This window comes from Ochotona princeps, chromosome 5, assembly GCF_030435755.1.
Source record: "Ochotona princeps isolate mOchPri1 chromosome 5, mOchPri1.hap1, whole genome shotgun sequence".
Lineage (NCBI taxonomy): Eukaryota > Metazoa > Chordata > Mammalia > Lagomorpha > Ochotonidae > Ochotona > Ochotona princeps.
The window spans coordinates 76,113,204-76,223,477 of NC_080836.1; the positions used below are offsets into that span (position 1 = coordinate 76,113,204).

At 40.5% G+C, this 110,274-nt stretch overlaps 2 protein-coding genes and 1 long non-coding RNA gene across 6 annotated transcripts; 1 reads left to right on the forward strand and 2 right to left on the reverse strand.

Moving 5' to 3' along the window:
• Positions 1 to 15,489: 15,489 nt before the first annotated feature.
• HYCC2 (hyccin PI4KA lipid kinase complex subunit 2) lies at positions 15,490 to 57,167 on the reverse strand. Of its 3 annotated transcripts, XM_058664810.1 has the most exons (12): positions 57,086 to 57,122; positions 55,680 to 55,781; positions 54,928 to 54,983; positions 47,449 to 47,628; positions 35,369 to 35,449; positions 34,050 to 34,165; positions 30,610 to 30,705; positions 27,591 to 27,707; positions 26,412 to 26,499; positions 22,940 to 23,099; positions 22,035 to 22,202; positions 15,490 to 17,913 (listed from the first exon to the last, which is right to left on the reverse strand). In XM_058664810.1, exons 4-12 carry the CDS (start codon positions 47,533 to 47,535, stop codon positions 17,315 to 17,317), a joined length of 1,512 nt encoding a protein of 503 aa, XP_058520793.1. In that variant the 5' UTR covers positions 47,536 to 47,628; positions 54,928 to 54,983; positions 55,680 to 55,781; positions 57,086 to 57,122; the 3' UTR covers positions 15,490 to 17,314. The 3 variants fall into 3 exon arrangements, with proteins under 3 accessions (XP_058520793.1, XP_036349001.2, XP_004576995.2); XM_036493108.2 differs by lacking the exon at positions 54,928 to 54,983 and having other exon boundaries at positions 57,086 to 57,162; XM_004576938.2 differs by lacking the exons at positions 22,035 to 22,202; positions 54,928 to 54,983 and having other exon boundaries at positions 57,086 to 57,167.
• A 3,845-nt stretch (positions 57,168 to 61,012) lies between these two features.
• LOC131480393 (uncharacterized) lies at positions 61,013 to 76,469 on the reverse strand. Its single transcript, XR_009245488.1, has 3 exons — positions 76,157 to 76,469; positions 67,354 to 67,426; positions 61,013 to 61,129 (listed from the first exon to the last, which is right to left on the reverse strand). It is a non-coding gene; the product is annotated as an uncharacterized LOC131480393 (long non-coding RNA).
• Positions 76,470 to 78,287: 1,818 nt separating this feature from the next.
• On the forward strand, positions 78,288 to 104,400 carry NDUFB3 (NADH:ubiquinone oxidoreductase subunit B3). Of its 2 annotated transcripts, none has more exons than XM_058664819.1 (3): positions 78,288 to 78,369; positions 86,479 to 86,632; positions 89,472 to 89,757. In XM_058664819.1, exons 2-3 carry the CDS (start codon positions 86,481 to 86,483, stop codon positions 89,626 to 89,628), a joined length of 309 nt encoding a protein of 102 aa, XP_058520802.1. In that variant the 5' UTR covers positions 78,288 to 78,369; positions 86,479 to 86,480; the 3' UTR covers positions 89,629 to 89,757. The 2 variants fall into 2 exon arrangements, with proteins under 2 accessions (XP_058520802.1, XP_058520803.1); XM_058664820.1 differs by lacking the exon at positions 78,288 to 78,369 and adding an exon at positions 104,092 to 104,400 and having other exon boundaries at positions 89,472 to 89,630.
• Positions 104,401 to 110,274: the final 5,874 nt, after the last annotated feature.

A 110,274-nucleotide genomic window follows, 5' to 3' on the forward strand; every position in this document is an offset into this window, starting at 1 on the left:
GACTCCCATAACTCTTATATTTGGCCTCTTAATAGTGTCTTTCAACTCTTGAATACTTTTTTAGGCCTGATCCAGCTCTGCTTCCAGCTTTTTTGTTTGCTTCCCCCCTGATGACAGGAAGTATCTTCCAATTTTGAGATTCTTTCTTCTGCTTGCTTCATTCTATTTTGGAGACTCTCCACTGTACTTTTAATTTGCTCTACTGTGTTCTTAATTTCTGATATAGCAGCCTTGATTTGCTTCCTTAAATTCTTTGAACTCTTGAATGAGCTTCTCATTGTTGATCAGAATCTTTAAAATGAGTCTTATGGATTCTGTGTGCCCCATTTTCTCCATGTCTTCCTCAGTTAACTCTGAGGTTGGCATAGGGTTTTGCTCCTTTGCAGGGGAGTCTTCAGTAATATTCATGTGCTTTTGTCTCTTCTTTTGCTCTTGGTCATTGCACTTCTGGTTAGCAGAGTCTTCTCCTTGGGGCAGGTTTCTAAGTTGTGTCACCCACAGGGCTACAATGCGATTTTACTTATTGTGGTTGGTACACAACTTTTTCCTTGCAGCCACTTGTGCCACAACCTCCAGCAAGTTCCAGGACTGGATTCTTATATCAGATTTCCACCATGGTCTCCGTAGCCCCAGTTCTTGGCTCACCACTCTCCACCTCCTGTGATACCGTGCTGAGGCTGCACTGTTGTCTCTGCAACCTTTCTCCCACTTTTGGTTGGAGCAGGTCCCAGGATTAGAGAGACACCAGGTGTCCTATATAATTAGGTTGTTGGTGGTGCTGATTTTGTCAGAACCTGTTGGACATTAGGTCTGGGTGCCACATGAACCTGTTTTGACCCGTAGGCTGCCACAGTCGGTATTATTTTCCTGCGGGACCCGTGCAGTCACGGACCTCAACAAGTTCTCGCGAGATCAGCACATGCGCAGTTCACTGTTGTCCCTGCAGTCCCAAAGCTATTGCCACAGTTCCCAAAATGGCGCATGATATACAACCACTACAGTTCTTGATCTGCTGGCCGTCAGATCTGAGGGCTATCCAGACCTGCCCTGGGTGGAACCAGTAGAATGCCACGTCATTGCAGTTCACTGAGAAATGAGCTCACTCCCAGCTCAGTGCATGCTCTGTCCCTTCCCTTGCCCTTTCCTCCTTACGCAAAATGGCGCCCAATTCAGCTCTAAGGGGCTGACTGGGTTGTGAAATCCACTCTGTTCTCGCACTGCCCATCTGAGATCTTCTGCTCTGTCTCTGCTCCTGGTCAAATCAAACGGACCAGCAGAACGGACAGTTCTTTGTCTGGGTTCACCACCCGAGCTCCCAGTGAAAGTCCCTTCCCACCTGGTTGCTGGTGGAATTCTGGATGCTGGTGGAGTTCAGATCGCCGTGCTGGAGTATCAGTCTCTGCAACACCACACCGTTGTGTCTGCTGCTTTCCTGTGTCAGTCAGTCTCCAGGTACCCCTTTGCTGTTGTTCTGTCCTTTCCTATTTCCTGAAATATGTCCTCTCTGCTTCATCCTGATTAAATGTTTTTCCGTCCGCATAAACGTGTCCTTACCCTATTCCGCCATCTTGATTCTCTCCGAGGGGAACATTTTTCTCTGCCCCAACAGTGAGTATTCCACAGGGAAGATGATAACAAGGAAAAAGGGGAACACATGCAAGCCTGGTGGTTAGTAGCCAGGAGTCACAATTTCTTGGAAGCAAGACAGGAATGTGTGGCACAGTGGCTTCCCAGATCCTCTGCTGCCACATGGTTTCCGGTAAAGCTAATGTGCACCCTGGAAGGCAGTAGTAATGTCTGTACCAGCCAACGATGTTGAGAGCACTGAGGGGGTTGCTGCTTCTTGGTTTCGGACTGTCCAGGCCTGACTTTTACAGTAACCCAAGGACTGGATGATTGATGTCTCTCTGCCTTTTGACTTAAAACACAAACACACACACACACACACACACACACACACACACACAGAGAGATTTTTTTCACCTGAAAGATCCAAATCAGGTGGATAAAAGGCTAAAAGGATTTGCTGTTAGGAAGGACTGGTTCACCCAGGCAGTCATCCTATTTGCTTTGAAAGAGTCTGGAAACAGGAGAGTGTTAAGGAAGAGATAAAATCACACCACTCGAAAGTGTGGGCTTTTCTTTACTTGGGCTGAGGAGTAAGTATGGTGCTACATTTTTTACCTCACTTTTCTATCTGTAGGGTCTGGCTTTGAAAGTCTAGCATAGTGATTAAGCTCCTGTTTGGAATGTCTGCATCCCATATCAAAGTGACTGAGTTTGAGCCTCAACTCTCCTCGGTTCCTGCTTCCTGCTGATGTATGACCTTAAAGTAGGTAATAGCTCAAATACTTAATTGCCTGCCACCCATGCTGGAGACCAAAGATGGTGTTACTGGCTCCCATTTTTTTGTTTTGTTTTTGACCCAACTCTGGCTGATATGGAAGTTTGAGGAGCCCATCAGTGAATTAAAGATTTCTGTTTCTCTTGCTGCCTTTCAATTTTTTTTAAAGATTTATTTATTTTATTACAAAGTCAGATATACAGAGAGGAGGAGAGACAGAGGAAGATCTTCCGTCCGATGATTCACTCCCCAAGTGAGCCACAACGGGCCAATGTGCGCCGATCCAATGCCGGGAACCTGGAACCTCTTCCGGGTCTCCCACGCGGGTACAGGGTCCCATTGCATTGGGCCATCCTCGACTGCTTTCCCAGGCCACAAGCAGGGAGCTGGATGGGAAGTGGAGCTGCCGGGATTAGAACCGGCGCCCATATGGGATCCCGGGGCGTTGAAGGCGAGGACTTTAGCCGCTAGGCCACGCTGCCGGGCCCCTGCTGCCTTTCAATTAAACTATTTTAAATCTTTAAAAATTTAGATCTAATACAATTTGATTAATCATGAATTGAATATTGTCTTGAAATGCTAAAGTCTAAGAATAATCTTTTAAAGCATATAATCACAAAAGAATGGGAAAGCAGATGAAATGAATGAAAAGTCTGGAAAGTATGTGATTAGGCAAAGGAGATCAGACTGAAATCCAGGCCTGCAGAGGGGAAAACCAATGAAACAACTATTCCCATTGCAGAAATCCAGGTGGTCTCAGAAATCTGCTAAGTGCAGCATAGGTTTGACAACAATTAATTCCTAGATTTCCTTCCCTACTTAGTGGAGGACCAGGAGTTGAACTTGGTGAACTGCAAAGGAAGGTATCTAGACTATCACCAAGCATAGCTAAGAGTAGGAAAATGAAATCATACTGAGATTGAGAAAAAAATAGGTAGGATTCAGCAACTAGTCAAAAACATCCCTTAGATATTAAATTTACAGATTTCCTCTCTAGGCAATCATATCAGAAAAGCCAGTTAAGAGGACACAACTGAAAAAGCTAGTTTTTGTTTTAAGATCTATTTACTTGAGCCCAGAGCAATGGCTCAGTGGCTAAATCCTCATCTTGCAAGTGCCAAGATCCCATATGGATGCCTGTTTGTGTCCCAACTGCTCTGCTTCCCTGCTTATGACCTGGGAAAGCAGTAGAGGATAGCCCAAAGACTTGGGACCCTGCACCTGCGTGAGAGACTCGGAGGAAGCTGCTGGCTCCTGGCTTTGGATCAGCTCTGGCTGATGCAGCCATTTGGGGAGTGAACTAGCAAATGAAAGATCTTTCTATCTCCCTCTCTCTGTAAATATGCCTTTCCAATAAAAATAATAAAAAGATTATTTATTGTGCAGAGTTACAGAGAAAAGAAACAGATCTTTCATTTACTGGCTCATTCCCCAAAGAGCTGCAACATCCAGGGCTGTACCACAATGCAGCCCTAAAAAAGCCTGTTTCCCAGTTTACCTTCATTAACACTTGCTGGGAAGTTCTGCCACTGTTAGCTGAGCTTCCAATCAAATTTAGCCATCACTAAAGTTTCCAATAAAATCTCAGGAGACAGCAAGTGACAATCATTCAAGTAGTTGGGTCCATTACACCTGTGTTGGAGATTTGGCTTTGTTCCTGGCTGCCAGCTTTCATCAGGTCCAATTGACTATTGGGTATTTGGAAAGTGAACCTGTGGTTGGGAGCTTCCACTTTGTCTCTCTGAGTCTCAAATAAAAAACATACAAAGGCAAAACAAAACAAACGAAGATAAAACAAGATCAGGAGAAACAAGCCTATAAGGGAAATTTAAAACTTCATGAAAAATGGAGTTAAAATTAAGTTTATTGTGGAACAAAAAAACTTGTAATTCATGCATATAAGGAATCTTTCAAAGGGTTCATGGAGAATGCATATCATGAAAAAAAGAACAACACGTGAAAATATTTTACACCAAAGTTAAATCTTTTAAAAGATTTATTTATTAATTTGAAAGAGAAAAAGAGAGAGACAAAGGTCTTCCATCCACTGGTTCACTTCCTAAATGGCTAAATGGCCAAAAGTGGGCCAGTCCAAAACCAGGTACTAGAAGTTTCTTCTGGGTCTTCCTCATAGGTGCAAGGGCCCAAGCGCTTAGGCCATCCTCTGCTGCTTTCCCAGGCCACTGGTAGGGAGCTGGATAGGAATCCAAGCAACTGGGATTGGAATCAGCACCCATTTGGGATGTTGTCACAGCAAGTAGAGGTGTAACATGTCACACCAGCCCCAAGGTTTAGCTAATGTGCTGCCCATTCAGCTTTCTTTTAATGTACCCAGAAAGACAGGAAGATAGCCCAAGTATGCAGGCTTTAACAACCATGTGGAAGACCAGGATAGAGTTCCTGACTTCTTGGCCTGGTGTAGTGCTGGCTGTTACGGCCATGTGAGCAGTGAATAGCAGACAGATCCCTTTTCCTCTCTCTCTATTACTCTGCCTTTCCAAATAGACAAATATTAAAGGAATATAGAGACCTGAAAGTTTTAGGAGGCCTAAAATTAAGGCCACAAAAGTTGTATTGACACCTACAATATTCACAATAGCTATGGATAAGAGAATCAAGGCAGACTGGAGAACTAAAATGGAAGTCTGTAAGTGAGGCACAATTATGTGATAAGTTAATACTTGCATTGCACTTACTGTTTTATAGATTTCTCAAAAAAAAAGTTAAGTCAATGGTTCTGGACATGGAGAAAAAAATATAGTTACACCAAAGATTATCATCTTCAATCCTGATTGTACATGAGAAATTTTAAAACTGATGCCAGAACTACTTACTATTCTCTAAGTATGGCCTGGTCATCAGAATTCCTTAAAAAGAAAAAGTTACTTGAAAGGCAGAGGTTGAAAGACAGAAAGAAATCTTCCAGTTGCTGGTGCACTCCCCAAATGGCCACAACAGGCAGGACTGAGCCAGGCTGAAGCCAGAAGCTTCTTCATGTCCTGCATGTGGCTGCAGGAGTCCAAGCACCTGGACCATCTTCCACAGCATTCCCAGGCCATTAGCAGATAGATCAGTCTGAAGTGGAGCAGCCTGTAGGGAATGCTGTCATAACCTGCTACTCTACAACAGTGGCCCCAGAATTATTTTTAAAAAGATCCAAGTTGAATTTAATGTGCAGTGAGGCCTTAAAGCTAATGAATTATGGAGAATGAAAGATTTTGTCAGGTACAAAATACCTACATACTATACATTAAATACACTTGATAGGAACTTATCAGTTCAGACTATCAGTGGCAGTGGCTCAACAATTTCTACTCAAATTTTCCTAAATTGCCAATGTGGTATCAGTTGTGCACAATAAATTAAATGCAATTACTTTTGAGTATCTAGGAATGAAAGAATATGGTAGTCAGAAGCTAGTTTATCCCCAGGATTTTCTCTTACCAGGGATGGTAAAGCAGTGAGTTTGTTGTAAAACACATATGGTATGACTTCATCAAATTAGTAGCAATTTAGAATAAGCCTAAATATGTGCATAGCAATTAAAATAATAGGTAACTAGCTTTAGGAAATAATTAATACTCTTTGGTATACATAGACATTATTTATAACACAGTACTTTTATAGACTTCACATTTTTTAAAAAGATTTATTTTTATTACAAAGTCAGATATACAGAGAGGAGGAGAGACAGAGAGGAAGATCTTCCCTCCGATGATTCACTCCCCAAGTGAATCACCAGCAATGGCTGGTGCTATGCTGATCTGAAGCCAGGAACCAGGAACCTCTTCCAGGTTTCCCACGCGGGTGCAGTGTCCCAAATCCTTGGGTCGTCCTCAACTGCTTTCCCAGGCCACAAGCAGGGAGCTGGATGGGAAGTGGAGCTGCCGGGATTAGAACCAGCGCCCATATGGGATCCTGGCATGTTCAAGGCGAGGACTTTAGCTGCTAGGCCACGCTGCCGGGCCCAGACTTCACATTTTTAATTTATTTTAGATATTTACATAGTTGATCAGGTGGGAAGGATCCAGGGTCAGGGAACAGTAGGTGTGATCATCATTTCTGAATTTTCCATTTCTTCTTCCTGATTCAGTGGGGAAGGGGGAGATAAGGAGAGAAGCCATACCCAGCCTCCCACCTGCCCCAGTATCCAGGCATAGGGAACGGCCATGCAATAGCAACCCAGGGTTCCAATGTGGTGCACTCCCCAAGGGTTCTGCCCAGGTGGTTTCAATAGTTCTGAAATGCTGTTGATTTCACTGATCCATGGATTTCCACGAGGAAACTCTTCCAGTGCCCATTGACTGACACAGTTGACCTTAGAGTCTCCATTTGTCCAGATATCTGCTATCATTGTTGGGTTGAGATAGTTGTCCTATTTGTTCTGCCCTCCTTCCTCTGCTATGGTACCAGATGTCCTCTGCAGGCCCCAATGGGCTGCCATATCCTCCATGTGCATCAGGGCCAGGTGCCTACTACTATTTCTTTTCCATTGAGGAGGATCAGTTCTCATAGGTGGATCCAAGGACCCAGATCAGTCAACCTGGGCTCTGCTAGACCCCCACCCCTGGGGCTCATGGACCTGGCACCCACAGGCAGGCCCAAGGACCTGGGCCCCACTGCACACCTCAACCCTGGGCTTCACAAACTCAACACCCCCACACAGGCAGGTCCAAGAACCCGGGCTGGGTGATCCAGGCTCCACCAGACCTGCAATCACAGGGTTCATGGACCCGGTACCCACTGTCCCAGACTGGTACAGCTCGCCTCACTTTAGCATCCATCAGCAAGTGCTGCAGCCTGCCCCCAGTTCCAGTTTCTATGGTATTCAACCTAGCCCAGCCCTGCCAGACCCCATTCGCAACCCCAGTGTGAACTGGCTGGTGTTACAACCCCATCTTGGGCCCTACTGCACCCCATCCTGTTTCTCAGATCTGCCAGTGAATGTTATAAACTGGACTAGCCTGGCCTGCCCCAAGACCTGACCCACATGTATGCCAGCAGGTACTGTAGCCTGGCCTGGTTTGTTCTTGCCTTGGTTCTGCACTTACCTGCAGGGACTGAGTCCTGGCAAAGGAATTCCTCAAGCTCCTCTACCAGGTCACACTCCCTGTGGCAGATCTTGCACACAGCCTGGGTCATTAGCCCAGGCTGACTTTGTCTACCTCTTGTTCTGGCAAGAACAGTGTCTATTCAACTGGCCCACACCAAATCCGGTTCTTACTGTTGGGTGTTACAGCTTAGCCACACCTGGTCCACACCCAGACACAGATCTCTTGTAATTCAGTGGGAACAGAGACCTAGCCCAGCATGTTCAGCACCCATCCGGGCTCTCACAAGTACTAGTGGGTGCTGGCGTCTAGCCCAGTCTGGTACCCCCCCAGACCCAGTCCACATCCATTCTAAGGGAGGCTGCAGCCATGTCCAGCTCATCCTAGTGCCCCCATTCCGGTGCTCATGCTCACCAGTGGGATCCCCAACCCTGCTGGGGTGTCCCTTTTGCTCCCCAACAAGGCCTGCTCCCAGCCACAGGTCTTGCATGCGCTAACAGAGATTGCTGTTCCACATGGGTGAGCCCATATAACCTCTGCCCACCCCCCAGATTCTGCCCCCAGACCTAAATCACACACATGCTGGTTAGTGTAATGGCCTAGCCTCACATTACCTGTTCTCTATTCCAACTCTCACTGGTGGGTTCCGTGATCTAGCCCTCGGAAGTCATTCCTCACCTGGACATGAACCCTTGAGTCCTCCTTCACCTCCATCTGTGCCATCCTCAGAACCCTGCAAACCCACACCTCAAGTCCCCAGAGGAGCCAACCTGGGTTCTGCTGGCTGCTGCCTATGGTGAATGGGGCAAAAATCCTAGGTCTCCCCAGCCTAGAGTGGCACAGGTCTGTTGGCCAGAGCCATGTGGCAGACAGAGTCAAGTTTATAGGATTCTTAAGATTCTGTTTTATTTTACTTTGAGGAAACAGGGAAGCCTATGTTTGGGGAATTCCCTATTGAATAGGAGAGAATAAACTATTTTAAGTTTTTGTAGTTAGATTACACAGTGATTCAGTGTGCACTGGTTAGCATGACCTGGCCATAAAAATATCTTTTCATTCCTAATGTGTGTTAAATGCTGTTCCCTAAAATAAACTGACAGAAGAGAGGTGTCAGGTGGGTTTTAGAAGAACCCACTCCCATTCCTTTCTGCTATGACATCTTGAACAAGATAGGGAGGATGGCTCAGGTCCTTGGGATCCTGCAGCCATGTGGGAGACACAGAAGAAGCTCCTGGCCCCTGGCTTCGTATCAACTGAAATCTGTTACAGCCATAGAAAGAGTGAATCAAGGAATGGAAGATCTTTCTCTCCTTAAAAAAAGTAGTTTACATATAAAATTGTGTCCCTATAATTAACTTACAGAAATGTATGGCATGCTGTTTATGAATTTCTTTTTAAATTTTTATTAGGCAGATTTACAGAGAGAAGAGATACAGAAAGATCTTCCCATCAGTTGGTTCACTCCCCAAAAGGTCGCAATGACCGAAGCTAAACGGATCTGATGGCAGGAGCTTTTTCCAGGTCTCCCAGACATGTGCAGGATCCCAGGGATTTAGCCCATTCTCTACTGCTTTCCCAGTCCACAAGCAGGGAGCTAGATGGGAAGTGGAGTAGCTGGGATACAAACCAGTGTCCATATGAGATCCCAGCGAATGCTAGGCAAGGATTTAGTCATTAGGTTATTGTGCCGGGCTGTGTATATGAATTTCATTCCTGCCTTCATGTTCTTTCTTTCTTTGTGGCAGAATATGTAATTTGAGACATTGCCTTAATTTAGTGAGAGGATAGAAACTAAAGGTACATCAATAAAATGTCACGCGTTGGGCCTGGCGCAATAGCCTAGCAGATAAAGTCCTTGCCTTGAACATGCCAGGATCCCATATAGGCGCTGGTTCTAATCCTGGCAGCTCCACTTCCCATCCAGCTCCCTGCTGTGGCCTGGGAAAGCAGTTGAGGACGGCCCAAATCCTTGGAACCCTGCACCTGTGTGGGAGACCTGTAGGAAGTTCCTGGCTCCTGGCTTCGGATCAGCACAGCTCCAGGCGTTCTGGTCACTTGGGGAGTGAACAATTGGACGGAAGATCTTCCTCTGTCTCTCCTCCTCTCTGTATATCTGACTTTGTAATAAAAATAAATAATACATCTTTTTTTTTATAATGTCATGCTTTGGAAAATATATAGTGAAAAAGACCATTTTAAGATGTAAAATTTTAGTAAGATAAACTTCAGTGGCCACAGTGGTGGCCTAGCCAACTGAGCCTCTGCTTGTAGAGCCAACATCCCATATGGATGGTGGTTCAAGTACTGGCTATTCTACTTCTGATCCAACTTCGTGCTAATGGCTTGGGAAAATAGCAGAGGATGGCCCAAGGCTTTGGGCTCCTGCCTTGAGATCAACCTAGTTTTGGCCGAAGTGGCCATCTGGGGAATGAATCAGCAGATGGAAGATCTCTTTGTCCCACAGTGTGCTGAGCATAGATAGCTTGCCTGACCCCAACAGCACCCACGTGATCTGGGGAACTAGTAAGGATTTTGGCATCTCTGGCTTCCACTTTGGCGCTCTGTACACCCACAGCAAGGACGTGGCCTCTGCTGTGTGCTCCTTTGGCTACCTCCACAGTACCTCTGGCACCGTCCAGTACAAACTATAACCGCCTGCTCCAAGACAAAGAATGGATCAACACAGTGTACCTGCCGACTAACCACTCACGGCTCAGGAAGGCCCACAGTTATGTCACTGATCAGCTGAAGCTATTAAGAATCAAGCTATTGGGAACGGAGGAAGTTCCCTTCCTCTCTGTAATTTTGACTTTTTAGTAAAAGAAATATATCTTAACAACAAAACAAAAACCAACTCCAGGCAATACTGTTAAAAGCTGTATTTTTATACTGTACAAAAAATTTACAGTTTTAATGTAACTAGATACATCTAAGGAATATTACACATCTCTCAAGAAACACAATATATAACATCTTAGATATGCTTCTGCATTGCAGACTGATACTGAATTTTATACATCTTTATTTACAATAACTTAAAATATTTTTTCATCTCTGGCAGATATTTACAAGGCCAACAGTAACTACATTTCACATTTCAACAATCAACAGCATTAATCAGTTTAGTAAGACAAGATAATGGCTTACATGCACCAATAAATATGGTCTTAAATGTGTGGATGTTTTTACCGTTTAGCTCTGAAAAAATAAAGGCTTTCACCAGTCCTAGCTTGAAAGGACATCACTCAGTACATATAACTTCTAAATGCCTGTCCATTTACATTTTTACCAGCACCACTCTGAATACTTGAGAACCAAGCTAAAGTTTATACTGGTATACACAGAGCCTACCTATACATTCCATGTCCTTTTATGGATCAAACATACAAAAGTGGGATGACAGCTGTTTATCTGTCTACAGTGACATACATAAAACCAAAATGGTAGAAATCCTTCAGAAATTAGAGCTCCAGAGAGCCAAATGTAACAAAAATAGTAGGAACATAATCATTATCTCATAAAAAAAACATTTTATTTAACCAGTTAAATCAAATGCAATGCCAGCATAATTTTTAGAGTAAGAATCAGAACAGCTGATGTAGAAGTATGTTAGGAATTAATTACAAATATTTTAGGATACCATCTGGACTATGGGGCATACTTCAGTTTAGACAAGAAGAACAACAGCAGCAAAAACAACTAAACTATGATCAGCGAGTGTTAGAAAGCTAAGTTTCTCTTTCCAAGATAGCACAATACAATCTTTTTTAACAGTCACCTGATATTTAAATTAATACACAGAACCTGTTTGGAACATTAATTAATATACAATTGTATTTCATTTCCCACTCCCACCAAATCATTATTTAATAGTTTAAATAAATCTATTAATCTTTAACTTCTATACATTTTTTAAAAATGAGTTTTTAGCTTTTCTTATCTATGTCATGTTTTTCTGAAAAAAAGTACTCAGAATAGCCATGTACATAAATTATGTAAACAAATCATACCAGTTTAACTAATATTAAACTTAGAGATAATTGCCATTGCCCTTGTAATAGATGCATTTCTATAACTTTCCACTTGATTTTAAAAATTTACAATATCACATCTTAGCAAATTTCCCCTATTCAATACTGATGAGTACTAAGAGTATTAAGATGCCTTAATTTAAGGAGACATGGAAATGTGCTATAAGGAATAATTAGACTTCACATTTAACTGGTAGTTTTGCTGAAAGTATAAATATTGACATTTTACTGACAGAAAGCCTCAAATGGGATTTTGCAGCTTTTGTATACTGGTTTTTGAGATCAAATAAACCTTTTTAATATTTATTTTCTCCAAGCTAGACAGCAATTCGTTGTGTTAAAGGAGCTTCAATCCATTAGGAACTTTAAAAGATTATATTTGGTTAATAACATTTTCCTTGGTCAACTGTGTATGCAATTATGACATGAAGAATTTTGTGATATGATTAAAATTGAAAGTACAAATTAATTATCAATTATGTTGTTGGGGATGGATTGTCCAGTTGAATCTTTCTCTTTGAAAATAAAATTTCCTTATTAGGTCTAATACCAAACACACATTCTTTAAAAGGACTTATACCTTAAGCTATACTTAATTCTATAGTTTGGTAAAAATCTATATTAAACTTAATAGTAGACAAATGAATATGTCTTAATCTGTAAACATTATTAACACATTTTCTCAAAACTGAGAAAACACTGAACCTAGATTTCTGTACTATGCTGCCAGTTTTTTCACATCATTCTCTGCTTTCTGATAACTTCTACCCTAAATTGTTTGCTGTTGTGTGTTTTCTCATGGGACTGATAATACTAATAGATAAATTAAAAAAAATACTGAAGAGATTGAAGTTACCAAAAGTTTGTGATTGTGTGGTCAAGTTTGGAAAGAATGTGCCTACATGGGCAGAGAAGTTGAGAGGTGACAATGTTCTATGTGTAGCATTTCCTATGTATTGTCTCAGTGCCAATATAATACACCCACTGGGCACAAACAATGCAGAAAACATTAAAATTTATGTCTCCCAGTATCGGGAAAGACTACCTTGACATGAATAATTGTACCAGTCTATTGACTCATCTTGATTTTATTAGCACTATTAGCAATTTTACATTGCATACCATCTGATAATCTGGCAGATATTTTAATTCCTAAGAGTTTAAGCTATCAATTTATAACTGGTTTTCAAACAACTTGTTTCTAAAAACCATTTTTTAAAAATTAAAGTGTTACAAATAGGTGTCTCAACCCAACATAGTGTTGAAACAAGGAAAATTCATCATTCACCTTGAAAGCTAAAAAACTGTGTAGACTGTGTAACATATAGGCATAGTATAGAAAAGTTGCCCTAAATTCTTAGATTTTCTGATCACAGGCATGATTTATGAAAGCTTTTTTAAACTAAAAAACAATGGAACTAAAGGCTGATTTTTAAAATTTTTAAATGAAAATTCAACATCACAAATGGAGAGATCCTCCTTGCCAGTGTTTATATGATGTACTACCCATAAAGACATACTATTTTTTATTTACAAATGGACATGCAGGGAATTAAATGAGATGACTGTCAACAATTAAATTACTCAAAAACAGACTCATACAAACCTCACAAAGTGAGGCAGGAAAAAAGCCTCACTTCATTAAAATATGCACAGAAGTAGTTGCAAACAAAACATTACAAAAGATGTTATTCTCAACATTCCAGTGTCTAATAAATAATAATTAATTTAAAGCTACTAAATGGAATTTGAGAATACAGGTTGGAAATATTAAGTTTATATAGCTGAGATTATCAAATTTAAGACATTTTATATGGTATATACACTTTAAATGACAACATGGTCATTGATCCATTATGGAACCAAAAGTTTCACACTTAAGCCTTATTTAATCACATACCGAAATATTGCTTCTATCTGTTCTTAGCATAAGGTTCAATCTGTTTTACATTAAAAATGAATGAAAACTAATTTATTTAATCTTTACTCTGCAGTACTCCACTGTGCAATACAATTAACTTGCCAGGTTGGTGACTAAAAGCTGGCTGATTCAAATTATTTGGAAGTAGCTAGGAACACTGATCCAAGCCTTTTTATTGGATTTATTTTACATTTAAATAAATTCCCACAAATAAAATAAACTGCAAAATGGCAGCATACAATTGTTATATGGCAGAAAACAGGCATAAATTAATTAACAATGTTATATATTCATCCTTACATCTGTTTAGATACCTACATTTCCAACACTTTTTCCTCTTTACTTAACACTCTACATTTTTTCTAGATTTAGTGTTTTGTAATGTGCTATATTCACCAACTACTAGACCAGAAAAATTGAGAGAGTGTTACATACTACATGTATCATAGTATGTACAAAAGAGAAGCAGTGAGGTCTTCATAACATTTGAGAGGGGAGAATGAGGTTTGATTCTGGCTCTGCTTCTTAATCATGAAACCTTAATCCATCACAATCTCTTTGAGCATGTTGCCTGAGAGTGAACAGTTGTTTAAATGTGTCTGGTGGTGATGGATGGTGGTTGGTGGAGAAGCGTCTAGCACAGAAATTCTGATTCTATAGTAAACAGGTATGGAAAAGTGAACTGGGAAGGTAAGAATGATGGTAGGGATCAGGACTTAAAATGGTAGTCATCACCTCCAGCTTTTTCAAATAGTTTCATATTTTAAAAACCTCCAGTTTAACTTGTTATTTTACATTTTGTTTTCTGGTAATATTATGAATTTTAATTAATGTCATAGAAGAAAACTGCAAGACCTTCATGTATTTCCTTGTATCTATTAATCTATCCTAGCATAGGAGACATCAGTCAAATTATGTTTTTATAGAAAACAAGTATTTTCTCCTTACAGGTCTTTTCCATAGCTGGGTGTATTTTTTAAAATGCAAGTTAGGAAGTTGTCAGAGGACTAAAGAATGAATATCTAGTACATAATAGCAGCTGTGTATCTGAAATAAAGCCAAATTATTTAAATTTAAATTAAATGTCAGAGAGTAATACAAATATATTCCAAAGGAACTTAGAAAATTTGACTGATAGCTTATTAAGCTCAATTCCACCTTAACAATATCTCACACATGAAATCTGTTTTAAGACACTGAACAAAAAGTTTAAATGAGATGCTTCCTCATTAGGTTCAACTAAAAGAATTTGAAGCGAAAGTAGCATGATCATGAAATATTAATGGGTATAATATATTGCATACGCACATTACACATATAAATAAATTCAATCTTACAAGATGAAAATTTTCAGTAACCAACTTTTCAGGTACTAACAGCATTTCCAACCAGAGGGAAATTTTATATTTAGTATAATTCATACTCTAAAGCTGGTACATTATTGGTTATTTCTTTTGTGCTCCAATTAAAATCAAGCTAACTTATGCCAATCATGTATAATTTGCTGAATTTTAAACCTCTTAACCTCTTACACAAAGTAGGTATTTTATAGAGTGACTTAAGCTCCAGCCATAGCCAGGCTGACACAGTGTCAGGGGTAAAGTCACTGCCTGTGAGGCCTGGCATCTCGTATGGGTGCTGGTTCAAGTCCTGGCTGCTGCACTTCCAATCCAACTCCCTGATAATGCGCTGGGAAAACAGCGGAGAATGGCGCCAAGGGCTTGGACTTCCACATTCATGTGGGAGACCCATAGGAAGCTGCTTTGGCTTCAGTCCGGTCCAGCCCTGGCCTTTGTGGCCATTTTGGGGAGTGAAATAGTGGATGGAAGATGTCTCTGTCTCTCCCTCTCAAATTCTCTGTCATTTGAATAAATAAGTTTAAAAATGAAATCTTATTCCCTGGTACAGTACTGCTTTACTATATACCTGAAACTTCTTTTCTACACCTGGTATGTTACAAATTTTCAGATCTCCTTTAATTTTGGCTATCTTCTAATTTTTATCTGCTATCCCTTAAATTAAGGGATATATAAAATACATCTTTGTGAGATATACACACACACACCAATAAATTTGTCTATTCACCAATTTTTAGTTTTACCTTGGACTTTGGCAATGTTGTCCATACTAGTTCTAGTTACACACTGTCAAATTCAAACACCTTGTTGTTCTTATAAAGACACTAACAGAAAGTCACTCATTTAAAAAAAATTGCTCTTAACAATAAAGGGTGAGACGTCACTAAAAAAAAAAAGCCACTTTAAAAAAGTCATTTTCCTGGATAATTTATTTATCAAAAGATACTACAGTTTTAACTGGTAGAGGTAAAATTTTAAAGGTTGTTAATTAGGAGAATACTTGCTTTCTATAAACTTTATATTTTTCGTTCACAATAGTGAAATAAAAACACCTAAATATAAAGAGCATTAATAGCTCTAATGTATTTCATGGAAGGATAACTTATAGCAGTTTAAGTCACAATACTGATTTTCAAAAACACAACATATTCCCTTCTTTTTCAAATCTTAGAGCCTGAGACTCAGAAGAGTTTATAATAAAATGCATACAACCAAATACAAACTTTTTTTTGTTACCAATAATGTATTTTTGCAGCCTCTTAGCAGTTACCAAATGCTACTTACATACATTCAACATCTAGCTTACTGGCATGATTTCAAAGTTTTATAAAAATGAGAAACTTTGCAGATATATGATCAGAAGATTCACAAATTGCGTTACATTAAACACAAAGGCAGTGTGGTCCTTGCAGGAGAAATCAATCAGTACCCCCTGGTAAAAATGTTCTATAAAAATGTGTCACATTGAAGCATCAGTGTTTTCAGCCAATTATCTGTCCCTGATGTATTTCCTTGGAGTATATGATCTCTTAGGACTTTAGGTTTCTTAATCAAAATATCTGACTGAATTTTAAGTACATCTAGGAAGCAGCTGAAAGGGTTTCTCCAACTGTCTGAGATCACAGAAAGTGGACTGAGAAATCCCTCCCTTTACCTGAAGATGTACTGCTCTACTTCAGTCATCAGCTCACAAAGACAAAGAAAAAACCCAGTCAAAACTTCCCCTCACACACAAGCTAAACAAAAACCACCCCTCCCCCCACAAAACCCCAGCACCAAGTGTCAATCATTCCTGGAAAACTGAACATGCTCCTTGGATTCTCTGATTTGCTAACTGTTCAAACTTTAAGGACAGAAATGTCCTGTGTCCTTGTGGGGAAGAGGGAAGACATCTTAAAATGACTACAGAGCCATTGAGAAAGTGCATTATCAATTACACAACCAACTTATAGCATCTCCCTCCAAAGGAAGTGGGTACAATTTGATTTACATGCCTCAGTAAATGAACATTTATATCTTCGGGATAAGGGAGATGGTGGGGTGGCCAACCTCATTTTAATTAAAAGTGCAGTAGTCTACCATCTTTCCCCATGCTTCTCAAGAAAATGATTGCACAGACTCAGAAAAGTCCAAAGTCATAGCAGAATCTCTGAGGCACTCCTGGTTACGAGAGAAAAAAATATGATCCAGTAATCTTCATAGTTCTATAGATTACGAGAGCAAACCCGTTTTGTTTTTAAACAAAAGTCAAAGAATCATTTCATAGGGATCATATACACCATTTCCTCTAACATATTCGCAGTCTCACAGTGTTGAAATGGGACCGATCAGCCTACGATGGATTGCACATCACCCAAGGAAAAAGGAAGGCATGGAAAAGGCAAAGATTTTACACTGTTTCACAACCACATTTACAAGGAATAGAAGATATGGGACAAGGGGAAAGAAAACCTTATTGCTGTTTCCATACGAAATACAGTATATGAAGATACCTAGACCAAATCTGATTGTGATGACTCAATATTTTCACAAAGGGGATGCAGTCTCTTCTTGAACAATGAAATGTTCACTTTAAAAGATAAGCAGAAAGAGGAGAGAGGCTTTCAAAACTACACCTGGGATATTAGCTGCATATTGAAACTTGGGGATCGAGATTGCTTGCTTAATGGGGCTCCTGGGCTAAGGAGCTCCTTGCTTTCACCAGCCTGACCCAACCGGTCTTCCTGTAGACTGATAGTTGAATATCGATTAGTATTGTTGGCTGCTAAATTAGTAACTGCCTCAGTGCCAACCCCAATGCTGGTACCTGCTTGACCGCCATTTACATAGTCGAATGATTTACTTGAGGAAGCACTGGCTGTCCGGATTAGACTTAAACTATTGGTTTTTGGCACCACCTGGCCAGCAGGAAGACTCAGGTGTTTTTTCATCGGTGTCAACTCTATTGAATCTACACTAAGATCAGCTGGTTGCTGTACATACTGCTTGCGAACTACTGCATCTCGAGGGCTCTCACTGGACTTGGTGGTGGAGGCTGTTTCTTTGTCCTTGGTGGAACGCCCCGCTGCTACTTTCCTCAGGCTTCCCCTCTGAGACGAGGAGGATGGTTTGGTTCCAATTGGTTGGCTGCTGAGGGAAGCCCCTGATGAAAAACCTTCATCTGCATCATTCATGTTTACGGGTTCGTCTCCATTTATACCCTCAGCACCTAAAATAGAAATCAGACCAACTCAGCAATAGCTACATTAAAACAAAAAACAAACAAAAACCGAACAGCTGCGACTATCAACACTGATCTTTTTTCTTGGGTAATGTTTGCTACATATTGGCAATGGCCCTATTATCAACTCTTCCCCTAAACAGTTATGGAGAATAAATTTAAATCTACACTGAATTCTCATATTGCTACACATTCTTGTAATTTAATTAATCCAGCTTTTATAAAACTACTATAAAGTATATTGATGTTATTTAGGCACATAAAACTAGGCAAAGTTTTCATAAATCTTTGTGATATACTGTCATCATCTGAAGTAACCTTATCTACCTACTCAAACAAAGCTTTTTCCTCATATTTTCTTGAACCCACCAGAAGGCAGACTGCAATAGAGATCCTCTATCAATTTTAGTTCCCAGCTTTATGCAAAAATTCACTTATGCCAGTAGGCCAAACTGTTTTTAAATACAATAAAAATATATTCACAATTGCTACCTGCTTGTACACAGTTCTAAAGCCTTGAAGACAGAACTAGTAAATCTTTAAATGCAAAACTAAAAACTACATTGCTTTCAGTAATTTCATAGTTATATCTTATCTTATGAACCTATCCATTCACTGGTTTGTATATATTCTTGATAATTAATATGAAGAAAATATTATCAAGCAGGAAAGGTAGCAAGCTAGCAGGAATATTTAACAATTTGTATTTTCTATATTGCATACTTCTATATTGTTCTGGAGTCTGCACATTGACATATTTATCATAATTATAAACTACTAGAATGTCCCATCACATTTCATGCAGAAACTGCATTTAATAAGAGTCCTCATCTTGGCTTTTGTGTGAAGAAGAGAAATATATATTAGTATATTGAGCTGTGTTTTCCAGAAACCCAATGATCTTAAAGTATGTGAAATATTATCTTAGAAATAATATATTAAGGGAAATACCAGAACCTATAGAACTGTACTATAAAATAATAAATTTAATAAGAAAGTAATATATTTTCTTCTTTCAAAACTGTCTTGTTATATCATTACATATTTCCCCCAAACTGTAAGAAAGTTTAATCTGAATCTATAAAACAGATATCAACATTATAGTTAGGGTGAATTGTTAGGAAAAAATTAAGTATTACATAAGCAAAAGGTAATATTAAATGTTTAAACACAATCATTAACAGTACTTTCAAAAATAAAAATATATTCTTAGCTACATTTATAGAAGAATGAAACAGGCTATCCTTAAAGCAAAAGGCACCTTATTATATCCAGCAGTTTAATAATTTTTAACTGTCATGCAAAGGCAATGAAAATGCATTTACTAAGAATAGTAGTAGCTAACACCACTTCTCTCAACATCCTCAAAATAACTATATCATTTACCTCAACATAAAAATTTTATGTTCATGTTATTTTAGTAATTTACTTAGAATTACTATAAAGAACTCCAAAATGTCCAGGAAAAGATAGTTACTGGTTGAGGGTTAGAATTAGTAATATAAAACTGGGAGGGAACAGAAATACATCATTAGGTATATGTGTTTAATTAGGAAAGGACACTGAGAGACGTAGTGCTGGCTTTTGAGTCTGGCTACATGCAGATCTGATGCCAAAGCAGCATGGCTTTGAAAGATGGTAACAACATAAAAGGAGTCATGCAGGACAATCCACTGACATCTATTTTCTAAGCAATGCTGTTTCAATGTAATGGAAACTGAATTTACTTTAATCATAGGTTTTAGCCTCAGTTCACTAATAATTTTAACCCTGCCTTTAAAGCTCACAAATAGACTGCCTGATAATCAGAAGAAGGTGATAGTCTAATATTCCCCCTTGAATTTCAACATATAATAAACAAAAGTTTTTCAAATGGCTTATAAAATTTCATTTTTCTGTTTAAATAGCAGAATGAAAGAAAGAGATCTCCCACCCACTAATTCACTCTTCAAATGCACTCAGCACCAGTGCAGCAGCTAGGAACTCAGTCTGGGTCTCCCATGTGGATGACAGGAACTCAACTGATTGATTCACCACTGCTGCCTGCCCGATGCACAGAAGCAGAAGCCGAAGTCCACAGTGTAACCAGCATTGGAACGCAGGCACTCCAAATGTGGATGCAAGCATTTTAACCAATATGCCAAACACTTTCCCCAAACACAATTTTAGTTGTAAGACTGTTTTAAACCATAATACACAAAAACAGGTTGTCTTAAGGCAAACACATTTCTCAAAATTTTAAAGCAACCTTTACATTTTCTCCTTAGTTGATAGTGCCAATCATGATACAAAGACGAAATATCTAAAAATATATATTTTAAAGAATTTTTCTATTCATGACTTCTGTTGCTTATCAATTTAGTTTCTACTAATACTGGTTTTAAAACTACAATTAACCTTAATTAAAAGAGAAAATAATTTTTACAAATGCAATTATGATAAGAAACTTATTTCCTTTTCCTTGTGGCCATACATCCACCCCCTCCCTGAAACTAACTCTTTGCCAGTGATAAGAGATATTAAAATAGGGTATTTTAATCACTAATGTTAAATATTTAACAGAATGTAATAAGATATTAATAAGGATATTATTCTGGTTCCTTTGTCAAAGGGGAGACCTTTGATGAATTGGAAGAAAGCCTTTAAACCTAATCCCATACTTTTAATAGAAAGCTGTTCAGTGCGGATAAATCCACATTCTAAAAGTAGTAGATGCATATTAAGTAGTTCACTTAATTTGCAAGCATGGTGAGAAACAAGCTATTGATCAATTTAACGCAAGTCTTTGATTTCTAGAACTATTCCCCTTTTTAAATTTTTATGCATTTTATACAAAATAAAAACTGATTCCTAGGAATAACATAAAGAGATACAGGAAAAGCAAAAAGGGGAGGTTGCACTTTACATAGACATTTAAACAAAGATTTCTTAAAGAGTACAGCTTCTCTAAGTCCCTACATCATGCACATGCAACACTGTTAAACGAAGTAAGGTCCACTTGGGCAAATCAGCAAGGGAACAGAGGGTAGATTTACAGTCTTACTGAGCATGCTGAGATTCCTAATGCACCGAAGAGCAGGAGGCTTCCCGAAGGTGGAAGCTGACTGCTTTAGTTGGTTTGGTCTTTTGAAATATGTAACCTCTTTTAAAACCACATGGTTTATTTAATAAGTTAGTGTAAAGGTTTCACAGTACCAATATATAAAATAATGAAAAAACTATTTGGTTGTAGCCCTTCTTTCACAAAGTCAATTCCTATGGCATTTCATGTAAAGCAGCAAGTATTTATCTAGCAACAAAGTTTGGTTTTACAGATAGTGGTAGTGATGGTAGGTGTGTAAAAAAAATTCTCATTTGAGGTACCTACATTATAGAAATAAGGATCTATTATATTATCTGGCTTCTAAATTTTACATTTAATTCCCAGCTAGGAGCTTTATAATATAACCATTATTTAAAATTAACTATAAACTAGTGTGCACCAGAATAGCACATAGAAAAGAGCTCAGCAGTTCAGTGGTTAGAAAAAGAAAAGTTAATCTTTACATTATAAAGTCTACCAATACCAGTGTACTCTGTCAAAGAGATTAGAAATTCTTGTTAATTTTAACACCCTAGTATTACAGAAAAATCATCCTTTCAGTTTCTCAGAGATTATATGCTACTGTTGTAAAACTCTTTTTACAGATTTTTTTAAGAAATAAATTATTATGTAAATAAAATCATGCATGCTGACTACTAGGCTCATGTCCACTGGGTGCATTGTTAGTTTCCTTAGACTAAACATGCTCAGTAATGAAAAAATTCAAAGCATTTGCAGGTTTTTTGGAGACGGCCTCCCACCCCACCTTGTTAGTAGCCATGCCAAGCTGTTTCTGATTACATAGGGATGCAAACTCCAGGCCAGCACAAATGGTAACTAAAGACTGTACCCGACCTGGTGCTAGGCACATGGGGAGGGGGTGGGGTGCTTTGCAAGGAAGAGCTAATACACCCTGAGGCAGTGGAAACACACACTAGAATGGAAAGATGTTCTGCTTGGGGTTAGAGAGCCAGGATCCTTCTCCAGCAACTGCCTCACTGACTCTATCTCCTGATCTCTGTCCTACCCTCTGTTGTGGCTGCTGCTGAGTTGGGCTCCGGCGAGCCAGGCTCAGAGGTCCTGCGCACCAGCACCTCCCCCTCTTGCACACGTTTGATCCCTAGGTCAGTGGAGCCGTGTTGGATCGGGGAGCCAGGAATACTCGAGTCAGCCTCGTTTGAGAAGTCAAAGCCATCTGGGATTCAACATATAAAATTTTAGTGCTTTTGTGCTGTTCTATTCTTTTTTGAGCATTTTGACCCAGGCAGATAAGAGAATGTATATATGGACATGATATAAACACAAACACTATTTGTATAGTTACATGTGTGTGCACAGTATGCATGCACACACATTAGACGGTAAATGAACAATGTGAGGTTCGCAAATGAATACAACAGAAAGATAGGAATCATTAAAATGGCAATTAATATCTCTTTAGGCTAGACAGCTTAACTATTCAAGTACCATGTCTATGAAACACTGCTGGATTCAGCACTTACATAAAGGAACAGCAAAGATGAAAACCCAAAACTATGACCCAACTGTTTCACACATAACTCTCATCATACTGTTTGGCCAGTTACACTGTTTTCTCCCACAATGCTTCAAACATGCACTTTCCCTCCCCCCAATATGGTTTAACAGACCTAAAACAACTTCTTTCCAATTATCATTAGTTCAGACAAAAAGACAAAATTCAACCTGATCTTATTTTCTGCTTTAACATTTTAGGGCAATCTAAATAACATTTTTCTATCTGATGGATACATAGAGTGAAATAACTTCAGCATTTAGTATTTCTGGCACTATTTAAAAAATTAAAATTTTTGCTTTAATCATACACAGTACCCTGATACCCTGTATTAAAACAGTCTGTCCAAACAGTGCTAAGTGTACTTGTATCCATGAGTAAGACAATTTTGTACTTACCTTCTCTCCTCCATCTATGACGGCGTATTGAAGCTGTTGTAATTGCAGTCCGAGAAATCCTCGGCACTGTTGGAGTGACTTCTACTTTAAGTACTTTCTGGCCTTCTTGTGAGGAGTCAGGAGCATCAAATGGTAATGAGTTTTTCATGGCATTGGCAACCTGAAATTCATGCACATTTACAGACAATATAATCTTTGTTTATTCTATATGTTATGTATCCATAATTTTTGAAAATGTATGTAAAATCTATTCTATTAAAAGCATAAACGTACTAGAAATACTTGTCTTTCTTATTCTGAATTCTAAAAGTTTTTAAAAGCATCCTTTCTAAATGAGAAATTATTGGTATAAATATGTGAGTCATCTACTCCACTACTTCCTTAAAGTAGTTGACTTTAAAAGAGAAAGTTTTCTTTCTTTCTTTTTTTGCTTTTTAATGTTTATTAATCTTTATCATTTGAAAAGCAGATTTTCAGAAAGGAGACAGGAAGAGACCCTATATCTGCTGGTTCACTCCCCAATCGTTACAACAGCCAGAGCTGAACCAATCCAAAGACAGGCACCAGGAACCAGAAACCTCCTCCTGGTCACAAACAAAGCTGCAGGGGCCAAAGGACCTGGGCCATCCTCTGCTGTTTTCCCAACACTACAAGCAGGGAGTTGGATGGGAAGTGCAGCAGTCAGGACTGGAACTGGTACTCTTATGGATGTTATGTTATATTCTTCACACCTGCAGGTGGAGAATCAGCCTGTCGAGTGATGGCACCAACTCAAAAAAAAAAAAAAAAGAGGTTTTCAAAGAAAAAACTCTTCATTTGAACTCAATAAAAAAAAACAATTTTGCATAAAAGACTCACTGGATTCTTCAGAAATTGCCATTAATAAAAGATTATTGCAAGACCAGAGATTATAAACCTCAATCTATATTGCCTGGAAAATGCTACTTCTACTTAAGGCATAGCATTGTTATAGTTGGGTCCAGCATGGTAGCCTAGTGTCTATAGAGTTCTAGACTTGAATGCACCAGGATCCCATATGGGCACAGGTTTGTATACTGGCTGCTCCACTTTCCCATCCAGCTCCCTGCTTGTGGCCTAGGAAAGCAGTCGAGGATGATGCAAAACCTGGGGATGCTGCACTTGTGTGGGAGACCCAGAAGAAGCTCCTGGCTCCTGGCTTCAGATCAGCTCAGCTCCAACTGTTGTGGCTATTTCGAGAGTAAACCAGCAGATGGAAGATCTTTCTGTCTCTCCTTCTCTCTGTAAAAAAATCTGACTTTCCAATAAAAATAAATAAATCTTTAAAAAAATTGTTGCAGGAATAAAATAGATTTGAATAGTCTCAAAGATACAAGTTGTTTCTTTTTTTATTAATTACATAATTTTTAAATTTTGTTATCCTTGTAATCCTTAGGGGTAAAATTAGGAATGTTGATAAAAAAAAAAAAAACTGGGAATGCAAATAACAAAGAGTTACTGCAAATGCTGCTTCAAAGCATTTTTATTTAGTTTAAAGTATAAAATTAATAAGATAGCTTTAGGAAAATACTATTTACAAAAATACTATGGAAGGCACAGAGGAATGGCTCAATGTCTTAATCCTCCCTTGCAAACACCAGGATTCCAAATGGTGCCAGTTCATGTCCTAGCTGTCCAACTTCCCATCCAGCTCCCTGCTTGTGGTCTGAGAAAGCAGCTGAAGATAGTCCAAAGCCTTGGAACGCTGTAACCATGTGGGAGACCTGGAAGAAGCACCTGGCTCCTGACTTCAATCAGCTTAGCTCCAGCCTTTGTGGCCATTTGGGGAGTGAACCAGCAGATGGAAGATCTTTGTCTCTCCTTCTCTCTAAATCTTATCTGCCTTTTCAGTAAATAAATCTATGGATAAAAAATAGTATAGAAGTACTTGAATAGAGCAAAGTGTCTGGCCCATCAATCACTAAATGCTAGTCTCCCACATCAGGCAATATCAATGGTTCAGGCAAGAGAATTCCTGTCATCCAGATGGGAAACCTGGATTGAGTTCATAGCTAGTGGTTCAGCCTATCCCATTTCTGGAAACTGAGGGCATCTGGGTAGTGAAACAACAAATAGGAGCTATCACTATCTATCTGTTTCTAGTTCTTAAGTCAACAAAGAGTAAAATATCAGCATAAAAATACTATTAAAAATTTAAAAAAGGGGGGGACATATAAAAATCACAAATTGATCACCTAGACAACTATTAGCATTTTGAATTGTTTTGTCTACACTGCCTAGATTTAATTAGATGTGGGACTGTTGTTGCAAGCTAAGTATTTGTCTGACACTGACATCCAATATCAGTGCTGATTCCATTTCTAACTGCTCCACTTCTAATTCAGTTCCCTGCTAATATGCCTGGAAAAGCAGTGGATGACGGTCCAGGTGCTTGGGTGCTGCACCCATATGGGAAATAACTCTTGCCTCAGCCACTGCAGCCAACTGAGGAGTAAACCAGCAGACAAATGATTTTCTCTCTCTGTCTCTCTTCCTTCTTCTTAACTCTGCCTTTCAAATACATTTTTTTAAAATGTCCTTTACACAAACTGGCAAATACAGAATTTAGGCAGATGTATATAACTAAACTCACACAAACTGTTGTTAATCTTTGGCAGTTAAAATACTATTATTGTAGGGCCCAGTATGGTAGCCTATTGGCTGAAGTCCTCGCCTTGCATGTGCCCAGGATTCCATGTGGGTGCCAGTTAGTGTTTGCTGGTTCGTGTTCCGGCTGTTCCACTTCCCATCCAGCTCCCTTCTTGTGGACTGGGAAAGCAGTGTAGGAAAGCCCAAGGCCTTGGGACCTGAGCCCCTGTGGGACACCCTGAGTTGGTTCTTGGCTCATGCCTTCGGAATAGCTCAAGTCTGGCAGTTGCAGCCACTTAGGGAGAGAACCAGCGGATGGAAGATCTTTCTCTTTGTCTCTCCTTCTCTCTGTAGATCTGACTTTCCAACAAAAATAAAATAAATCTTAAAAAAAAGTTTGTGGGGAGTAAGAAATCTTTTTTTTATAAAGTATTAATTGGCTTTTTCCCCCATACCTGCTAAGATAATTTTTCTCCATTTGTACACAGCATGCTTTGATTTAAAAAAACAAAACAAAACAAAACATGGTTTAGATTTCAGATTGTTGGGATGGGCATTATACCTAGTTAAGAAGATGCTAGCTGGAAATACTCACATCACATATTTAATGCCCAGATCCAATACTTAGTTTGGAGGCTCCAGAATGCAGCTTCCTGCTGATGCAGGCCCTGGGAGGCGGTACTGAGAGCTAATGTCACGCATTGGGGGAGACTCAGATTGAGTTCCTCCCTCTAGTTTCAGACTGGCCTCGCCCCAGCTCTTGCATGCTTTTAGGGAAGCAGAACAACCAGCTGAAAGCTTTTTCTGTCTTCTTTGTCTCAAAAAAAAAAAAAAAAAAAAAAAAAAGGAGAATAGAGAAACTTACCAATAATGGCTGAGAAAAGAGTTCTAGCTGAGCTCTATATATGATGTCATCAAGAGCTTCCTGACCAAGGTCCCACTGTCCATTATACCTATAGAGAAGCATATTAACTATCTTGAGCAAATACCTCTAATCTCCTATTATTTAACTGTCCTATTGTTAATTAATTTCCCATTTTAAAATTGTTCAAAGTCCTATTATTTTTGGGCATGAGATCAGATTTTCATATCAACTTTTAATTATTCCATTTCCAATGTCTCACTTTAAGAACAAGATGAAGATTTCAAATAATATATTTTAAGTAATTTCAAAGATTTCTCTTCACATTAACTGGTCTTTAGCATGTGTCGATGTCCAGAGTGATACATTTGATGCACGCATGAAAATCTGGATTATGAACCTGTAGAGATATGCATGTGTGTAGTTTTTCACACAGAAAACTTGACAATTTCTAAGAAAACTGCAATTTTAATGACTAGTCATGTTAGAGTGTGGATAAAATGTTATTGTTGGGCAGAGTGAGATTCCTTTGTACTAAACAACTGCTACTTTGCTATTTCAGGAGGTGCCTGGACTTTGGGAGGATTCCGCTTTAGCGATAAATCTGTTCTTTGCTGCCTTGCAACTTTGTGAAGGAAAGGGCACAGTTCTTCTCCAGTCCCAAAAACAGGAGGAAGATAAGAGTGTGAGAATGGGATGAGCCATAAAGATAGTGGGTATGAGAACGGAACAGGCTCCCTGTGCGTGAAGGCCCTAAAATAATGAACATGTCTAAGGTTGTTTCTTTTGATGTATTTCCCAGCCCCAAAGGGCCTATGTAAGCTACTGTCTTGGGCTGTTCAGGGTCCGATCGCCCGGCTTGGCTGGCCTGCGTGCCCCAAGTGCGGTCTGACCCCAGCATGCTGGTGCAATAAACTCTGTTTGCTGTCTGCATTACCAGCGAGATTCTTTGTCATTCTCTGGGGGTTGACTAGCTCGCACCCTGACGTCCGGGGGCTTTGGCCCGGACTCTAACAGTCATATGTGGCTGTTTTGAAATTACTAAGCAGAAAGAGAAATGAGATCACTGACCCGTCATGCAGCTCAAGATTCACTGTTGTTTAATAAAGAAGACAGTGATTTTCCAATCATTACATATTACATAAATTACATAAAAATTTTATAGTCTATGAAGTTACTTACATGGCATAATAAATGCCCGTGAGAAGTTGCACCATAAACTCAGGATCCAATACTATTCGGCCACAGAGTTCTTTCCAATGTTTTTCATGTTGCCGTGGAAACCCACTCACACATACCCTAGGAAAATACACTAGTTAGCAAGTGTGATCTCCTGATGCCCTAAATCTTTTTTCTCTCGTAAATTTATTCAAATTGTCCATTTCTTAAATATTTACTGAGTGCCTGATACATATATACATTAGTCAGTGCTTAAAATATGAAAAGACAAATTAAAAATAAAACCTGTTTTCTAATAAAATATGTAGCCTAGTAGACCACATCAACTAAATAAACTTTAAAAACAGGTAAGCACCTTTCGATAATCATCCTTTTCCTTCACACACAAATGACTCATTCCAATTTGTATTAGGGGAGTCACAGAAATCTTAAACAGGCATTTCAAAATACTGTGAGACCATTTTAAATCAAAGCACCATAATCAACTCCCTATCCTCTATTTCACTAACAGATCTTTAAAAAATAATGAATGATTATCAAAGTTACTATATTAATTAATTCATTAGAACTGCAATGTTGAATTTAGAAGAAATTTTTTTTTAAAAATTCAATTTGTATATTTATTTATAGTAATGCAGTAAATTTAGATGGTGATGAAAAGACAAGTTGAAAATAGCATTTATTATGTTGGGGCTAGTGTGGTGGCTCAAACAGGCCAATCTTCCACTTGCCATATGGGCACTGGTTTGTTTCCAGGTGGCTCCACTTTTGATCCATCTCCCTGCTTGCAGCCTGTGAAGGCAGCAGAAGATGGCCCAAGTTCTTGTGACCCTGCTCCCATGTGGGAGACCAGGAAGAAGCTCCTGGCTCCTGACTTCTGGCTTCCCTTCCAGCTCCCTGCTTGTGGCCTGGGAAAGCAGTGGAGGACGGCCCAAAGCCTTGGGACCCTGCACCCATGCGGGAGACCCGGAAGAAGAACCTGGCTTCGGATCGGCTCAGTACTGGCCGTTGCAACCACATGGGGAGTGAATCAACAGATGGAAGAAGTTCCTCTCTGTTTCTCCTCCTCTCTGTATTTCTGACTTTCCAATAAAAATAAAAAAAATCTTTAAGAAAGTAAATTTAAAAAAATAGCACTGTTTTAGTGATAGCAATATGCGAGCAAAGTGGAATAGAACTTGCCTTTCAAGGAAAAAAGTAAAAATACAGGAAACCATTAAAGATCATGATCATTTATTCCTGAAATGGCCTATGACAGATATCAGATCACTGTGGCATTTATATTACATATATTTAAAATAGTGATCCAACAGCTATTTATTATGTCAATACATTTACATTCTGAAAATTATACCATTTACAATAATTTATGATAGGATGAAAAAATTTTAAGTTCAGGCCTGGCGCAGTAATGTACTGGCTGAAGTCCTAACTTTGCATGCGCCAGGATCTCATATGGGTGCTAGTTCCTGTCTCATATGGGTGCTTCATTTCCCATCCAGCTCCCTTCTTGTGGCCTGCGAAAGCAGTAGAGGATGCCCCAAAGCCTTTCGGGTTAGCTCAGCTCCGGCCATGGCAGCTAGCTGGGGAGTGAATCAGTGGATGGAAGATCTTCCTTTCTGTTTCTCGTTCTCCATACAAAATCTGACTTTCCAATACAAATAAATACATCCTTAAAAAAAATTTAAAGGGCAAAGTAAATTTTTTTCCAAAATTCGTTAGAGAATATGTGAGCAGAAATTTGAGACTTACTAATCTCTGCCATTAGTTTTTTTTTTTTTTTCTTAACAAATTCTGTTAAAGACCACAATAGTATTACCAATAAGAGAGCTGGCAGATTTCTTTCTATGAGCCAAAAAAACAGTCACTTACAAAGAAACGCATCTGGGCCCGGCACGATAGCGTAATGGTTAAGGTCCTCACCTTGCATGCGCCAGGATCCCATATGGGCGCCGGTTCTAATCCCGGCAGCTCCACTTCCCATCCAGCTCCCTGCTTGTGGCTTGGGAAAAGCAATGGAGGATGGCCTAAAGTCTTGGGACCCTGCACCCGCGTGGGAGACCCAGAAAGAAGTTCCAGGCTCCTGGCCTCGGATCGGCGCAGCACCAGCCATTGTGGCCACTTGGGGAGTGAATCATCGGAGGGAAGATCTTCCTCTCTGTCTCTCCTCCTCTCTGTACATCTGCCTTTCCAAAAAATACATAAAAAAAAATTTTCATAAAAAAAAATCAAAGAAACGTATCTGTAAAGAGTTGGTAGGTGCTCAGAGTGTACTGTTTTCAGAAACTGCTTCTGAGTTAGACAAGAACTTTGGAGGGCACTAATCATGGTATTATAAGCAAGAAAAAAATAGTAATAAATCAAATATACAAAATCAAAATTACAACTAATTCAGACTGGCCTCCTCCCAATTAGGAAAATTAATTCCTTAATAGAGGAAATTCTGTAATTCCATCCACTGTCTGCAAACCAATTTATACCTCTTAGATTCATTTTTATAGAGCAAATTTAAATTTCAGCCCACATCTGTTCAAGTCGCTAACAATTCTTATTTAATAAATATTTACTCTGTGAGACACATGGAGACACACCCATACAGACACACACACAACTGGAACACATGGCTAACTGCTGTTACTGCTGATCTTCTTCCACTCAAAGTTATTTATGAATTAATTAGAAGAAAAGGTTTACACCCCTTAACAACCTCTCCATATAAAAGACCATTTATTTAATGTACTGAAAGTAATTTATAAAAATTGGCATTCAGGAAATGACTAGGTATTATTACTAAACAACCCTAAAACTTAGATATCTTGGCTTAACTTCATGTTCAGTTAGAAACTAGTTTATGCCGAAGTCATAAGGAATGATAAGAATTCCAACTGGAAAGCAGCTCTATGAACCTTGTTTACTAATCCACCACTTGAAGTTAGAACAAAGCCTAGAACACAGACAATGTTCAAGACGTATTTGTCAAATAAATGAATGACTATGAAGGTTGCAGTAAGTATTCTCTCACCTGGAACCCATCTGACAAAGAGATTGGTAAGATGAGGCTGGCATATACACAATAGCAGAATTATAACACAACATGAGAAAACTCAGAACTTCAAACCTAGAAAAAGAAAACAATGGAAAAAGATTACACACAATTTCTACTAGAGACCATACTAAATGACATATTCACTAGTGATAATAATGCCTTAATGCTGATCTTGATTTCTCAGTTCTGCCTGTTAGCCATTTGGGGAGTTAACCAGCTCATGGAAGATTCTCTCTCTCTCTCCCTCTCGCATTCTCTCACTCTCTCATTCTCTCTCTTTCTTTCTGTAATTCTTTCAATTAAATAAGTAAGTCTTAGGAGCCACCATTATATCTTAACAGGTTAGCCATTGCCTGCGATGTCGACACCCCAAATGAGGCCAGGCTGATTCCCAGTGCCTCACTTCTGATCCAGTTCCTTGCTAATGCATTTGGGAAAGCAGCAGCAGATGGCCCAAGTCCTTGGGCCTATCACCCATATGAGAGACCTGGCAGAAGCGTTCACAGCTTTAGACTGGTCCAGTCTGGCCACTGTGGCCCTTTGTGGAGTGAACCAACAGATGGAAGATCTCTATTCTCTACCCCATTCTCTATGACTCTGTCTTTCAAACAAATATATCTTAAACTTAAAAATAAGCAAATAAATCCTAAAAGAAAACAAAATAGGAACCAGGCACTCCCATGTAGGATGTAGACATGCCAAAGAAAGCAGCATCTTAACCAGTGTACTAAAAACATCTGCACTTGCAGTTTTTCTTAATAACTTACACAGTTAATGCACATTTAATGGTGTAAAAAAGTGTCTATATTCTTGACATACTTGATTATAAAAAAAACTAAAATGGCAAGACATCTGCACGGTAAGTATCATTCTTCACACACACTAAGATGTCTTCAATTAAAAAGATGGGAAATACGTGTTGATAGAAGAAACTGTTTCTTTCAGATTGCTGGTGGAAATGCAAAATGGTGCGTGCACCCACCATGAAAAACAGTATCATGTTCCCTCAAAAAGTTAAATGTTGAATTATTGTATCAGCCAGCAATTCAATCCTAAAGAACTGAAAATATCTACTTATACACAAATTTGTAATTGAATGTTTATAGCAGCTACGACAGGGTGAATTTTTTTGCTTCTCCAATTCATATACTGAAACCTAATTCCCAATGTAGCAGGAGGAAGAGGTTAGTCCTTTGAAACTGAAACAGACCTGAAAACCTTGCTCATACTGTCTGCCATTTACAAGGCAGAGGCTACAAGCCCTTACCAGACACAAATATGTAAGTGCACTGATCTTGAACCTCACAGCCTACAGAAATGCAAGCAATATATTTCTGTTGTTTATAAACTGCCTTGTCTAAGGTATTTTTTTTTTTACCAGCCCAAATGGAGTAAGACAGTACAATTATTCCCAACAGCCAAATGGGGGCGCGGAAAAAAAGGTGGAAAAAACCCAAAGATTCATCAAATGATAAATGGAAAAACAAAATATGACACAGCAATACAATGGAATATTATTCGGTCATAAAGAGGAAGTACTTAAACACGTACCACACAAGTAACCTTGAAAACATACTAAGTGGAAGAAGACAAGGCTACATGTTAAGAATCAATTAATAAAGAATGTCTAGAAGAGACAAAACCAGGGATAAAAATAAGTGAATGGTTACCAGGGGTTGGAAGGGAAATGGGGTTACTGTAATGGCTTTGGGGAAAAAAAAATGTTACATTTTCAAATGGTGGTGGTGGTTGTGAACATACCAAAAATCACTTGATTGTACACTTTCAAGGAATAAATTTTAGGATATGTTTTACATCTTAATTAAAAACTTAAAACCAACAACTAACTGGAAATATATAACATGTAAAAAAGCTCTTACAAATCAGTAGGAAAAAATATATAGTTAAACAAGAAAAATGGACACAGAACATAAGTATGCAGTTCACAGATAAAGAAAAACAGTTGATTTGCACCTATTGCTATAGTGTGATATGATCTGGTTCCCAACCTCATGCAGATGTTTAAACTCCAAAGTCAGAAGATAATGGCACTGGGACAGGAAGTGTGCTAGTAAGTGAAGCTGCACCTGGAATGCTGGTATCCCATATCAGAGAACCAATTCAATCCCACCTTCTGTTTCTGATCCTGTTCCCTGCTAATGGGCCTGGGAAAGCAGTGCAAATGCCCAAGTGCTTGGGCCCCTACTGCCCACATGGGAGACCTAAATGGAGTTTGTGGCTACTGGTTGTGGGCCACACACACCCCACCCACCCACCCCTAGATTTAGCTAGACTTCAGCTAATTTCTATGACAGTTTCATACAAGTTTATCAGGAAGTAAGTCAAGGGGAGGGATGTACAATGGTAATACTGTGCTTATCATGTACCAAGCATAGATCCCCACCTATACAAGACTATTTCATCTTAGAAGTAAAAACCAGGGGATGTCTATCTAGTAAATATGACCTTGCCTAAAGGGAAGTCTGGTCTTTGTTTCCAGGAAGTAATTTATGTCTTATTGAATAGGAGTGTTTTGTTTAGGGTGGGGGTTGTTGTCACTAGAACTTAGCACGGGGCTGGCCACATGTGACATTTTTAGGTAGAGGTTGATCATACTAGAGAGAACTACATGTGATTTAAGGTGAATAATTTTATGACATACAAAGTCAATTCAGAGTATGAGATCAACCATGCTAGAATCATTTAATCAATCATGCCCACGTAATGAAGACACAATAAAAGCTCTGGAAACCAAGAAATAAGTGAGCTTTCCTACTTAACAATACCCTGTCATGTGCTATGACACCCTGATGTTTGCAAGGTAATGTGTGTTGACTCCATGGGAGAGGACAACAGAAGCTTTTGCATCTGGAACCCGTCCATACTTGATTCCATGCATCTTTCTGTTGGTGTCAGAAATGAGGGTGGTGTTCAGGATTGTGCCATCAAACTTCGCTGTTTGCTGCACTTCAGGTTATACTAACTTCTACCACAGACAAAGCAAGTTATAGACAGTATAAACACTACTGGAAGGGGAAAGTTTCCAAACTGCAGTACCAGAATATGAATCCTGCCTTAGCAGACATCCTACACAAACTTTGAGTTTTCCTGTCATTTTATACAAGATGAACATAACATAATACCAAGCACTACAGAGACAAGAAGTTCACTACAGGATGAGTATCTCTTAACCAAAATGTCTGGCATTGCAAATGTTTTAGATTTGAAATGTTTACAGATGCTGGGGGCATTTCAACTTTGGGGTCAGGGATGCTCAACCTTAGTAAATACATTTTGTTAGCATGATACATTTAAGTTTTTGACTATTCTGATACTAAACCTTAACTGAAGTAATAATTACAGTTAACAGTCAAACATAAATTAGAATTGTTACTGCTCACAGTTCTGACCATTACCTGTTTTGTGCAGTGAATGTTTCTCTCTGTGGATGAAGATCACTATAAACAACTCTGATGAGATCATGTTGACACAGTGCCCCTTCCGTCAAAGCCATGGATCCGATTGTTGAGGGCTACAAAGACACAGTACAGAATGAAACAGTGACTCTCAAAGGAAGTAAACAAATTCTGTGAAAATAAAAAGTAGTTTCAGATTATTTATCCTTCTCTTTCCAAATTTTTTTTTCCATTTCTCAATCATACAAACTCTACTTCTCCTTTTGGAAATTATATATAGGGAAAATTGAAAAGACAATGCTTTAGCTTTTCAAAAATTATGCAATGAATTTATATGTAAGAAAGAGAATAAGCTGTTGAAATGACTAAAAGTTAAATAGATATATTCCAATGGAAATAAGTATATGAAGGTTATAACCACTTGTATTGCTTGTAATATTCAGAGGAATTAGGAAAATTAATAACTGCTTAAAACAATAAGATAAACAAAGCACTACTGTGTGTTGACAGGCAAACAGAATATAATTTTTAAATGACTGGTAAAGTTTCTTTAAATGTTTTCCTCACAACTTCAGGCAGACATTTGACTCACATATTTTTAGTGTTTCTTTACTGGGTTTTACTTAAATAGAGTAGATACAGAGTTCAGCTTAATAAGAGTCATCTGCTCATACAATTACCGGTGTTCTCACTGTTAAATACATAAATATAAGCAACAAAGTACATTTTTAAACCGCCAGAATGCATCAATTAGACTCTTTCTAGCTGAAATATAGCAATCAGGGTGTTAACATTCTTCAACAGTATTTAATTTTCCTAAATAATTATAAAAACCAGTTTTTTAAGTAATTTCTAATTAACACGAAGACCTTTAAAAAGTAAGATATATACTGACAGAATAAAAAATTACAGGATAATTTTACAACAATTATTTCCGGCCCCCTCTGACACAGCTCAGTGTTACACATAACAAGTAAAAAACTACTTAATAAGAAATAAATCAGAGATAGGTGCAGTGGTGTAGTACGTCAATACTTCTTTGGCACCAGCATCCAAGGCTGGCTCATGGCCTTGGACCTCTATACTCAAGTGGGAGACCTAGAGGAAGCTCCTGGCTCCACGCCTCAGACCAGTCCAGCTGTTAATGGCTATTGGGGGCGTAAATCAGCAGAAGGATGACCTCACTGTAACACTTTAAAGTAAAATAAAACAAATCTTGCTTTTTTATTTTTAATCAGCCAAGATGTAATATTTAACATGGGAAAAAATTTATTTTTAATCTCTTTTAAAAACAATTTCACTTTTCTACTGTTACTTACTTCATGGTATATTGAAGGCTTGGATAAGGAAGGGATAGTGAAAGATAAAACTTTATTGTTTCCATCTTTATCGGCAATTTCCTAGAGTCACAAATAAAAACCACAAACAAAACAATCAAAGGTCTGTAAGAAATAATTTCCATCTAAATTTATAGACAATATCATAGTAATAAAGATTCTTTGAAATATTACATAAAAATACTGACTGTCCTGGATACCTTTTCCAATTTATTAATTTACACATTTTGGAAGCAGACTTACTACTTATACGCAGATATTGAGAATAATATTATATTAAATTAAATATAATGAAGATGTGAAAAAAGCACACAAATCAATTTTCATAAGGACAGAGAGTTGTAAGTTATTAGATCTTTCGGTAGAAACATATGAGCAAATCACTGACATTAAAATTAAAGTGTAAGGTCTGGCACAGTAGCCTATAGGCTGGGATCCTATATGGGCACTGGTTCGTGTTCCAGCTGCTTCAGCTCCCTTCCAGCTCCGAGCTTGTGACCTTGGAGGGGGAGTGGAGGATGACCCAAGGCCTTGCGACCCTGCACCCGTGTGGGAGACTTGGAGGAGGTTCCAGCCTCAAGACTTCACATCAGTTCATCTCCACCTGTTGCAGCCTCTTGGGGAGTGGGTCAGCGGACAGAAGATCTTTCTCTCTGTCTCTCCTCTCTGTGAATTTGACTTTTCAATTTAAAAAATTAAAAAATAAATAAATTCCAAGAAGTAAATAAATCTTAGAAAAAAACTAAAAGTGTACTGGGGCGAGCTAATGATGGCTACTGGTCAACCAACAAACCAAGACTTTCACGCCCAGTTGATCTTAGAAGCGACAGAATCTCCAACCCAAGCTACCAGAACCTGGGGGTATGTGTCCTGGCATAGGAACACACAATGCATGTCTTATGTTGACATTTCTGTAGGGAAGAGGATCATGCCCAGGTATACATGAATGATGAGCCCAGATATACAACTATGTGAACCAGTTGAGCACCCTGTATGCTGCTTCAAAGACCAAAAAAGCCAGCAATTTTTTAGAGTGACAATGATAATACGGGTGACAGTCATTGGTATAAGACTGAATTTCTATAACTTGTGAGATGGACCCTTTGGACCCTTTAAATGACACAGGGAGAGATTTTTTTTTAAAGATTAATTTTTATTGGAAAGTCAGATATACAGAGAGGAGGAAAGACAGAGGAAGATCTTCCATCCACTGGTTCACTCCCCAAGCGGCTGCAAAGGCCAGAGCTGAGCCGATCTGGAGCCAGGAGCCAGGAGCCAGGAGATTCTGCTGGGTCTCCCACACAGGCGCAGAGTCTCAAGGATTTGTACTGTCCTCAACTGCTTTTCCAGTCCACAAGCAGGGAGCTGGATGGGAAGTGGGGTCGCTGGGACACAAATTGGTGCCCATATGGGATCCTGGCACAGGCAAGGCGAGGACTTTAGCTACTAGGCTGCCGTGCTGGGCCCACAGGGAGAGATTTGTAAACAAGGAAATAAATGCAAGACCTATACTGCTAACCAGCAGGGAGCAGCCACAGAAAATGAGATGAATCTGTATCTTTCAATATCCCTTAAAGAATAAGGGTCAGAGACCTCTGAAAAGCGAGTAAGACAAGCGGGCAGCTAGCTTAGACTGAGCTGAAGCCACATCTTCATTGCCCTATGTAATGCCAACTCTATCCCTGAATATGTCTTGTATTAAAAAAAAAATAATAATAATTAAAAGTCTTGGGGCAGGGCCTGGCGTGATAGTGTAGTGGTTAAAGTTCTCGCCTTGCACGTGCTGGGATCCCATATGAGCACCGGTTCTAGTCCCGAAGGCCCGCTTCCCATCCAGCTCCCTGCTTGTGGCCTGGGAAAGCAATAGAGGACGGCCCAAACCCTTGGGACCCTGCACCCGCGTGGGAGACCCAGAAGAGCTCCTGGCTTCTGGGTTCAGATTGTCTCAGCTCCAGCCGTTGCACTCACTTGGGGAGTGAATCATCGGACAGAAGATCTTCCTCTCTGTCTCTCCTCCTCTCTATATATCTGTCTTTCCAATAAAAATAAATAAATCTTAAAAAAAAAAGTCTTGGGGCAGCCATTGTGGAACAGCATGTTAAGCCACTGACTGTGACACAGGCATCTCACATGGTAGCCAGACTGTTTCAGATGCTCCACTTTCAATCCAGACCATTGTTAATGTGCCTGAGAAAGCAGAAGATGGCCCAAACAACTGTGGCCCGGCCACCCACCTGGGAGACCCAGATGAGCTTCCCAGCTTCAGCCTGACCCAGTCCCAGCTCTTGCAACCATCTGGAGAATGAAACAGTAGATAGAAAATCTCTCCCTCTCTTCTCTGTAATTTTGCCTTCCGAATAAAGAAAATTCTTTTTTAAAATAAAGGTGTCGGGGGCCCGGCGGCATGGCCTAGCGGCTAAAGTCCTCACCTTGAAAGCCCCGGGATCTCATATGGGCGCCAGTTCTAATCCCGGCAGCTCCACTTCCCATCCAGCTCCCTGCTTGTGGCCTGGGAAAGCAGTCAAGGACATCCCAAAGCTTTGGGACCCTGCACCCGCGTGGGAGACCCGGAAGAGGTTCCTGTTTCCCTGCATCGGATTGGCGCGTACCGGCCCGTTGCGGCTCACTTGGGGAGTGAAACATCAGATGGAAGATCTTCCTCTCTGTCTCTCCTCCTCTCTGTATATCCGGCTTTCCAATAATAATAAAATCTTTAAAAAATAAATAAATAAATAAAGGTGTCGGGCCTGGCAGCATGGCCTAGTGGCTAAAGTCCTCGCCTTGAATGCCCCGGGATCCCATATGGGCGCTGGTTCTAATCCCGGCAGCTCCACTTCCCATCCAGCTCCCTCCTTGTGGCCTGGGAAGGCAGTCGAGGATGGCCCAATGCATTGGGACACTGCACCCGCGTGGGAGACCTGGAAGAGGTTCCAGGTTCCTGGCTTTGGATTAGCACACACTGGCTGTTGCAGCTCACTTGTGGAGTGAATCATGAGATGGAAGATCTTCCTCTCTGTCTCTCCTCCTTTCTGTATATCTGACTTTGCAATAAAAATAAATAAATCTTAAAATAAAATAAAATAAAATAATAAAATAAAAAGTAAAGTAAAATAAAGTAAAATAAAATAAAATAAAATAAAATAAAAAATAAAATGTGTCGGGCCAGTGGCGTGGCCTAGTGGCTAAAGTCTTCGCTTGTCCTCTACTTCCCATCCAGCTCCCTGCTTGTGGCTTGGGAAAAGCAGTCGAGGACGACCCAAAGCCTGGGACCCTGCGCCTGTGTGGGAGACCTAGAGGAGGTTCCTGGCTCCTGGCTCCTGGCTCCGGATCGGCACAGCACCGGCCGTTGTGCTCACTTGGGGAGTGAATCAACGGACGGTAGATATTTCTCTCTGTCTCTCCTCCTCTCTGTATATCTGAATTTGTAATAAAAATAAATATTTTTAAAAAATAAAATAAAGGTGTCAGTCAAGAGATTAATAGATATGGGGCTCCGGGGACTGCTCCCTTAGGGGTGAGTACACCAAAGGGGGAAGCCTCCGTGACTGGGTAGGTCCGGGGTCCATCCACCGCCCTCATTGGGTGGTGAATGAGACTGGGGAGGGGCGCGACCTTGGGCCTGGGGGTTTAAACTTACAGCAGCCTGCTGGCTGCTGGTGGGCCTCAGGACAGGGCGTCTCATGCCTGGATCCCAGATGACAGCCACCACGTACACATGGTGAGCTGTCCCCGGGCAGATTTGGTGCCAGGCTCCGCCTGCTGGCCACCTGGACAGGGAGCTCTGGGGTTTTGGTTCTTTGAATCGCTGCTTAGGTAGATCCAGGTTGAACCTACAGTGTTTCTGGGATGTGAGTCAATCCTTAGGATTCCCAATTGACAGTAACTCTTCCTTTGAAGAACTTGTAATCACTTAACAATGCTGAGCACCGAACACCAGTTCATGCAAAAGCTAAGGTTCGGGGCTTGTCCAGCAGGATATCCCATCACCTGACATGATGATGGATCAGCAGAGGGGTCACATTAGGCAGGGCCATGACATTAACTAGCACTCGAGAACCATATCCGGGGGTAAATTCTGTGGGGGATGTGTGGGCCACAACCTGTGGAAATTTTAGCCCCACTGGTTAGCTCAAGAGTTTGGGTGGTGATGGACTAAGCTAGGTGTGACCATTGAGCTTGCCATCAATCACAGGTAAAGGAACCCAAAACAGTCTGGACTGGTCAAGGTGCAGCACCCAAATGTGCATCCTGAATAGGGTGTGGAGTGGGCCGGGCTGCAACGTTCACCAGTTCATACACAGCCAAATGGAAGGCCAGACTGAGCTGGGCACTGGTAAAACCCATTGGCATGTATGAGAACTGGGTCTGCGAGTGGATCAAGCGAAGGAACTTGGGAAACGCCCCTGGCGAGTCGTAGCTCCCACTGGTGAACATATGGTCCAGACCTGGGGGTCGGACAAGCTGGGCAAAGTAGCTCCAACAGCTGGCCAATGTGTCAATTGGTAATGGAACGGGGTGTACCAGGCAGGACTGAGCAAACCTGGGCCCACAAGCAAAACTAGAAACCAGCATGGAGCAAAGGTCATGCTGAGCTAGACTCTTGCACCTACTGGTCTGCGTGAGCCAGGGACGCTAAGCCAGGGTGTCTAAGGCAGAGGCCGGGACAGGTGAGGGGCTGAATCAAGCTGAGTCAGAGCAACCACTGGCATGCATGTGATCTATGGCTGGGAACAAGCCCGGTTGGGGAGCTAAGGGGACACCTTAACTGGGTTGAGGTTCCCACCAAGGGGCACATGGGCTGGAATGGGGGCTGCGTTCTGATCAGGAAATGGTTGTAGTCTCCCTTGGCACAAGTGTGGACTGGATGCACCAGGCCGGGTCAGACTCCAACACCATCTGGTGTCCTGGAGGACCAGGGGAGATGTGGGACGGAGTAGGCTAGGTCTCAACCCCTACTGAGCCATACGTGAGCTGTATGTGGGTATGGACGAGCCATGGCTGGGCTGAAACATCCAACAGCAAGAGCAAGATTGGGTTGAAGGCCATTCAAGAAAAGCCACTGTTCCTGCTAGGATAGGAGGTGGACTGAGTAGGGCTGCGCAAAATCTGGCATTGGGAGGGGTTCTGATGGAGGAGCCTGGGCAACTCCTCTGGCAGGACACAGTCCCTGCAGGTTAGGGCAAGAGGCATGATAGGAAACAGCCCAGAATAGGCCATGGGAAGTTTCCCACTGGCAAACATTTGGCATGGGTCGGGGGCACACCAGGCTGAATCAGTTCACGTCATCCACTTCAAATCCGAGAATCAGAACAGAGTGTGGGTCGGGCCAGGTTCGGTTGTGACAAAAACCAGTGCACATTATGGAATGCCAGGGTGAGGTTGCCTGTACCGGATTTGACTGCAGCACCCAACCAGTACACGCGTGAGAACCAGGAAGGGAGGGGGCAGAGCCGGCAGGGAGAATAAGGGGGGGGGTCCCCATGCCAGACAGCTACTCCCACTGGAGAGCGTGGGCAGGAATGGGGGCAGACCAGACTAAGCAGGGCTACAACACCTGTGGGCCTCATGTGGACTAGATCAAGGAAAAGCCAGGCGGGGTTTATTGTTCCTACTGGTGCAAACAAAAATTAGAGTGGTTGAGGGTTGTTTTGGGCTTAGCCGCAGCAGCAGCTGACAGAAGCTGGTACTGAGGGCTAATTCTGTCAAGTCAAACCACAGAACCACCTGGAGAGTGCATAATACGGGAGTGAGAGCAACCTGGGAGGGAAATAATGGGCTCCTCCCTCTTGGGTTACCTCTCCCATGGGAGGGCATGAAAACTAGGACGTGGGCTGGGGTGGCTAGACAGAGAGGCACTCAACAACAGCCATTAGGGCTGGGTAGTTGAGCTGGTTAGATAGAACTAACGAGAGCCAAATGGGATGTGGGACAGACTGGACTAGTCTGCTATACATACTGGCAAACCAGGGTAGGGGGCGTGCCTGGTGGGGGTTATTGTGGGTCACTCTGACTAGGCTGCAGCTCCCACTGGTTTACGTGAAGGCTGAGTGTGGCTGGGCAGAAACAGGCTGGACTGCAACACCCATTGGTTCCAGTGGAAGTCAGGACTGAAAACAGAACGAACCCAGCAACTGCAACCACCAGCTGACCAGGGCGATGGACTGTGCCGGACCCTGTGCTTGCTAGAACACACAAGAATCTGGTCTGGGAATACCTCAAAGTCTCTTTGGGGATCTCCCCAATCGAAATGCTGGTCTCAGAACCCTAACCAAAAAAAGACAGAAGAAAGAACAACTCAATCAACCACCTCAGCTATATGTTGGCAGCGAAATACTGGGCAAATGGAGACTCTATGATGGACTATGTCAATCAGTAGATTCTTCAATGACCTCATCATGCTGGGAGCGGCGATATTGGCAGCGATTCATAACTGGTGAACTATTAAGACCACCTGAGCAAGTATCTCAGAGCAAGCCCCACATCCGGGACTTGGGGTGGGTGGGAAACTGGGTGGGGCTTCTCCCTCAATAGCCCCCTTTACCTCAGATACAAGAAGGAAACAATATGGAAATAATAGTCTTACCCCTTCCCTATAGCCCTTGAACCTTTTTCCCCCTAATTAACTATGTAAAGATTGTCAAAAATATAACAAAAAAAGAGATTAATAGTTCCTAAAACAAACTTCTTATATATCGAAGTGACATACAATTCATTTTCTTTTATGTATATATTGTGAAATGATTACCAAAATCAAATTAATTAACATATCCAATACCTCAGTTACTTTTTTGCATTATGGGGAATGCATTTAAGAATGATTTTTGAACAAAACAAACTCTTACAATCATCCAGCAACAAATTAATTAACTAGGTTACATACAAACATAGCTAATATTGTTCGAATGATTAAAAATAAGTTCATACAGGGGTTTGCTGGCATCCTGCATTTGAGTGCTGGTTTGAGTCCTGGCTACTCGGCTTCCAATTCATTTCCCTGCTAATACACCCGGAAAGCCAGCAGAATACAGCTAAAGTACTTAGGCTACTGTCGCTCAGGCTGGAGACCAAGATGGGGCTCCTGGCTGTTGTGGCCATGTGGGGAATTAAACATTGGGTGGCAGATCTTGCACATCTGCGTGTTCTCTTTCTCTCTTTGTGTTTCTCATGTTCTACATTTCAAATAAATAAATCTTCAAGAGAAAAAATTCAGGGACTAGCAGTGTGGCATAGCAAGTTAAATCAAAGCCTGCAATGCTGGCATCCCATACGGACACCAGTTCAAATCCCATATGTTCCACTTCCGATTTTTTCTCGGACAGTGTATCTGAAAAAGCAGCAGTTCAACTGCTTGGGGTTCTGGACCCATGTGGGAGACACCAAAGAAGCTCTTGCCACCTGGCTTTAGTCTGGCTCAGTCATTTGGAAATGAACAACCAGATGAAAGACCTCTCTCCTGTAACTCTGCCTCTCACATAAATAACTCATTCAAAAAAGTAAATTCAAATCTAGGTAAGTTTTATTGAGATACAATTCTTGTGAATTTCTAAAAGCAATTTCTCTCTTCACAAAAAGGCCAATGATATCCTTCTTTCTCCAGCTTATGACACTTCTAATCCTCAGGCTTTAAAATAAAGACAACTTCCTACAGATGACAGCAATCAGAGTGGTCGATGTTACAGTTGTTCACTTCCACTGTCTTACTTTTGACTGTTTCTTTTACAAAGCTTATTAATATACATTACTGGCTTAAAGTCTTATAGTAAAGACTGTTGACCCAGATAGCAACAGAAAACTAAAAGAAATAACAATAACCCACAACTATTATTCCAAAACACAAATCCCAGACAACTTCCCTATAGAACCCATTTCTAAGTTGATTATGTCATAGAAGAGTACCGATTACATAATAACCATATATTTGATTTTGGTAGGAAAATTGGTTTTAAAAGTCCCTATAAAGCTCACCTTTGGTAATCAGTCATACTAATGACTACCACATCTGGGCCATTATACTTCAGAGAAAGGCTATGTATGTTAAGATGAAAGGATCTAATTAAAGTTACGCAGAAAGACTATAATAATTATTCCCAATTTAAAATTAAGCCTATACTTTGTTTATTTTTATTTGTGGAGAAGGGCGTTGGAATGCCTCCAACAAGGTAAGCTTGGGGGCGACAGATGCAAGGCTGGGAACCTGCGGAGAAGGGGTTCCAGGAAGAGGAGGCAAAAGGCCCCTCATCCAGAGTACATGCTGCCCCCCAGTGTGTCCTTGGAAGTTTTTGAGCTCTCCTTGATACAAGGTGAACATCTGTGCTCTGTCTAGCCAGCTAACCAAGGACAGTTCAAGCAAAGCTAACAAAGTGCCTTGATCAAAACTCTGTTGAAATGGGGAGTAGATAAGCAGCACTGACTGTCATTGGTTAGCTGTCTAGACAGAGCACAGATGTGATCTAAGTCTGAGTTGTGTTTGAACTACTGTTTTGCTGAGTGTATAAAAAAAATATGAAATTCTGGAGTGCTCGCTTCGGCAGCACATATATTGAAAAATGGAACCCTGGAAATAAACTTTAATCAGTTGCCCAAGAGAGCACTGTCCCCCATTTCTTTTGGGTTGCTCTCCTCTCGAGGAATCTGCAAGGTAAACTTGCAGAAGGGTGTGATGAATTTTGTTGAAGGCAAAGAAGTGCTAGTGAATGAGAGAAAAAATAGAAATGAGTATATAGAAGATATCCAGAATAGTAAGGAAAACAGAACTGTATGTAGAAGAAATTCAGAATAGCGAGAAAAACAGAACCACAAAAAAAGAGAACATAGATATCCAGGAATTAAAAGAAATCAGAAAACTGAGGTTACCTATTTCTGACATGTAACTGGTCATGTTTTATAGTACACACTATTTTTAAGATATTGAAAGATAATTAAACTGTAGCACCATCAAGTACCACCAACAATTGTCAAATACTCCGCTTCACAACATCTTTTTTGCTTTATCTTGTCCCATCACTGAACTTTATTACACCTAACAAATGAAAACACTATATTAAACATAATCTAAAACATTAAATTATTATTAAATCAACATTTCCTATGTGTCTTGCTAAGCACTAAAGAAAACAATGATAAATATAACAAATATCCTGCTTTAAAAGAAAACGCAGTCATGAAAGTTAACAAAACAGTGAATTTAATTTTTATCAGTTTTTTATTAAAAGGAAACTTTTTAAAAAAAAATCATTTATTTTTATTTGAAAAGCAGAGTTATACAGAAAGAAGAAGAAACAGAGATCTTTCACCTGCCAGTTCACTCCCCAGGTGGCCCAACAGCTGGAGCTGGTGCAAATGAAGCCCAGAGCCAGGAGCTTCTTCTGGACACCCCACATGAGTATAGGGCTGCAAGAGCCCAAGAACCTGGGCAAGCCTCTGCTGCCTTATCAGGTCATTAACTGGGAACTAGACTGAAGTGCAGCTGCTTGAACTTGATCCAGTGCCCATATGGGATGCTGGAGCCATAGGTAGAAGCTTAGCCTTCAATGCCAAGGTGCCAGTCCCACAAAAGGAAGGTTTTAATTACAATAATAAAAATGATAAACATTTATGATTAAACTTGAGGCAATATGCTATATTATTTCTGTTTTACAGATGAGACAACTGAAGTAAAAATATTAAATTACTTGCCCAAATTTAGAACAGCCAGTGACAGGATATTGTTTTCAACTGAGTACAAGTAACTCTGAAACCCTGACTCCCTACTTCAAACTTTGAGTGACGGAAATGTTTTCTAATTTTTTTTTTTAAAATGATAACACTAACAGTAGTAAGCACTAGTACAGAGAATATTTATTACCATGAGACCCATTCTATTACCTCTCAACTATTAAAGTAAGCCACCTGTTCTGACACCAGCATCCTCTTTTTTAGAGTATCAGTTTGGATCTCAACTCCTCTGCTTCCAACTCAGCTTATATTAATGAACCTGGGAAGGCAACAGATGATGGCCCAAAGAACTCAGGTCCCTGGAACCCAGATGGAAAATGCGGAAAGAGTTCTAGCTTCTGGCTTTGATGGGGAGTGAGCCAAGGGATGGAAGCTATCTCTCCCTTCCCCACTTCTTTCCCCTTCAACCTCCCCACTCATGGGTCACTGTGCCTTTCAAACAAATACATCTTTAAAAACAAAAATCCTAAAAAAAAAAAATCCTAAAGTTTATTTTGTGGGGTATTTGTTGCCAAATGCGCAGAATATACAATTTCAAAGGTCAGGAATTTCAATACTAATGTGCTAAAGAGGTCTTCATGAGAAAGCAACAGAATAATTGAATGCACTTAGGAATTCTTTAGAAGAGTTTTATAACAATTTATTATCAAATCTATAATATATCAAATAACTGTTAGTAAATTTACAGATCGATAAATCAAATTTATATGATGAAACTACTGGTGTTGACAAGTTAAGCAACCCAGCTCCATATCCTAAAACTAAACAAAAGCAAACATTTTATGCTGGTAGATTCTCATTAGCAACTCCAAGACACACTCATAAAACTGATTCTTTATAGGTGAATATAGGTAACTGTCTGATGTTAGTAAGAGGAACATAAAATTTGAAATATGATGTTGTGTTACTTTGTTCTCTGCATCAGACTAGAAAAGGAGCTTCACTGCGTTTTTAGAGAAGTCTTACATAGGGGCTGGCACTGGAGCACAGCTGCTAAGGCTACTGCCTGTGACACTAGCATCCCACATGCGTGTCAGTTTGTGCCCTGGCTGCTCCTCGCTAATGGCCTGGTAAAAACAGCAGAAGATGGCCCAAGTGTTTGAGCCCCTAAAAGTTACATGGAGACTGGCTAAAGCTCCTGGCTCCTTGTTTTCGCTTGGCCCAGCCCTTGCTCTGGCAGCTGTCTGGGGAGTGAACCAGTAGTTGCAAGATTACTCTATTGATTTCTCTCTCTCTCTCCTTCCCTCTCCTTTCTCTGTAATTCTGGCTTTCAAATAATTCTGGCTTCAAACAAGTAAGTCTTTAAAAAAAAAAAAAAAAAAAAAAAGAAAAGTAAGTAAGTAAGTAAGTAAAGGCCTATACAGATGTTCCCAAACTCTCTCCCAATTTTTCTTCTTGCTTCTGATAGTCCTCACTAACCTTTCTTCCCTTTGTCACTTTGCGGAAATAATCAAGTCTCAGGCTTCTGATTTTATGTAGAGACTTAGCATCGTTCAGAAGTATTAGCAGTTTTCTTTTCACCCTCTAGTTTCCATTTTATTCTTACTCAGAATTTTAAAATCATATGCCATATCACTACACTGGATATTTTTCCTCTTAACAGATGTCCTTCCATTAGCAGACAGAAATTCCATGTCTATTTTGCCTACTCTTTTCAATAGTTTACATAACCGTCAGAACTTCACAAATGGTAATTAAAGTTATAACTGCCTATTACTGCTTTCTCAGTGACTACTAGGGAAATACTAAACTTCACTTCAAAGACTTTCTAAGACTGACAAGAAATCAACCTTTACATTTTGCATTTATATTTTATGCTTCAAACAGAATTATATTTTTTCTAATACATGACTTTTCCTGCCTCTTTTCTTATGCTCATTTGCTTATCTTCTGAAATCTCACCTCTTCTTACTCTAAGTCAAAACTATACCTCTGCATAAGGCTCAGCTTAGATAGCATTTCCTCAATAAAGCCTGCTGTAACTTCAGCCAGCAACTGAGTTTCTCTCTGAAATCCTCTTACCACAGGCATTTTACAATCCTAATTATCTATATTATATACACGCCTTCTAGATGAACAGAAGTGCTCTAAAAGCAAGTACCGTATCTGATTCCTGTATTCACATTGCCCAGTTCAATATCTTACAAGAATTTATTAATGTTGGTCAAATAAAATAGATACAAACTCGTGAAATATTAGTAATACAAAAAATTTTTAAAAACTACAATTGTACTGACATAATTAGTTTAAAAAATTACTTAATAAACATTTTTTCTCTGCACAGTTTTTATTTATAATTTCAGAGAACCTTAAAAACACAATTTTTCAAATCATCATTTTCAACTTACCAAATTGTAAATTCCTAAAAGAAGCGCTTCAATGCAACCATTACTCTGTCGGTCTCGGCTAACTGTAAGCCGTAAATAAACCCACATCAATTCTGGCAAAAACTGCAATGTGAATCTCTTAAGCCGAACTTCAGAGCTGCGGTACAGCTCAAACAGTTGGTGGCAGACAGGCTCCAGGAGCTAAAAGGAAAATAAAGTGCGTTAGTTACTTCTACTCTGCGGTTACAACAGTCTTTTTTTTTTTTTTTTTAAGTTATATACACCTGATGTCTCATAAATATTCTCAATACTTACTCTTTTATATTAAGTTAATTCAACCAAAAGCTTTAATATCAAAGGACAAAACTGGATCACATAATAAACTGACCAGTCCGCTGTTTTTTTTTTTTAAAGATTGATTCATTTCCATTGGAAATTCAGATATACAGAGAGGAAGATACTCCATCCACCGACCCACCCTCCACCCAACACCTGGAGCTGAGTCAATCCAAAACCAGGAGCCAGGAGCTTTTCCAGGTCTCCCACGTGGTTGCAGGAACCCAAGGCCCTGGGCCATCCTCGACTGCTTTCCCAGGCCACAAGCAGGGAGCTGGATGGGAACTGGAGCTGCTAGGATCAGAAACGGTGCCCACATGGGATCCTGGCACATGTAAAATGAGGACACCAGCCACCAGGCTACCATGCCGGGCCCCAATCCATTAACTTTAAGAAGTATCTTGTGTCACATAACTTATCTTTCTAAAGGTCATTCTAGTATATTTATCATATACTTAATCCTTTTCCTTTCTCAGCCAAGGTACTATATTTATATTTGGTGAATTTTCCTTTCTGTTCTTATCAACTCTCACTGTTAAAAATTTTCAACAGAATAAAATTAATTTCAAATAGTTTTTGTGGAAAGAAACTTTAAATGTCAAGTATGACAATAATTGTAACAGACTACATACCACTAAGTAGAACAAGGGATTTTGCTGTACATACTGAAGCATACAAAATTCTGGGTAATCTTTTAAATATATTTAAATACATCAAGCTAATTACCTTTTTTTTTTTTAGATTATTTTTATTGGAAAGGCAGATATACAGAGAGGAGGAAGGACAGAGAGGAAGATCTTCCGTCTAATGATTTACTCCCCAAGTGAGCTGCAATGGCTGGAACTGAGCCAATCCAAAGCCAGAAGCCAGGAACCTCTTCCAGGTCTCCTACGCAGGTGCAGGGTCCTAAAGCTTTGGGCTGTCCTCAACTGCTTTCCCAGGCCACAAGCAGGGAACTCAATGGGATTAGAACTGGCGCCCATATGGGATCCTAGTGTGTTCAAGGCGAGGACTTTAGCTGCTACAGTATCGCACCAGGACCTGCCTTTATGTTTTAAAATTGACTTACATTTCACTATTTATACTTATTTGAAAGATTCTGAAGGGAAGAGAAGTATACAGAAATAGCTTTTCCAATGTTTAACTGGCTAATATCTCACTTATCACATCACAGAATATCACCTATGAGGAACTTCATGATCTAGAAATCTGAAGAAAATGAGCAGTTAAATTTTTCCACTTTTGCCTACATATGTATTGGAAAATAACAAAGCTAGAACAACTGCAGTGTGCAAAAAATTGACTATGATTTTAAATTTCATATGAAATATAAGAAATTACATATCATTTTCACTTTAATATGTAAAACTAACTCTTTAAACATGAATAATGGTTCAATAATTTCACATGCTTACCTCTATTCTGAATGAGTAAAGTAACATATGCATTAGGAAATCTGAGTGAAGTCACACATGCCTTTAATACTCTAATACTTTAATATTTAGTCATATTTCCCCAAATACAAAATTAAAGCTCAACAAATGTATGCAAATTATAGAGTTCATAATATTTAGGTGGATTAAACTTAGTTGCAAAGAACAAATCTAAAGCTTCAAAAATTTATACTCAGGGATGTACATTTGGCTTAGTAGCTGGGATGTAAGCATCCCATATCAGAGTGCCCCTGGGTTCCAGCTCCTGGATCCAGCTTCCTGTTACTGTCAGTTCAGTCACTGTGTTCCTGCCATCCACGAGGGGCCTGGTTTGAGTTCCTAGTTCCCAAATTTGACCCACAGCTATTGCAGGTATCTGAATAGTGAACCAGTGGATGAGAGCTATCTCTCTGCCTTTCAAGATTAAAAAAAATTACATACATGTACACAAACTCCAGCAGATACTAAGCTATAATGTGAATGCTTCACATGATAACTATCAAATAATTTTTAAATATTTAAGGCAAAATTCTGGGACCAGTGCCATGGTACAGTACACTAAGCCTCCACCTACAGATTTAGCATCCAATATGGATACTGCTTTGCGTTCCAGCTGCTCCACTTATAATCCAACTCCCTGCTAATGTGCCTAGGAAAAGTAACAGAAGATGGTCCAAGAGCTAGAGTTCCTGTACCCACAGGGGCAAACCAGGAGGAAGCTCCTGGCTCCTGGCATCGGTCCAGCCCAGCTCTGGCCATTGAGGCCAGCTGGAAAGTGAATCAGCAGAAGGAAGAGTGAGCTATTTTTGTAACCATGTCAGCAAATAAAAATTGAAAAACAATTTTTAGAAGACAACATTCCTAATACATTTATTAATGTAGTGCCAATTATGAACAAGTAATAAACTTTCAAATACAGTAAAATTCTGGCATTTTTCTTAAATATTGACAGAAGCATTCAATTCTTTTGAGGAATTAAATATTGTTGGTCTTGAAATCTATTTATCAAAAATATATTTATGATTCAAATGGGCTTTTTTTTTTTTTAGATTTTCCTTATTTTTATTTGAAAGACAGAGTTACAGAGAGAAAGAGACAGAGAGACAAGAGATCTTCCATTGGATGGCTCATTCCACAAATGGCCACAATGGTTGGAACAGAGTTGAGCTGGTCCAAAGCTAGGAACAAGGAGCCAGGAGCTTCTTCCAAATCTCCCAAGTGGGTGTAGGGTTCCAAGGCTTTGGGCCATCCTCTACTGCTTTTCCAGGCCACAAGTAGGCAGCTAGATGGAAAGTGAAGTAGCCATGGGCCCAGCGTGATAGCGTAGCAGCTAAAGTCCTCGCCTTGAACGCAACGGGATCCCATATGGGCGCCGGTTCTAATCCTGGTGGCCCCACTTCCCATCCATCTCCCTGCTTGTGGCCTGGGAATGCAGTCGAGGATGGTCCAACGCTTTGTGACCCTGCACCTGTGTGGGAGACCTGGAAGAGGCTCCTGGCTCCTGGCTTTAGATTGGCTCAGCTCCAGCCACTTTGGTCACTTGGGAAGTGAATCATTAGACGGAAGATATTCCTCTCTGTCCTTCCTCCTCTCTGTGTATCTGCCTTTGCAGTAAAAATAAATCTTAAAAAACAAAGGAAAGCGAAGCAGCCAGGACATGAACTGGTGCCCATATGAGATGCTACGCTTGGAGGCATAGGATTAGCCAGTTGAACCAATGTGTGGGCCTCATGGATGCTGTTTTGAGCTCCGGCTTCCCCACTTTGAATTTAGCTCCTTGCTAACGCATCTTGGAAAGCAGCATAGATGGCCCAAATTTTTGGGCCCCTGCATCCACAAGTGGACCCAGATGAATGCTCCTGGCTTCATCCTGGTCCAGCCCTGGCTGTGTGGGCCATTTGAGGAGTGAAGCAGCAGTCAGAACATGTCTCTCTTCTATTTCTCCCTTTCTGTCTGTAACTCTGCTTTTCAAGTAAAAGAGTCCAGGTCTCCCACATGGGTGCAGGGGACAAAGCATTTGAGTCATCTTCAGCTGCCTTCCCAGACCATAAACAGGGAGCTGGATTGTTAGTAGAACAAATAAGACACCCACATGGGATGCCAGTGTCATAGTACCATGCTTGGAAGCCTATACTATACCAGCCCCTCCTTTTTTTAAATTAACATTTATTTATTTTACTTGAAAGTCAAAGTTACAAAGAGAAAGAGAGAGAAAAAAGATCTTCTATCTGCTGGTTCATTCCTCAAATGGTCACAACGGCCAGAGCTGAGCCATTCTTCCGGGACTCAATGTGCAAGCAGGGTCCCAAGGATCTGATCATCCTCCACTGCTCTCCCAGGCCATTGATACAAGGCTGGATCAGAAGTGGAGCAGCTGAGACTTGAACTGGTGCCCATATAGGATGTCAGCACATTAGGCAGAGGATTAGCTTCTTATACCACCAATGCAGACCCCACAAATCGACTCTTCAAAGAATCTACATCACTTTAAATTTTATGACCATGCTGAAATTAAGTTAAATTAAATTGCAATTAAAGTGAGTTTTTATTATAAAAAACTTAACCTCTCTTCCTCAGCAGTAAAATGCATACTAGCATAAGACAAATTATTTTAATTAATCACAATGACAATGTAGGTTTCAAATGATAATAATTTTTTAAAAAGAGGGATCAGGTGGATGTTGGCAATACAGTAAATTTTATCGAGTGCTAGTACAAAATAAGGCTGCTAGAAATGTGCCAACGTGTGTGAAGTGTGACAGTGTCTTAAAATCTTTTATACTAAGTATGTGTATGACACCACCTCCTCAAATTTTCAATATAATAAGTGACTATTCTGACTTTCCCTAATTGGCACTATCACCCACATCAAAATCTTTAAACATTATTCTCAGCTTTTTTAAAAAAAGGTTTAAGAATAACTAACACTTTCCCAGAATTTAGCAAGTACTATTTTGACATGTAAATTACTAAAAGACACGCCAACTGATAAGCACACTGACAGGCTATCTTACGAACACACTGGCCACATTCTGGGTATAATGGTGGAGACTGAAGCCTAACTTAATTGGCCTAAAAGGAACATGAAGTAAAGAAATGGACACACTGACATCATAAAAGCTATAAATCAATACTTAAATGGAGCTGATAATAGGAAACAGTCATGCCTTTCCATTCAGAAAAGAATCAAATGATAGAGGAAGAGAACTGTCAGGAGTGGAACCAGTAATGAAATGCAGGCCCTCCAGTAGGAGAGGCGGTGTAGTCCAAGCAGCAAGTTAGACACTGTGTCAAACAATCAAATAATATATTTGATTATCTCAGAATACAACACAAGCAGAACTGAAAGAGTCCTCCTAAGACTAAAGTCCAGGATCATTTTTGAGGTGGCTAGAGAAGATAGGATAGAGGGCAAAATCGAAAAGTTAGCCTTTGATGCCACTCAAGATGCTTTATCCACTAAGAAGCACAAAAGGCAACAGAATATGGGTTCAGATGGTGGCAGGGTGGCAGATCTGAGAGAGAATGGAATAAAGTCCCCAACTGCTTTTTTCTTCCTTCTTCATGATCAAAAGAAATGAGCTGCAAATGAAGAGGAAGAAGGGTGAGAGTGCAATGAAACAGAATGTGGAAAAGACAGTGGGAGAGCACACCAAGGAAGTAAGACAGCAATGCTACATATAAGGAGCCTATTTGAAATGTGCAGCTCTTTAAACTTTTTTTCTTTTCTTTATTTATATTTATTTATTTATAAGGCACAGTTACTGGGAAGGAAGGAGGGAGCGATAGGAGGAGGAAAAACAGGTGGAGAAAGAAATATGTTCCACCTGTTGGTTCACTCCCTAAATGGGCAGCAGCCAGGCTGGGCCTTCACCGTGTCTCCCATGTGGGTATAGGGCCACAAGCACTTGTTCCACCCTTCCTAGGCCAACATTAGGAGGAGCTGGTTTGAAGGTGGAGCAGCCAGGATGCAAACTAGTGCTCATCTGTGATGGAGGTGTCGCAGGTGGCAGCTTCAGCCACCAACTGACAATAAAGCCAGCTCAAATATGTAGTTCTAATTTTAAAGTGAAAAGAGCCAACAAAATTGTGTTTTCTGCAGGCATGTTCATTAGCTGCTCAGGTACAGGCATGAAATAAATAGATGTGTTTTACTCAGAATGAGAGGCAAAAGAGCTAAGAATGCAAAACAATGACTGTAAAGGGCTGGTGTGACAGTGCAATGGCTAATCCTATACCTACAAGTGCTGGCATCCCATATGGATGCTGGCTCGTATCCCAGCTGCCCCGCTTCCCATCCTGCTACCTGCCTGTAGCCTGGGAAGGCAGTAGAAGGTTGCTCAAAGCTTTGGGACCCTGTATCCAAAGAGACCCAGAGGAAACTCCTGGCTCCTGGCTTCAAATTGGTTCGGCTCCGGCCATTGTGGCCACTTGGGAAGTGAACCAGCAGATGGAAGATCTTTCTCTCTGTCTCTCCTTCTCTCTGTAAAATCTGCCTTTCCAATAAAAATAAACAAATCTAAAAAAATAAAATAAAATAAAAAACAACAACTGTAAGGATGAACCACAATAACTTAGCTAGTCAAAGGGAGAAGTGAGACAATAAGCAAAGACTGACATTCAAATTATAAGCAGAAAAAAAATGTTAACAGATTACAAGTTTCTTTTGAAATGAGAGAAATTCTAGAATATCTACAAGATCTAACAAAAGGGAAAATAGGAAAATGAAGCCATATTGTTGGTTTAAAGATCAAAACAGAAGATGCGACATAGGCCAGCCGTTACTATGAATATTACTACATCAAAATTCCAGGAAATCTTTACTCCTATTTTATGATAAATAAAACATGCTAAACAAATATATTTATTTATTTATGTTTCTTTCAGAACATGACAAAATCAAGACTAAAAGGATATCCAATTACTGAAGTCTGGATTGTTTTGAGATAAAACACAACTTAACATACTGTTATTCTGAAATTTGAACACAGCTAAAAACTCCTGACTTAAAGGACATAAAGATGGAAATTTAGACCTAATAACTGATTGATTATAATGAATGCCAGATCTTAAGTCTCAGTCTCTTAAATTTATTTTTTTTCATTTCTAGCCAGTATCTCATAGTCCTACACTATCATGAAGTAAAACAAAATAAAAGTGAAGATAACCTTTTAATGCCATAGCTTTCAAAGTACTTTAAAAGTGGGGGAGACTAAGGAAATGACAGCACTGTAGAATATTTTTATATCTCACTATTTGACCAGCATTTATTACATGTTCATTATATATGTGATAAGTTACCAGATTGTAGGGAAATAATAAACATAGAATATAGGACCACTGCCCATTAAGAGCTTACAATCTAAAAAGAAGCATAAAGCAAGCCAAATTTTAATAAGCAAAGCTTAAATGTTAAGATAGCACAAAACAACAGGTAAGATATACACACATTTATTATTCAAACACAGAATTCTGAAAACTCCTGATGAAGAAGGTTTTATATATACGTACATTTCTCATCCAAAAGTTACAAAACATACAGTATGCACAGCAAGAAAAAAGAAACTAATGAATCCTGCAGCTGCTGCTACACAAATAGCAGCAGGCGCAAGTTTAACTGGGAACCAATCCAAACTTAGGAAATAGGAAAGAAGTCAATAAGCAAGCTTTTAGTGATAGGACAAAACTGAAGATGCACTTTAAGTTAAGCTGCTGGTTAGGAGATGGTTACCTGAACTTCTTCAAACTCACTCCAGTACACAGCAGAGGCACTCTTGGAGGCTGTATCTGGGAAGATAAGAAGCTACTTTCCTGTGTGTTCCTTTCATTTTCATTTAAGCATTCATGATTCCAGTGCTGATAAAATTGCATGTTATACTATTGTGTTAATGGAAAGATAATGTGTGCATCTGACATAAGGTAACACAGATTAATAGTTTCATTTTTTTTCTCCTATGACAAGGCTGAGTAATAGGAAATTCATAACCTAGGTTTACTTTCTTGACTCAAAATTATAGTTCTTCTTCTGATTATTTTTCAGGCTAAATTTACTAGCAGTATCATTTTGTTATGAGTTTGATTTCACTGATTAGAGTGATTATACACAGTTTTATATTATCAACAAAATAACAGTAAATAAAACTTAAAAAACGGCTGGATCAATATTACAATTAAAATTTGGCTTCCAGAACAGGAAACATTTCAAAACAGGAAATAGACAAATTCTACTGAAATACATTGAGATGGTGGTCACTCAAATCAAGAATCAAAACACTGCTGTCAGGAGAAACTGACCAAAACATTTTCAAATACAGAAAAGAAGGAAATGGGGAAAGCCAGAGCACCGTCAGAATAAAAAACAGCAGAAAGAAAATCATCCAGTTTCACAACGAAAGATAACTACAAACTAATTTACATGTTGTATTTTAGTACACATATTTCATCTTATTATGAGAAACTTTGTCTTTTTACATACTCTCCTACCTCATTATTCGAATCCTGAATAACTTTATAGAGGGCTGGTACAAGTGTTTTTTTCCGATGTAAGGTTGCTGCATAACTTGTGATCTGAGTGTCAGGTAATGCCTAAAATAAGACAGCATCAAAGGAAAAAATGAACTTCATATCTGAAAATTTTGGGCCTTTATTTTATAAAAGTGCCTTTTTAAAAAATTTTAATAGAACCAAGTGAGGAAAGTAAAAACAATATAACCATCACAAGAGTAAATAAAACAAGTTAAACTGTGTTGTCACATTATTTAACTCTTCTAAATACTGAACCATGAAAATGGTAAGAAGTCACACTATGTACTTAGACTCACTTAAGTTAGCCACCTTAAGCTACTTTAATCTAAAAGCAATATAGCCTGTAGTTCAGCTCTTGCAGCTATAGTTTTGTTCACTTATTTCCACAATTTTTCACAAATTACAGTTTTGAATGAAAATCTGACTTTCAATTATAGGGAGGAAAATGGTAAAGCACAAATCTAATCTTTGTGCTTTATGAAAACCTGAAGTTCCCCACTTTTATTGACTATTATTATAAAATCTAAATATTCACTCAACAATCTTAACAATTCCTTGCTTTCACACATTACCTTCTAACCCTTATTTACTTTAGTGTCTTTAAAAAAAAAATTGCGATTCTAGGGGTCATCGTTGTGGCATAGTACATTAGGCTACACTCCCTCTCATGCCTGCATCCCATATAACAACTAGTTTACGTCCGGCTGCTTTCCTGTTGACTTACCTGGGAAAGCAGGGGAGGAGAATGCAAGCAACTGAGCCCCTGTCCCCATGTAGGAGGATGAAATTCATGGATTCAGCCAAAGTTTTGGCAATTTGAAGAGTGAATCCCAACAGATGGAAGATCTCTTTTTCTATAAATTTTCCTTTTAAATGAGATAAACTAGACCTCTTTAAAAAGCATTTTTAAAAAACACGTAATTTTTTGTAAGATTTTTTTTTAATTTTTATTGCAAAGTCATATATACAGAGAGGAGGAGAGACAGAGGAAGATCTTTCCTCCAATGATTCACTCCCCAAGTGGCTGCAACAGTTGGAGCTGAGCTGATCCGAAGCCAGGAACCTCTTCCAGGTCTCCCCCACAGGCGCAGGGTACCAAGTCCTTGGGTCGTCCAGGCCACAAGCAGGGAGCTGGATGGGAAGTGGGGCCTTCGGGATTAGAACCAATGCCCATATGGGATCCCAGTGCATGCAAGGCAAGGACTTTCGCTACCAGGCTACTGTGCCGGACCCAAAACACGTAATTTCATATTATGACATTTCTATTTCATATCATATTTGTTTCTCCACAGAACATATACTTTCCACTTGGATTATTAACATACAGAATTACATAATATAATCTTATCCCCAATCCAAATTACCTTGAATTCTGATAGCCATTCTTCCACAACACCACGGTCAGAACCCAGCATCTTCTTTTATGGTCTAATCCTTTATTTGCCTCTAAAAGAAAAAAAGCACTGAATCTAAGAATAGTCACTACTAACAAAAGCAGGTAAATTATGTGTTCCTTTCACTTAAAACATTTATCTACTACACATATTTGGATAATACATCTTGCTTTTAGTGCTGAGTGCAATTAAAACAATTTTTTTTAGATTTATTTGTTCTTATTGGAAAGGCAGATCAGATTTACATAGAAAAGGAAAGACAGAGAAAAATCTTCCATCCACTGGTTCACTCCCCAAATGGCCACAACGGCCGGAGCTAAAACGGAAGTTTCCTCCAGGTCTCTCACATGGGTACAGAACCCCAAGTCTTTGAACCATTCTCTACTGCTTTATTAGGCCTTAAGCTGGGAGCTGGATGGAAAGTGGAACAGCCAGGACTTGAACCAGTGCACATATAGGATCCTGGCACTTACAAGGTAAGGATTTAGCCATTGAACCATAGCACCAGGACTAAAACAGCATTTTTCACTTGAAACCTATCGTCCTAATGCTTTCCTATTTTCTCCAGCAACTGTACCTCAAAGTGGCAAACATAAGTGCCCTGAGTAAAATCAAACTATGGGTTTATTATTCAAGACAAATTCAAAGTATCTGCTGGAAGCTCATATGAAATATGTAACCAGAAAGCTATACATCACAAAACATATCACTATCATAGAGCAAATATGACCAATTATAAAGGGCAAACTTGATAAAAAGGAAGGGTTATATATTCAGACTGGATATAAGCAATATGCAATATAAAAGTCTTTGAAGATAGCATTACATATTTTCAAAAAATGAAGAAAATGCAATTAGAAGACATAAGTCATACATACTGCATAAAGTGTAATTTCATATTAAAATCATATGAAGCAGAAAAAAATTTCTGCCCCAACTGGGTCTGGTTAAAGCCAAATTTGTGCTAACTATACCAATATGCCAGCAACATGGTTGCTTATTTTTTTTTATTTTTTCTTAAAGCAGGTAAGGTGGAAAATTGTGGACCCGGATGTGCCACACTGGCCCCCTGGTGAAGGGTGGCAGATTCCCCATGGAAGGAGTCTGGGGGCATGGAGTGGATGCAGCTAAGGGCATGTTTGACAGAGAAGGAATGATTTCCAGAGTCTTCCATGGACCAGCCCACTGCACTTGCAGGTAGGCAAGGGAGACAGTGATTTAGAGGGGGAAACCAGAGGGCACATCTGGGTCAGGCCAAGGCACCTGTCCAATTGGGAGATCTGGGCTGGGCTAAACAGCATTGCCTGCTGCCCAGTGACACAAAAGCTGGGACTTGGGGTATATGCCTGCTTGGACTAGGCCCCATTAGCCAACTATGAGTGTCAGAGCAGGTTATGGACTACAATCAGGCTGGGCCACAGCATCCACCAGAACACAAGAGAACCAGATCTGGGGGTAGATTCTGTAGGGAAATTGTCGGCCTGCCTCTGTGGGACTGCAGCATCTGCCAGTTTATGTGGAGAGGTGGTAATGGGCTGAGCCCAGTTGGATCACAGAATTCATCTGACAGGAACCCACCTGATACTCATGGGGAAGGGAGCTGGGACTTGGAGAAGGCCAGGCGGGGCAAGACTGCAGCACCCACTTGTGTACGCAAGGGCTGGGACCAGAGGTAGACAGACCATGCCAGGCAGGGCCGCTACCGCAGGCACGCATGAGCTGGGGCTGGGGCAGGCCTGGTAGTGGAACTTAGGGAACTTCCTTATCAGTCCACAGCTCCCGTTGGGAGCATAGAAACCAGGACTTGGGACGGGACAGGGCAGGAAGGGCCAGGCAAGTGTGTAGCACTCACCTGCTTTTGTGAGGGCCAAGTGTCGGAACAGGTTGGGCTGCACCATGCACCAGGCCTTAGCAACGACTGGCAGACAAGAGAGCCAAGACAGTCTGTGGGTCATACCCGACAGGAAAATCTGAGAGCGCAAGAGGGTCTTGCCAGGCTGGGTCGAAGCATTCACCAACACCTGCAAAACCGAGGGCTGGGAATGGGCCTGGTAGGGGAACTCTGGGGACTCCCCTGCTGAGCTGCAGCTCCCACTGGTGAATGTGAGAGCCAGGGCTGTGGGAAAACCAGGTTTTGATATACAGTCTGGATTTGATACCCAGTCTGGTCTCCAATTCCCACTTCCTGTTAATACAGAACCTAAGAAGCAGTGGTGATTGCTGAAATAACTGGGTTCCTATTGCTCACACGAGAGACGTGGCTACAGCTGCTGGATCCTGGCTTTGGTCTATCCCTGTCCTCATCACTGTGGGTCTTTGGGGAGTGAACCAGAAAATGGGAGCTTATCCTATCTCTCAAATAAACAATTTTTTAAATAGACCGATGATTTCTTCAAATAAATTGCAAGATAGAAAGCAAGGTAACTCTCAAAATATAAGATATAAATACATGTATCTGTGCATATATGTAAACACATATATAAATACACATACAGATTGAAATATGATTCTAATTTGAGTCAAACATTAAAAAAAGTATGATAAAGCTAGATGTTGACCACAATTGATTATTTGATGACATGAAGACATATCTCAGTTTACTCACACATTTGGTAATGGTGTTTGGTCAGCTTTTTAAAAAATAGTCTTTATCTCCTAGAGATAAACTCTAAAATACTTACTGATAAAATGATGTTTGGGTTTGCTATGAAATAATTGGAGGGGAACAGTACAGTGGATACAAATGAAATATAACTGCAGCCATGAATTAATAATCACTGAAGTTCACTAATGGATATGCAAGTTTCATTATACTATAACTCTGTTACAGCTTGAAATGTTTCACAGTGAACAGTAAACAAATTTTTTAAAAGGTTTGGTAAGTTAGCATTACATACTAGTTCTGATGTAAACAATATCAATCAATATTTCCTCACCTTTTTTTGTGAAGGGGCTAAGTGGAAAGTCACAGAACCCTTTGAGATTTGAGCAAAACTATGGATCCCTACTTTAAAAAACAATGATTTTGAAACCTACATGTACACAGTTCTTCAATCCACTTCAAGGAGTTCATAAATTCACATGATCCACTAACAGATGTGGACTCTTAAACAATTTCCATTTGCAGGAACTGATGTTGGTGTAAAAGTTGGGCAGTTGCTCAGACTATAGAAATGATCCCTGAAAGTATAGTCTTGGGCAGCTGCTCAGGACACCAACATCCCACACTGAAGAGGCTACATTTGAGTCCTTCCTCTGCCCTCCATTCCAGCTTTTTTTTTTTTTTTTTATTTCAAAGCCAGAGTTAGGAGCTGTCATTGTGCCACAGTTGGTAAAGTCAAGGTTGGTCACATATGATCACACATATGATCAGCCAGTTTGAGTCCCAGCTGCTCTACTTCCTATCCAGCTTCCTGCAAATGCACCTGGAAAAGCAGTGGAGGACAGACCAAGCGCTTGGGACATTGACACCCACATGGGAGACCCAGATAGAGTTCCAAGTTCCTGACTTCATCCTGGCTCAGCCTTAGGTATAGCAATGTTTTGGAAATTTCCATCTCTGTCTCTCCCTTTTTCTCTATCACTCTGCCATTCAAATAAACAAATCTTTCCAGGCACATTAGCAGAGAGCTGAGCCAGATGTGGAGCAATCAGGATTCAAACAGTGCACAAATGGGAGCAGGTGTTTCAGGCAATGATTTAACCTAATGTGTCACTGAGCCAGCCCTAACCAAATTATCTTAATAATTCAGGAAATGGTTTCAACAATAGAATTCAAAGGTAATATTTAAGATCTGACCATTTAGGTTAAAAATTTTTTTTAATTTTAACAAATAGGGGGATGTAAAACATAAAAATGTTAATGTATTTAATTGTATGAGAAATTATTTATTAAAAAGTTAGACTTAGTCTTACCTGTTTTAAACGTCAATTTTCTAGAGGAGGAGGTGGCACAGGAATGAGGCAGAGTTCAAGTGTAGAATTCATTTGTTGATAGCTAAATACTTTCCAGCTCTATAAAAAACAAAAATGAAAAACTGCACAATATTGAAATAGTATTCTCAAGAAGGTAATATAAAAAATGAGCAGTTTAGATAAGATATTTATAATACAACTTACCTGGCTTTTAAAAATAATTATTGAACCAAAATTTTCCAGGAGCAACACACTTACATATCTTTATTAAATCTAATAAAAAATAGTTTAGAGCGAAAAAAAAACCCTGAATTTTAGTTTCAAATTTGTCATCAAGTTATCTGAAATATCTTTGGATTATTTATTTAAATTTTTTAGAGAATCACTTGAATAATTTATAAAACGTAGTCCCCGATAAACAAAAATCCTGAATAACCTCCGAAACAATTTATAATGATCTCTCCCTCACACAAATACATTGTCATTTTTTAAAAAACCGCTTCACTAAAATTTCAATGTGCAGGGTAAGAATCAAGTTTAAATAAGTATCAAAGGCTATACATTATTTTCAATAAATTTCAAACGACAGAAATTTTATCATTAAAAAACAATTCTATGACTTAAAACTTCTTTATTTGAATGCAGAGATTTCCCAACCACTGATTCACTCCCCAAAAACCTGCAACATCTGGGACTGGACCAGGCTGAAGGCAGAAGCCAGGAATTCAATTTGGGACTGCTGCATGGGCAGTAGGAACCCAAGTACTTCAACTATCACCTCCTGCTCCCAGAATGCACATACATCAGCAGAAAGCTGGAATGCAAGGCTAGAACTCTACACCAGGCACTCTGGTACAGGATGCAGTCATCCCAAGCAGCAACTTAACTGCTGTACCAAATACCAGACACAGAAACATATTAAGTATTCTGTCAGAGAATCTCTTTCAAATAGCTAAAAACAGAGACTTTTCAGAGAAAGCAATTTTCATGTATTTGCTGACCACATTTTGTTCTACTTTTTTGCTTCAAAGTTGTATCAAGTTTTAAAAAGTCTGTAACACCAAAATGAACACTAGTAAGAATGTTCGTTAACAAATAAATTACACTACCATTGTAAAGCTTTCAATATTTTTTAAACTGGAGATATGTCAGTCCTCCCTACTCTAGCCATAGCAGCTGACTTCTTATCTCCTACGTGTTGTTTTAAGGTTTATTTATCTGAAAGGTAGAGATGAAGAGAAATCAGAGGGGCTGAAATCCATCAGTTCAGCCCCCAAATGGCCACAAGGCCACACGTGGGACAAGCCAAAACCTGGAGCCTGAATTCCATCTGGGTCTCCCACACAGGTGGCAGAAACCCAGTAGCCAGTATCACTATTTCCCCAGGTACATTAGCAGAGGGCTGGGTCAGAAGTGGAGTGGCCAGGGCTCAAACCAATGCCCACACAGGATACTGGCCATCACAGGTGACAGCATAATCCACTGTACCACTAATCTAGCCCTAACTGTTTATCTCTTACATGTTAACATTTCACATGATATTTTTATTTAAAGGACTAACAATGTACCTCTGGAACGATAAAGACAGGTAACACTTTGGAAACAGACACTTGAGGTTAAAAAAACAAGCAAACGAAAAAACTGGGTGGAGAAAACTGACCATCCTATTGAAACAAGAAGAGAACACCAGATATTTTTAAGTAAAGTAGACATATAGACTAACGAGCCTTGGTCCAGAAATGGGTCTTCCACAATTTTTTAGGGTTAAGGAGATGGATGCTCACTGGGATCTCAATTAATAAACATAAAAATACAGAGTAAATAACAGGGAAACTAAGTTTCATTAAACTTTTACAACACTAAAACAATTCAATTCCTGATTTATAGGAAACATTCAGTCCTTGACACATTTGTGTAACAGATAAAAACAAAAGCTCTGTCGAGAGTACAGCACTGTCTGGAGTCCCTCCCTAGGGGATTCTTCATCTATAAAGTCTGGTACACAATAAAAACTTAATTAAGCAAAGGGTTAAGAAAATATGACTAATAACTAAGAGAAAATCAGGCAAAGGAATTGAAACCACAGATGATCCAGTTATAAGCTAACATACAAAGGAAATTATTTAAAACATTAGTTAACATGTTAAAGAAAACAGGGTGGGGCCCGGCGGCGTGGCCTAGCGGCTAAAGTCCTCGCCTTGAACGCCCTGGGATCCCATATGGGCGCCGGTTCTAATCCCGGCAGCTCCACTTCCCATCCAGCTCCCTGCTTGTGGCCTGGGAAAGCAGTTGAGGACGGCCCAATGCATTGGGACACTGCACCCGCGTGGGAGACCTGGAAGAGGTTCCTGGTTCCCGGCTTCGGATCGGCGCGCCTCGGCCCGTTGCGGCTCACTTGGGGAGTGAAACATCGGACGGAAGATCTTCCTCTCTGTCTCTCCTCCTCTCTGTATATCCGGCTTTCCAATAATAATAAAATCTTTAAAAAAAAAAAAAAAAAAGAAAAGAAAACAGGGTGAAGGGCCCAGTGCGATAGCGTAGTGGTTAAAGTCCTCGACTAGCACAAGCACAAGGATGCCATATGGGTGCCTGTTCTAATCCCGAAGGCCCCACTTCCCATCCAGCTCCCTGCTTGTGGCCTGGGAAAGCAGTCAAGGACGGCCCAAAGCCTTGGGACCCTGCACCCACGTGGGAGACCCAGAAGAGCTCCTGGCTCCTGGCTTCAGATTGGCTCAGCTCCATCTGCTGCGCGCACTTGGGGAGTGAACCATCGGACGGAAGATCTTTCTCTCTGTCCTCCTCTCTGTATATATCCACCTTTCTGATAAAAATAAATAAATCTTTAAAAAAATAAATAAAACTTAAAAAAAGAGAAAACTGATGGAAAAAAACTATTTCACTAATGAATCAGAGAAAATAATTCATTTATTTTTTCATTTTTATTTTTCTGAAAGAAGGTCAAAGAGAGAGAAATTTCATCCATTGGTTTTCCATCCAAATGTCCACAACATCTGGGGCTGGCCAGGTCAAAGTCAAGAGTCAGAATTCCATCTGAATCTCCTACAACCAAGGTGAAGACTCCGCTACCTATGCGATTATCTACTACTTCCCAACAGGTATTACCAGCAAGAAGTTGGAAGGGAGGCATAAGTAGGACCTGATCCCTAGCACTCTGATATGGGATGGGGGCACCCAAACTGGTGACGGCTTAAGCTGTGCCATAACACCTACCCCTGTTTTAAACTAGGCACTTTAGAACTGGCAAAACAATATATGAAACAACGTAAAACCCTGAAACATTGGTTTTACAACAAAATTGAAATAGAACAATATAAAATTGGTGAACTAGCAATCAAAAATATTCAAACAGAATCATAAGAGAAAAAGAAAGTCAAAGAAATAAGAAAGAGAAGGAGGCAGGTTGGGGGAAGATAAGGGGCAGGGGCTAAGAGAAATGTGGCAAATGTTCAAAATATCTAATATGCATGTAATAGTCTCAGGCCAGATGAGAGACTTCAAAAAAAAAGATCAAAAAAGAATAGCTGAGAGTTTTTCCAAAACTGATGGAAGAAATCAATCCAGAGATTCAATATGTTTTGCCAGCTCCAAGTACATTATATTAAAAGAAAGCCATACTTAAGAAAGTCGCCATCAAAGCAGAGAGAAGAGGGAAGGAAAAAAACCACAACAGTAGTCATGGGAAGAGGGAAATGCTAACCTCAGGAAAATTTCATATATTTCTCTAATAGAAGCTAAAATACAACAGAATGATACTGTTAAAGGCCAAAAAGAAAATAACTGGTAGGTTACAAGATCATACCCAGCAAAATACGCTTCAAAACTTAAGGTGAGTGTCCTTAGAACATGCTCCACATCAGGGACCCTGGGATGACAGTGGGTAGCCGTCCTCCATCCCTGCATGCTGATGAAGTTGGGATGCTAGGAGTGGGCCTATTCCCATCTCTTCCCACTTTCCCCAGACACAGGAAGAAAAAAAGAAGACAGGAAACATGTGTCTCATCGCTTTCCCCCATTCTTTGATCTTCCCTAATCTAATCAGTGGTCCTAATGGGCGTACATCTTTCTTAATCATGCAAACATCATTAAAAATGAATTTGTTATATAAAAACAAGAAGGTGAAATAAAAACGTTTGCAAACAAACAAAAACAAAGCAAACGAAACAGTGAGGAAAGTTCACACCAGCACTAAAAGAAAATTAAAGAGAGTTATTCAGGCAAACAGAAATCATCCTATATTATACACACAGAGACACACATACAAAACAAACAGGAAGGAACAGTGTCAGGATAATTACACAAGGAACTTAATGGTGATTGTTCAAAACAATAGCTGAAATGCCTGGTAGCATTTAAAGGTACTAAGATTTTAGTGATCATGTAAAATAATTTGTATTATACTGCAAGTATAAATGTTATAATTTTTAGGACAACCATTAAAACCAATTATGCAAGTTACAGAAAATCTAACATTGAATCTGAATACAGGCATGGAAGCAGAAAAAAACAAACAAACAAACAAAACCCAGATGAACCAAATAGCAAACAACAGTATTCATATAAACTCAACCAAAACAGTAATTACATTAAACTCTATAGATGAAAGACTAAACTTCCAGATTGAATTAAGCTAAAAGAAGCATATTTCTTAAAAAGAGCACTTTAAATATATTCACAGAAAGACTAAAAAAAAAGCATGAAGAAAATACACATGCAACATTAACTAAAAGAAAATTGATATATTCTGTTAATTTCAAAGAGGAATTAATTTAAGGTAAGAATTGTTATAAATAAAAGGCCTGTTACATAACAGTAAAAGGGAAACTGGTGACCCTAAAAATGTATGAAAATAATTAGATTTAAGGGAGAAACAGATAAAACCATAATCACAGTTGGAGACCTAACATCTCAGTGGCTGACACAACCAAAACTGGCTAAGATCTGAACAATGCGATTTGCACACTTGACCTAAAAAAAAACAAAACAGAATATTGCACCTAGGAATGAAAAATTCTCACTCTCTTTAAGATTGTGTGAACATTTATCAAAACCAAACACATACTGGGTCATAAGAAAAGACCCAACATATTTTTTTTTTAAAAGTATATTCTCTAACCACAATCAAGGCTAGAAGTTACTGACAACAACAATGCTAATAAATAACAACTTAGAAGAACACAACAACCTGAATAATTTAAAATTACATTTCCAAATAGTCTGTGGGTCAAATAAAATACAAAAATATAAGTTAGAAGATAATATTGAACCGAGTACTACTACAACATATCAAAACTTGTGAGTTACAGCCAAAGACTGAAATGCGAATGCAGGCAGTCCCTGCATCTCAGTAAGCAGTCAGAACAGCAAACAAATCAAACAGAAAAGATGCAGAAAGTCAAGAAAAATCACCAAAGCTGGACACTGGATCTTTGAAAAGATGAAACTGACAACACCCTAATGCTTATCAGGAAAAGCAAACACACAAATTATTCCAGAATTTTTAGACATCAAAGGTAATATAAGCTTTATGCCAATAAATGTGACAGCATGAAATCAACACATTTCTTGAAAAACCCAAATCATAATCCTGAAAGAAAATAATATCTGATACCGATAAAGAATGTATACAACACTATTCCATTAAAGCTGTTTCTTTGAAGAAAATCTCCAATGCCCATAATGCTGAATTCCTCTAAACAATTAAGAAAGAAATAATAACAAATTTGCATAGTCTTCCAGAGGGGCACAGCTTATGTCCTGGCTGCTCCACATTCCATTCTGCCACCTGCTTAGGACCTGGGAAAGCAGTGGAGGAAGACCCAAAACCTTTGCTACTGGCTTTGGATCAGTTCAGCTCTGGCCATTGAGGTCACTTGCAGAATGAATCAGTGGACAGAAGAGCTTGCTCTCTGTATCTCCTTCTTTCTGTAAATCTGCTTTTCCAATGAAAATAAATCTTTTAAAAAAAAGTTTTCCAGAGATCATAAAATAATAGAAGACTTTTTTATTCTTTTTAATTACAAGTACAACCATGATGTCAAAAATTGACATGGCTTTTATAAAGAAGGAAAATCACAGACTAACCACTCTCCAGAATACCGATGCAAAAGAAACTAATGTGTTAGTATGTAAAATGTACCACTATATATCAAAATATATAAAATATTTATTCCAGACACACTACAAATAGGTACAGAAAAAGCATGTGCCCAATTTCAATGTTCATTCATATAAGCTTTTGGGAAACTCACAGAGAATAGTTTATAGCAAACATTACAGTCAATATTAAAGTATTGAAAACTTACCCTCTGAGGTTTAGAACAAGACAGAGATGACCATCATCGGCACTTCTATTCAACATTGTACTGCAGGGCCTAGCTGGTAAAGTAAGGCAAGAAAAGAAAGAATAAGGACAGGGAAGAAAGAAATGTCATATTCAGAGATATACAAAGCCCTAAAGATTCTGCCCACTAATTAGGATTAACTAGTGACTTTGTCTAGATTTCTGGACAACAGATTAGCATGCAAAAATCAATTATGCTTCATAATTAACCAAAATTAAAAACACACAATTTCAAAAAAACACAACAGCATTTTAAAATGCAAGAAATAATATCTAACACAACATGTGTAAGACCTCTACACTGAAAATTAGAAAACAATTTTTGAGAGAAATTAAGGAAGATCTAAATGCGTTACGCCTCAATGATGCAGATTCCTGAGAAATGTGTATAAGGTGATCTCACCACTGTGAAACATCACAGAGTGTACTTAAACAAACCTAATTTGGTACAGTCACTTGACATGGTCTCTTGCTGCAGTCAAGAGATGCAGTAAATGTGAGATGTATAAGCATGAGGCTTCCAGCAGAGTTATTAACAAGGCATTCTATTTCACAGCACATTTTTTAAATAAGTAGGATTGCATTCTAAATCACAGAAAAAGTGTAGTATATAGTAGAGTAATACATAAACCAGTTACTATCATACATTATGTATTCTACATAACTTTATGAATGGCAGCACAGTGGGGTTGTTCATACAACCATCAAAATTGCACTAAAAGGACATTATAATAATGGAGAGTACTACATCACTATGAAATTAAAATTGTTCCATTCCATTATAATCATAAGAGAACTGCTAATGTATATGTACTCTATAATTGATCAGAATGCCATTATGTGGCACATAAAGAGAACTAAGGATATACAATGATACATTGTAAAAATGGCAAATTCTTCCCCAATTAATTGGTAGTTTCAAAGTATTCCTAATAAAATTTTCACTGTACTTTTAAAGAGAAATTGACAAGCTGATTCTAAAATTCCTATGAAAATGCAGTCAATACCAACTAAGGAAACCATGAAACAATAAAAATTGGAACATTTATACTCTTAAGACATTAAGACCTGTTATAAAGCTATAATAAAGATATATAATATAGTAATTAAAATTTACAAATGAAACAGTTAAGTCATATACAAATAAGACATACAAAATTGCACTACATTGAGGAAAGATAGTGTTTTCAATAAAAGATGCTGAATCAACTGAACAATATTATAGAGAATAAGGTATGATGATCCCAACCTACAAAACTTACAAGTGTAAATTTCATGATGGGAACAGCCTGGATCAGGCCAGGGAATGGTACTCACTGGTATACAGTTGGCCCAGGTTGGGGGTGAACAGGCTGGACCAGTTCATACTACCCACTGGCAAATCTGAGCACCAGAATGGAGTGTGGGTTGGGCTGGGTTGGGTCACAACAAAAGCCAGTTCACCTCAGGGTCAGGACTTGGGGCCAGCTGGGCTGGGCTAGGCTGTAGCCCCAACCAGCATGAGCTGGAATTGAGTGGGGGGGTGGGACATGGGCCCAGCGAGGCAATAGCACCCATTGGCAAATGCTGAGGCAAGATGGACAATGCCAGACTGGGCCACAGCATCTAACCAGCACAGGTGAGACCAAGGCAGGGAGGGGGCAAAGCCGGTAGAAGGGCTGCATGGGGCTTCCCTGTTGGACCACCACTTCCATTGGAGAGCATAAGTTGGGATGGGGGCAGACCAAGCTGGGCAGGCCTAAAACACTGTTGGCCTCATGTGGGCTGGATCAGGGGCAAGCCAGGCTAGGCTGACTGTTCTTACTGGTGCATGCATAAGTCACAGTGAACCTGGATTGAAGGGGCCTTGCCACAGCATCAGCTGGTAGATGAGGGCACGGGGAGCAAATTCTGTCAAGCCAAACTGCAGAACCACCTGGAGAGTGCAAGATCCAGGAGTGGGAGTGGGCCCAGTAGGGAAATAGTGGGTTCTTGCCTCTTGGGTTGCTACTCTGTCTGGTGAGCATGAGAACCAGGAATGGGGCAAGCAGACTAGATAGAGTGGCACCTGCCAGCAGGTGTGTGGGCTGGACAGTGGGGCTGGTTGGGCTGAAATAGGCTTCAATGCCCATTGACATGTATGAGAACTGAATGGAATGTGGGACAGACTTGGACCAATCTGCTGCACATACTGGCAAGGGTGGGAACCAGGACAGGGAGGGCCTGGTGGGGATTATTGCGGTCACTCCAATTAGGTGGGAGCTCTCCCTAGTGTACATGAAGGCTGAGTGTGTGCTGGGCAGGATCGGGTTGGGCTGCAACACCCACTGGGCAAGAGACAGAACTGACCCAACAATTGCAACCACCAGCATGTGTTTAGCTGATTGGGGTCACGGTCTGAGCCGGATTCTGTATTAGCAAGCACACACAAGAACCAGATCTGGGATCACCACAGATGAAGTTTCTATGGGGATCCCTCCAACTGAATTGCTGGACTTAGAACCCTAACCATGGAGAGAGTTGGTGGATGTGTCAGACAGAGTTGGGCTCTTCAGTGGCTTAGACAGAGCAGTGGACAGCATATGCAGGTGCACATGGAGGACATGGCAGTACATTGGAGCCTGCAGAGGACACCTGTACCACAACAGAGGTAGGAGGACAGAACAAATTGATCAACTACCCCAGCCAAGTGTTGGCAGTGAATAACTAGGCAAACAGAGACTCTAAGGTGGACTATGTCAAACAGTGGATTCGGGAGAGAGTTCATTGTGTTTGCAGTGGTGAGACTGGCAGTAATTCAGAACTGTTGAACGATCAAAACCTCATGAGCAGGACCCTCAGAGCATGCCCCACATTGGTGACCCTGAGGTGGTATCTGGTGCTGACCTCCATCACAGGGTGCAGAGGCGTTTGGGAGGCTGGGTGTGGCTTCTCCCCTTATCTCCTGCCTTTCCCAAGATACAGGAAGGAGAAAAAGATAACGTGGAAATGATGATTTCATCCACCTTCCTGTAGCCTTGACCCTAATCACTCTAATCAACTGTGTAAAAATCATCAAAAATAAAAATAAGCAATAATTTAAAAAATTTACAAAATTCCAAAGGTATGTGAAAAGTAAGAGTGGAGGATACCATAGCACAATTTGTGTACTTAACAGAAGCAAACATTTCTTAAGCAAACACAATAAGCACTAAACATAACCAAAAAAAAAAAAAAAAAAAAAAAAAAACAGAAAATCTGGTAAAACAGACTACATTAAATCTGCCATTCAAATATAGATTTATAAAGTGAAAAGAAGTGCAGATATTTGGCACACCAGTTAGATATGCCACATGGGATGACTACTTTCCATGCTTTGGTTTGAGTGCTGGTTCAAATTTGGATTCCATTTCTACTAAAGCACAATGGAATGCCTCAATTTGTTGAGTCTGCCACACATGGGCAAGACCTATTTTGAGTTTTCAGATCCTCGCTTTGGCCCCGGACAAGGGATTTTTGGAGGTATTTGGGAGTCACCCAGTGGATGGGAAATCTATCAAATAAAATGATAGTGAAAAGGTAAATAAACGACTAGAAAAACATCAGTTATAATGCGGCTACTGCTTAGGAAAAAGAGATGTGACTTCTTGGACAGGGCACAAAAGCTGAGGAGTCTTAATAGCCCAGCCTAAAACTGAGGTTGAATCAAGATCCCAGAGAGCACATCCCTATCCACAACCACAAGCTAAGTACTAAGGCAGAAGGAAAAGTGTGAGAAGGGGAGGCTCTACTAGTTCTGGACAAGCTAGAATAAGAGGAACTAAATTTACCCTCTCATCCAAATAGTTGAGAAATGGAAAAATTGGTCCAAGTGCTGTGACACAGCAGGTTTGTCTCTACCTATGACACTGGCATCCCAGCTCCAGCTGTTAGCAGCCACTTGGGGAGTGAACTAGGTAAATGAAAGATCTCTCGTTCCTTCTCTCTCTAACTCTGTCTTTTCAAATACATAAATGTTATTTTTAAAAAATGAAAGAAAAGAAAAAGAAAATATATAAAACACAAGTTGTAAGAAACTGGATACAGACAATGATAACCGTGAAATTGCCCCAATTTTCTTTCCAGAGTCTTCAGTCCACAGTGTAAGGAAGGGAAATACAGGCTGAACTTAGCATATTCATCGCCTTCAAGAGACAGAGCTAAGTCTGGATGGGGCCAAAATGTTAGAAGAGGGTTAAGTTTCTGGGAGAGCAGCAGAGAAAAAGGACTCCAGAGGACTGCAAAGGACCACCCTTGCACTATTCAGGTGGAAGCTGAATACACAAACTGAGTGAGTGAGGAAACTGCCAGAAGCCAGACAAAGCAACAAAATTACACACAGTAGTTACAGAACTCAAACAGGACCAGAAATAGTGTCTCTTCCTAACAGCCAGCCTGAAAACATAGGAGAGGCTCTTTCCTAAGTCATAGGGAATAATTAACCCTTCATGGAACACAGAGGCAGAACTGCCTCACCCATTTTAAAATTTAAAAAAATGAAAGGATTAAATTGTTTTCACATAATTGCATCCCAGAGTAAGTCTCAAAAACACTCAGAGGAATACAAAAATTTTGCGAACATAACAGAGTAAAATTCACAGTGCAGATAGGAGCTAAGCCCCTTTGTAAATACACAAAGAAGCCAAGAGACTGCCAGCTGTCTTCTTCCCTCTGCCCAGTACAGGTTAAAAACTCCACTCCCTTCTATGCAAATTCATCATACCCACTTTCCCATGAAGCATCTGAGCCTCCATCACATACAAGCCATGATCACATGTATGCTGAGTTCTACATGAAAACTCCAAGAGACCTTCCCAAAGATCAAGAGCTCTGAGCACCACCCAAACTCCACCTCAATTGTATATTCAATTAGAGCTCCCATCTCTGCTCAATAAGGGGCAATCATATTTGGGTGGGGCACTTCTCCATTATGAGATAGCCTGTACTCACTTCAGAATGTGTATTATCATTATCTCTTTCAAAGCTCTGCTTCCATTGTTGTATTTGATTGATTTTCATCTTGAATTCATTTTTCACATCAAGACAAAAACTCTGGATAAATTCAGCTGGGGATACCCTAGCATCCTACAACAATAATAAGCATCCAATTAAAAGTTTCCTACATGTGAACCAGAATGGTTGTGGGCTGGCTGGGCTAAGCTGCAGCACCTATTGACAAATGCCAGAACTGGGTGAGGCTAGAGTGCAGTATCCCCCTGGCAGGTACAGGATCTGGGGCTGAGAGTAACTGTGAGTACTCCTCTGCTAGGCTGCAGCACCCATGGGAGTTCACAAGAGCCAGATGGGATGCGGGAAAGATCAGGCTAGGCTGCAGCACATACCAGCACATGTAAAAATCAAGGCCAGGAGCAGGCCTGTTGGGGTATTAGGGGTTGCCCTGATTAGGATACAGCACCCACTGGTGTGGGTGAAGACCCCACCTGTGGCAAGCTGAGCCAGGTCACAACATCCATCATACCCATTGGGCTGGGGACAGAACTAGCCAGGCAGCTGCATCCCCTGGTATGTGCGTTGGCTGGTGCAGGTGATGGACCATGCCTGACCCTACACTGGCTAAAGTCTACACTCTAAAGTCAAGTCTAAGGTCATCCCAGGCAAGGTTTCTTGGGGAATCTCCAACAGGACGGTTGGACTCAAACCTTGCCCATAGAGATAACCACAATATTTGTGGTCCAACCTTGGGAGTGCACAATCAGGACTGGGCCTCCTAGTTTCTGATGCCTGTGCAGTGGACTGCATGCCTAGATGCTCATGGGGGATATGATGGCCAGCTCATCTATGCCAGCAGGGGACGTCCAATGGCTCATCAGATGGAAAGCAGAACAGGTTGGACTACTCTCCGGCCAAGCTGTGCAGCATGTTCCTGGGTCTGTGGATGCACTAGGTTGGACTTTGTCAACCATTAGACCTTGGAAAGATGTTCTCAACACTGGTGCAATGAAACCAACAACTTCTCAGCAAATTTCTGGGCAAATGGAGACTCTAAGGTAGACTATGTCGGACAATGGACTTTGGAAGGATTCCTTCATCTTTGGAGAGGCCATATCAATAGCATCTCAGAACTATCAAAACCACTTGAGAACCCACAGAACATGCAGTAACTATGGGATGACATCTGGTGGTTGATCCCCATTCCTGGGTACTGAGGTGGTTGGGAGGCTGGATGTGGCCTCTCCATTATATCCCTGCCTACCCCAGATACAGGAAGAAGAAAAAGAAAATGTGTAAACATGGGCTCGGCAGCGTGGCCTAGTGGCTAAGGTCCTTGCCTTGATCCCATATGGCCGCTGGTTCTAATCCCGGCAGCTCCACTTCCTCTCTATCCCTCCTCCTCTCAGTATATCTAACTTTGTAATAAAAATAAAATAAGTCTTAAAAAACAAAAAATATTAAAAAAAAAAAAAAAAAAAAAAAAAGAAAATGTGTAAACAATGGTCTTGCCCACTTTGCCCTGATCCTCAACCCTTCCCACCCTGATCCTTGACCCTTCCCATCCTGATCAACTGTGTAAACATCATCAAAAATAAATAAAGAAAAAAGAAAAAAGTTACCTACAATGGGAAAAAATCAGAACAGGAACAATAATGAAGAAAAAGAAGCAATCGATAAAAACTGACTCAAAATTAACAAAGATGCCAGAATTAGCAGAGACATTGAAACAATAATTATAACATATAAACATAAAGTAGTCATAGATGGTGCCTTGGTCAGGTCCCAGTTCTGCTCTGATACAGCTTCCAGCTGCTGTGCTCAGGTATTTGTTGCCCACACAGGAAGCTCGTGACCTCAGTCTGAGGTAGTTTCAGCTATTGGGATATTTCAGGAGTCACCCATTTGGTAGATCTCATTGCAGAAGATGTGGTTAATTACTTCAGTGACAACTTGCAGGCAGAGCCTCAAGAATATCCATAAGGGAAATAGGGGAAAAGACAATAATCATCATTAAAATTAAGCAGAGAATTTTTTAAACTACTGACATCCAGAACTGGTAGTTGACTAATCATGATTATTAGTAATCACTGTTTTCATTACTTTGTTCTTTAGTAGGTGAACTCCCTTAGGTATACATCTGGCAGGGAAGGGATAAAAAAAAAAAATGGAGGGCCAGCACCATGGCATAAGCTTAAGCCTCCGCCGGCAGTGCTGGCTTACAATATGGGTGCTAGTTCAAGTCCTGGCTGCTCCTCATCTGATCCAGAACACAGGATGGCCTAAGTCTTTGGGCTCCTGCATCCACATGAGAGACCCAGAAAAAGCTTCAGGCTCCTGGCTTCAGACCAAACCAGCTCCAGCTATTGTAACCATTTGGGGAGTGACCACTGGATGGAAGATCGCTCCTTCTGTTTTTCCTTTTCTATATATAAATCTACCTTTCAAATAAAAATAAGTAAGTCTTTAAAAGGAAAAAAAAACCCGCAGGATTTTGAACATTTCCAACATAAAGAAATAATAAACATTTGAGGTGTCAGATATGCTCACTAGCCTGAACTTTTTCATTACACATTGTATAAATGTACTGAGAGGGAGGGAAATTAAAAAAAAAAAATCACAAGTGGTACAAATTCAAGCAGTACTCTCAGAACATACTTTTCCACATTGGGGTTTCTAAGATGACTTCCAGTGAACATATGCATCCCTGGGTACTAGTGTAGTTTGGCAACTGGAAGCATCCCCCTTCCCCTTCAACTCTTTCTCCCCTCATACAGGAGAAAAGAGAAGAAAAGGAAAATTGGAATTGTTGTGCCAGCTCCCACCAGAACTCACTGCATTATATTCTAGACATGAAAAAAATTTAAGCTCATCATCCTAAGAAAAACATAGTTTACTGGCCAGATAACATTGTAAAAAAAAAAAAAAAAGAAATAAAAAAATCATTAAGAAGCTATGAAAAAAACACACAAAAATTCTCTGTTCTGTCATTTAAGAACCACCCCATGAAGCTGATGACTTTTTTTAGATTTCTACTCACATTTTTTAGCATGTTAGCTTATTAGCATTAATTTTTCTTTTTTTTTTTTTAAGATTTATTATTATTGGAAAGCCGGATATACAGAGAAGAGGAGAGACAGAGAGGAAGATCTTCCCTCCGATGATTCACTCCCCAAGTGAGCTGCAATGGGCCGGTGCACGCCAATCCGAAGCCGGGAACCTGGAACCTCTTCCGGGTCTCCCACGTGGGTGCAGGGTCCCAATGCATTGGGCCGTCCTCAACTGCTTTCCCAGGCCACAAGCAGGGAGCTGGATGGGAAGTGGAGCTGCCGGGATTAGAACCGGCGCCCATATGGGATCCCGGGGCTTTCAAGGCAAGGACTTTAGCCGCTAGGCCACACCGCCAGGCCCATCATTAATTTTTCTATGGTAAAGCTCAGTCAAGTTAACAATCATTCTAGATAATAAAGTAAGACAGTAAAACTAAATGAAAAAAAAAAAAAACCCAACACACAAATTCCTGATAAATATCTAGAATGTCGAAATGTTTCAGAATCGACTTCAGTGAAGTATTAGAAATCATCCAACGACTACTGAGTACTAATTTAGCCTAGCATTTCCTAAACTAGTTGGGACTTTCCTTCTTCAGTGCTTTCTCCAATGTTCAGCTTATTAGGCTACAATGACACCTACTGGCCGCTCAAATCAGCCATTACTTCTCCAAGACATCTCCAGTAGGTTAGTTACATAATAAGACCCAACAAATGAAGGAACACACACACACACAAACACACACATACACACCCCAGCCTACATACAGGTAAAAGTTTGCTCACAGGTACTCAGTTCTCCACAGAATTGCATTTAAGACAGAACCAGAAGCTTTCATTCTGAGAGGTCATTATTCTTGTAAAATAAAAGACAAAGAATGAAACAGCAACTATCAGTGTATCTAAAGCACAAATATTTCACAACTCTGAAAATTCAGAGCAAACTCTAATGCTCTCCCTTCTCTTTCCCAAATGGTATTTTGAGGGGGAAAAGTGAAATTTTATGTATACATGAAGATTTAAATATACTAATGTAAATTATCATTAATTTAAAGAATCACATCTGAGAAAGTTTTTCTGATGTGCAGTGCTAAAAGCAGCTCAGGAAAATGATAAACTTGCTAATACTACATTAGTTGGTACCTTCTAAACCAGGCAACATTTCAAATGGCTTACACTTTATCAATTTATGATGCTTCTTTTAAAACTGCTTTTCCCTGAGCTGTAAACTCAAGTCTTTCTATAGACTGTTCTCCTGTAACACATATTCAAGGCTAATTCCTCTTTTCAGTCCACATTTTACATGCAAATAATGAAAAATAAAAATCTTAGGAACGGGACAATTTGCAGTTAACTATATCTGTAAATTCATTTTACCTCAGTCCAAGGGGCTCGAGGAATACACGTTCCAAACCTAAGAAATAAATAATTCATAATCAGCTTCTCAATGCCTATAAAGGAAACTAATTGCAAGCTGACATCCAGCCCTTCCCCAATTCAGACCACCACCTTATTTTCACAGCCCCTAACAGCCACAACATGTAGTGGGTAAAAATAATAATAATAATAATAATAATAATAATAATAATAATAATCGACAACTGGTTTTCTAGTCATTTTCCAACTTGCACTCTGTTTCCAGCTTGCTCCCGTTAAAATCTGAGGCCCCTCACTTTGCCTGACTGAATCCCGCACCCTCTCCTATTCGTCACCCCCCCACCCCACCAGCACCAAAAAAGAACAAGTACGGATTTGCAATCAGCCTGGACTCCTGAAACAGACCTCGTCAACTACAAAACGCAAAGCTGGCCGCGATCATTTCCACCCCAACCCATATTTGGCATAAGCTCCTCGTGACTACTCTATCCTTCAAGCTTCGACCCTGCCAGGGGAGTGAGCACTCAAGCCAATGGACAAAGGTGCCCCCGAGACATCCAGAGGTTGTGAGACCCCCCTCTTCCAGCAAGGACAGCTTCACTGGTGGGAAGCACTACCAGCCAGGGATTACGTAAGATACAGCTGCACAGCTCCCAGGGTCTTTCCGACCACCAGTCAAGATCTGGCTTCTCCGATCCCCCCTCCACCCCCCAGTCAGGGAAACGGCTCCAAGAAGCCATCCCTGGCACTGCTCGCAGGCTGAGTGAAATGTCGTGTCCTCTCCTCGCCCGGGGCCCTCGCTATCCCACCTTGGCTCCCGCCTGTCTCTCCTCCGCGCCTCTATCTTTCTCCCCAGCGGCAGGCCCTCGCGCAGTCCCACAGAGCTCACCCTCACCCCGCCTCACAGGCTGCCTTCTCACGACCCTCCCGAGCGGCCCGCTACCTGCCTGACGGAGAGGCTCGGGAGTCCCTCACGAATCCGGCCACACCGCTTTCCCCCACCACCCGCCTCAGCGCCTCTCTACAATCTCCGCCGCCGGGGAAAACGAAGAATCCCTTCCAGCTAGACTCGGCGGCCCCCACAGACAGCCTGGCCGCCTACCTGTCACCCCGCTGTCTCCGGCTTCCTGCCGCCACCGCCTCCCGCAGCAGCCAGCCAACTGCAGCGCAACACCCAGCCCTCTCATTGGCTGAGCCCACGCTCACAACAACGGCCTCCCTCAGTGGCTGCAGCGAGTCCATGGTCTGCCCCTACCCTAGTCTGTGCAGCGCCTAAAGAGTCCGACCTGCAAGCCCTGGCAACGTCTCCTCCACCCTCCCTTTTCTTCCCGACAGGTCAACTATCGAATTCAGACTGAGGGTTCCCCTGTTTGAAGGGAAAGTTTTAGACGTCCAGGCTTCCTCTTGTCATCTCCCTCTGACCCGGGAATCTGCGACCCAGGAGTGGAACGATTTTTGGCCTCTGCGGTTTCCAGCCGTAAAGGCCTCGAGGGCACAACCTCCGTTTCCGGCTGGCTGTGGCTGGGTTGTGGAAGTGTCCGGAGAGGTCAAGTTGTTGTGGTCCGGTCGATCGGGTGGGTTGGTGGGCGACGTCTTGAATCGTGGTAAGAGTTTGTTCTGGAGATTGCAGAAAAGGAGAGAGAAGGCGGAGAAGGGCGGTGAGCCGGGGCAGCTGGAAGAACTGACAGGCTAGTGTTGGGAAGTCCTCATGGGGGGTGGGTTACTGAGGGGGTGAGAGCAGAGACTAAAGAAACTCTGGTGTTTTTTCCTCGTAACGTTCTCCGTGTTTCAGATAGAGAGGGGTTTGGAGTGTGTGTTGGGCAGTCTAAGTTGTGCGGTGGCGTGTGGCAAGGTGTGCTGTGCTCTCCCTTTCTTAGCTGCAGTTTCCAGGGCCGGAGGCGGCCCCCTGCAGTGTGACCGTCCCCACCAAAGGTGCCGCTCATTTCCGGCTCTGGTACGATTGCATGTGGAGCTAGACGCTGTACTGTTCTTACTGGAATCGCTTTGACCGTGACCTAGTCATCCGTTGTTGAGTCCTTGACACAGTACATGTTTTATTTTTTTATCATCAAGTGTGCGTGACAGAGGGGTCTATATAGAATCCTTGAAGGGATTGTATATACACTCCTACAACCACACTTCAGGTTAATAAACAAGGCATTGCTTTCATTACGGGGTGATTGAGGGGTTGGTTGGGGAGGCCACAGACTTTGAGCAGATGGGTAAAGTATGTGTGATGGTAAAATGTCATTGGGAAGGGTGTGATGGAACATGCTTGGGGGAAATATCTAGAAGCCCCTTTAGAGGGACGGTAATGTAAAGTTGGCTCTAAAATGCTGCTTAGAAGCCACCTGTGTTCACTTTTGTAATTCCATCTCCTGGTCCACCACGAGGTAGCCACTGTCTTGACTTACGAACCTTCACTTGGTTGGTTTTTCCACCTATGATACATTCCTTAAAAAATGAGTTTTCAGGGTATTTCCACCATGCTATATAAATACAGTTGAGATGCCTGTGTTGTCAGACTCACGCCCTTGCTCGTTATTATGTTTGGGAGATTAACACTTTTGCGTGTTTTTTTTTCTTTTGCTGTACAGCATCGTATGGTGTTTGCCATGATTCTGTTGTCATTTGACACTTGGGTTGCCTACAGTTTGGATTCTTGGGAAAAGGTTAATCACTTATTATATACATGCAAGAGCTTCTCCAAAATAGTGCTATCCAATAAAAATACAATGCAGACCACACACAATTTTAAATTTCCTAATAGTCCCATTAAAAAATTCAACAGTATTTCATCTAGCCAAGTATGCTCAACATACCATTTTAAGATATAATGAATAATAAGTTATTAATGAAATATTTTGTTTTCATACTATCTTCAAAAGTAATGTACTTATCAGAACAAGATACATGCTTACAAGCTCTGTCAGTTTGTATGCTAAGCATTTGTACACCTAATCTGTGTTTGTATTTTGTAGTTTGCAGTTAGATGTGTAAATTCATGGAGTGAACATTGTGGCATAGCGCGTTAAGCTTCTGATTAGAAACACCGTGGGTCATGTACAGGTGTCTGAGATGTAGTCCGCTCTGCCTTGCTGTTCACTCAGGCTGCGCCTGGAAGGCAACAGATCATGGTCTTGAGGCCTGGTCTCCTGCTGCTGGTGAACGAGGCCCCGCTAGAGTTCCTCCATTCCCGCCCACTGTTTGGCCTGTCCTGCTCTTTTCCATTGCAAGCATTTGTTGCCTGAATAAATGGCTTGAAGACTTTTCTATCTGTCTTAATAAATTTTTAAAATTTTATTTTTATTGGAAAGTCAGGTTTACGGAGAGAAGGAGAGATGTTTAGAGAGAAAGCTCTTCCATCCACTGATTCACTCCCCAAGTAGCTTCAGCGGCCAGAACTGAGCCAATCCAGGGAGCTTCTTCTGGATCTCCCATGTGGGTGCAGAGTCCCAAAGCTTTAGGCCATCCTCGACTGCTTTCCCAGGCCACAAACAGGGAGCTGGATGGAAAGTCGAGTAGCTGGGGTGCAAACCGACACCCATGTTATCCCAATGGATGCATGCCAGGCCATAACTTTTTCTTTTAAAGAATAGATTCCTATCCCTGAATTGTTCTAAATATATTTTAAGATTTTCTAATAACTGATTTGAGAACCTATTTTGAAATTTAAATTAATTCTGTTTCCCAGCTCTCCAGTTGGACCTTTCACATTTCACATGTCCATAGCTAGCATATTGGACACTGCAGATGTAGAGTAGCATTGCTGGCTACGTGGTACTGAAATATTCAACTTTATAGATCACGCTAGGTTTTCAGAGTGATTGTGCTTATTCATATTCCCATCCCTGCGTGTGAAAGACAGACATATCACAATGTGTTTTCTCCAGTTCTTACACTGCAGGTGTTATCTTCATAAGAAGAAAATGAAATTCAGAATATGTGTCTGGGGTTTTATGGCTGTTAGTGTTACAAAGTAGAATTCCAAACTCTGATCCTGCGGGCAGTTGGGATATCACAGTTTGATTGATTTATTGCTTTTTTGAAGTAGATATAATTTTTGAAAGGAAAATGAAAGTTTTCCTAGAGATAATTTGGTTCAACTTCATGTTCTTATTGAAAAGAAATTTAGGGGTACCAGTGTGGCACAGTGGATTAAGCTGACACCTGTGGTGCATGGTTCAGGTCCTGACCTCTCCACTTTCTAACCAGCTTCCTGCTAATGTACCTGGGAAAGCAGCAGATTATAGCCTGAATTCTTGGTCCCCCGGCATCCATTTGGGAGACTTAGCTGGAGTTTCTGGCTTTGGCCCTTGCCAACTCCAGCGTTATGCCTATTTGGAAAGTGAACAAGCGGGTTAAAGAAACTTATCTGTCTCTTTTTGGTCATGCTACCTTTCAAATAAATATTAAACATTAAAAAAAAAGTGCCTCCCAGAGCTTTTGGAACTGTGTTGTAAAATAAATAATTATTTCAAAAAAATGTTGAAAAAAATGTTTTTTAATTTCATCAGTCCCATAAAACAAATAGGGAGATAGAAAATTTTTACTATCCTCTGGGAAAAAAATGAACGTGCCTCAGCTATTATATTTACTAAATTGATAGAATTAGATCCTTTCTGAAATATTTTAATTAGGTAATAAACATATGACATTATTAAAAGATGTCTGTGTAGGAGAAATAAGGCTATGTTTACTTCCAGGTTTTCTTTCAAAGATCTTCCAAATCATTATTTATGATTTTATTAATTAATAGGTATAATGATAAATAAGTATAGTTAGCATTTTATTTTCAGTATAATAACATTATAACCTAAAATTAGTTTTTGCATCATAGTAATGCTTCAGCTTTGACTTTCAATAGCTCATTATAAAAATCTTGATCCTTAATTTTGTACCATCTTCTTTGTACACAGATATTCACTAGTATTAAAGTTCTAGAACTGAGATTTGTCAAAATGAAAGTGTCTTCTGATCTCTTTCAACATTAAAAAATATTTTTGTTTCAAAAGCAAAATGAAAAACATGAGGGTTCTTCCATTACTGATTCACTTCACAAATGGCCAAGGTGGCTGGGTCTGGGAGGGCTGAGATCAGGAACTTGGGATGCCATTCGGGTCTTCCTTGTGGTGGGACTCAAGCTTTTGGGCCATCAACTGCTACTCTCCCAGGGACATTGACATGAGGAACTTGCATCAGAAGCAGAGCAATGGACTCAGAACTGGCCCTCCAATGTGGATGCTGGTGTTGCAAGTGGTGACTTAATCTACTGCACCGCAGTACCCCTTTTAAATGTTTTTAAAATGAGATGTTATTAAAGAGATCTTTAAAAATATGATATAAAGAAGCCAAGACATTATTATTCTAAATAAATGCTTTTGTTTTTTGCAATATATTGAATCTCAAAAACCAGTCTGAAATCTGAAATCATAATTTTTCTCCTTCACGTTATTGAACACACCAAGTCCTTTTTTTAAGGAATCTTCACTTTTATTTTTTATTTTTAAGATTTATTTATTTTTATTGGAAAGTCGTATCTACAGAAAAAAGAGGGACAAAGCTCCATGGTTGAAGCTGAGCCGATTCAAAGCCAGGAGCATTTTCTGGGTCTTCTGCACGGGTTCAAGATGCCAAGGCTTTGGGCCATCCTGCACCACTTTCCCAGGCCACAAGCAGGGAGCTGGGTGGGAAATAGAGCAGCCAGGACCCGAACTGGTGCCCATATGGGATCCCAGTGCATGCAAGGCAAGCACTGGATATTAGGCTACTAGGCTACCACACCGGGCCCCCAAATAATCTTTTTAAATGAGTTTTGTAGTTATAACTTGTGTTTGTTGGTGACTGTCTTCATTCTATGTCAACTATGCAAATCAGTGTGTTTTGTGTTATCTTAACATGTTTATAAATATTTAGATTGATGTGTCAGTGTATACTTTTTTCATCTAAGAACTATTTAATAAACATTTCATCAAATATATCTTTACTGTCTTTTAAAATGAGGTAGAATAATATTAATATTCTGAATATTGAGCCTGTTCATTAGTGCAGGTATAGTTGTAATCACTTGGTTGACTTTCTTTCAGAAGAGCAGTGATTATAGAAACGGTGATGCTAACATTACACAGAGTGTGGTATGGTTTTATTAAATCATACCCTTAATTTGAAATTCATCATCATCTAAATGGGTGCTGAGATGTGTACTTTTATAATTGCCTATAAAATAACACTAATAAAACTGAAGTATCCCCTTTGAGGACATACTTTAAGGAAACAAACCTATTGACTAAAGTTGATCTAATTCAGGAATAAGAAACTGCAGTCTATAAGCACAACTTTGACCACTTTCTATTTTTGTTTTGTCCATGAGCTAAAAATGTTCAGAAGGTTTTTTTTTTTTTAAGATTTCTATTTATTTATTTGAAAAGCAGAATTCCAGAGAGAGATCTTTCCTCCACTCACAGGTTCACTGCTCATACCCCTGAAATGGCAGAAACTGGGGCAGGCTGATGCCAGAACCTAAAACTCTATCCAGGGCTTCCATGCTGGGTGGCAGGGCTCCAAGCACTTGAAAGGCCCATCTTCCGCTGCTTTCCCAGGTCCATTAGCAGAGGGATGGGAAGTAGAGCAGCCAAGACTTGAGCCAGCACCTATATGGGGTGATGGTATCGCAGCTTATGCTTAACATGTGTACCACAACTCTGGTTAAAAATTTTTTCTGGGCCCAGCAAGGTAGCCTAGTGGCTAAAGTTCTCGCCTTGCATGTGCCAGGATCCCATATTGGTGCCGTTTGTGTCCCAGCTACTTCACTTCCCATTCATTTCCCTGCTGTGACCTGAGAAAGCAGTAGAGGATGGCCCAAAGCTTTGGGACTGCACCCACATGGGAGACCTGGAAGAAGCTCCTGGCTCCTGGCTTTAGATCGGCTCGGCTCCAGCTGTTGAGGCTGCTTGGGGAGTGAATCAGTGGATGGATGATCTTTCTCTGTCTCTCTTCTCTGTAGATCAGATTTTCCAACAAAAATAAATAAATCTTGAAAAAAAAAAAGGAATTTTCTTCTGAGACATATTTATTTGAAAGTCAGAGTTAGGGAATGAGTTGCATCTGCTGATTCACTCCCCAATGACTACAACAGCTGGGGCTGAAGCCAGGATCCTGGAGCTCCATCCTGCCCTCCCACGTGGGTATCAAGTATTAGAGAGTCGGTATAATATTAGTATATTAAAATGCTAAGAATATTAGCGTTAGGCGATATTAGGCCCTTTTGGGTGAAAAGCCACTCCTTCGCTAGCTCAGGAGGCGCCTGAACTGTGGGAAAGCTCCACTTTAGTGATGAATCTGTCTCCCTTGTTTCTTTGTAGCCCTATCTGTCAACTAACCTGGGTGCAGGAAGGCAGGGATGCAGTTCCCTGGTCCCAGGGACTGGAGGAGCCATAAAGATAAGGGTGCCAGGATGGGATGAGCCATAAATAGTAAGTGTGGGAATGTAAATAATGAGTGTGATAATGGAATAGACTGCTTGCACCCGGGAGCCACATGAGTCTAAATTTGTTACTTTTGAGTTAACTTTGATATATGTGGGCCCAGCGGCGTGGCCTAGTGGCTAAAGTCCTCACCTTGAACGCCCCGGGATCCCATATGGGCACCGGTTCTTATCCCAGCAGCTCCACTTCCCATCCAGCTCCCTGCTTGTGGCCTGGGAAAGCAGTCAAGGACAGCCCAAAGCTTTGGGACTCTGCACCCGCGTGGGAGACCCGGAAGAGGTTCCAGGTTCCGGGCTTCGGATCGGCGCGCACCAGCCCGTTGCGGCTCACTTGGGGAGTGAATCATTGGAGGGAAGATCTTCCTCTCTGTCTCTCCTCTCTGTATATCTGACTTTGTAATAAAAATAAATAAATCTTTTTAAAATTTTTGATTTATGTTACAGCCAAAACAGCATATATAATCTCCAGCCTTATGTTAGGTCAGGGTCCAATCCGCTTGCTGGCCTGTGTGCCCTAAGTACGATCTGACCCCAGCGTGCTGGCACAATAAACTCTGTTTGCTTTTTGCATTACCAGTGAGATTCTTTGTCATTACTCCGAGGTTGACTAGCTCGCACCCTAACGTCTGGGGGGAGCTCTAGTCCGGACTGTAACAGATATTAAGGAACGCTAACTTTGAGCCCCATTTGAGCAAATGTCCCTCAAAAAGGGAGTTCCATGTTTTTCACCTTTAAGCTTATATTACGAAGAATTGTACTCAATTGTGATTAAATTTTGAATTTTATAAATACTATATTTGTGGAAATTTGTTTTCTCTCATTATATTTGTATCTATACAATATCCTGAATTTTACCTGTTTTGGCCACAGAGCCTAAAGTATTTGCAGAAAAAGTTCATTCGATCATATATGTCTAAGAGCAGTAGTGTTGTTTTTTAAAAGAATCATCAAGCAAAGCAGATAACAAAATTGTGTACATTTTTGTTACACATAATTTTATTTTTTTAAGATATATTTTATTTTCATTGGAAAATCAAATATACAGAGAGAAGGAGAGACAGAGAGGAAGATCTTCCATCTGTTGATTTACTCCCCAAGCGGCCGCACCAGCCTGAGCCAAGCCAATCTGAAGCCAGAAGCCAGGAGCCTCTTCCGGGTCTACCATGCAGATGCAGGGTCCTAAGGCTTTGGGACGTCCTCGACTGCTTTCCCAGGCTACAAACAGAGAGCTGACTGGGAAGCAGGGCCGCCAAGCTTAGAACCAGCACCCATATGGGATCCCGGCATGTGCAGGGTGAGGACTTTAGCCACTAGGCTACCACGCCAGGATCCATGTTACACATAATTTTGTATTAGGACTTTAAAATGAAGAAAAGTATTACTTAGAAGTTAGGAGCAAGGGTTCTGAAACCAAATTGCAAGAATGAAATTCTAATTATACCATTTACCATTTTTGTTACCTTCACAGAGTTACTCAATTTCTGGAAATTTTACTGTCTTCATCATAAAATGGGATTGGTCTGAGTTTAAGTTCTGATGTGTTAGAAGTACTGGAGCTGAAGCCGGCATTGTCTCCTTGTGAGTTAAGCCGCCATATTCAACAATGGCATCCACATTGGTGCCAATTTGGGTCCAGGTGGTCCACCGTTTTCTTTTTTTCTAAGATTTATTTATTTTTCAGCTGCTCCATTTCTAATCCTGCTTTTTGCTAATGACCTGGGAAAAGCAGTGGAGATAGACTGAATGTTTGAACCATTACTGTCCATGTAGGAAACCTCAATGAAGTTCTTATTTTCTGGCTTTGACCTAACCCAGCGTCAGCCATTGTAACCATTTAAAAAGTAAACCAGCAGTTGGAAGATCTCTCCGTTCTTCTCAGTTGTGCTTTTCAAATAAATACATAAATGGTTAAAAGAAGTAGTGGAGTTAGTACTTGTGCACTGTAGTGTACCTGTCACATAGGTCCTAATAAACATTTTCTGTTACTATAACGGAGAAAAGAAAACAGTAAATGGTAATCTCTACATATTGAAATTACTGGTTAGGTTTTAAAATTTCCGGTGTGCAAATATTGATTCATCAAAGTGTTTTCTAAAATCCCTCAACTCAGATTTTTTACATATTTGTCTTTTTTTGAAAATATAAACCATTTGACTTAACATATAAAGAACAAATTGGGCTTTTTCCTATCTATAATCTGCCTTTCTCCCTTAATGTAACTCTTTCCTAGGCATGGCCCCTGGACATGGACATGGACATGAACATGGTCACAGTCACGGTAAAGTGGAACTTCCAGATTATAGGCAATGGAAGATAGAAGGGACACCATTAGAGATCGTCCAGGAGAGGCTGGCTGCGCAAGGGCTAAGGGATCCATGGGGCCGGTAAGATGAATTGATTTAGATTATGTTTATCTTAGAGGATTAATACGTGTGTTCCTTTTCAATGTATTCTCTTTAAATAGTCATGAAAAAAATGGCTTTTTTATAGAGAGTTTTTTTTTTTTGAAGATTTATTATTACTGGAAAGCCGGATGTACAGAGAGGAGGAGAGACAGAGAGGAAGATTTTCCATCCGATAATTCACTCCCCAAGTGAGCCGCAACTGCCAGTGCGCGCCGATCCGAAGCCGGGAACCTGGAACCTCTTCCAGGTCTCCCACGCGGGTGCAGAGTCCCAAAGCTTTGGGCCGTCCTGGACTGCTTTCCCAGGCCACAAGCAGGGAGCTGGATGGGAAGTGGAGCTGCCGGGATTAGAACTGGCGCCCATATGGGATCCCCGGGCTTTCAAGGCAAGGACTTTAGCCGCTAGGCCACGCCGCCGGGCCCATATATAGAGTTTTAATATCAGCTTTTTGAGGTAACATTTATTTATGGTAAAATCCAGTCTCTATATTTTGTCTTCTCTAAAGCTTATACAGTTAGAATCATCCATGAGTCGTTTTGTTTTGTTCTGTCCTCTTACGTCACGTAATGTTTTTGACACGTGTGTTGCTCCTATGCCTAATCCTGCCTTTCTAGTGCTTTTTATATCCATTATATGAGATATATCCATGGATATGACTCATTTTATTTGCCATTTACTAGTTTCTGGCTGTTGGCTATAATGAATAAAGGTGCTATAACCATTCCAGTAGAAGTCTGTGTGAAAGAATATTTTCATTTCTCTTGGGTAAATACCCAACAGTGGGATTTCTGGATCATATGATAAATGTTTAGCTAACTTTGTAACAAATTGACTTATCTGGGATAAGCAAATGTTTTAGTGATTAAGACGCTGGTTGGGATGCCTGTGTCCCTCTCAGAATACCTGGATTCTGTTTTGGCTCCAGTTCTGGCTCCTGCTTCTAGCTTCTGACAAATGCAGATGCTGGGAGACTTGGGTTGTTTTCCTGGCGTGGACCTCAGCCCAGCTGACTGGTGTAGATGTTTGGAGCAAACCAGCAGATTCGCTTTGTTTTTACTCTTCCTCACCTTTTCTCCCTCTCTGCTTCCCTCTACCTTAAAAAAAAAAAGTCAAAGTACTTTCCAAAATGGCTGTGCTATCTTGTGTTCCCACCAGCATTCCATCAGTATTTTATTTGCTCAGTGTCCTCACCAGCACTTCGTATTATTAGTCTCTGTTTTAGCCATTCTAGTAAAAATGATAATTATGTTAATATTGAGGTTTATGAAAATGAATAATTTATGAAAATGAATAATTTCCCTTCTATTCCTAGAGAGGTTTTTGCTTTTGGGCGTGTTTTGTTTTGCTTCATTGTCATTGTTATTCTGTCAGAAGAGTATTGAATTCTGTCAAGTGGTTTTTCAGTGTGGAGATTATCATAGTTTTTTTTTTTCCTTTGTTTTTACTCTGTTGCTTATGTTGACTTTCAAATATTCAACTGAGCTTGTATTCCTGTGGTAGACCCTAATTCATAATGCGTTATTCTTCGGGATATTTCTGGGTTTGATTTTTCGAAATTTTGTTAAGAATGTTTACATCTATCTTCTTAAGGAAAAGGCAGTAGTTTTATTCTAACATCTTTGATTTTTGTACCTAAAATTATGTTTAATTAGCATTTATTTTCTGTAGGATTTTTAAATTAAAAACTTTTTGGTTTTCCTGACAGTGGTTTTTTTCACTGACTTATCTTTGCCTGTAGAACATGGCATTTTTTTTACTTGTATTTACTTCATGTTAAGAGGACTTACACAAATGATTACCAAAGCAGACAAAGCTGTCTTCTAAAGTTTAAACTGCTGTGACAGAGACAAGGTGTGAAGCTCTTGAATAGTAATGGTACTATCAAGTGTTTTACCTTCCTCTGCCAATGTATCTCACACATAAGCATGTTTAATCTTTACAACAACCCTGTAAGTTACAAAGTAATCTTCGCCCCTGACCCCAGATACAGAGAAAAAATGATATTAGTGTGGAAACAATGGTATTACCCACTTTCCTTAGCCCTTGACCCTTTGTACCCTAATCAACTACGTAAGATTATTAAAAAAAAAAAGTAATCTTCGCTGAATAAAAGAGTAAATCAATATGCATCTGGATTGTTTACCTTTGTCTATACTTACAGTGCCATGACGTACTTAAATAGCAGAATGTTAAACTTGTAACTGTTAGCAAAGGACTATACTACTGTAATAATATGAGGGAAGATGGTGGGATGGGACAGAAGGGGATCTCCATACCTACAGAACTGTGTCATGGAGAATAAATCCCAGAGCCCATAGAACTGTAATAACAATAATAATAACCCACAGCATTAAAAAAAAAAAGGTAAAAGGGAGTATCTTGCCAAAAAGGGGGGGTTGTGGATCCTGACTGGTTAAGTATCTTGCCCATCCTGAAAGGTTGTGATTCTAGTAAAAGCAGAGAGAAGATTAAAACTGTCTCCTAATTTCATCTTTTAGTCAGCAGTGACAGATTTGGCTGTACCACTCAGCTGATAGGTGACAGATGGGCTGAAGGGAAAATTTTTTAAAATTTGAAAATTAAAAAAAATTCTGAGTAATGTGTAGGAAATATAAAATCATCAAATGCTTTTTACTTTATTTTGTACATGAAGCTTGAAAATGCATTCTCAATTAACCTTTGCCACAGAAACTCCTGAAGTCATCTTCATATAAATTTGCATTTACATGTGTTAGAAAGATGAAACTCAAGCTTGTTTTTACTCAGTGAGTGTACACAGCTGGTGTGTGATTATAATTTTTCCTTTCTTCTCTTCTAGCAATGAAGCTTGGAGATACATGGGTGGCTTTGCGCACAATGTTTCCTTTGTTGGTGCAATACTGAAAGGATTCAAGTGGGGATTTGCTGCATTCGTAGTGGCTTTGGGGGCTGAATATTACCTGGAGTCCCAGAATAAAGACAAGAAGCATCACTGAAGGTAGTGCCTGAAAGTCTCTTGGTGGCTTCCTGACTCGTGTGAAAATAAGATTTCTCCATTGTAGCCTACACAATATGCTTATCCCCTAAAGAATGCTGATAAGGTTTAATAAAGTAATTTTAAAAATGCACTGATCGTTTGTTTTAATCTTAAAAAAATCTCAGGCCAAATCAGATTTAGTTGGCACCTGGCATGGAGTCGGCACTAGCAGCAGGGTGTTCTGCAGGCAGCGAGCACGTACTTGACTGAACAAATGGATGTGCTCCGGCATGTTTAAAACGGGAGTTAGCCTTGCTGCTTTACCCATCCTCTGAAGATGGCTTGGATTAACCTAGATTGTACTGTAAAGTACTTGCTGCATGGTTCTCAGTGACATATTTGTATGCCATCTGTATTTTCATTTGTGATGACAGATTCTATACTTGCTTTAATCCTGGTTGTTCCCATATGGTAACAAGCTTGATGGATTTTTCTTTTGTGTCTCTAATAAGAAATTAGACATTTGCTCCATATCATTGACTTTTACACTTTTAATTAAAAGTCTTACTTAAGCATAAAGTGCAAAACAACTTGTTGAGAAGGAAATGATTATTGAAACAAATTCCAGGGGAATTTTTCTTTGTAAATGTCTTATTTATAAATACACACTGGAGTAATCACTAAGTAAATGAGACACAAGGATTCCTAATAAGCTGATAGTAGTTTTTGGCTTGTGGTAAGACGAATCACAAAAGCAATTCACTTCAAAAAAGGTAATTGAACAGTTTGAAAAGGAGCAGTAGGCAGCTCGATATAGCAAGATGTTATAAACCTCGTAACAAAGAAGAAAATCATTCAACATGTGAGCTGTAATGAAAAGAGTGGTGAAGTGACTAAATATTCAAAGTAGATTTTAGAATAAGTATCACTTGCTGGTAAAAAAGGAACATTTCATAGCGAAAGGGTCATTTTATTCAGAGGGAGAGCATACAAAATTTTAACTGTGTGAACATAGCTTCAAAATATATGAGGCAAAACGGGAAATAGGCAAAATACAACTAACATGTGGAGACTTCAGTACTCCTTTCTCAGTGATTGATATGACAAGTAGATGAGAAATCATTTGGTCTGTAGAAAACTCAGATGACACTATCACCTGACTTGTAATCTGTAACACTGAACAAAAGCAAAGCACTTAAGTACCTGGGGCATTTACCACAACAAACATTTTAAATGAGGCTCAATAAATTTAACAGGATTGAAATTACATAAAGTATTTTCAGGTCACAAGGAAACTAAATTTAACAATTAATGTCTGAAAGATATTTGGAAATAAGATAACACTCTTAAAAATATCTATTACTGGGCCTGACGCCATAGCCTAGTGGATAAAGTCCTCACCTTACACATGCCAGGATCCCATTATGGGCGCCAGTTCTAATCCCGGAAGCTCCGCTTGCCATCCAGCCCCCTGCTTGTGGCCTGGGAAAGCAGTCAAGGATGGCCCAAAGCTTTGGGACTCTGTACCTGCTTGGGAGACCCGGAAGAGGTTCCGGGCTCCTGGCTTCAAATCAGCACAGCTCCGACCGTTGCAGCCACTTGGGGAGTGAATTATCGGACGGAAAATCTTCCTCTCTGAATATCTGACTTTGCAATAAATCTTTGGGGAAAAAAAGGTGCAGGATGGGCATTGTGGTGCTGTGTACCACTGCTTGCGATGCCTGCATACCATATCTGAATGCTGATTCAAGCCTGAGCTCACTCCCCTTCTGATCCAGCTCCCTGCCAACACACTGAGGTGTGCTGAGGTCTGGATTCCTGGCTTTAGTTTGGCCCAGCCCAGCTTTGTGAAGCAGATGATGTCCTTTCTGTGGTGGGTGAATGGCTAAATCCTCACCTTGCGAACACAGGGATCCTACTGGGCATTGGTTGATGTCCTGGATGCTCCACTTTTCATGCAGCTCACTGCTAGTGGCCTGGGAAAACAGTAGAAGATGACCCAAAGCCTGGGGACCCTGCACCTGTGTGGGAGATCCAGAAGAAACTCCTAGCTCCTTTCTTTGGTTCGGCTCAACTCGCCATTGCAGACATTTGGGGAGTGAACCAACAGATAGAAGATCTCTAAAAATCTGCCTTTGCAATGAAAATAAACCATTTTGTTTTGTTTTTGACGTACATTATGGTTTAAAAGGAATATTTTGCTTTTAGGTTTTTTCCAGTTATACTATTTATACATTATTAATTAAATTCCTTTCTAAGTAAAACATTAGTACTACTGCAAATGTTACACCTGCCTTCATTAGAATTACTCAACTCCCCAAGCCAAATTTAAAGTAATAGCATTTAGCGTGCATATATCTGGGCCCAGCGCGTTGGTCTAGCAGCTAAAGTCCTCACCAGGATCCCAGGTAAGCACTGGTTCTAGTCCCAGCAGTCCTGCTTCCCATCCAGCTCCCTGCTTGTGGCCTGGGAAGGCAGTTGAGGACAGCCCAGGGCCTTGAGACCCTGCACCTACATGGAAGACCTGGATGAGGATCTGGACTCCTGCCTTTGGATCAGCGCAGCACTGACTGTGGTCACCTGGGGAGTGAATCATTGGACGGAGGATCTTCCTCTCTGTCTCTCCTCCTCTCTGTATGTCCAGCTTTGCAATAAAACATGCATATATCTGCTAATTTGGTAATTAATCTACCAAAGCATTTCTAAATTTACTTTTAAATACCTTGGTCAGGTATTTTACCTTATTACAATAAAACAAAAAGATTTTTTAAAAAGCTTTACATTTATATGAGTTGAGCTTTTAAATGGCTATTTTATGGTCACAGCTCTTATTGTATATAAGTATGATACATTTTATTTTATTTATTCTCTTACTTTAAAATTTCCATGGGAAACACTGACTATTCAGGGACACAGTCCTGATGGCCAACTCTGGTTCACAGTAACCATAGCAATGAGTGTACTAAAAATAAAGGAGTGCCTTTGTCGGCACAGATGGGATCATCTTACTGAGGAAGAATCAGGTTCATAGGCAGTGGTATCACCTGGACCTGGGAATCCACACGACAGTAAGGGAACACAATAGCATGAGCATTTACTACAAGCTGACAATTAGGTCTTATATTCAGACAAGATGTTCTAGTGACACATAATTAGAAAGTAAACAATTTCCAATAAGGAAACATGGCAATCTGTATATTTAACCAATAGGGAGATTTAAGTGAAAATATTATTTTCTTTAATTCATAACCTATTTTTAATACCACCAAAGGCCTGCGGTGGTAGTGATTTTCCATGAGTTTCATACTTGGAAGGCACTGCCTCGGTCACAGGGCAAGGACATTAGAATTTGACTCTGCCTAAGCATTCTGACATCTGCCGTGTGACCTTCCCTTTCTTGATGAGTTGATCACAAAATACTAACCATCAAAGGTCTAAAATAATTTGTACATAATACAACCAGCTACCCCACGGCCATTGGTTGCATTTAATAAAACATCGCTCATTTTTGTTGGTTTGACTTTTTTGTTACACTACAAGAAACAGAATCACTACATGCAAATAATACCTGCTGAACCAACCTTCCTCCAATCAAAATACATCTACAAGGGCAGACACAGTGGCATAGCATGCTAATCTTCAGCCTGCGGTACCAATATCTCATATGCGTACCAGTTTCTGTCCCAGTTGTTCCACTTCCAATCCAGCTCCATACTAATCTTCTGGGAATACAGGGTGGGATAGCTCAAGTCCTTGGGCCCTTGCACCCTTGTGGGAAATGGGGAAGAAACTCCTGGCTCCTGGTTTTGGATTAGCTCAGCTCTGGCTGTCGTGGCCATTTGTGGAGTGAACTAGTACATGGAAGATTCTCCATTTCTCCCTTTTACTCTGTAACTCTGCCTTAAATAAATAAAAGCTTAAAATAAAATAAAACATTTACTAGAACAAAGGCAGGCTCCAGATGCAGAAGCCAAATACAAATACAACCAAAATTTTCAACCTTTAACTTGGTGAAGCTCGTAGCACCCAGGTTGATTCCAGAATTGTCTAGATTTCAGATACATAGTCAGAAATTGGTTGTGGGAAGGTCAACTTTGTGGCACAACACTGCCTGTGATGCTAATACCCCATGTGGGCACCAGTTCATGTACCAGCTGCTCCACTTCTTATCCAGCTCCCTGACAGAGTGCCTAAAAAAGCAACAGAAGACGGCCCAAATGCTTGGGGCCCTGCACCTATGTAGGAGACCCAAATGGAGTTCCCAACACATTGCTTTGGCTTGACCCAGCTCTTAACCATTTGCTGAGTGAACCAGTGGATAGAAATTATAGTAGGCCTATCTGTAACATAAGTCTTGAGACTTGGACAACAGACATTTGCCAAATTATGTCTAGAGAAATTGCTGTGAGCCAAAGCCAGAAAACCTGTCCAAATGAGTTACACAAGTATGACTGTGAAAGGGAATGAGCATAGAGTAGAAGTCAAGGTGATCACTAACCCAGGCAAGCAAAGAAAAGGAATGGGACAGTAAATGTCTAGATGAAAGCTTGTGTTAGAGAACTCACTCAAAAAAATCTGGAATGGAAGGATACCAAGCTTCCCATGCTAATAAGATTCCAGAGCTACTATGTCTTTAGTTTAGTCAATACCTGTTCCAAGAAAAATTAAAGGACCCACTGAAAGGTCAAGACAAATCCCTGGACATGTTACTGGTTTTAAGTAAATTGATTTTCATGTTTGTAGGCATTATTGTATTCATGGTTTTTATCATGGAACTTCTTTGATCTGTGAATGTACAATTTCTAATTTGGAAATGTTAAGTGGTTGTTTACCCATGTGTTTTTCTGTCCCCCATTTTCTTACCCAGGCACTCCAATAACACATAGGTTAGGCTGCTTAAAGTTGTAGTACAGCTTTCCTGATATTCTGCTTTTTTTCTTTCAGCACTGTTTATCTCTGTCTCATTTGTGATATTTTTAATGTTGTGTATTCAAATTCTCTATTCTTTCTTTGGTATCTAATTTTCTGATGATATTATGCAATGCATTTTCCATTGCACTTTATGTCTAGTTTCAATTTGAGCTTTGTATTTTTCATGTCTCAATATGTTCAATCTTATTGAACCTATGGCATGCATTTATGGTATCTTTAATATCCCTGCCTACAATCTACATTATCTGTGATGTTTCTGAGTCTAATTCTAGTGATTGATTATTATACTCATAATGGAACCTCTTTTCCTGGATAGTTTTTTTTAACAGTCTTTATATGGTTAATTAGGGCACAAAGGTTCAAGGGCTACAGGAAAGTGGGTAAGACTATTATTTCCACATTGCTTTTTTTTCTGTCTTTGGGGTAAATGGGGAGATAAAAGGAGGAGCCCCACCCAGCCTCCCACCCATCCCAGGTCCCCGATGTGGAGCAGGCTGTGAGGGTCTTGCTCAAGTGGTTTTGATAGTTCAACAGTTATGAATTGTTGCCAATCCAAGCACAATGAAGTCGCTGCAGAATCCACTGATTGTCACAGTCCATCTTAGAGTCTGTTTGCTCAGTTTTTCATGACCAGCATATGGCTGGAGTTAGTTCTGTCCTCTGTTGTGGTGCCAGATATCTTCTGCAGGTTCTGATACACTGCCATATCCTCCAAGCACACCTGATTGTGCTGTCCACTGCTCTGTCTGAGCCACTGAGGAGGCTCGGCTCTGGCATTTGCACTCCATGGTCACACCATGGCACCTGCACTTCTCTTCATGGTTGGGGTTCTGAGTCTGGCAGTTCATTTGGGGAGATCCCCAAAGAAACTTTGTCAGAGGTGATCCCAGACCAGATTCTTGTGTGTACTTGCAAGTACAGAGCCCGGCACAGTCCATCGTCCCAATCAGCTGGTAGTTGCAATTGCTGAGTCAGTTCTGTTTCCATCCCTGTCTTCCACACAAACCAATGGGTGTTGCAGTCCAGCCTGATTCTGCCCAGCACACACTCAGACCTCACATAAACCAGTGGGAACTGCAGTCTAGTCGGAGTGACCCACAATAACCCCACCAGGCCTGCCCCCTGCCCTAGTTCCCATGTTTGCCAGTATGTACAGCAGACTAGTCCAGTCTGTCCCACATCCCATTCAGCTCTCATACATGTCAATGGACATTGAAGCCTATAGTTCAACCCAACCTGGATAGTTTTTTTTCTTAACATTTACTTACTTTCATTGGAAAGACATATAGGATTTGTGTATAGAAATAGAGACAGAGAGAAAAATTTTACATCCAATGGTTCACTCCCCAAGTGGCTGCAATGGCCAGAGCTGACCCAATTCAAAGCCAGAAGCCAGGAGTTTCTTTTGAGTATCCCACACAGATGCAGGGTTCCAAGGCTTTGGGTCACCTTCCCCTACTTTCTCAGGCCACAAGCAGGGAACTGGATGGAAACTGGAGCAGCTAGCACATGAACCAGCACCCACATGGGATCCTAGGGTTTGCAAGGTGAATATTTAGCCATCGAGCCATTGTGCTAGGCCCTTCCTGGATCTTTTGCAATTCATTGTTTTTTGCCAGATATTGCAAACTGATCTTTATTATATTCCAAATATTTTTGCATTCCTACAAATATTTTTAAGATCTGTTCTGATTAGCCAAGAAGGAAAAAAATAAACAAGTGAAACAACAAAAGAAAACCTCATGGATCCAGTGCTGTGATATAGCAAGCTAAGTATTTGCTTGTGGCACCAGCATCCGTGACAACAGCCTGGGAAGGCAGCAGAGGAGGACCCAGGTCATGGGCCTCTGTCCTCACATAGGAGACCAAGGAGAATTTCCTGGTTCCCACCTTCAGACTATCCAGCTCAGGCTGTTGAATGGATGGAAGATCTCTCTCTGTCTCTCTCTCTCTCTCTCTCTCTTTAGCTCTGGCTTTCATTCAAATCAGTAAATCTTAAAAATACATACGTTAATTTAAAGTCCTGTGCTATAATTACTTCTCTTACTAAAGTCTTCCAAGTAGGATGTGTCTTGATTTTAAAAACCACAATTCAGAAAATACACTTGTCTCTTTAGATGGTGTTTTTAATTAATATTTTCTATATTATATATAGAAATGTCTATATTTCTAATCCCTTCTTCAAAACCCCTTCAATACGGTAGCTGTAAACAAAACGATGTAAGAAGTCTTGCACTGCATTCCAAGTACAACTGATAGACTACAGATTCACATGAAGGTATTTTCCCAACTTTCTATTTTGAAACAGATGAATCTAAGGAATATACACACATCCTTCTCTAGGAGATGTTAATTATTCAAATTAAGCCACAGTTGTTTTATTTCTCCTGTGGAAACACACACACTCTCTCACATGCCACAGAATCATTTAAAATTAACTTTTAGGCTATTTAGTGATATTTTACCCCTAAAATCTCCAGTGTGTATTTCCTGAGCAAGAATGTTTTCTTGCATACTCACAAGATCATTATCAAACCTGAAGTTAACTGAATGCTTATGTTCTCCCCAAATTCAGTTGTGGAAACCCAGTCCTTATGGTGATAGTTCTTAGAGGTGGGACTTTGAGAGGTGATTGGATCTTGACAGTGTAACCCTCCTAAATAGGGATCAATGCCTCCATAAAAGACACCGCAGGGAGCTCTTCCTCTTCCATCACGTGTGCATACAGTAAGAATACCAACTACCAGCCAGGAATTGAGACCTTGACTCTGTTTGTGACTTCATCTTGAACTTCCCAATCTAGAACTGTGAGAAAAACTTTTCTGTTGCTCAGAAGCCATACAACCTCTGTTATTCTGGTATAGCTACCCATGAAACATAGGCACCCAGATTATCTGTAGAATCTCTTAAATTCTCATTTGCTCATAACTGGTCTTTAGTGATTTAATGATGATCCTTTTATTTCTAAAATAATGCCTTTTCCTCCTATCCTCCAATAGGTATAGGCCCTCTACAAAGCCAATCCAGTGGACTCCGCAGAGCAAAGATTGTCCAGTTCTCTATAATAACCTTGGTTCACCATCACCACATAGCACTCCATTTGCTGCTTATACAACAAAGCATTCATTATCTTTAATATTAAGAAAGTGAAGTTCAGAGTCCTTAACTGATCTCAAACCAGTATTTATTATGTTTGAATCAAAATCTGAATTCTGATTTCAAAATCCATGTTCTTTCTACCCTGTCTACTGTATCAAATCAGATTACTCTGTCTAGTATAGTGGGAAGTTTTTGTTTTATTTAAATGAGACATACACTTATTACTTACATGAGGATTAACAAACATACATGTGTTGGTATTTCCTCTGTTGACATGCTAGAACTCTGAGGGCAGGGTTAATCTGATTCTTGGAGACATCCTCAGGTCCCAGAATGATGCCTGGCACAATGCAGGTACTGAGTGAACTCCTACTGGATGAACTCACAGACTCAAAATAAATATATAAGGCATATTTACTAAATTGATTTCTTAATTTAGGGCTATAAAATTCATAGTAAGAAGTTAATGGTAATAAGAAGGACCAGGAATACAAGACAGTGGCATAGGGTGAGGGCAGGTTTAAATGGATAGAGAAGGATTGACTGAGGAGAAGCAGAGAGGCTGTAATCCCAGGAAATAGGAGAGGACAGGCTGATGGCAGAGAAACACCTGGAGACCCAGTGGAGTAGTACTGCAGTTCACAGCTGTGCCAGGGGAGACTGGAGCTCCACCAGTGGTCAGATGGGAAGGGGACTTCACTGGGAACTCAGGAGGTGACCCCCACCTATAGAACTGTGGGTCCTGCTGACTTGTTTAATCAAACCACGAGCAGAATTGGAATGGCAAAGTTCAAGCAGTTGGGTATCGAAAGAGGTTGGATTGCATGGCCCAGACCCCCACCAGTGCCACATCAGGAGCCATTTTAGGTTCTGTCACAAAGTCTCTGGGGAGGGACAATAGTGCATGTGCTAAGCGAGCGGAGAACTCACTTCTAATTCAGTGCATTGCAGTGGAAACACTGAGAAAACAATACTGACTTGGCATCCCATGGCTTCATCCAAAATAGGTCCAGGTTGCCCCCAGGCCTAATTGCCAGCAGGTTCTGGCAAGAAGAGGAAAGAAAAACAAATCTGTGCAAATGGGCACCACTGACAACCCTTTGAGCTAGATTAAAGTCACAGCTGGTGTTTCCCTAATCCTGGGTACTGCTGGAACTGGAAGCAGGAGAAAGGCTGAGCAGGCAACAATGAGGTTACAACATGGGATCACAGGGGGCAGAGAGTGGTGACCAGGAGCCCTGGCTGTGAAGGCTGTGAAGGCTGTGGCTGAAGCATAGCACAGAAACCTGGGATTGAAACTCAGTGGAATGATGCAAACCAGAGAACCAGGCACTAAACAGCAAAAACAAGTCAATTTATATTTGAACAAGTCAGCTTATATTTTAAGCTGTGGCTGGCACAGCTAAAAAACTGACCCCAAGGAGAAGAATCCACTAATCAGAGTTGCAGTGGCCAAGGGCAAAAGAAGAGGCATAAGCACAGTGAATGAGGTTACTGACACCTCTCCTGCAAAGGAGCAAAAGTCTATGTCAACCTCAGAATTAACTGAGAATGACATTGAGGAACTGCTGGATAGAGTTTTTTAAAGTCATTAAAAATAGTGAGAAGCAAATACAGGAATTTAAGGAATGTGTTGCATAGGAAATAGCAGCATTGAAACAAAATCAAACTGAATTATTAGAGATGAAGAACACGATGGAGCCAATTAAAAATTCAGTGGAAAGCCTCAACAGTAGAATGAATGAGGCAGTAGAAAGAATCTCAGAATTGGAAGACACCTTCTGTAATAATGCTGAAACAGTAAAGAGCTGGAAGAGAAACTGAGTCAAGCTAAGGAACAACATTAAAAAAAAATCAAACATCAGAGTTAGGGTAGTTCCTGAAGGTACAGAAATAGAAACTTATTAAAAGATATATTCAATGAAAAAATAATTGACAACTTCCATAGCATGGAAAAAGAATTGGGAAACAAAATACAGGAGGTGCACAGAACTCTAAATAGAGTCAACCAGAAACAACTTTCACCACAACATATCATAATCAAGTTCTCCTCAGTTGAACATAAAGATAAGATACTTAAATATGCATATGAGAAATGTCAATTAACTTATAGAGAACCCCCAATCAGACTCACAGCTAACGTCTCAGAGGAAATCCTACAGGCCAGAAAAAAATGGAGTGACATGTTCCAGATCCCAAAAGGAAAAAATTGTCAGCCCAGAATAGCATACCCATCGAAATTTTCCTTTGTCTTTGAATAAGAAAGAAAATACTTTCAAAGCAAGCAAAAGTCGCCTCTACCAGACCTGCCCTAAAAGTATAAAGTATAAAGATGGAACTGTATCATGAAAAATAAAAACATAAGTGAAAAAGAAGTTTATGGCACAGGGTTTACTCTGCTGCATTTTAAACATCTGCACCAATAAAAATTGCTTCATCCAAACTGCTATTTCCATTTAGCAATCTTGCCTTGGGCCCCAGCAGTTTTCAGTCTTCAGGGATTCCAGGTTGAAGTATTCCTTTCATTCTTGTCTTTAACCTGAAAACAGAATTTTAAAATCCTGCATTTTACTTGTTTGCTTTTCTCAACATTAATAAAAGCTAATGTTTTCCCTGTTGTTTGATGTCATCATCTAAGTGGCTCTTCCAGACAACTCAACTCTAAAAAAAAATTAAACCTTCCAAAATATTTGAACCATCTTGTACAGAAAAAAAACTTTCGGGGCCGGACACGATAGCGTAGTGGTTAAAGTCCTCACCTTGCATGCCCGGGATCCCATGTGGGCGCCGGTTCTAATCCCGGCAGCTTCACTTCCCATCCAGCTCCCTGCTTGTGGCCTGGGAAAGCAGTCGAGGACGGCCCAAGGCCTTGGGACCCTGCACCCGCGTGGGAGACCTGGAAGAGGCTCCTGGCTTCAGATTGGCATAGCACGGGCCGTTGCGACCACTTGGGGAGTGAATCATTGGACGGAAGATCTCTTTCCTTCTCTCTGTATATCTGACTTTGCAATAAAAAAAAAAAAATCTTAAAAAAAAAAGAAAAAGAAAGAAACCTTCACAAACACTAAGATTTTTCTTAAATCAGCATGTGCAAGACATCTGTTAACCTTTTTCTGACTCGGGCTTTGATAAAGGCATCTGTAATCGCACTGGTCTGTGGTACATGGTACCCAGAAGCTAGATTGGCTCCAGATGCTTTTTCTGTCATTTTTGTCAAATATTCTCTCATTGTAACCACAACCACCTGTCACTTCTTGCTCCTGGTCCAGCTCTGGAAGTCACTTCTTATTTGTCAGCTCCAATAACCTAAGCAGCCAGACAAATGAACTTGTTAATATGTGTGATAAAGATAGCAAGAACCCAAGGATCTTATAAATAAGCTGAACTGATTTGGTGGCACCTTTTTTTTTTTTAACTTTCTAGTTCTTGATTAGTTTGCTGGTTTAAAAGTATTTCCTAATAAATGAAATATTACCATATATGAAATATGTGGTATATGTTATATAACTACATAATTGCACATATAAGTTCATGATATTGAAAGTTTCAAATCTGCATGTCCTCCCTAGGAATTCTTTGGGAACAAAGTCTGAAAGAACTCAAGAATTCTTTAGATATACTACTCTGGCACATGATAAAAGGCTTAAAAAGGTTTGTTCAATGGTAAAAGAGTGAATGTATATTATAGCAAAACCTAACACAATAGGATTCTTTTTTTCATTTGCTGCTGTGCACTTATCCATGGGAAAAAAGTTCAGGTGCCAAATATATTTTTGGATATCACATAATTACTAATTTCTGCACCCGCCTGGCTTTACTTATGAAGACTGATGGTATGATACCTATAGAAATCTAGCATATCAGAATTAGGCTAGTTTATCCTTCTCAAAAGTTTGGACTTCCAGAACATCAGAGAAATCAAGATAGGATATGTGACTGGGAAGAACAGGTATAGAATCTTTGGTGTGATGGTGAAGTTTCCACTTCCCAAGCCACTGTGATGGAAGGAAAGGCACTGGATGAACTGCTGGAGGCTTGGGATCTTGTCTTGGTTCTGCCACTGAACAGTTGTGGGATTTCTCAATCTGTTTGTTTGCTTTAAGCCTTGGGTTCCTCATTTGGGTTGTAGGGGCAGAGGCAGGAGGCAGAGAGCAAATATTTAGAGTAATTTAATCATTCTGAATCTTGGCTGCACATTGAAATTATCTTGGGAGCTGTAAAAACTTCTAATCCTTAAGACTCAACATCAGAGATGCTGCTTTAATTAGTCTGGGATGCCAGTTGGTCCTGAGGATTTAAAGCTCCTCAGAGTCTAATGTGTGGCAAAGTTGATAACTAGTGAGATGGATGAAAACATGAACATTTGTTAGTTCTCTGTTAAGTGGAGAGAGAGACTGAAGTGATATCCCCTTTGGGCCCAGGAAACTGGGGACTCTGCTCTGGCTCTGCTCCTGGGCTGTGTCCTTCCCGCTGTGGAAACAATAGTCAGAAACACAGGCAGAGTGTATGAAACCAAGAGGGTATGTCCAAACAGAGGCTCTCCTTTGAGGAAACTTTGTACCCAAGATAGGATCTATTCTGCCTACATCAATCTTTTCCCAAGGTTCAGACTCTGAGGGCAAACTATATGGTGAGAATGCAGCCCAACGGGTGGTTGTTTGTAGGGGGACCTGAATAGAGAATGAACTTGCAACCTGGCCTATCCACAAAGATATGCATAGTCATTGTTTGAGGGCTGCTGGTATCAAGGCTGGAGATGGCACAGGACACAGAGAGCTAAATGCCCGGCTCAACAGGTCTGCCAAATGGGATGGCAATGTGGAACTCCCACATGCCCACCTCTTCAGCAAACAATTGGTAACAAACAGCTTTCTCCTATAGCATGAGCTCCAAATTTGAACACAAATTCTGCTTACTATTACCTGGATGACATTAAGCTCTGATTACTTAATTATTTAGCCTATCTGAACCTCAGTTTTCACAACACAAGACGAGCATAATGCCTCTACCAGAGAATATGGAGTACCTAATAATGTCCCTAGTGAATGATAGTTACCACTCACTACATGCCTACTCTCAAATGGTATCTCCTCTACTTAAAATAGCTTGGTAGGTCCCAGCAGGGAAGATGTGCATGCGAAATTCTCCCGAGGAGCCTAGGCGTTGAACTATCCGCCATGTCCCTGCGTTAGGCACAGAGGTCATACTTAGCGTTCTTGTGTGCAGATTCTTTGAATTAGCACATGTTTTCTTCCTGTTTTTTTTTTTTTTTTTTTTATTCACAAACAGGAACACCAGAGGGCCTGAGTACTGACTTTGTGTTGGGCAAGGACTCCTCTGCTGTGGACCTGCAGAATGGAAGTAGGTCATGCCAAGCGCAGAGCAGCAGCAGCACAGCATGCAGAGATGCCACATCTGTGCTGAGGCTGGGCCTCCAGCTGTGTTCGCAGCTCCCTCTGTGTCTTGAACCTTACTGAGCCAGCTGGTGGCTTGCAGGCTTACAAGCTCTGAGGACTTCTGTCCCCTGACCTTGACTGCCTCTCTCTGCCAGGCTCAACATGTGCTTTGAGTGCTGCAGAAAGGAAAGTAACAGTACACTAACAGACCATGTGAACTAGAAATGAAACTGAAAAGGGTGTGGACTCAGGCAAACAAAACACTAAATTTTGATCTATGAGAAGATCGCAGCACTGTGGCCTAGTCCTAAAGCTGTCGCCCACGCCACCAGCATCCAGTGTGGGCACTGTTTGGAATCTTGGCTGCTACACTTCTGGTCTGGCTAATGGTCTTGGAAAACCAACAGAAGATAGTTTAATTGTCTGGGTTTCTGTAACCCACGTGGGTGGCCTGAATGAAATCCTGGCTATAGTCCTGGCTGTTGCTATCAACTAGCGATTAAACCAGTGAATAGAACTCTTTCCCTCTTGGTCTCCCTCTCTTTTTGCTCGCTCTCTCTGAAACTGCGACTTTAAAATAAATACAAAATTAAATAAATATATTTAAAGGTTTATTTATTTTTATTGGAAAGTCAGATTTACAGAGAGAAGGAGAGACACAGAGAAAGATCTTCCATCTTCCATCTTCACTCCCCAAGTGGCCACAACAGAGCTGAGCTGATCTGAAGCCAGAAGCCAGGAGTTTCTTCAGTGTCTCCCACGCAGGTGCAGGGTCCATAGGTTTTGGACCATCCTCTACTGCTTTTCCAGGCCACAGAGAGCTGGATGGGAAATGGAGCAGCCAGGATACAAAACAGTGCACATATGGGATTCTGATGCATGCAAGGCAACGACTCCAGCCACCAGGCTACTGGGCTGTCCTCCACAAAATATATAAAAGATTAGTACAGTGAATATTTATATACTTGACACTAGATATATAGTAATTTCTACTATAATTTCTCTGACACATCCATTTATCCATCCATCAATTCAAACCTCTGCTTTTTTCCCAGTTCCTTACCTTACCAGCAAGATGGATTGGAAGCAGAGCAGCTGAAACTTGAACTGGCTCTCTATGGCATGTCAGCATCACAGACGATGGCTTAATTCCAAGCAGTCTCATTTTTTTTGTATTTTAAAGATGTCCTCTAAAAATTTTGTGCATGCATTTTAAGAATATCTTCAATGTTATATAAATCAGTTATTTGTTTCCTGTAACTGGAGAATTACATTCATGGATATTTCCAGATCCTGGTTGCTGTGTATCAGGTTGCCATAAACATTTATATGTACAAGGGGCTGTACGCTGTCACTTATCATAAGTAAGTAACCACGAGTGCTTTTGTGGGATCACATGGAAAGGAGAAAATGTCTTCTAAAAGTTCATGAAAGGACATGTGTTTAGCTGCTTCTCCGTATCAGAATACCTGAGTTCACATCTTGGTTTTGGCTCCCGATTCCTGCTTCTTGCTAATGCAGACCCTGGGAAGCAGCAGTGATGAGTTTAACAGGAGCTAGTGCAGGAATCTGGGTTGAGATCCTGATTCCTGGCATCCCCCGTCTCAGCCCCTGCCACCACATGCCTTTGGAGGCAGAGCTCTGTCTGTCTGTTGACCTGTCCTCCTCTGTCACTCCCTTTCTGTCTCTGCCTCTCAAAACAAAGTTGATATGTATTATTGAAAAATGATACATGGATTTAAAAATTCATTTACACTAAAATAAACTAACTTAAAATTCCATTTACATAATCTTGCAAAGTCAAATCTTTCCCCAAGGTGTTCTCCCATGTTTCATTCCTGGCAACCAGGTGTTAGGGCTGCAGGTATTCCGTATTCTCACTGACACAGCATCTTGTCAGTTTCTTAGTTTTAACCAATTTGCATCTCCCTAATAACTAATGATACTGAGAACGTTTTATTGTACTCATGGGTGTTTTATGATGTTTCTGTTCAAATTTTAGCCAATTTTGAAAACGAGTCATTTGCTATGTTCAGTTGTAAGCTATTCTTTTTTTTTTTTTTTTTTTACAAGATTTTATTATTATTGGAAAGCCGGGTATATAGAGAGGAGGAGAGACAGGGAGGAAGATCTTCCATCTGATGTTTCACTCCCCAAGTGAGCCGCAACGGGCCGGTGCTGCGCCGATCCGAAGCCAGGAACCAGGAACCTCTTCCAGGTCTCCCACGCAGGTGCAGGGTCCCAAAGCTTTGGGCCGTCCTCGACTGCTTTCCCAGGCCACAAGCAGGGAGCTGGATGGGAAGTGGAGCTGCTGGGATTAGAACCGGCGCCCATATGGGATCCTGGGGCGTTCAAGGCGAGGACTTTAGCTGCTAGGCCGCGCCGCCGGGCCCCAGTTATAAGTTATTCTTACATGTTCTAGTTGCTTAATGTGATGTGCCATGGTGATGACCCCATGTATTCTAGTTTTGTGGCCATTGTGATGTGGGTATTGAGATATTTCCTCCCTCCTTTTTTTTTTCATTTTGTTAACAGTGTTCTTTTTAAAAGATTTATCCATTCTTACTGGAAATTCAGGTATAGAGAGATAAGGAGAGACAGAGAGAAAGATCTTCTGTCTGCTGATTCACTCCCCAAGTGGCCGCAATAGCCGGTATTGAGCCGATCTGAAGCCAGGAGTCAAAAGCTTCCTCCAGGACTCCCATATGGATGCAGGATTCCAAGGCTTTGGGCCATCCTCCACTGCTTTTCCAGGCCACAGGCAGGGAAATGGATGCAACTGGAACACAAACAGGTACCCATATGGGATCTCAGTGCACACAAGGCGAGGACGTTAGCCCCTAAGCTACCACACTAGGTCCTAACTGTGTTCTTTTAAAGAATAGATTTTAGGGCCTGGCATGATAGCCTAGTGGCTAAAGTCCTTGCCTTGAAGGCACCGGGATCCCATATGGGCACATGTTCTAATCTCAGCAGCTCCACTTCCCATCCAGCTCCCTGCTTGTGGCCTGGGAAAACAGTTGAGGACGGCCCAAAGCCTTGGGACCCTGCACTCACACAGGAGACCCGGAAGAGGCTCCTGGCATCTGGCTTTGGGTAGGCTCAGCTCTGGCCTTTGCGGCCACTTGGGGAGTGAATCAGCAGACAGAAGATCTTCCTCTCTTTCCTCCTCTCTATACATCTAATTTTCCAGTATAAATAAAGTGAATCTTAAAAAAAAAAGAAGAAATATTTGCCCAGCATAATGTTGAAGATTTCTCTGTGTTTTCTTCCAAGAATTTTATAGTAATGCCATAGTGAAACACCAATGAACCATATCAACACATGACACAGTGAGTCCCATGAACAGAATATGGAGCACAGAATGAAAGACCCAAAGAACACATTTCAGAGCCTGGCACAATAGCTCAATTGTCTCAATCCTTCCCCTTCAAGCGCTAGAATCCCATATGGGTGCCAATTCGTGTCCTGGCTCCTCCACTTCCTATCCAGCTCCCTAGTAATAGTTTGGTGGGGCAATGGAGAATAGCCCAAAGGCTTGGGGCCCTGCAGCAGTATGGGAGACCTGGAGGAGGCTCCTGGCTCCTGACTTTAGATCAGCTCAGCTCTGGCCATGGCAATCTCTTGGGGAGACCACTGGATGGAAGTGCTTTCTCTCTGTCTCTCCTGTGCATAAATCTGACTTTCCAATAAAAACAAAGAAATAAATCTTCGAAAAAAAGTAATTACAAAAAGAATACAGTTCAAGATGAAGTTCAGAAACAGTCAAGACTAAGCTATACTGTTTAGAGATGCCTCCATAAGTGATAAAACATGTATGGAAATTCAAAGAGCTTAGTACCTCCAAAGTTAAGCAAAGATTACCTCTAGGGGGAGGAAGTGGGTTACTACCAGATAAGGACACACAAGCGCCCACTGAGACCTTTCAGTTTTATGTTTTGAGGGCTGATTACATGAATGATTGATTTATAGCTCTTCATTAAAGTCTGTATTCGTGTTTTATGCACTTTTCTGAACACCTCATATTTCATGATCTTAAAAATCAATTTTACTAGAATTCTTCGCTTTGATATTAAGAAAAGTCAACAAAGAGATTGGAGCTAGAGGAAATACCCTGATAATAAAACAAAAAGACATGAATCAACCACCTCAGCTTTATGCTTGCAGCGGAAAACTGGACAAGGGGAAACCCTAAGACGGACTATGTCAATCAGTGGACTCTGCACCAGCCTCATCATACCTGGACTGTTGCTGATGATATGTTGGAGCTTCTAACTGATCGAGGTGACGCTCTGCTGGCTCTGCCTACAAACCTGAGAGGGCCTCCCTAAGAGGCCGTTGAACTTGAACTGGACAAGTGGGATGCTGGACTCTGCATGGTGTAAACTTTTAATTAGGGAATCTCAACGGAACTTGAGCTGTGGTTATGCATCAAAGTGAAGGAATTCATGATGGGGGAAGGGTTTGGGGTGAAGGGGGGGGAATCCCAGTACCTATGAAATTGTGTCATGTAATGCAATGTAATTAATGAATAAATGAATATTAAAAAAAAAAAAGAAAGAAAAAAGGCATCATAACATGTGCTCCATTTGCACCCCAGGCGATAATGTGTCTTTCGATATCAATAAACATTCTTTTATTACACTTCAAAAAAAAAAAAAAAAAAAAGACAAAGTCATGAAAAATATACCAGGAACGATTCAAAACAAGTTTAGAATCCAAATGGGTGCTGGTTCACGTCCTGGCTGCTCCGTTCCCCATCCAATTCCCTGCTTGTGGCCTGGGAAAACAGTAGGGGCTGCCCAATGCTTTGGGACCCCGCACCCGCATGGGAGACCTAGAGAAAACTACTGACTCCTGGCATTGGATTGGATAACTGACAAGAGCTGAAGACTGAGTCAACAAGATGATTATTAACTCTAGGAGAAGCTACAAGTTGTGCATAGAGGGAAAGGCAATTGTAGTTTGTTATATAACTTGGCTATGACTCTTCCATGATTATGAAAGTGTAAGTACAAGAGGTTAATCTAATAAAGATTGGAATGTAACTTTTAAACATTTACTTCATAGGCAGAGGAAGAGAAAAATAGAGAAAGAGTACAACCCAAAATACCTGTAACAGCTAGCACTGTGCTAGGCTGCAGCCAGGAGGCAGGAACTCTATCCTGTCTCCCACATGGGAGTCAGGAATGCAAGTACCTGAGCCATCACTTCTGCTGCCTCCCATAATGTACTTTTTCAGTAAGTTGGAATGAGGGGCAGAGCATGTACTCATATCCTAGCACTGTGATCATGGGTTTTGGACAGCTTTATTTCTTGGCCAAATCTCTGTCTTCATGTATGACTTTTTTCTTTTCCTTTTTTGTTTTAAAAGTATTTATTTATTTGAAAAGCAGGATTGCAGAAAGAGGAATAGAACCAGAGATCTTCCGTTTACTTGTTCACTCCCCAAGTACCACATCAGCCAGGTCTGGCCTCAGCTGAAACCAGATTCCAGGAACTCCATTTGAGTCTCCCAGACTTGGGGCATCATCTGTAGTCTTTCCAGCTATATTTACAGGAAATTGTATCAGAAGTGGAACAGTAGGGACTCAAATTGGTACTCATTTGGGATGCTAACTAGCTTTGCAGGTCATGGCTTAACCCACTAGGCCAAATTGCCAGCTCCCCATTCATGATTATTTCAAAGCTGTCTTTTCTTTAAGATTTATTTATGTATTTATGTATTTATTTATTTATATTACAAAGTCAGATATACAGAGAGAGGGAAAGACAGAGAGGAAGATCTTCCAACTGCTGGTGCTGTGCTGATCCAAAGCCAGGAGCCAAGAACTTTTTCCAGGTCTCCCACATGGGAGCAGAGTCCCAAGGCATCGGGCCATCCTCAACTGATTTCCCAGGCCACAAGCAGGGAGCTGGATGGGAAGTGGAGCTGCCAGGATTAGAACCGGTGTCCATATGGGATCCCGGCACAGTCATGGTGAGGACTTTAGCCACTAGGCTACAGTGCCGGACCCAAAAGTTCTCCTTTTTCTCTTCCTAATAACCCCACTCCAAAGTCAGGGGTAGGTCACAATCAGCATCTAGGATCCTGTACCATGGTATAGTGAGTTGGGGCTCCACTTGTAGTGCCAAGTTTGAGTCCTGGCTGCTTCATTTCTGATCTGGTTCCCTATTTATGTCCCTGAGAAAGCAATGAAAGATGGCCCAAGTCCTTGGAAGATGGACGAACCAGAGGAGACTCCAGGTTCCTGGCTTCTGACCAGTCCAGCTCTGGCCATTGTGGCCGTTTAGGGAATGGATCAGAGGATGGATTCTCTCTCTCTCTCTCTCTCTCTCTCTCTCCTTTCTCTGGAAATCTACTTCTCAAATTAAAAAAAAGTGTTAAGAAATCAGTATCTAAACAGAGTGGCTGCCTGATGTGGGAGATCAGAAGTGGAGCAGTTTGGGGAGGTTGCCAATGCAGAGGTGGGGTTTTATATATAAAATAGTTCCTCAACTAAATAATTATCTCACCATTGGAGAAGGGAGTTACATAAATAAAAGCAGAAAAAAATTCCAAGGCTTTCAATTTGAATTGGAGTTGTTAATGGAACCCCATGGATTTCAAGCGATAAAAACAGAAGTAGAAATAAGTACAGAGGCAAACATGGAGATGCAGAGCTTCCAGCGGCTGCTTGGGCTGCCTGCACTCCAGACTGGGGTGCCCGCTGGAGTCCTGGCTGCCTGCACTCCAGACTGGGGTGCCCGCTGGAGTCCTGGCTACCTGCGCAGATCCTGCTTCCTATCGCTGCACCTGGAAAGGCGGCAGATGGTGACCAAAGCGTCTGAGTCCCTGCCATCCACAAAGGAGACTTTGATGGAGTCCTGGCTCCTGGCTTTTGCCTAGCCCAGTTCTGACTTCTTGTGGGCATTTGGGAAGTGAACTAAAAATTCCCAATCTATCTCTCCTTCTCTGTCATTGTGTCTTTCAAATAAACAAATATTTACTTTTGAAAAGAAAAATAAATATAAATGTAAATGTGTGTGTTCCATACCTCTGTCCCTTTGAGAGTGTTTTAGAGTAGCTAACCCCGTAACAGTCAACATTTATAGCACTCAGATCTTGGATTCTAACTTCAAAGTGCCTCACTAAAAGTAATTGTGATTCCTGAAAGAAATGGTTGATTTTAGCACCAGGGCAGGGAAAGTATAAGCTGTACATGGAATATCTGTTCTGGACAGTTAAAAAAATGTGT

Excerpts from the sequence above, each read along its gene's own strand:
- HYCC2 (XM_036493108.2), bottom strand. The coding sequence starts at position 57,136 with ATGCTGGGTTCTGACCGTGGTGTTGTGGAAGAATGGCTATCAGAATTC. Across the intron at positions 55,782-57,085 it reads AATGGCTATCAGAATTCAAG|GCATTACCTGACACTCAGAT; the intron begins GTAATTTGGATT and ends GTCTTATTTTAG. Across the intron at positions 27,708-30,609 it reads CTTTGTCAGATGGGTTCCAG|GGTATGTGTGAGTGGGTTTC; the intron begins GTGAGAGAATAC and ends GTATTTTCCTAG.
- NDUFB3 (XM_058664819.1), top strand. The coding sequence starts at position 86,481 with ATGGCCCCTGGACATGGACATGGACATGAACATGGTCACAGTCACGGT. Across the intron at positions 86,633-89,471 it reads CTAAGGGATCCATGGGGCCG|CAATGAAGCTTGGAGATACA; the intron begins GTAAGATGAATT and ends CTTCTCTTCTAG.